This window comes from Hippichthys cyanospilos, chromosome 11 (assembly GCF_059441005.1).
Source record: "Hippichthys cyanospilos isolate Australia breed blue-spotted pipefish chromosome 11, RoL_Hcya_1.0, whole genome shotgun sequence".
Lineage (NCBI taxonomy): Eukaryota > Metazoa > Chordata > Actinopteri > Syngnathiformes > Syngnathidae > Hippichthys > Hippichthys cyanospilos.
In genome coordinates, this window is record NC_142379.1 from 23,506,251 (window position 1) to 23,650,429 (window position 144,179).

At 38.5% G+C, this 144,179-nt stretch overlaps 4 protein-coding genes and 1 pseudogene across 28 annotated transcripts; 4 read left to right on the forward strand and 1 right to left on the reverse strand.

The window, feature by feature from the left end:
- Positions 1 to 23,853: 23,853 nt before the first annotated feature.
- LOC148416386 (uncharacterized) lies at positions 23,854 to 91,431 on the forward strand. 18 transcript variants are annotated; one of them, XM_088428265.1, is made up of 13 exons: positions 74,947 to 75,200; positions 76,088 to 76,477; positions 83,454 to 84,549; positions 84,676 to 84,854; positions 84,913 to 84,983; positions 85,083 to 85,474; positions 85,694 to 85,795; positions 86,090 to 87,014; positions 87,581 to 88,214; positions 88,318 to 88,382; positions 89,219 to 89,310; positions 89,827 to 90,724; positions 90,805 to 90,857. In XM_088428265.1, exons 3-6 carry the CDS (start codon positions 84,253 to 84,255, stop codon positions 85,094 to 85,096), a joined length of 561 nt encoding a protein of 186 aa, XP_088284391.1. In that variant the 5' UTR covers positions 74,947 to 75,200; positions 76,088 to 76,477; positions 83,454 to 84,252; the 3' UTR covers positions 85,097 to 85,474; positions 85,694 to 85,795; positions 86,090 to 87,014; positions 87,581 to 88,214; positions 88,318 to 88,382; positions 89,219 to 89,310; positions 89,827 to 90,724; positions 90,805 to 90,857. The 18 variants fall into 18 exon arrangements, 16 of the variants coding, with proteins under 16 accessions (XP_088284390.1, XP_088284391.1, XP_088284393.1 ...); XM_088428273.1 differs by lacking the exons at positions 74,947 to 75,200; positions 76,088 to 76,477 and adding an exon at positions 80,970 to 81,041 and having other exon boundaries at positions 89,827 to 90,402; positions 90,576 to 90,724; XM_088428271.1 differs by lacking the exons at positions 74,947 to 75,200; positions 76,088 to 76,477 and adding an exon at positions 80,970 to 81,041 and having other exon boundaries at positions 86,090 to 86,458; positions 86,573 to 87,014.
- LOC148416387 (uncharacterized) lies at positions 37,338 to 54,441 on the forward strand. The gene is made up of 5 exons (XM_088427863.1): positions 37,338 to 37,479; positions 39,698 to 39,734; positions 51,326 to 51,782; positions 51,888 to 52,028; positions 52,421 to 54,441. Exons 1-5 carry the CDS (start codon positions 37,338 to 37,340, stop codon positions 52,580 to 52,582), a joined length of 939 nt encoding a protein of 312 aa, XP_088283989.1. The 3' UTR covers positions 52,583 to 54,441.
- LOC148416388 (ATP-dependent DNA helicase PIF1-like) lies at positions 57,964 to 59,815 on the forward strand. 3 transcript variants are annotated; one of them, XR_015867255.1, is made up of 2 exons: positions 57,964 to 59,435; positions 59,584 to 59,815. XR_015867255.1 is itself a non-coding variant. In XM_088427979.1 (2 exons), the coding sequence occupies exons 1-2, from the start codon at positions 58,239 to 58,241 to the stop codon at positions 58,833 to 58,835; spliced, it is 522 nt and encodes a 173-aa protein (XP_088284105.1). In that variant the 5' UTR covers positions 57,964 to 58,238; the 3' UTR covers positions 58,836 to 59,815. The 3 variants fall into 3 exon arrangements, 1 of the variants encoding a protein (XP_088284105.1); XR_015867256.1 differs by having other exon boundaries at positions 57,964 to 59,223; positions 59,348 to 59,815; XM_088427979.1 differs by having other exon boundaries at positions 57,964 to 58,325; positions 58,401 to 59,815.
- On the forward strand, positions 59,879 to 66,471 carry LOC148416389 (uncharacterized). Of its 5 annotated transcripts, none has more exons than XM_088428410.1 (13): positions 59,879 to 60,236; positions 60,391 to 60,499; positions 60,581 to 60,762; positions 60,833 to 60,970; positions 61,067 to 61,155; positions 61,749 to 61,928; positions 62,016 to 62,071; positions 62,171 to 62,252; positions 62,334 to 62,361; positions 62,443 to 62,607; positions 62,689 to 62,732; positions 62,867 to 62,962; positions 63,032 to 66,471. In XM_088428410.1, the coding sequence occupies exons 6-10, from the start codon at positions 61,838 to 61,840 to the stop codon at positions 62,537 to 62,539; spliced, it is 354 nt and encodes a 117-aa protein (XP_088284536.1). In that variant the 5' UTR covers positions 59,879 to 60,236; positions 60,391 to 60,499; positions 60,581 to 60,762; positions 60,833 to 60,970; positions 61,067 to 61,155; positions 61,749 to 61,837; the 3' UTR covers positions 62,540 to 62,607; positions 62,689 to 62,732; positions 62,867 to 62,962; positions 63,032 to 66,471. The 5 variants fall into 5 exon arrangements, with proteins under 5 accessions (XP_088284536.1, XP_088284540.1, XP_088284539.1 ...); XM_088428414.1 differs by having other exon boundaries at positions 61,067 to 61,121; XM_088428413.1 differs by having other exon boundaries at positions 60,846 to 60,970.
- On the reverse strand, positions 77,216 to 79,361 carry LOC148416390 (uncharacterized; annotated as a pseudogene). The gene is made up of 5 exons (XR_015867237.1): positions 79,335 to 79,361; positions 79,257 to 79,273; positions 78,805 to 78,945; positions 78,447 to 78,699; positions 77,216 to 78,345 (listed from the first exon to the last, which is right to left on the reverse strand). The product of XR_015867237.1 is annotated as an uncharacterized LOC148416390 (transcript).
- Positions 91,432 to 144,179: the final 52,748 nt, after the last annotated feature.

Consider the following 144,179-nt stretch of genomic DNA (forward strand, 5'->3'; position numbering starts at 1 on the left):
TCATTCTCAATGGGACAATTAACATTTCACATTTTGATGTTTCCCATTTCATATTCATAACATTGAACTTATTCATTCCACCCTATGGCTCATTCCCAACAATTCAATAAATCAAAATTATGAATAATTTCCCATAATTCCATATTTTTCACCTATAACAATTTGTTATTCATTCCCAAAGGCAGATTTTACTTTTCCAATTTGAAGCTTCCTCATTTTGCATTCAATTCATTCAGCCAATTCATTTCACGTTGTCATCATTACACATATTCACACAAACCAGTAATTCATAACAATATTAATAAATTTACCCATAATTCCTCATTCCCATTTTCCTCACCAAAACTTTGTAACCTTCTATCTTGGCCATTCCTACTCCGATTCCCACCGTTCCAACTTTGATGGATTCCCCCAAATCCCGGCATTCCAAAGGGGTAGCTTCCCAGAACTCAAAATTTTACCCACAATTCCTCATTCTGTAGTCACAAAGAATCCATTCATTTTCTATGGGGTCATTCATTCTGTGAGCATGTGACCTTCTTGGACTACTGTTCAGGTACACGTTGTACTCTATTTACCATGGTACCCCCATCCAGCGGCCGTCTTGGATGAACTCTGACCCACATCAAATACTACAGCTCCCATACACCCCTGTAAGGCGGCCATCTTGGACATTTGACAAGCTCTCGCCGCAGCCCATTCACTTTGAATGGGGAAAAGTGGAAAAAAGTGGGAAAAAAAAGTTTTTTTGGAAACCCTCACGTGGAAATGAGCGGAACCACCTAACTCATGGACCATCGTTGTGGATTTTTAATGATAACGCCGCGACGCTCCGACATTCCGATAAGCGAATAGAGCCGATTTTCCGAAGTTCGATAATGGCCGCCCGCTTAACCTGTATAATATAAGCTATTTTAGATTACCTCTTGCGTTTTCTCCATTTTCGTTAGACCTATACTGGTCGTTCCAACTTTAGGTGTTTCCCGTAATTGTTCTTCGACACTTGCCCACATACACTGAGACTCCATTTCCCATCAGCCCTCAGGGGCGGCCATCTTGGATATCTGATCAGACATCTCATGAGCGCTCAGCCCATCTTCCACCCAGGATGGTGGCCATCTTGGTTAACTCAGAACAATAAAAACAACACTCTCCTAATGTTGAACATCCAAACTATGAAATATAATCCTCCAAAATTCAGAATTTGAACTTTAAGTGTACTTTTTTCTCACTTTTTTAAATTTTGTGATCTTTTACAAAATTCAAAAAATTTTTGTTTTTTTCACTTTAATGTCTACAGGTATTTGTCCGATTCAGGCCGATTTAGCGTTTAACCGTTCATCTTGACCCTGCCTATGACCTCAGAGTGTCATTTACCCATAATGCATCTAATTTGCATAAGTAATAGCCCCCTAAAACTCGCGAAAAATCAGATTTTTTATGTTTCCTCTTGTGATATCTCCATTTGCGTCCGACCTAAACTTATCGTTCCAACTTTAGGTGTTTCCCATTATGGGTTAGATTGCCAAGAACACCCTCGCACCAAACATTTCAAGTTTTCCCCATTTTTTACCCATAATTCCTCAGTTAATTGTTCTTGCCAAAACATTGTAACCTTCTGTCTTCGCCACTCTTCATCCGATTCCCACCGTTCAAACTTTAATCGATTCCATTTATCCTCGCCAATTCATTGGTGTATTCATTTACCTCTTAGCAGAATACAAAATTTTCCCACCATTCCACATACTGTACCTTTAATGAACCAATTAATTTTCAATGAGGTCATTTAATGTGTGGGCGTTTGGCCTTCATGGACTACTGTTTAGGTAGACAGAGTACTCCATTTCCCATGGGGTCGTCAGGTGGCCATCTTGGACATATGACTACATACACTGAGACTCCATTTCCCATCAAACCTCAGGGGCGGCCATCTTGGATATCTGATCAGACATCTCATTCAGTTTTTCCCTTGTATCTTTGCTAGTCTTCATCCGATTCCGACCGTTCCAATTTTAATCGATTCCCCCTATGCCCGCTATTCCATTTTTACCCACTAATCAAAAATTACCCACAATTCCACTTTTTCAGTTTTTCCCTTATATCTTTGTCATTCTTCATCCGATTCCGACCGTTCCAACTTTAATTGATTTCCCCAATGCCCGCCATTCCATGGTGGTATCCATTTTCTTCTTCCCAGAAAAAAAAAATTACCCATAATTCCATTTTTTCAGTTTTTCCCTTTTATCTTTGCCATTCCTACTCCGATTACCACCGGTCCAACTTTAATCGATTCCCCCAATGCCCGTCCATACATTTTTAACCACAATTCAAAAATTACCCACAATTCCACTTTTTCAGTTTTTCCCTTCTATCTTTGCCATTTTTCATCCGATTCCGTCAGTTCCAATTTGATTTGATTCCCCCAATTCCCGCCATTCCACATAATTCAAAACCTCTCCCTTCAGGTGTTTCACCTTCACACGCAATTTCTTCAGGAATTGCACATATTCTAGTTGTGTGAAGGTGAAACCTTCACACTTATGTTTTTCTCCACCTTTATTATTATTATTATTATTATTATTTTTTTTATTCCGACCGTTTTTTAGGTACGTTTCAACTCATTCCCAGTTCATCCAATTCATGCCGTTCCAACTTCATATCATTCCACATATTCATGTTTAGTGCGGGTCTATTTTTCAAGTTTCAACTTTTCATCGTTTTCCTACAATTTAAGTTTTTGTACCGTAAAAATGGCCTAATGTTAAGTGGATGGGCTGGTCTTCGTGCTTTATTTTTAAACTTTAACGTTTTCGATATTTCCCATGTCTCCGTGGCTCATGGGATATGTGTATCGCATTCGCACTTCATGTTCGTGGGTTCAATCCCAGGCTGCGTCATTTTTTAGTTGTGTGAGTCTTTTTTAGTTAGTGCGGGTCTATTTTTCAAGTTTCAACTTTTCATCGTTTTCCTACAATTTAAGTTTTTGTACCGTAAAAACGGCCTAATGTTAAGTGATTGGAGCGTTCTTCCTACTTCCTTTTAAAGCGTTCACGGTTTCGTCATTTCCCGTGGCTCAGACGTTCTGATGACGTATATCTACTACATGTTCGTGCGTTCGATCCACGCTGTGTCTTTTCACACATTCAGTAATTTTTTTCAGTTAATTCAGTATTTTTTTTTTTGGTTTCAATTCCTTCCCAGTTCATCCAATTCATGCCGTTCGAACTTCATATCATTCCACATATTCACGTGAAGTGCTTTTTTATTTTTCAAGGTTCAACTATTCATCGCTTTCCTACAATTTACGTTTTTTATACTATTCATATTTAAAGAATTTAGCCTTTTCAAACTGTTCTTACTTTCATTTCATCTTTTCATTCCACAGTTGAACTTTTTTCAGTTTTTTAACTTTGTATTATTCGTAGTTCTTCATAGATTCACGTTCAAAAATACTTCATTCCCTATATTTCAAGCTTTCCCAGTGTGGTCTTACACTGCCCCCCAGTGGCCCAGTGGTAGAGTTGTCATCTTCAACATGTCCGTGTCCCGGTTCGGGCAAATCGCGTTTCACGTTTACAGTTCAACTTTCAGCTACAATTCAAGTTTTTGTACCGTAAAAATTGTCTAATGTTAAGTGAATGGTGTTGTTAAGAAGTTTCTGATTATACTTAACGATTTCGTGTTTGAATCGTTCTGTTATTACTATTTACGTCTGGACATGTTTCTCCTGTGGTCATGTGATCTTCCTAGCAACCGCCTAGCAACTAATCACAAGTTGTGTTTCTTTCCTCCACTACCAATCAGGACTCTGTTTACACTATCATAGGTTGTTTTGCTCTTTCACCGGTAGTCGGCAGGTATCGTTGTAACGGACAGTCATTTTTTCTGCTTTCAATCATTCTGTGGATTATCTCATTCCTTTCATTATTATTCCGTGCGTCCATGAGAATGTAAGTACAGTTTGAATATGTTGTCCGTTCGTGGTTTTGGATACATGTTTACGTTTGCACTGCTTCACTTTGTCCATTAATGTCTAAGTTGTTATTGCACCTAAGTTTGGTATAATTGCTAAAGGCAGATATACCGTACTTTTCATACTTCACTTTTAGTATTCACGTTAAAGTTTCATCCACAAAATGTGCATATTTGTCGCTTGTTTGCCTTGTGTGCCAATGTGATCTTTCCGCCGTAAGGGAGTGACGTCACCGCCCACTCAAATCTATTCGGCTCCATTAACTCTTTCCTACCTAACGCACATTTTGGAACGATTGGGTTGAATTCATTCTTCCTATCATTGTACGGTATGTTTGCCTGTGTTGTTTATGTTATTCTAAGCTAATATAGAGTCATGTGAGCATATGATGTAACATATTGTACAATGTTAGTTATGTTAGTTATCAATGTTTAGTGAATGTTCTCTGCTCTCCTTTGCAGAGACCACACACCCACAATCAAACATAGAACACACACAGAACACACAAACACAGAAACACACACACACCAACCCAGATAAATAAATAGAACATTATATACAAATAAAGAGTGGCATGAGAGTGTGCATCGTCTTTATGTTCTGGCCGGACAACCTGATAAGATTGAGGATCCTCTGAATCAGTCAAGTACAGTCCTTTCAAGGAGGTCACAAGTTTGGACGCTACTCCGACACCTCCATTACAGGTGTGATTCAAAAACATGCAGGATACAAGCCCTCGAAGACTGGAGTTTGACACCTATAGTTTAGTTACACAAAGTAATCCATTTCCCATGTTGCCATCGGGCGGCCATCTTAGACCACTGAAGACTCCAACTCCAATCTGCCCTCATGGGCGGCCATCTTGGACATTTTATTAGACGTCTCATTACCTTTCACTACTGCTTCCACCTAGTACAGCATCTGGCTTGGTTAACTCAGCTTGATTCATACGTTTTAGTTTTTTTCAGTTTTTCAACTCTGTATTATTCACATTTCTTCACTGTTTCACATCAATCCACAATCCACCTCATTCAATCCACCTCATTCAAATGATAAGCTCATTAACAGGAGTTTAAAACTCCAGTCCTCGAGGGCTGATATCCTGCATGTTTTTGAATCACATCATTCACTTAACATTAGGCCTAATGTCACAGATTCACACTATTCCAGTTCAACTTTTCTCAGTTTTTCAACTTTGTAGGATTCATAATTTTTCACAGATTCACATCATTCTCCAGTTCAACTTTTTCAGTTTTTCATTCATCTTCAAATTCCACAGTTCAACTTTTTTACAGTTTTTCAACTTTGTATTCATATTTCTTCACAGATTCACACCATTCAATCGTTCCACATCATTCCACTTTTCAACTCCCAAACCTTCAACGGTTTCACCTTCACACGCAATTTCTTCAGAAATTGAACTTTTTCTAGTTGTGTGAAGGTGAAACCTTCACACTTATGTTTTTCTCCACCTTTATTATTATTATTATTATTATTTTTTTTTTTTTTTTTATTCCGACCGTTTTTTAGGTACGTTTCAACTCATTCCCAGTTCATCCAATTCATGCCGTTCAAACTTCATATCATTCTACATATTCATGTTTAGTGCGGGTCTATTTTTCAAGTTTCAACTTTTCATCGTTTTCCTACAATTTAAGTTTTTGTACCGTAAAAATGGCCTAATGTTAAGTGAATGGGCTGGTCTTCGTACTTTATTTTTAAACTTTAACGGTTTCGGCATTTCCTATGTCCCCGTTGGCTCATGGGATTGGTGTACCGCATTCGCACTTCATGTTCGTGGGTTCAATCCCAGGCTGCGTCATTTTTTTAGTTGTGAGTCTTTTTTAGTTAGTGCGGGTCTATTTTTCAAGTTTCAACTTTTCATCGTTTTCCTACAATTTAAGTTTTTGTACCGTAAAAACGGCCTAATGTTAAGTGATTGGAGCGTTCTTCCTACTTCCTTTTAAAGCGTTCACGGTTTCGTCATTTCCCGTGGCTCAGACGTTCTGTTGACGTATATCTACTACATGTTCGTGCGTTCGATCCCCGCTGTGTCTTTTCACACATTCAGTGTTTTTTTTCAGTTAATTCAGTATTTTCTTTTGGTTTCAACTCCTTCCCAGTTCATCCAATTCATGCCGTTCGAACTTCATATCATTCCACATATTCACGTGAAGTGCTTTTTTATTTTTCAAGGTTCAACTATTCATCGTTTTCCTACAATTTACGTTTTTTATACTATTCATATTTAAAGAATTTAGCCTTTTCAAACTGTTCTTACTTTCATTTCATCTTTTCATTCCACAGTTGAACTTTTTTCAGTTTTTTAACTTTGTATTATTCGTAGTTCTTCATAGATTCACGTTCAAAAATACTTCATTCCCTATATTTCAAGCGTTCACGGTGTGGTCTTACACTGCCCCCCAGTGGCCCAGTGGTAGAGTTGTCATCTTCAACATGTCCGTGTCCCGGTTCGGGCAAATCGCGTTTCACGTTTACAGTTCAACTTTCAGCTACAATTCAAGTTTTTGTACCGTAAAAATTGTCTAATGTTAAGTGAATGGTGTTGTTAAGAAGTTTCTGATTATACATAACGATTTCGTGTTTGAATCGTTCTGTTATTACTATTTACGTCTGGACATGTTTCTCCTGTGGTCATGTGATCTTCCTAGCAACCGCCTAGCAACTAATCACAAGTTGTGTTTCTTTCCTCCACTACCAATCAGGACTCTGTTTACACTATCATAGGTTGTTTTGCTCTTTCACCGGTAGTCGGCAGGTATCGTTGTAACGGACAGTCATTTTTTTCTGCTTTCAATCATTCTGTGGATTATCTCATTCCTTTCATTATTATTCCGTGCGTCCATGAGAATGTAAGTACAGTTTGAATATGTTGTCCGTTCGTGGTTTTGGATACATGTTTACGTTTGCACTGCTTCACTTTGTCCATTAATGTCTAAGTTGTTATTGCACCTAAGTTTGGTATAATTGCTAAAGGCAGATATACCGTACTTTTCATACTTCACTTTTAGTATTCACGTTAAAGTTTCATCCACAAAATGTGCATATTTGTCGCTTGTTTGCCGTGTGTGCCAATGTGATCCTGCCGTAAGGGAGTGACGTCACCGCCCACTCAAATCTATTCGGCTCCATTAACTCTTTCCTACCTAACGCACATTTTGGAACGATTGGGTTGAATTCATTCTTCCTATCATTGTACGGTATGTTTGCCTGTGTTGTTTATGTTATTCTAAGCTAATATAGAGTCATGTGAGCATATGATGTAACATATTGTACAATGTTAGTTATGTTAGTTATCAATGTTTAGTGAATGTTGAAGGAATCTAGAAAAAGCTACTTGCCTTAAACTAGTTCCTAGCGTGTTCGTTTTTGTTGAAAGATCGCCCATACCACAACATAGTGAAACAATTGATTTAATCCAGACAGAGTGGGAAAGTACACGAGGCCTCGGGCCAGTCCTGCCGCGGGTCGGAGCAGAAAATGGCAACGTTTCACATTCAACATTCAGTTCTTATACCCTTCCGGGTCATCTAGTCCCACTGTGGATTGCAAGTGTGTGTGTATGTGCGTGCCCGTGCGTGCGTGCCTGTCGGTGTGTGTGTGTGTGCGTGCACGTGCGTGCCTGTCGGTGTGTGTGTGTGCGTGCACGTGCGTGCGTGTCTATCGGTGTGTGCGTGCGTGCGTGCGTGGGGGTCTGTTTGCGTGGGGATGGTGTCTTCAAAAGTCTTTGTTCTGCCGGCCATTCTTTGAAGCGGGAGGAAGTCTGAGCACCATAAAACCCTGACTGATATCTTCTCTTGAAGGCCACACCTAGCCTTTTGTTCCTGGTGTGGTCGGGGGATGCCATCTGTTCCTTTTGGAGGTGCCGACTTGTCCCCACTTCCCCTGGGACCATATCTGCTTTATACTGACATTACATCGTCTCAATCTTTATTAGAATAATACAGTTCCATGTACATACTATTTTATTGATAAATTGAATTTGAAAAATATGAATTTCCTTCAATCCCCCAATTGACCTCTAATTATTATTAGAGGTCACACACCAAAAGGATATATACACATGGCAACAGTGCCATAGCCAGGAGGACAGCCAGCTGCCTCCACCTGAATTGGGTCAGGATCCAGCGACACAAGATGTAGTTGCCCAATTGGGTCCTTGTCCCCGAAAGCCACGTGCATGATCCTGGGGACAAACGACTGAAGCAAGAGACAATACAAAAACCACCCTGCAATAGCTCACCCAAAACTATCAAAACTGTGGTCCCCAAAGTGACAACAAAGCCCTTCCATGCGCCCCAAAACAATGACATGACAGAATGGAAGAGGTCGTTGTCCACTCTGGACATAGTCTACAAATTAACAGACATTGGTTACACAAGAGGCTAAATTTGGTTATGCTGAAGATTGATCAATTGCATTCCATTGGGTGTGGTCCCAAACCAATATACTTTCAACCCCTGCTGTTATCTAGCCGCAAGCACTGTTGGGACTTGCGGGGGATGCCGATTGCATCTAAATTGGTGGGGTCGTCCGCTGCACCCCAGGCGTTACCTCCTACATCAAAGGCAGCAATCGCACGTCAGCTCCGGGGGAGCCAGGACCACCAGTGTCTTTAGGAAGGCTGTGAAACACTCATGTTGAAGCACCAAGCACAAAATGGATAGAAGCACTAAAAACATTACATAAACTTAATTCAATTGCAGAAATACTATTCCATAATATCCCTGGACAGCGTACCCCCTTTTGTTAAATTGTTAGACAAACAATTGAACACCCTCAAAAAATACATAAACAACCCCAGAAAGCAGTTATCAAGAATAAAGAGTGAAAGGAAAATGAGAGAAGAACATCTAAAAAACAAAACAGCAAAAAACAAAAATAACCCACAAAAATAATTCTCAAAGGGGCAGGACATGTCTTTGACACGTGGTACCACCTGTCCCCCAATGAGCCCAGCTGAACCCCGTAAGACAGTGGTGTCAAACAAATTTTTATGTTGGGCCGCATTGTAGTGATAGTTTTTGTCAGAGGGCCGGAATGACTGAATTCAAATACATTTTAAGTGTGTTGATCACACCTTCACCAAGATTTGATATTAGAAGCCGGCAAAAACTGTTCCAAAGAAATTTGGAGAACAAGAAAATGTTTGTTCATCCACCCCCCCCCCAATTTTCAAAAGTTAAAGACAGCTCGCAATTTTGGTATTTTAGTTAGAAACCTGAAGTCAAATCAGCATTTCAATGGCCACAAAAAGTGAGGTGGCGGGCCGGATCTGGCCCCCGGGCCTTGACTTTGACACCTGGGTCGTAAGAGGTTCATGCACTAATTTTGAATGGACCCAACCAATGGAAGGTCCGGCGAATGTGCCCCCCTCTCACACCGGCAGATGCACAATGCAAAGAGAAGAGACCAGTGACGGCAGTTGCTCCCAGTAGGGTCTATACCCTTTATGGATCCAGGTCTGGGCGGAGCAAACCCAAGGATGGACCCGGCACCAGACGGCCAGTCAGGAGTCCAAAAGGTGTGAACCCTTTCTGGCAATTTACAGATTGTCCGATGGAAAACAACGCCAACGACAGGGCTTGGAGCCAATTCAGCCCTGTCTGAGCGCACCTATATGTGAGGCGTTGTTTGAGTTGTATTCATGCGCTCCACATGGGCCTGTGATTGTGAATGCCACCTTGGCCCAAATTTAAGTTTGGGGCCCATCATTTCGTCAACCGTAGCCAATGGGGTTGGAGTGAAATGTGAGCCGCTGTTAGATCTAACGATCCGCGGGAACCTGTGAGCCGATAGATAAGAGCTTTGATCAAAGACAGCGCCTCCTATTCAGCACCGGGTTAGGTCTTTGGGGATCCGGAAAAAGTCTTGACAATAATCGATTGATTGATCCTGAGAAAGTCTCGACAATAACTGAAAAATAATTAAAAGGTACCTTTTGCCCTGGACATAGACCAACATGTCAGTATAGTCCACTACATTATTGGGCACCAGCCGGTTTCTGTTTGATGTAATTTTGTTTTAATCGTGGGGCCCACACTCTAAGTCTAACATTCCATACACCCCATTTAATTCATACGACAATTCTTTTCACTCTGTCTAACATTCCATACACTCCAATCACATATACAACAATTCTTCTCCTTCATGACAAATTATATCTAATTCTTAAACTAAAACTTTCAGCGAGCAGATCAGGGTGCCACCAGTGACTGAGTCTAGACAATATGGACACATTACTTTTGTGGGTCACTCCATGGGTGTCGTCCAATACACAACCATGCAGTCGCCAAGTGGCAGCACCACACGTCTTGGCCCTCTCGGCGGGCTGAACCAAAGCCTCATTCGTTCTCCATACGTGACCACTTCACACTCAACTCACTTTTACCTCTTTAAACGCCAAGTCCCGACACCTCAGAGTGGTGACTCACAGCTGCTTTAGTCTCTGCGTTGGTAGATTAGGTTTTTCCCCGTGCCGCTGGCTGCCATCTCTGCTGGTCTGTCCTTCATATTGTCCAACCAAGTCCATGTGAGCCACTAAATCCCTGGTAGCTGTAACAAACACTTGACTCTGCCAGGCGGAAAAGTCCATTTACAGGCAACCAACTACACAAGTCAAATCAGAAAAAATTGTCACCTTTTACCGTTCTGCCAATTCAAGGGCTACCCACACGGCCTTTAATTCCACCGCCGGAAGTCGCCGATCGTCGAAACGGTCTGGAGGTCTGAGGTCGGTTCCTCCGGGTCAGGGGCCTCCACACCTGCGGCGTTGACAAGCAGGTCCTAAAGTTTTCCTCCAGCAACAGCCGTTGGTGAAGGAGACCCTATCCCCTCGGAGAGGACACCACGAAAGTCTTGTCCGGCTTTTAAGTCTCGGGTCGTTATCTCAACGCAGTCATGTCAAAAATAGCACTTGTCGTCAGCATCACTGTAACCTGTTCTGTGACACTTTGAACCCCAATTCACCAAGTCGAGTAAGATAAAAAGAAGTAGTTGTTAGACGGATTTAAGTCAACTCACCAATTAATAAGTTGTCAAACTTTTGGATCAAATAGCGCCCTACGGTACCTTTTCCGTTTGTCGCACTTCGCGCAAAAACTGACTTCGAAAATCCCAGGGCTTGGCCTCCCGCCTTGGGAAACGTGCGTGTATTGTAATGTACAGCCGTTAAATCGAATAGCAAAATATTGTCTTTACTCTTCTGCCAGTAGCAGCCAGAAAATGCATTAGCCAATTTAATCACAATGAACCATTGCATTGTTGGGCTCAACCCGCTCAAACAGCGATGTTGGATAGCGGCACAAGAATGCAAGGGGTCTTCAGTCATTTTGTTAATTTTCCGAAGGTCATATGCCATATGGTAATTTACACAATCCACTTTCAAAATTGGGAGAATGGGAGTGTTATAGGAGAAGTCTGATAACTCAAAGACTTCGACCTCCCACAGTAATTAAAGTGTTAATAATGCGACCTGCCGACTTAGGTTTGCATGTGCATTGGAGCACGCCAAATTGATGATGTGTCACTTTGAATGGTACCGGAAGAACGGGGTGGCAAAAACTTATGACAGCGGGGCCCCCGGACCACAACGAGTCCGGCTACTTGTCCAAAAGCGGAGCGGCGTCCTCGTGGTCCGAGAGCTCCCTGCCGCGAAATCGAGAGCGTGTGACATGCTCCAGCAACCCGGGATCCACAGCGTCAACCTGGATACAAAAACATTCATTGCTCTGGGAATACATTACCAAGGAAATTTCACTTTGTGTTCAATCACTGGCCAATTGGCATTACCACACCATGGGTCCCAGTTCACGTGCCTCCCAGCCTGCTCCTACAGCCAGTTATGTGTGGTGTGAATGACTCACCTATCATGAACCATGGAGATCGCTTATCTGTCAGTGATGTGTACGTCGCAATGTCTCGTCTCTCCACAAAAATTTGGTAACTAGTCAATTTCCACTCATCGCCTTTGATTGTTTGAAATGCTTCGTTATAATTAAATCATTGTTGCAGGCATACAACAATGTGAGATGGAGAGGGTCGGCTGAGGCAGGAGGAGAACAAGTCGATTCAGGGTTTTCACCGCAGGAACGTCAAGTGGACACTCCCTCCCTCCTTTAGTTCATGTTGACGGCTGCTTGTGTCTTTGTTCCACAGAGTTTGTCCAGCAAAAGAAGTCATTTTGTGATGTGGAGACAGGTAGAGTTGTGGGAAGACCAACAAAACCCATCTTTGGCCCAGTTGTCGTCATCCGCAGAGAGGTGGCTGATGACCGCCTGCTAGTGTGGCTTGCTTAGTTGTTGTTGTCGCCAGGGTGCAGGGCCACGCTGCCCCAGTCCTTGCTTCGTGGAGGTTGTCTTCCTCTGTCTCCCCTCGGGGGAGGAGGGCCCTGGTGCTGGCTTTGTTCTGGCCAAGGAAACGTGCATTGTCTCCACCAATGGTCCATACTTTCACACCTGAAGCAGCCTTGATTTGGAGCTTGGCGAGAGCCGCCTTGACCTCCGTTGGTGTTCCCCCTTCCACGACACGCCCCTCTGCCTCTCGCCGGCCGTCCCTCAACCATCCACATCCGTTGATCTGCCACCCCCTTTTTGGACTTTGTGTCCTTTGCTTTTTTCCGCGCTTGTGCTAATTGAAGTCTCAGAAGCCGTTCCTGCATTCCTTTCACTCCCTCATCTGATTTGTTTTGCCTGTGAAAATATAATTTTATGTGGTGAGTCACATGTTGATTAAAATAACCGTCATTACCGTCCAGCAGATCAGGGTCTTCAGAAAGCTTCTCCCTGACCTCCATGGAAAGTGTGTCTAGATGTACGTGTCTACAAATCACGCAAGGCGGCATGTCGCAAGATGGATGTGAACTGGTCTTATCTGTCAACGCGGCCTGGCAGGCATTGAGGTGTGCAGCGGGATCCACGGTGGGTTTCAAGTCTGGAAGTTTTGCTGCGGCTGACGCGGAAGGAGGAAAGAGATCCTGGAGCACAGCAAACAGTCGCATGGTGAAAGGAGCAAACAACCAATCGGGTTCAACCATATCAAGGCCAGAACGCCTCAGGACTTCGTCAGATTGGTGAATTGAGGAACAACATGCCTGGATTAATCTTACCATGTCGCCGCAAGCCAAATTCATACCATCAGTGTGCCTCTTGAAAGCTTGGATCCAGGGCTTGGCACCGCCCATTAATGCGGGGAGCCTCTTCTGCAAAAAATCTAAATTTTCCAACGTTATTTCTTGACAAACTAACCCACGAGGGGCTGGTATCATGGGGTAATTTCTCATTCATCGGGTATATCTATCAGATGGTCTAGTTTGAAATCCAGATTGTGGTCTGATCTGACTCTTTTTATAATTAGGGGTCAAACAGTTGTTGTCATTTGTTTCTTGTCTTCTCCAGTCATCCTCTGTTGAGTGCGCGCGTCGCATGTATGTGGCAGGGTGTGAGAAGTCAGTTGGAGGGGGGAGTGTGAAATCAAACAATGGGTTCCCCCCCTCCCCTGTCTCAATGTCTGTGTCTACACCCTCCTGCTGCTGCGTGTGATCTTTTGCCGTGCTGGCTCTTAATTTGTCCTCTAAGGACAACCACTCTGGACCTTGGGATGCACATTGTCCACAGTTCGCCTGTCTAACTGCTCTGTCCAGTTGTATGTCTTTGGGTTGGGGGGTCGTCTGGTCAGTCACCACAATTTCCTGTCGATTTCCCCCCCGATGTCCTCTACAACAAGTTTTAGTCCGTCAGTCCTTTCAGTATTGGCAGTCCCTACAAAAATTCCTTCCTTACCCAGTTCGTAAACTGAGGCTAGCAAAGCTACTCTTTGACCATTAGATGCAGTTTGGAATGGCTCAGTGTGCTCGGGGGGTGCAGCGGTCCTGCCCTGTTTTGCAACCCCCAATAGTGGGTCAAAGTGACCCTCTTTTTCCTCCTGACCAGCAGCCACAACAGTCATCATCAAACACATTTCATGCAAATTGTGCTGCAACTTTTCATACTCCTTTATTTCTCTGGTTAAATTTCTCCTCTCTATCCATCCACTTTCCTTTATCTTCTCCCTCAACTCTTTTTCCACTGCAATGACTTCTCTTTCTGCCATTTGAAAATCTTTAGCCAAATGTGCAAAAGTACATTTATCTCTATTAACCTTTTTATCCTCCTTCCATTTCACCCACACTTTTGTCCACTCTGCTTGTTTTACTTTTTGCTTCTCCTTTTCCACACATGCTAACAACTGACTTTCTAGTTCTCTCCATAACTCATCCATTGTTTTATGCCATCTTCCACCATACCTTTCACAACCAAATTTACAACATTCTACAGCCCATTCCTCCTCCGAACTCACAGGCGGCATACTCATCTCCCGAAAATGTCGTCAATGGAGCTTTTATCACTAAACTCAACACTAATCCGTGTCCTCTAACCCGGTTGCCACGTTTAAACTAAACACAAACACAAAATCACTATATTCACAGAAAAGTCCCTAGACGTTATTTGCACAATCTTATTTACTCAATTAACTCCCGATCCGTGCCCTCTACCACGGTTGAATCATCGGTTAAAATAAACACAAAACTAAAATTCGTTAGCTCAACAAAACACCGATCCGTGCCCTCAACCACGGTTGAATTAATCGGTTAAAATAAACAAAAAACAAAAGACCGATCCGTGCCCTCAACCACGGTTGAATTAATCGGTTAAAATAAACAAAAAACAAAAGACCGATCCGTGCCCTCAACCACGGTTGAATTATCGGTTAATCTAAAAGTCCCTAGCCGTTTTTGACACAATTTTTATTTTATTTATTTTATCCAATTAAACACCGATCCGTGCCCTCTACCACGGTTGAATTATCGGTTAATCTAAAAGTCCCTGGCCGTTTTTGGGGGTCCCAAAATCCCCAACGTATACGGAAACGTTGCAATGCCCCCCCGCGTCCGGGGCAGCGTCAGCTACGACGAGACACGAGCCTCTTTGCTCAACTCAACACCGATCCGTGCCCTCTACCACGGTTGAATTAATCGGTTACTCTAAACTCAAAAATAAAATTATTGTACTCACAGTAAAGTCCCTAGTTGTCATCAAATAAAACACAGTACTTACAGAGATATCACCATATTCAGTCTCCCAAAATTTAGAATACTCAATCCAGCAGAATTCGGATATACAACAGGTTTCTGCTTACCTTTCTTTTCGGTGCACCAGGGAGACCAAAGTCCGGCAAAATCTCTGCCCACTCCTCTGTCCTTTCAACCTGATCTTCCAAGAATCACGTCGGGGTCACCAACTGAAGGAATCTAGAAAAAGCTACTTGCCTTAAACTAGTTCCTAGCGTGTTCGTTTTTGTTGAAAGATCGCCCATACCACAACATAGTGAAACAATTGATTTAATCCAGACAGAGTGGGAAAGTACACGAGGCCTCGGGCCAGTCCTGCCGCGGGTCGGAGCAGAAAATGGCAACGTTTCACATTCAACATTCAGTTCTTATACCCTTCCGGGTCATCTAGTCCCACTGTGGATTGCAAGTGTGTGTGTATGTGCGTGCCCGTGCGTGCGTGCCTGTCGGTGTGTGTGTGTGTGCGTGCACGTGCGTGCCTGTCGGTGTGTGTGTGTGCGTGCACGTGCGTGCGTGTCTATCGGTGTGTGCGTGCGTGCGTGCGTGGGGGTCTGTTTGCGTGGGGATGGTGTCTTCAAAAGTCTTTGTTCTGCCGGCCATTCTTTGAAGCGGGAGGAAGTCTGAGCACCATAAAACCCTGACTGATATCTTCTCTTGAAGGCCACACCTAGCCTTTTGTTCCTGGTGTGGTCGGGGGATGCCATCTGTTCCTTTTGGAGGTGCCGACTTGTCCCCACTTCCCCTGGGACCATATCTGCTTTATACTGACATTACATCGTCTCAATCTTTATTAGAATAATACAGTTCCATGTACATACTATTTTATTGATAAATTGAATTTGAAAAATATGAATTTCCTTCAATGTTCTCTGCTCTCCTTTGCAGAGACCACACACCCACAATCAAACATAGAACACACACAGAACACACAAACACAGAAACACACACACACCAACCCAGATAAATAAATAGAACATTATATACAAATAAAGAGTGGCATGAGAGTGTGCATCGTCTTTATGTTCTGGCCGGACAACCTGATAAGATTGAGGATCCTCTGAATCAGTCAAGTACAGTCCTTTCAAGGAGGTCACAAGTTTGGACGCTACTCCGACACCTCCATTACAGGTGTGATTCAAAAACATGCAGGATACAAGCCCTCGAGGACTGGAGTTTGACACCTATAGTTTAGTTACACAAAGTAATCCATTTCCCATGTTGCCATCGGGCGGCCATCTTAGACCACTGAAGACTCCAACTCCAATCTGCCCTCATGGGCGGCCATCTTGGACATTTTATTAGACGTCTCATTACCTCTCACTAGTGCTTCCACCTAGTACAGCATCTGGCTTGGTTAACTCAGCTTGATTCATACGTTTTAGTTTTTTTCAGTTTTTCAACTCTGTATTATTCACATTTCTTCACTGTTTCACATCAATCCACAATCCACCTCATTCAATCCACCTCATTCAAATGATAAGATCATTAACAGGAGTTTAAAACTCCAGTCCTCGAGGGCTGATATCCTGCATGTTTTTGAATCACATCATTCACTTAACATTAGGCCTAATGTCACAGATTCACATTATTCCAGTTCAACTTTTCTCAGTTTGTTAACTATGTAGGATTCATAATTTTTCACAGATTCAAATCATTCTACAGTTCAACTTTTTTTCAGTTTTTCATTCATCTTCAAATTCCACAGTTCAACTTTTTTTCAGTTTTTCAACTTGTATTCATATTTCTTCACAGATTCACACCATTCAATCGTTCCACATCATTCCACTTTTCAACTCCCAAACCTTCAACGGTTTCACCTTCACACGCAATTTCTTCAGAAATTGCACTTTTTCTAGTTATTATTTTTATTTTTTTTATTCCGACCGTTTTTTAGGTACGTTTCAACTCATTCCCAGTTCATCCAATTCATGCCGTTCAAACTTCATATCATTCTACATATTCATGTTTAGTGCGGGTCTATTTTTCAAGTTTCAACTTTTCATCGTTTTCCTACAATTTAAGTTTTTGTACCGTAAAAATGGCCTAATGTTAAGTGAATGGGCTGGTCTTCGTGCTTTATTTTTAAACTTTAACGTTTTCGTTATTTCCTATGTTTCCGTGGCTCATGTGATTTGTGTACCGCATTCGCACTTCATGTTCGTGGGTTCAATCCCAGGCTGCGTCACTTTTTAGTTGTGTGAGTCTTTTTTAGTTAGTGCGGGTCTATTTTTCAAGTTTCAACTTTTCATCGTTTTCCTACAATTTAAGTTTTTGTACCGTAAAAACGGCCTAATGTTAAGTGATTGGAGCGTTCTTCCTACTTCCTTTTAAAGCGTTCACGGTTTCGTCATTTCCCGTGGCTCAGACGTTCTGTTGACGTATATCTACTACATGTTCGTGCGTTCGATCCCCGCTGTGTCTTTTCACACATTCAGTGTTTTTTTTTCAGTTAATTCAGTATTTTCTTTTGGTTTCAACTCCTTCCCAGTTCATCCAATTCATGCCGTTCGAACTTCATATCATTCCACATATTCACGTGAAGTGCTTTTTTATTTATCAAGGTTCAACTATTCATCGTTTTCCTACAATTTACGTTTTTTATACTATTCATATTTAAAGAATTTAGCCTTTTCAAACTGTTCTTACTTTCATTTCATCTTACTTTTCATTCCACAGTTGAACTTTTTTCAGTTTTTTAACTTTGTATTATTCATAGTTCTTCATAGATTCACGTTCAAAAATACTTCATTCCCTATAGTTAAAGCTTTCACAGTGTGGGTTAACATCGCCCCCCCCATGGCCCAGTGGTAGAGTTGTCATCTTCAACATGTCCGTGTCCCGGTTCGGGCAAATCGCGTTTCACGTTTACAGTTCAACTTTCAGCTACAATTCAAGTTTTTGTACCGTAAAAATTGTCTAATGTTAAGTGAATGGTGTTGTTAAGAAGTTTCTGATTATACTTAACGATTTCGTGTTTGAATCGTTCTGTTATTACTATTTACGTCTGGACATGTTTCTCCTGTGGTCATGTGATCTTCCTAGCAACCGCCTAGCAACTAATCACAAGTTGTGTTTCATTCCTGCACTACCAATCAGGACTCTGTTTACACTATCATAGGTTGTTTTGCTCTTTCACCGGTAGTCGGCAGGTATCGTTGTAACGGACAGTCATTTTTTCTGCTTTCAATCATTCTGTGGATTATCTCATTCCTTTCATTATTATTCCGTGCGTCCATGAGAATGTAAGTACAGTTTGAATATGTTGTCCGTTCGTGGTTTTGGATACATGTTTACGTTTGCACTGCTTCACTTTGTCCATTAATGTCTAAGTTGTTATTGCACCTAAGTTTGGTATAATTGCTAAAGGCAGATATACCGTACTTTTCATACTTCACTTTTAGTATTCACGTTAAAGTTTCATCCACAAAATGTGCATATTTGTCGCTTGTTTGCCTTGTGTGCCAATGTGATCTTTCCGCCGTAAGGGAGTGACGTCACCGCCCACTCAAATCTATTCGGCTCCATTAACTCTTTCCTACCTAACGCACATTTTGGAACGATTGGGTTGAATTCATTCTTCCTATCATTGTACGGTATGTTTGCCTGTGTTGTTTATGTTATTCTAAGCTAATATAGAGTCATGTGAGCATATGATGTAACATATTGTACAATGTTAGTTATGTTAGTTATCAATGTTTAGTGAATGTTCTCTGCTCTCCTTTGCAGAGACCACACACCCACAATCAAACATAGAACACACACAGAACACACAAACACAGAAACACACACACACCAACCCAGATAAATAAATAGAACATTATATACAAATAAAGAGTGGCATGAGAGTGTGCATCGTCTTTATGTTCTGGCCGGACAACCTGATAAGATTGAGGATCCTCTGAATCAGTCAAGTACAGTCCTTTCAAGGAGGTCACAAGTTTGGACGCTACTCCGACACCTCCATTACAGGTGTGATTCAAAAACATGCAGGATACAAGCCCTCGAAGACTGGAGTTTGACACCTATAGTTTAGTTACACAAAGTAATCCATTTCCCATGTTGCCATCGGGCGGCCATCTTAGACCACTGAAGACTCCAACTCCAATCTGCCCTCATGGGCGGCCATCTTGGACATTTTATTAGACGTCTCATTACCTTTCACTACTGCTTCCACCTAGTACAGCATCTGGCTTGGTTAACTCAGCTTGATTCATACGTTTTAGTTTTTTTTCAGTTTTTCAACTCTGTATTATTCACATTTCTTCACTGTTTCACATCAATCCACAATCCACCTCATTCAATCCACCTCATTCAAATGATAAGCTCATTAACAGGAGTTTAAAACTCCAGTCCTCGAGGGCTGATATCCTGCATGTTTTTGAATCACATCATTCACTTAACATTAGGCCTAATGTCACAGATTCACACTATTCCAGTTCAACTTTTCTCAGTTTTTCAACTTTGTAGGATTCATAATTTTTCACAGATTCACATCATTCTCCAGTTCAACTTTTTCAGTTTTTCATTCATCTTCAAATTCCACAGTTCAACTTTTTTACAGTTTTTCAACTTTGTATTCATATTTCTTCACAGATTCACACCATTCAATCGTTCCACATCATTCCACTTTTCAACTCCCAAACCTTCAACGGTTTCACCTTCACACGCAATTTCTTCAGAAATTGCACTTTTTCTAGTTATTGTGTGAAGGTGAAACCTTCACACTTATGTTTTTCTCCACCTTTATTATTATTATTATTTTTTTTATTCCGACCGTTTTTTAGGTACGTTTCAACTCATTCCCAGTTCATCCAATTCATGCCGTTCAAACTTCATATCATTCCACATATTCATGTTTAGTGCGGGTCTATTTTTCAAGTTTCAACTTTTCATCGTTTTCCTACAATTTAAGTTTTTGTACCGTAAAAATGGCCTAATGTTAAGTGAATGGGCTGGTCTTCGTGCTTTATTTTTAAACTTTAACGTTTTCGATATTTCCCATGTCTCCGTAGCTCATGGGATTTGTGTATCGCATTCGCACTTCATGTTCGTGGGTTCAATCCCAGGCTGCGTCATTTTTTAGTTGTGTGAGTCTTTTTTAGTTAGTGCGGGTCTATTTTTCAAGTTTCAACTTTTCATCGTTTTCCTACAATTTAAGTTTTTGTACCGTAAAAACGGCCTAATGTTAAGTGATTGGAGCGTTCTTCCTACTTCCTTTTAAAGCGTTCACGGTTTCGTCATTTCCCGTGGCTCAGACATTCTGATGACGTATATCTACTACATGTTCGTGCGTTCGATCCCCGCTGTGTCTTTTCACACATGCAGTGTTTTTTTTCAGTTAATTCAGTATTTTTTTTTTTGGTTTCAATTCCTTCCCAGTTCATCCAATTCATGCCGTTCGAACTTCATATCATTCCACATATTCACGTGAAGTGCTTTTTTATTTTTCAAGGTTCAACTATTTATCGTTTTCCTACAATTTACGTTTTTTATACTATTCATATTTAAAGAATTTAGCCTTTTCAAACTGTTCTTACTTTCATTTCATCTTTTCATTCCACAGTTGAACTTTTTTCAGTTTTTTAACTTTGTATTATTCGTAGTTCTTCATAGATTCACGTTCAAAAATACTTCATTCCCTAGTGTGGTCTTACACTGCCCCCCAGTGGCCCAATGGTAGAGTTGTCATCTTCAACATGTCCGTGTCCCGGTTCGGGCAAATCGCGTTTCACGTTTACAGTTCAACTTTCAGCTACAATTCAAGTTTTTGTACCGTAAAAATTGTCTAATGTTAAGTGAATGGTGTTGTTAAGAAGTTTCTGATTATACTTAACGATTTCGTGTTTGAATCGTTCTGTTATTACTATTTACGTCTGGACATGTTTCTCCTGTGGTCATGTGATCTTCCTAGCAACCGCCTAGCAACTAATCACAAGTTGTGTTTCATTCCTCCACTACCAATCAGGACTCTGTTTACACTATCATAGGTTGTTTTGCTCTTTCACCGGTAGTCGGCAGGTATCGTTGTAACGGACAGTCATTTTTTCTGCTTTCAATCATTCTGTGGATTATCTCATTCCTTTCATTATTATTCCGTGCGTCCATGAGAATGTAAGTACAGTTTGAATATGTTGTCCGTTCGTGGTTTTGGATACATGTTTACGTTTGCACTGCTTCACTTTGTCCATTAATGTCTTAAGTTGTTATTGCACCTAAGTTTGGTATAATTGCTAAAGGCAAATATACCGTACTTTTCATACTTCACTTTTAGTATTCACGTTAAAGTTTCATCCACAAAATGTGCGTATTTTTTCGCATGTTTGCCGTGTGTGCCAATGTGATCCTTACGCCGTAAGGGAGTGACGTCACCGCCCACTCAAATCTATTCGGCTCCATTAACCCTTTCCTACCTAACGCACATTTTGGAACGATTGGGTTGAATTCATTCTTCCTATCATTGTACGGTATGTTTGCCTGTGTTGTTTATGTTATTCTAAGCTAATATAGAGTCATATGAGCATATGATGTAACATATTGTACAATGTTAGTTATGTTAGTTATCAATGTTTAGTGAATGTTCTCTGCTCTCCTTTGCAGAGACCACACACCCACAATCAAACATAGAACACACACAGAACACACAAACACAGAAACACACACACACCAACCCAGATAAATAAATAGAACATTATATACAAATAAAGAGTGGCATGAGAGTGTGCATCGTCTTTATGTTCTGCCGGACAACCTGATAAGATTGAGGATCCTCTGAATCAGTCAAGTACAGTCCTTTCAAGGAGGTCACAAGTTTGGACGCTACTCCGACACCTCCATTACAGGTGTGATTCAAAAACATGCAGGATACAAGCCCTCGAGGACTGGAGTTTGACACCTATAGTTTAGTTACACAAAGTAATCCATTTCCCATGTTGCCATCGGGCGGCCATCTTAGACCACTGAAGACTCCAACTCCAATCTGCCCTCATGGGCGGCCATCTTGGATATTTTATTAGACGTCTCATTACCTCTCACTACTGCTTCCACCTAGTACGGCATCTGGCTTGGTTAACTCAGCTTGATTCATACGTTTTAGTTTTTTTCAGTTTTTCAACTCTGTATTATTCACATTTCTTCACTGTTTCACATCAATCCACAATCCACCTCATTCAATCCACCTCATTCAAATGATAAGCTCATTAACAGGAGTTTAAAACTCCAGTCCTCGAGGGCTGATATCCTGCATGTTTTTGAATCACGTCATTCACTTAACATTAGGCCTAATGTCACAGATTCACATTATTCCAGTTCAACTGTTCTCAGTTTGTTAACTATGTAGGATTCATAATTTTTCACAGATTCAAATCATTCTACAGTTCAACTTTTTTTCAGTTTTTCATTCATCTTCAAATTCCACAGTTCAACTTTTTTCAGTTTTTCAACTTTGTATTCATATTTCTTCACAGATACACACCATTCAATTGTTCCACATCATTCCACTTTTCAACTCCCAAACCTTCGACAGTTTCACCTTCACACGCAATTTCTTCAGAAATTGCACATTTTCTAGTTATTATTATTTTTTTTATTCCGACCGTTTTTTAGGTACGTTTCAACTCATTCCCAGTTCATCCAATTCATGCCGTTCAAACTTCATATCATTCTACATATTCATGTTTAGTGCGGGTCTATTTTTCAAGTTTCAACTTTTCATCGTTTTCCTACAATTTAAGTTTTTGTACCGTAAAAATGGCCTAATGTTAAGTGAATGGGCTGGTCTTCGTGCTTTATTTTTAAACTTTAACGTTTTCGATATTTCCTATGTCTCGGTGGCGCATGGGATTTGTGTACGGCATTCGCACTTCATGTTCGTGGGTTCAATTCCAGGCTGCGTCATTTTTTAGTTGTGTGAGTCTTTTTTAGTTAGTGCGGGTCTATTTTTCAAGTTTCAACTTTTAATCGTTTTCCTACAATTTAAGTTTTTGTACCGTAAAAACGGCCTAATGTTAAGTGATTGGAGCGTTCTTCCTACTTCCTTTTAAAGCGTTCACGGTTTCGTCATTTCCCGTGGCTCAGACGTTCTGTTGACGTATATCTACTACATGTTCGTGCGTTCGATCCCCGCTGTGTCTTTTCACACATTCAGTGTTTTTTTCAGTTAATTCAGTATTTTTTTTTTGGTTTCAATTCCTTCCCAGTTCATCCAATTCATGCCGTTCGAACTTCATATCATTCCACATATTCACGTGAAGTGCTTTTTTATTTTTCAAGGTTCAACTATTCATCGTTTTCCTACAATTTACGTTTTTTATACTATTCATATTTAAAGAATTTAGCCTTTTCAAACTGTTCTTACTTTCATTTCATCTTTTCATTCCACAGTTGAACTTTTTTCAGTTTTTTAACTTTGTATTATTCGTAGTTCTTCATAGATTCACGTTCAAAAATACTTCATTCCCTAGTGTGGTCTTACACTGCCCCCCAGTGGCCCAGTGGTAGAGTTGTCATCTTCAACATGTCCGTGTCCCGGTTCGGGCAAATCGCGTTTCACGTTTACAGTTCAACTTTCAGCTACAATTCAAGTTTTTGTACCGTAAACATTGTCTAATGTTAAGTGAATGGTGTTGTTAAGAAGTTTCTGATTATACTTAACGATTTCGTGTTTGAATCGTTCTGTTATTACTATTTACGTCTGGACATGTTTCTCCTGTGGTCATGTGATCTTCCTAGCAACCGCCTAGCAACTAATCACAAGTTGCGTTTCATTCCTCCACTACCAATCAGGACTCTGTTTACACTATCATAGGTTGTTTTGCAGGTATGCGGTCAGTCGGCAGGTATCGTTGTAACGGACAGTCATTTTTTCTGCTTTCAATCATTCTGTGGATTATCTCATTCCTTTCATTATTATTCCGTGCGTCCATGAGAATGTAAGTACAGTTTGAATATGTTGTCCGTTCGTGGTTTTGGATACATGTTTACGTTTGCACGGCTTCACTTTGTCCATTAATGTCTAAGTTGTTATTGCACCTAAGTTTGGTATAATTGCTAAAGGCAAATATACCGTACTTTTCATACTTCACTTTTAGTATTCACGTTAAAGTTTCATCCACAAAAAGTGCGTGTTTGTCGCATGTTTGCCGTGTGTGCCAATATGATCCTTCCGCCGTAAGGGAGTGACGTCACCGCCCACTCAAATCTATTCGGCTCCATTAACCCTTTCCTACCTAACGCACATTTTGGAACGATTGGGTTGAATTCATTCTTCCTATCATTGTACGGTATGTTTGCCTGTGTTGTTTATGTTATTCTAAGCTAATATAGAGTCATGTGAGCATATGATGTAACATATTGTACAATGTTAGTTATGTTAGTTATCAATGTTTAGTGAATGTTCTCTGCTCTCCTTTGCAGAGACCACACACCCACAATCAAACATAGAACACACACAGAACACACAAACACAGAAACACACACACACCAACCCAGATAAATAAATAGAACATTATATACAAATAAAGAGTGGCATGAGAGTGTGCATCGTCTTTATGTTCTGGCCGGACAACCAGATAAGATTGAGGATCCTCTGAATCAGTCAAGTACAGTCCTTTCAAGGAGGTCACAAGTTTGGACGCTACTCCGACACCTCCATTACAGGTGTGATTCAAAAACATGCAGGATACAAGCCCTCGAAGACTGGAGTTTGACACCTATAGTTTAGTTACACAAAGTAATCCATTTCCCATGTTGCCATCGGGCGGCCATCTTAGACCACTGAAGACACCAACTCCAATCTGCCCTCATGGGCGGCCATCTTGGACATTTTATTAGACGTCTCATTACCTTTCACTACTGCTTCCACCTAGTACAGCATCTGGCTTGGTTAACTCAGCTTGATTCATACGTTTTAGTTTTTTTCAGTTTTTCAACTCTGTATTATTCACATTTCTTCACTGTTTCACATCAATCCACAATCCACCTCATTCAATCCACCTCATTCAAATGATAAGCTCTTTCATTAACAGGAGTTTAAAACTCCAGTCCTCGAGGGCTGATATCCTGCATGTTTTTGAATCACATCATTCACTTAACATTAGGCCTAATGTCACAGATTCACACTATTCCAGTTCAACTTTTCTCAGTTTTTCAACTTTGTAGGATTCATAATTTTTCACAGATTCACATCATTCTCCAGTTCAACTTTTTCAGTTTTTCATTCATCTTCAAATTCCACAGTTCAACTTTTTTACAGTTTTTCAACTTTGTATTCATATTTCTTCACAGATTCATACCATTCAATCGTTCCACATCATTCCACTTTTCAACTCCCAAACCTTCAACGGTTTCACCTTCACACGCAATTTCTTCAGAAATTGCACTTTTTCTAGTTATTTTTATTTTTTTTATTTCGACCGTTTTTTAGGTACGTTTCAACTCATTCCCAGTTCATCCAATTCATGCCGTTCAAACTTCATATCATTCTACATATTCATGTTTAGTGCGGGTCTATTTTTCAAGTTTCAACTTTTCATCGTTTTCCTACAATTTAAGTTTTTGTACCGTAAAAATGGCCTAATGTTAAGTGAATGGGCTGGTCTTCGTGCTTCATTTTTAAACTTTAACGTTTTCGATATTTCCTATGTCTCGGTGGCTCATGGGATTTGTGTACCGCATTCGCACTTCATGTTCGTGGGTTCAATCCCAGGCTGCGTCATTTTTTAGTTGTGTGAGTCTTTTTTAGTTAGTGCGGGTCTATTTTTCAAGTTTCAACTTTTAATCGTTTTCCTACAATTTAAGTTTTTGTACCGTAAAAACGGCTTAATGTTAAGTGATTGGAGCGTTCTTCCTACTTCCTTTTAAAGCGTTCACGGTTTCGTCATTTCCCGTGGCTCAGACGTTCTGTTGACGTATATCTACTACATGTTCGTGCGTTCGATCCCCGCTGTGTCTTTTCACACATTCAGTGTTTTTTTTCAGTTAATTCAGTATTTTTTTTTGGTTTCAATTCCTTCCCAGTTCATCCAATTCATGCCGTTCGAACTTCATATCATTCCACATATTCACGTGAAGTGCTTTTTTATTTTTCAAGGTTCAACTATTCATCGTTTTCCTACAATTTACGTTTTTTATACTGTTCATATTTAAAGAATTTAGCCTTTTCAAACTGTTCTTACTTTCATTTCATCTTACTTTTCATTCGACAGTTGAACTTTTCTCAGTTTTTTTAACTTTGTATTATTCGTAATACTTCACAGATTCACGTTCAAACATACTTCATTCCCTTTATTTAAAGCTTTCACAGTGTGGTCTGACACCGCCCCCCAGTGGCCGAGTGTTAGAGTTGTCATCTTCAACATGTCCGTGTCCCGGTTCGGGCAAATCGCGTTTCACGTTTACAGTTGTTTTTTCTCTTCTGCTTTTAGTTCGGATCATCCACACTTTTTTTTATAATTCAAACATTCGTTTTTTTTTAGTTTCGAACTTTGTGTTATTCATATTTGTTCACACATTCACATCATTCCACAGTTCAACTTTTTTCAATTTTTCAACTTTGTATTATTCAGATTTCTTCACATTAACATTATTCATCTTTCAGCTACAATTCAAGTTTTTCTATCGTAAAAAATGGCCTAATGTTAAGTGAATGGTGTGATTCAAAAACATGCAGGATACAAGCCCTCGAGGACTGGAGCTTGACACCTACAGTTTAGTTACACAAAGTACACCATTTCCCATGATGCCATCGGGCGGCCATCTTAGACCACTGAAGACTCCAACTCCCATCTGCCCTCATGGGCGGCCATCTTGGATATTTTCTTAGACGTCTCATGACCTCTCACTTCTGCTTCCACCTCGTACAGCATCTGGCTTGGTGAACTCAGCTTGATTCATACATTCAGTTTTTTTCAGTTTTTCAACTTTGTATTATTCATATTTCAAGCAGTAAAAAAACTGAAAAAGTTTGATTAGGGATCATTTTTAAACTCCTGATAATGGGTTTTCACACATTCAGTGTTTTTTTTCAGTTAATTCCGTATTTTCTTTTGGTTTCAACTCCTTCCCAGTTCATCCAATTCATGCCGTTCAAACTTCATATCATTCCACATATTCACGTGTAGTGCTTTTGTATTTTTCAAGGTTCAACTATTCATCGTTTTCCTACAATTCACGTTTTTTATACTGTTCATATTTAAAGAATTTAGCCTTTTCAAACTGTTCTTACTTTCATTTCATCTTACTTTTCATTCCACAGTTGAACTTTTCTCAGTTTTTTAAACTTTGTATTATTCGTAAATCTTCACAGATTCACGTTCAAACATAAGTCATTCTCTTTATTTAAAGCTTTCACAGTGTGGTCTGACACCGCCCCCCCCGTGGCCCAGTGGTAGAGTTGTCATCTTCAACATGTCCGTGCCCCGGTTCAGGCAAATCGCGTTTCACGTTTACAGTTGTTTTTTCTCTTCTGCTTTTAATTCGGATCATCCACACATTTTATAATTCAAACATTCGGTTTTTTTTTTCAGTTTTCAACTTTGTGTTATTCATATTTTTTCACACATTCACATCATTCCACAGTTCAACTTTGTATTATTCATATTTCTTCACATTAACATTATTCCACAGTTCAACTTTCAGCTACAATTCAAGTTTTTCCACCGTAAAAATGGCCTGATGTTAAGTGAATGGTATGATTCAAAAACATGCAGGATACAAGCCCTCGAGGACTGGAGTTTGACACCTATAGTTTAGTTACACAAAGTACTCCATTTCCCATGATGCCATCGGGCGGCCATCTTAGACCACCGAAGACTCCAACTCCCATCTGCCCTCATGGGCGGCCATCTTGGATATTTTCTTAGCTGTCTCATTACCTCTCACTACTGCTTCCACCTAGTACAGCATCTGGCTTGGTGAACTCAGCTTGATTCATACATTCAGTTTTTTTCAGTTTTTCAACTTTGTAGTATTCATATTTCAAGCAGTAAAAAAACTGAAAAAGTTTGATTAGGGATCATTTTTAAACTTCTGTTAATGAGCTAATCATTTGAATGAGGTGGATTGTGGATTGATGTGAAACAGTGAAGAAATGTGAATAATACAAAGTTGAAAAACTTTGTATTTTCTCTTCTGCTTTTACTTCGGATCATCCACACTTTTTTATGATTCAAACATTCGTTTTTTTTTCAGTTTCTCACAGATTCACAGTCTTCACAGATTCACATCATTCTACAGTTCAACTTTTTTCAGTTTTTCATTCATCTTCAAATTCCACAGTTCAACTTTTTTTCAGTTTTTCAAGTTTGTATTCATATTTCTTCACAGATTCACACATTCAATCGTTCCACATCATTTCACTTTTCAACTCCCAAACCTTCAACAGTTTCACCTTCACACGCAATTTCTTCAGGAATTGCACATTTTCTAGTTAAACGAGCGGTCCATCGGACCTTAAACGTGCGGTCCATCGGACCTTAAACGAGCGGTCCATCGGACCTTAAACGAACGGTCCATCGGACCTTAAACGGCTGGTCCATTGGACCTTAAACGTACAGTCAATTGGACTTTGAACAAACGGCCTGACTTAAAAAAGAGAAAGTTTAACATCCGGTGCACAGTTACTGATCATTTCTGTGATGTATGAGTGTGGAATGAATGTGGAGTGGTTGTCCTGAGTGACGGGAAATCTAAAACTGGTGAAACGGTCGTGAGTACAAACACCTGGGGATATCCGCTTTTCGAGGTAGAAGCTCGGTATCCGACATGACACCAGGCACGTAGCATTTCTCCCGTGACGAAGGAAACATAGTTAATCATGAGAAGAAAAAAAAAAAAAGTCCTCCGAGGCCGCAACTCGGCCCAAGGAGGCAATATGGGAAAAGGAATGTTGTTGTTTTGTGGATGAATTGAAGGAAAATGTACGTCGGGCAGAGATAGATAGCAAAGGAAGTACTAAGTATGTGGAAAAACGGAAATTCCAATACGGTTTTTCAGGAGACGTGGATGATTGTGGTGGATTGGAGAAAGTGTTGCGGAAGTTGTCATTGAAGGACAGGGAAAGGATTGAAAACAGTGATGATTAACAGTGGTTTAAATGCAAGGCTTTAGTTGATAGAGCCAAACCGAAACGAGTATAGAAGGTGGCTGAGAAAAAAAGGAAAGCAGATGATGATTTGACCGCAGCCACTAACCTGTCGGCAACTAACACAGCCAGACAGTAAACCCAAATTAACGGTGGAAAACAGACACCAACAATTCGTACCTGAGTTTACCACCATGTTCTTAAACCCAGACACCTGAGGTTTTCAGAGGCGGAGTTGACAACCAGGCAAGACCGTGGCCACGGCAGTAAGACCCTTTTCGGGACTGGGTCTCAGCTCCACATCTGAGTACTGAGGGTTGACATGAAGCCAAAGGAGTGATGCCATTTGAGAAGTTGTGTGCAAAACATGTGTCTTGTACGTGCTTAACAAAGTCCGCATATACGTTGTAAACTGCATGTTGTGTGATGTGGATCTGCGTGTGTATCTGTCAGTTTGCTGGTGTGTAACTATTGGTGTGTTACATGTTTGTATATTAGATTGTTAGAAATAAACAATGATATTTGATGAAATTTGGCTAAAATACATTGTTAGATCGGGCTTGATCTAGTCTGCATGGTTAAAAGTCAAAATGACAAATTTGAGATGGTTTCAAACCTGAGGTTTGTGGGCAGAAACTGGTCCATTCACAGGGTTAATTCTCAGCACACAGGTGAAATGAGAAATATGGAAAAATATATTATGGGATCAGTTGAGACTAAATTAAGAATTAGGATGTTTTCAAATGCTAGATTAACTGGCAATGAATAATTAATGGTCAAATAAAATACACAAAGTTGTTGTGTTATATGTGAGGCTATGCCAGGGGTGGATAGCCAGATGACGTTGAATTATAAATGTTGTGTTTTCATAGCTTAATAACATGTAGGCATGTTGTCGTATGATAGCAAGTTTTGGAGACTGTGGTATGAAAATGAGAAGTGATTGTGAGTGTAAGCCTGTGAAGCTTGCTCTGTTGAAATTTTCACACAGTTTGCTGCATGTGTTGCTGTTATTGTTGTTGTCACAGTTGTGAGAATTGTCGTTTTTGCTAAAGTTGATTTTGTTGTTGTTGCTTTTGTTGTTCTTCAAAGTGGAAAATATTTTAAATTGGCAAATTGATAGAGACCACTGAATTTGTTAGAACAAAGCTGAAGAAAAATTTCAAATAGCAAAATCGATAAAAGAGAAAAAGTTGAATCTGGAATTGTTTGGAGAGATTAGCATGATAGGATCAGATCTTACAGTAAAATAGATTCAACTGTGCAAAATGAGGATGAACCAGTTGATATGTTAATTGTTTGATATAGTATAGTTTGCAAGAGTTTTCTAAAAACAAATCACGTTCAAAAATCAAATCATTATGGTAGATAATGGATAAACAGGCTGAAAATATTGACAGCAGCTGAAAAAATGCAAGGCTAAATGGAACTATACTACAAACAAAAATGTAGATGTGAGTGACCTCCAACACTCAGAGATTAGATAAATCGAGTACTCAGCTGAGAGTGGAGTAGAAGAAGAAAAGTAGAAGAATGTAGGGGAGAAAACAGACATTCTGGTGTGATGGAGAAGAGGAAGTGCATTGTGTTGGAAACAGGAATTGTGGTAGCGGAAAAGAAGGATGTAAGAGAGAGTTGAAAGACAAAATTGAATGCATTAGAATGTTGGCGTTGTGGCAAGAAAGATTTTCGGCAAGTGGAAACAAATGGAAGAAGGTTGGCAGAACTAATGAGATAAGGATGGCAGAATTGTTACTGACAGACAAAAGGAGGCCATTGCAAAAGCCCAAAAACACAGACTAAAAGACAAATGATGTCATTTTTGAGGCTGAATAATTATTGTAACATATGGATTCAAAAAATTGTTTTGAATTGACTAGGCCACTGTTTGATCTCAGTTATGAAAAAAGCTGACGAGGCATTTGACAGCGTGAAATTGGTATTGGTTTAATTCATCCGTATTGACACTACCGGATTACAGCAAACCATTTGAGCAAAGAGTGACCGCTAAACAGGGATTCATGACTTCAGTTTTGTTGCAGAAGCATGACGGGAAACTGAGGCCAGTCAAATTTTACTCTGAGGAATTGGATGCAGTTGCTGGGCCCTGAAGGCGTTCAGGTGGTGCTGGCCGCAGCATTGGCAGTGGAGGCTTCAGTGGAGGTTGTGTTGTTTCACCCCCTCACGTTGAGGGTTCCCTATGTATTTGTTTTGTTGCTGGACCCCCCCCCCCCCCCCCCCCCCAAAAATGACACTCTTATCGCCTGCATGACATTTATATTGCACCGCGTTACTTGTATCACAGGGACACATTATAATTGTTAGATGTGGAGCATCAAACCCAGCGACACTTTTGCCCACACCTGTAGACGGCACCCCACACGACTGTGGAAGCCACGCCCAAATTTCCACCAAACCAAGACCTGACCTGAATGACACCCCTCTCCCGACTGGAGAAGTTGTGTTTTTTCTTGACGGTTCAGCTAGCAAAGGGGAAGACGGCCGCAAAAGGGTGGGATATGTATTAAATTTTGTTTTGAGGAACATTAAAATCGACATGTTAATTGCAAGCAGATGAATTGGCCGTGCTAATCAAAGCGTGTGAAATTTTTGAAAGCAAAGATGTTACAATATGGACAGACAGCGAGTATGGCATGTGTTTTATCATCTTTGGGCTAACTGCGGCTTCCAAATCATAACAAGAAAAGAAATGACCAAATTACAGCAGGAAACCGATTAGGCAAACAAAGCAGCCAAAGAAACAGTCATAGGTGTGCCCACAGTTGCCAAAGCACAAGACAGCCGCGTTGAAACACTACATGATGAACAAGACACACAGACCATCTTGATATCAAGGAAAACATCAGCTCCTAAACTGTAGCAGCAAAAATGGCTAAATAAAGGAGCATAACAAGATGTTGAGGAAAAAAGTAGATTGGCGGTTAGAAAACCATGGTTACTAAAATTTTCATTTGAATGAGCAGCAAAGTTGACACATGAGCTTGGCCATGTGTCAACAGGGGGGAATATGTATGATCAGTTGTATATGGATTCACCTTTTATACTCAAAATGTTTGTGTTTTTTGTAAATGTTGTGATACCTGTTTTTGCAATAATGCGCAAGTTTATTTGTGACCACATAGAGGCAAATTTCTAGAACCACCCGAAGCATTTCATATGATATATATGGATGAGAGTAATTAGAAGTGACAATTGATTACATTTTGTGAAAAAAGCTGTTACAAAAGTTAGAGAACTGTTGAATATCAGGAGGGCTTGTTGAAAGAACGAATGGGACAGTCAAGGCCATACGCATAAAAACAATGCAAGTGATAAAGAGACAGCGACCAGATTGCATTCTTATTGTGGCCACAGAAATGAGATTTGTTCCGCTGAAGAAAAAACTTTATCACCATTTGAAATAGTATATGGAGGACCATATGGACTAGCAGACTTAACCCATGACCAGCCACCTAGTGGATGTTCTTTTCCAGTTCACATGAAAAGACTGTTTGGCACAAGGGAGATGCATAAGCACAATGACTGGCCAGTGTGTTCTATCCCACAGAAAACCCGGGTCCAGATCGGAGACCATGTGTTCCTCAAGGTGCTGACGACCTCGTTGGGACAGTGAATGCTGGGATGGCCCGTTCCAGATGATCGCAGCGACACCAACTGCGGTGAAAGTTGAAGGACGCGACGGGTGGATCCGCCAGTCGCAGTGCAAGATCCTTCGACCCCCTGCTGACGGGCCTAGAGACGCCAGTCCCTCGAAGTGAGGATCAGCACCCCCGAGTGCACGGACGGTGCACCAACGAAAGACCACAGTGGGAGAAAGGGTTTTTGTGGTAAACACACCCCTCTCAGGAGAATGGCCTGTCCGCCAGCACTCCTCCGAGCAGCATGCTGCTTGATGCTGGGCGGCGCACTTGTGTCCGGACGACCAACAACGCCTACCTCAGACAGACAGCGTTTGCCCACCAGCGTCATGGGCAACCTCCAGCTCCAGACGGACATCACGGGAACAGCGATAAACGCTACGTTTGTTTCAGTGTTGAGAACTCCACCCATTGGTCCAAATGCAACACTGACAAACCACCAGTCCCAATCACCAGACAAACTTCCGTCTTTTTTTGATGTGATTGGCAAGCCTTGGAGCATTCCTGACAAAGACAAATTGATTGACAAAGCAAATGCAGCGGGTTCGCATTTGCCATATTTGGTGCTCTATTTCCAGTGACTGTGTACAAACACACCGATTTTTTTTCAATGATGTCAATCATAAAGTATACTCGTCGACTGATATAACGGACGCACCTTATAATTATACCTTATAACGCACACAGCTTCACAACTACATGCTACTTCACTTATGACTATTCAAAACAGACAGGCACTCGACATGACTGGCAGAAAAGGGTGGCGTGTGCAAGCTTTTGCCATCAGGTGAATGTTGCGCATTTATTCCTTCACACACTTTGTCTAATGGCTCGTTGTCTGAGACACTGACACTGCTCAGGGAGTGCAGACTGAGGACTCTTAAGTATGGAGGGAGTTGAAGCTCAACCCCTTCCTGCAGTGGTTGCAGGACTTCTTAGGCAAATAGAAGGGTGTGGCTGTAGCCATTGCTTCTGTCATCATCTGCATTCTCTTGCTGTCATGTCTGCATAACCTGCCGTGTGCCCTTGTGTAAGACCTGTGCCACCAAAATCATGGATGCTGTTGGGGTTAGCAACGCAAGTGACCGTGACCATGACTGACTATCAACCTATTGACTCTGACGACGATTCAACAACTGTCTGAACCATTCAAGATGCACCTACGGAAAAGATTTTAGACATAGGATGTTGATATGGTTTGTGATGTGTATATACATGTATTGGACCAAAAGGAGCTTTAGCTTTTGCTTTTTCTATTTTTCCTTGTAACAAGCTCTTGCTTGGGAAGGGTTTCTACCTTTTTCCTACTGGGTTTTTGGGTAGTTTTCTTCCCACTCAAGCAATAGCTTTCGACATCGTTTGATGTGTTTTAATAATGATAATCAGGGGGGATATGTGAAGGGAATCATATATTAGGTTGTTATCATTATGTGCTTATGTCATTGTTACCCATTTATGCAATCCTAGTTCATCTTGACCCTGTCCTTAGATAGAGCTGTTGACGCACGAAAGTGTGAGCCGGGACCTTGGCCCAGCTGCCGGTGGCGCCCGGCTGGCTCTTTTGTTGTGTCTTGTAATCTGCTATGCTTTTGCTAAATAAAAGCCAGGGGGGGGACGGCTGGGCAGTGAAATTAGCGTTGGAAGACCCACGAGTTCATTTGCCCAAGCTTTTTTCCCTATGCCCGGCATAAAAAAGTCAATCTTGGCTGGTCTGAGTTACTCTTTTTGCTGTTTAAGCAGCTAGGCTTGTCCTAGTCTTCTTTTCTGAGATTTCTCTGACAGATACCTCCTTTTGTGTTCAACCTATACTAGTCGTTCCAACTTAAGGTGCTTCCCATAATTGGTAAGTCTGCTTAGAACACCCATTCATGAAAAATGTTCAATTTTTTTCCCCATTGTTTTACCCATAATTCCTTCATTGTTCTCACCAACATTTTGTAATCATCTATCTTCGCCATTCTTCATCTGATTCTGACCATTCAAACTTTAATCGATCCCGACAATTCATTGGGTGTCTCAATTTTCCTCTTCCCATGATTCCAAATTTTCCCACAATTCCACATTTTGGAATCGTTGGAATCATAACGAACCAATTCATTTTCAATTAGGTCATTCTTTGTGTGTGCGTTCAGCCTTTGTGGAAGACTATTTAGCTACACAAAGTACTCCATTTCCCATGAGGTTGTCAGGCGTCCATCTCGGACACTTGACTACATACACTGAGACTCCATTTACCAACAACCATCAGAGGCAGCCATCTTGGACATCTGATTAGACGTCTCAAGAGCGCTCAGCCCCACTTCTACCCAGGATGGCAGCCATCTTGGTTAACTCAGAACAATAAAAACGACTCTCTCCAAATGTTGAACATCCAAACTATTAAATATAATCCCCCAAAATTCAGAATTTGAACATTTATAGTACTTTTTTCTTTTAACTTCTATACTATACTTCATATTTGAAACTTGTTTCTTCATTATATTTTCTAATAATTACCATACCTTTATATTAAGGGATTAATTTAATTTGATTTTGGACTGCATTTTTTTTGTCCCCCCCCCCCCTCTCTCTTTCTCTCTCTCTCTCTCTCTCTCCTCTCTCTCTCACTCTTTCCAATTTTCTATTTTTTAGAGCGAAATTGCATCATCAAGACCTTGAATGACTGGCAACTAGTGATGTGAGAGGAAGCCCTCTGAACCTTGGAAACTATCAACTAATTGAAACCACACGTACCAACACTTCATTATGTTTTATTTACTATATGGTGCCATCAAAACTTCAATTAAGGCAATTAAGCCAGCAAAGCTATACTGTAGTGTCATTTTATTTTCTAATGCTATTTTTGACTAATTAATAGGCAGCAACCTGTTTGGGGTGAATTGACACGGTTTGTTATAAAGACGTGTGCAATTGCTCGAGAACCAGTGCCAATAAATGAGAAAAATTATGTTTTTGCCGTTGCTAACGCCACAAGCTCTGTGGGGAAATCCATCGCGTTTTGCAGCGCTCTTTATGCTTTATACCAAGTTTTGTGCTCTCATTGTAGTATTTTTTTGTTGTTGAGAAGTTACATGTTTACTGTGTGCCAAGGTGTCAGTTTGGACGATGTTTGTCTTCCCGCTCGTGATGGACTACAGACAGTCGAAGTTCCGCCTCATGAGCTGTAACTCAGAAAGCAGTTCTCAAGTCACTGCACCGAGGCGTGGTTTGGTCGCATGACATCTAGATACATAATATTTTGTACTACATGATATTTTACACTATCATCACCAGTAATTTAAGTAAAAGTAAACAGAATAGGAATTTCATCGTGAAGTATTAATTTGCATATGACTATAAAACTCACTCACTCGTATGCTCGAAAGTCCACGTCGATCGGTTAAATGTTTTTCATTGAACGTAAGGAGTTGTGTCGTTTTTCAGATCGTTGTTTCATTTTGTTTCCTAATCGATTGATTGCATTGCATAATAAGACAGAAACAGAGATAATTTTATAGATATTTAAAGATAAATAAATCAGAAAGACATATAACTATATGGATATTTATATATAGTGAAAGAAATATATCGACAGACAGACAAATGTATAGACTTATATGTACAGTATATATTATGAATTTGTTACAAGTCCCAAAGGCCTGGGATATCGTCTAATAATTAGCACCTGAAATTACAGGTAATAGGGAGGAAGATGAAGACACGACGCGGAGTGGTTGTCATATCCTAATTTCCTCTCGACTCGAGTATTGTTGTTATTAATATGATCATCTTTTTCCCCCAAATACATTGTCTTGCAACAGTAATGCTCTTTTGCGTCACCCACGTTGTTAAAAGTAGCGGTTAATCAAGTAATGACATCAGCAACCGCATAACGTCCATTTTCCCCGACGCTTTACATTAACATATGGCGCACAAATGTCACGGATGTCGAAACTGCTCACGTGACAGTTGAAATGACAGCTTTTTTTTTTTCTTTTTCAGTTCTTTGTTGCTGATACAAAGCAACCGACGTTATGCGGTTTCCTGCATTGTCAGAAGTATTAAATTACTGTAATTTTCATTTACGTGCATGCATTTTTAAACCACCACGCGACCAGAAGAGAGCGTGAAGACGACAGGAAACTATTAAGAGCATAAAGCAGTTGCAGCGATGTCGGGCGGGTGTTGAGGCAAAAGAAATAATCATAAAATGAGACATTATCCCACTTCGTGGTTATCCATTTGACAAGAGAATTGTCACTGCAAAGGCAGAGAAGATTGGGTTTTGACAAGTGGAGCTGCATTTGTGGCGATGTCGTTTAGCAAATGACATCCAAATCTTCGTGCGAACTACAGTACTGTACTTGAGTTAGTACAGTTCAGGAAGCGTGGAACATCACATATTTTATTACCGACCCACGCTTTTAATAACACTTGCCGCTCTACTGTTTTACACTTTCATGTCTTTGTTCATTTTGCCCATCATTTTTGGCAACAAATCTAAATAATATATTGTTACAAATGTTTTCGCGTAGCTACAGTGCAAAGACGCTTCGAAAAAAAAGTTTTCAAGACTTTCCAAGAGTCAGCGAAGGCAACATCAAAAGGTCACTATGTGCACGTTCTTCCTGTTCCGGTTCATTGTCCCCGGGCAATGTGAGAGGTAAGTGAAGTACTTATAAGCTGTTGCGATATTAATATTGGGATATGCTCTATCTACACTGCCCTAACTTACTGTAAACAGTAACGTTTATGTTCTATAAGCACTTTGTTGTTATTGTAATGAGTCAATATTAATTGAACTTTGCTATGTTTTTAATGCGATATGCTACGATGCTGAAGCCACGTGTGCTACAGGTGCTAATTTGATGACGCATTTTACTCGTTATGCTCCATTTTTCATCGGTTTGCACTCAGCAAGTAACTTCGCAGTGTGTTGCCTTGTGTGCCAAGTTTCTGCCATGCCTTGGGGAAATTTCTACAAAATGTCATTAACTTTATTTTAGTTTATTTTTATTATCATTTTAACTTATCAAGCCATGACGCCTCGTTTATCTACTGCTGGTTTTAAAAAAAGTGCAATAAATACACGATTGACAAAACATGATGAATAATTGGGATTTAAATAGTGACCAAAATAATTGTGATAATTATTTTGGACATTATCGTGCAGCCTTTTGATGATGAGTGTCTTATTGTGTAAATGTTTTAATTTATCTGGCAACGTTACAAAAACAAAAAGTGCATCAAGATTAAGACCTTCAATGTATTTTTGTGTAGATTGTGTCACGTGTTCATCATTCTAGTGAGCACAGGTGTGTACAATTGGATTGGAATTTCATCCACACAATCTTAAAAAAAATACTTGCCATTGGTATTGATGAACTGAACAGTTAAATGTTGTCTCTGTTACCATCAGACCAAAAAAAAAAACTTTATTTTGACTGAAAAAAATATCTTGTGTAATTTCACAAAGTGGCCCAAAAATGTAGATATGATGATGATATTGATGTGTGTCTTATTGTAAAAATGTATAATTTATATCACTTAGGTTTAAAAAAGGTGTTTGAAGGTGAAGCGCTCCCAATGTATCAATAATGTAGTTCTGCTCTGTATGGTTTGTGTCACATGCTCATAAAGGAATGTACGGAGTGACTGAAGAGGCCATCTGTGTGTCTTGAATTGATTGGCTCTTTTTAAAGTACCTAAACATGTCTGTCGGTACTGATCATCCTTCACATTGTCTGTGATGTAAGTTAAAGATTGCATCAACTGGTCCAAGACAGATACTAAATGCTTTCAATTCCATATGAAACTTAATGCATGTAGTAGTGCTACACGTATTGCACGTGACCGTATCAAGGTGAGGTTTTTTACAATACATTGTGCATTTCTAGTAAAAACACACATCTGTATTTTGAGTAAAATATTATGCAAGTTATATCTTAGTCCTTTGCGTCTGCAGAATTAGCTGTAGGACTTCTGACCTGCTTTATGAAAACAAGATATTGCTCCTACATTAATGTGTGTTAAATATACAGTAGAGATGGGTTGATGACGACTTGTTGATTTGAAAACAGTCAAAGGTAAAACCTCTTAGAAATTTTAGGATTTTGAAGTTTTTACTATCAAATTTTAAAGTTTTTAAGCCTTGCCACCGTCTGATAAAGAAGAAAACAGCAATGTAGTCAACAGTCAATTCTGCCAACCCTCATAAAATAGCCACATTAAGGACATCTTGTGATCAAATTGTCATAGCACTTAGTTTACATTCTATAACATTCACTCTTCCATTTATGTCTGCCTAATTTATCTGACCAAGGGTACTGACAAGTAGGCAGATTGTCAGTGGGTTTTCACCTTTATTTTCAGTGATTGTCTAATTGCATACCAGACTTCATATTTTGGGGAAATTATTTTAGAAAAACATTTAAAAAAGGTGAAAATTAACATTTTTAATTCATTACTGACATGGTTACGAGATGTGTATTGTATCAACGTTAAGGTCTGCTTACAAGCTAAAGTATTTCTGTACTCTCACTGGCGATGTGATTTATGCAATTGCAAATGCACTTGCTAAAGTACCTGGAGGTCTGTAGTTCTTGATAACACATAATTTTTGAGCCCATAGATACAGTTGCCTTTGCATTGGATGGTGATGCCCATTCAAGATTGCATCAGTTGGTGAACGTCAAAGAAAAGCATACAATTACAGAACAATGAAACTAGATGCATGTTTATGTGATACATATATTGTATGTGACCTTATCATAATGAGTATTTTGTGCAAATATATTGCGCAGCCCTAGTAAACAATCTAAATATGTGTTTTGAGTGAAATGTTCCAGAGTTCATGTCTGTGTTGCTTTATGTGTCTACAGAGCCTGCTGTTGAATCCAGTTTTTCTCCCAACTTGAGGTGTGTGCAAATTACTTAACCATGTTCTGAACAGACTGTTGTGGCAACTATGGTGATGTGCCATACAAAGGTCATGCGGTATTCAAAAAAGACATTGTTCATGTTGAATGAGTGTTATGTTTGAATGTACACACTAAGCATTTTTTCAAATGACCACACATACGGTGCAGAAAGCGCGATTATGTTAGTCCACTCTGTTTACCTGTTATTCAACCTCTTGTGTATAAGTGATGTACAATAAGGTTAGTGTTCACACACTTGAAACATCCATTCAATTCTGTAGCTGATTTTGTGTCAGGCATCGACTGATAATAGATTCTGATGGTATGATAACCTTGCGCAAAAATATCACAGTAGCAAATTTACACCTCTATTTATTTCCTTTGAATACCAATCATATTTTATTTTTTACAAAAATTAATTGCATATTCAGTAAATTGAGAAATATGTACCATGTTTAATACAAAAATTAAATGCATAAATATTTTAATATGGCAGTGTTTGCTTTTAGTTCCCCATCAGTGGTAAGCTATTAAGAGGCTCCACCGCACTGTCATTAATGTTCACTGTGAGGCAAGTTAAAAAAAAATTATCCTGTATAATGAAATTTGTTTTCTAGAAAGCTATCAGCTCTAAACCTTAAAATCATACAATAAGCAATTTTGTTTTATTGACTTCATCATAAATTCACTGTTTGGATCACAAATGATCATTTGTCGTTGCCTTATTGAAGTCGTGGAAGGCGTGGTGTCAATGTTTTATATTGTTAGCAATCTTAAATTTCCCAAAAGTGGGCTATATAATCAAAATTCAGCATATATATTAGTTTACACACGTAAACGTGCCATTTTTCCAACATGTTGTTTGTTTTATCATTCTTTTTTTTACCTTGCCAACAAGGTAAAAAAAAACAAAAAAAAAACAACTGCAATTGCCTTTGAATTGTTTTCAAAGGCAGCTAGTTGGGACAACTATGCAAGAAGCCTATCATAAACTGCCCTGTTCCAAGAAAGAAAAGAAAAAAAAGACACTAATTACTGGTTATAAACAGCATTAGTCATTATTGAAACCTTAAGTTTCTTCCACTCCATCTACTCCATAATATGCTCAGAATGTACAGTAAGTCTATTCATTTATTAGTGATTCATTAGTAGTGCCCCTATTGCTCTGTTACTGCATTTTTTTATTTTGTTTTATTGTCTACTTAATTCTTTGCTTGATTATGGAATGTAGTCTGGTCGGGGAAGTGTACAGAATAAGAATTTCAGTGTGGTATTACTTAACCTTTTCACACTGCAGTTAACTGTCAACATGGTTTTTGGCCCATGCCTAGTACGAGCACTACTATTGAAGGAAATTCATATTTTTCAAATTCAATTTATCAATAAAATAGTATGTACATGGAACTGTATTATTCTAATAAAGATTGAGACGATGCAATGTCAGTATATGGTCCTGGCCCAGGGGAAGTGGGGACAAGTCGGCACCTCCAAAAGGAACAGATGGCATCCCCCGACCACACCAGGAACAAAAGGCTAGGTGTGGCCTTCAAGAGAAGATATCAGTCAGGGTTTTATGGTGCTCAGACTTCCTCCCGCTTCAAAGAATGGCCGGCAGAACAAAGACTTTTGAAGACACCATCCCCACGCAAACAGACCCCCACGCACGCACGCACGCACACACGCACACACACACCGACAGACACGCACGCACGTGCACGCACACACACACACCGACAGGCACGCACGTGCACGCACACACACACACACCGACAGGCACGCACGCACGTGCACGCACACACACACACACACCGACGGGCACGCACGCACGGGCACGCACATACACACACACTTGCAATCCACAGTGGGACTAGATGACCCGGAAGGGTATAAGAACTGAATGTTGAATGTGAAACGTTGCCATTTTTCTGCTCGGACCCGCGGCAGGACTGGCCCGAGGCCTCGTGTACTTTCCCACTCTGTCTGGATTAAATCGATTGTTTCACTATGTTGTGGTATGGGCGATCTTTCAACAAAAACGAACACGCTAGGAACTAGTTTAAGGCAGGAAGCTTTTTCTAGATTCCTTCAGTTGGTGACCCCGACGTGATTCTTGGAAGATCAGGTTGAAAGGACAGAGGAGTGGGCGGAGATTTTGCCGGACTTTGGTCTCCCTGGTGCACCAAAAAGAAAGGTAAGCAGAAACCTGTTGTATATCCGAATTCTGCTGGATTGAGTATTCTAAATTTTGGGAGACTGAAGATATGGCGATGTCTCTGTAAGTACGATTTTTGCTTTTGTGTTTATTTTAAGCGTTAATTCGACCGTGGTAGTCAGAGTCCACGGAGCGGTATTGAGTTGAGCAAAGAGGCTCGTGTCCCGTCGTAGCTGACGCAGCCCCGGACGCGGGGGGGCATTGTAACGTTTCCGTATACGTTGGGGATTTGGGACCCTCAAAAACGGCTAGGGACTTTACTGTGTGTACAGTAATTTTGTTTTTGTGTTAATTTTAAGCATCAATCCGACCGTGGCAGTCAGAGCCCACGGATCGGCGGGAAATTGATCGCGAGTTTTGTTTTTGTGTTAATTTTAAGCATCAATCCGACCGTGGCAGTCAGAGCCCACGGATCGGCGGGAAATTGATCGCGAGTTTTGTTTTTGTGTTAATTTTAAGCATCAATCCGACCGTGGCAGTCAGAGCCCACGGATCGGGGGGAAATTGATCGCGAGTTTTGTTTTTGTGTTAATTTTAAGCATCAATCCGACCGTGGCAGTCAGAGCCCACGGATCGGCGGGAAATTGATCGCGAGTTTTGTTTTTGTGTTAATTTTAAGCATCAATCCGACCGTGGCAGTCAGAGCCCACGGATCGGCGGGAAATTGATCGCGAGTTTTGTTTTTGTGTTAATTTTAAGCATCAATCCGACCGTGGCAGTCAGAGCCCACGGATCGGCGGGAAATTGATCGCGAGTTTTGTTTTTGTGTTAATTTTAAGCATCAATCCGACCGTGGCAGTCAGAGCCCACGGATCGGCGGGAAATTGATCGCGAGTTTTGTTTTTGTGTTAATTTTAAGCATCAATCCGACCGTGGCAGTCAGAGCCCACGGATCGGGGGGAAATTGATCGCGAGTTTTGTTTTTGTGTTAATTTTAAGCATCAATCCGACCGTGGCAGTCAGAGCCCACGGATCGGCGGGAAATTGATCGCGAGTTTTGTTTTTGTGTTAATTTTAAGCATCAATCCGACCGTGGCAGTCAGAGCCCACGGATCGGCGGGAAATTGATCGCGAGTTTTGTTTTTGTGTTAATTTTAAGCATCAATCCGACCGTGGCAGTCAGAGCCCACGGATCGGCGGGAAATTGATCGCGAGTTTTGTTTTTGTGTTAATTTTAAGCATCAATCCGACCGTGGCAGTCAGAGCCCACGGATCGGCGGGAAATTGATCGCGAGTTTTGTTTTTGTGTTAATTTTAAGCATCAATCCGACCGTGGCAGTCAGAGCCCACGGATCGGGGGGAAATTGAGCACGAGTTTTGTTTTTGTGTTAATTTTAAGCATCAATCCGACCGTGGTAGTCAGAGCCCACGGATCGGTGGGGAAATTGAGCAAGTGAATTTTTGCTTTTGTGTTCATTTTAAGCGATAATTTAACCGGGTTAGAGGACGCGGATTAGTGTTGAGTTTAGTGGCAAAAGCGCCATTGACGACAATTTCGGGAGATGAGTACGCCGCCAGTGAGTTCGGAGGAGGAATGGGCTGTAGAATGCCGTGAATTTGGTTGTAATAGGCATGGTATACGGTGGCATAAAACCCTGGATGAATTGTGGAAGGAACTAGAAAGTCAGTTGTTGGCGGGCGTGGAAAAGAAGAGGCATAAAATAAAACAAGTTGAGTGGACAAAAGTGTGGGGGAAATGGAAGGAAGACAATAAAATTAATAGAGATAAATGTACATTTGCTCATGTGGCTAAAGATTTTCAGATGAAAGAAAGGGAAGTAATTGCATTGGGTAAAGATTTGAGGGAGAAGATAGAGGGAAGTGGATGGTTGCAGAAGAGAAGTCTGACTAAGGAAGTATAGGAGTATGATAGGCTGCGGCGACATTTGCATGAAATGTGTTTGATGATGACTGCTGTGGCTGCTGGTCAGGAGGAAAAGAGGGTCACTTTGACCCACTATTGGGGGTTGCAAAACAGGGCAGGACCGCTGCACCCCCCGAGCACACTGAGCCATTCCAAACTGCATCTAATGGTCAAAGAGTAGCTTTGCTAGCCTCAGTTTACGAACTGGGTAAGGAAGGAATTTTTGTAGGGACTGCCAATACTGAAAGGACTGACGGACTAAAACTTGTTGTAGAGGACATCGGGGGGGGAAATCGACAGGAAATTGTGGTGACTGACCAGACGACCCCCCAACCCAAAGACATACAACTGGACAGAGCAGTTAGACAGGCGAACTGTGGACAATGTGCATCCCAAGGTCCAGAGTGGTTGTCCTTAGAGGACAAATTAAGAGCCAGCACGGCAAAAGATCACACGCAGCAGCAGGAGGGTGTAGACACAGACATTGAGACAGGGGAGGGGGGGAACCCATTGTTTGATTTCACACTACCCCCTCCAACTGACTTCTCACACCCTGCCACATACATGCGACGCGCGCACTCAACAGAGGATGACTGGAGAAGACAAGAAACAAATGACAACAACTGTTTGACCCCTAATTATAAAAAGAGTCAGATCAGACCACAATCTGGATTTCAAACTAGACCATCTGATAGATATACCCGACGAATGAGAAATTACCCCATGATACCAGCCCCTCGTGGGTTAGTTTGTCAAGAAATAACGTTGGGAAATTTAGATTTTTTGCAGAAGAGGCTCCCCGCATTAATGGGCGGTGCCAAGCCCTGGATCCAAGCTTTCAAGAGGCACACTGATGGTATGAATTTGGCTTGCGGCGACATGGTAAGATTAATCCAGGCATGTTGTTCCTCAATTCACCAATCTGACGAAGTCCTGAGGCGTTCTGGCCTTGATATGGTTGAACCCGATTGGTTGTTTGCTCCTTTCACCATGCGACTGTTTGCTGTGCTCCAGGATCTCTTTCCTCCTTCCGCGTCAGCCGCAGCAAAACTTCCAGACTTGAAACCCACCGTGGATCCCGCTGCACACCTCAATGCCTGCCAGGCCGCGTTGACAGATAAGACCAGTTCACATCCATCTTGCGACATGCCGCCTTGCGTGATTTGTAGACACGTACATCTAGACACACTTTCCATGGAGGTCAGGGAGAAGCTTTCTGAAGACCCTGATCTGCTGGACGGTAATGACGGTTATTTTAATCAACATGTGACTCACCACATAAAATTATATTTTCACAGGCAAAACAAATCAGATGAGGGAGTGAAAGGAATGCAGGAACGGCTTCTGAGACTTCAATTAGCACAAGCGCGGAAAAAAGCAAAGGACACAAAGTCCAAAAAGGGGGTGGCAGATCAACGGATGTGGATGGTTGAGGGACGGCCGGCGAGAGGCAGAGGGGCGTGTCGTGGAAGGGGGAACACCAACGGAGGTCAAGGCGGCTCTCGCCAAGCTCCAAATCAAGGCTGCTTCAGGTGTGACGGTATGGACCATTGGTGGAGACAATGCACGTTTCCTTGGCCAGAACAAAGCCAGCACCAGGGCCCTCCTCCCCCGAGGGGAGACAGAGGACGACAACCTCCATGAAGCAAGGACTTGGGCAGCGTGGCCCTGCACCCTGGCGACAACAACAACTAAGCAAGCCACACTAGCAGGCGGTCATCAGCCACCTCTCTGCGGATGACGACAACTGGGCCAAAGATGGGTTTTGTTGGTCTTCCCACAACTCTACCTGTCTCCACATCACAAAATGACTTCTTTTGCTGGACAAACTCTGTGGAACAAAGACACAAGCAGCCGTCAACATGAACTAAAGGAGGGAGGGAGTGTCCACTTGACGTTCCTGCGGTGAAAACCCTGAATCGACTTGTTCTCCTCCTGCCTCAGCCGACCCTCTCCATCTCACATTGTTGTATGCCTGCAACAATGATTTAATTATAACGAAGCATTTCAAACAATCAAAGGCGATGAGTGGAAATTGACTAGTTACCAAATTTTTGTGGAGAGACGAGGCATTGCGACGTACACATCACTGACAGATAAGCGATCTCCATGGTTCATGATAGGTGAGTCATTCACACCACACATAACTGGCTGTAGGAGCAGGCTGGGAGGCACGTGAACTGGGACCCATGGTGTGGTAATGCCAATTGGCCAGTGATTGAACACAAAGTGAAATTTCCTTGGTAATGTATTCCCAGAGCAATGAATGTTTTTGTATCCAGGTTGACGCTGTGGGGTTCAAAGTGTCACAGAACAGGTTACAGTGATGCTGACGACAAGTGCTATTTTTGACATGACTGCGTTGAGATAACGACCCGAGACTTAAAAGCCGGACAAGACTTTCGTGGTGTCCTCTCCGAGGGGATAGGGTCTCCTTCACCAACGGCTGTTGCTGGAGGAAAACTTTAGGACCTGCTTGTCAACGCCGCAGGTGTGGAGGCCCCTGACCCGGAGGAACCGACCTCAGACCTCCAGACCGTTTCGACGATCGGCGACTTCTGGCGGTGGAATTAAAGGCCGTGTGGGTAGCCCTTGAATTGGCAGAACGGTAAAAGGTGACAATTTTTTCTGATTTGACTGGTGTTGTTGGTTGCCTGTAAATGGACCTTTCCGCCTGGCAGAGTCAAGTGTTTGTTACAGCTACCAGGGATTTAGTGGCTCACATGGACTTGGTTGGACAATATGAAGGACAGACCAGCAGAGATGGCAGCCAGCGGCACGGGGAAAAACCTAATCTACCAACGCAGAGACTAAAGCAGCTGTGAGTCACCACTCTGAGGTGTCGGGACTTGGCGTTTAAAGAGGTAAAAGTGAGTTGAGCGTGAAGTGGTTACGTATGGAGAACAAATAAGACTTTGGTTCAGCCCGCCGAGAGGGCCAAGACGTGTGGTGCTGCCACTTGGCGACTGCATGGTTGTGTCTTGGACGACACCCATGGAGAGACCCACGAGAATAATGTGTCCATATTGTCTAGACTCCGTCACTGGTGGCACCCTGATCTGCTCGCTAAAAGCTTTAGTTTAAGAATTAGATATAATTTGTCATGAAGGAAAAGAATTGTTGTATAAATGAATGGAGTGTATGAAATGTTAGAGTGAAAGAATTGTTGTATGAATGAATGGAGTGTATGGAATGTTAGTGTGGAAAGAATTGTAGTATGAATGAAAAGGGGTGTATGAAATGGTAGAGTATGGGCCCCACGACTAAAACGAAATTACATCACACAGAAACCGGCCGGTGCCCAATATTGTAGTGGACTATACTGACGTGTTGGTCTAAGTCCAGGGCAAAAGGACCCCAAAGACCTAACCCTGTGCTGAATAGGAGGCGCTGTCTTTGATCAAAGCTCTTATCAATCGGCTCACCGGTTCCCGCGGATCGGTAGATCTAACAGCGGTTCACATTTCAATACAACCTCATTGGCTACGGTTGAGGAAATGATGGGCCCCAAACTTAAATTTGGGCCAATGTGGCATTCACAATCACAGGCCCATGTGGAGCGCATGAATACAACTCAAACAACGCCTCACATATAGGTGCGCTCAGACAGGGCTGAATTGGCTCCAAGCCCTGTCGTTGGCGTTGTTTTCCATCAGACAATCTGTAAATCGCCAGAAAGGGTTCACACATTTTGGACTCCTGACTGGCCGTCTGGTGCCGGGTCCATCCTTGGGTTTGCTCCCCCCAGACCTGGATCCCTAAAGGGTATAGGCCCTACTAGGAGCAACTGCCGTCACTGGTCTCTTCTCTTTGCATTGTGCATCTGCCGGTGTGAGAGGGGGGCACATTCGCCGGACCTTCCATTGGTTGGGTCCATTCAAAATTAGTGCATGAACCTCTTACGACCCAGGTGTCAAAGTCAAGGCCCGGGGGCCAGATCCGGCCCGCCACCTCACTTTTTGTGGCCATTGAAATGCTGATTTGACTTCAAGTTTCTAACTAAAATACCAAAATTGCGAGCTGTCTTTAACTTTTGAAAATTGGGGGGGGTGGAAGAACAAACATTTTCTTGTTCTCCAAATTTCTTTGGAACAGTTTTTGCCGGCTTCTGATATCAAATCTTGGTGAAGGTGTGATCAACACACTTAAAATGTATTTGAATTCACAGTCATTCCGGCCCTCTGACAGAAACTATCACTACAATGCGGCCCAACATACAAATTTGTTTGACACCACTGTCTTACGGGGTTCAGCTGGGCTCATTGGGGGACAGGTGGTACCACGTGTCAAAGACATGTCCTGCCCCTTTGAGAATTATTTTTTGTGGGTTATTTTTGTTTTTTGCTGTTTTGTTTTTAGATGTTCTTCTCTCATTTTCCTTTTCCATTCACTCTTTATTCTTGAAAACTGCTTTCTGGGGTTGTTTATGTATTTTTTGAGGGTGTTCAATTGTTTGTCTAACAATTTAACAAAAGGGGGTACGCTGTCCAGGGATATTATGGAGTAGTATTTCTGCAATTGAATTAAGTTTATGTAATGTTTTCGGTGCTTCTATCCATTTTGTGCTTGGTGCTTCAACATGAGTGTTTCACAGCCTTCCTAAAGACACTGGTGGTCCTGGCTCCCCCGGAGCCGACGTGCGATTGCTGCCTTTGATGTAGGAGGTAACGCCTGGGGTGCAGCGGACGACCCCACCAATTTAGATGCAATCGGCATCCCCCGCAAGTCCCAACAGTGCTTGCGGCTAGATAACAGCAGGGGTTGAAAGTATATTGGTTTGGGACCACACCCAATGGAATGCAATTGATCAATCTTCAGCATAACCAAATTTAGCCTCTTGTGTAACCAATGTCTGTTAATTTGTAGACTATGTCCAGAGTGGACAACGACCTCTTCCATTCTGTCATGTCATTGTTTTGGGGCGCATGGAAGGGCTTTGTTGTCACTTTGGGAACCACAGTTTTGATAGTTTTGGGTGAGCTATTGCAGGGTGGTTTTTGTATTGTCTCTTGCTTCAGTCGTTTGTCCCCAGGATCATGCACGTGGCTTTCGGGGACAAGGACCCAATTGGGCAACTACATCTTGTGTCGCTGGATCCTGACCCAATTCAGGTGGAGGCAGCTGGCTGTCCTCCTGGCTATGGCACTGTTGCCATGTGTATATATCCTTTTGGTGTGTGACCTCTAATAATAATTAGAGGTCAATTGGGGGATTGAAGGAAATTCATATTTTTCAAATTCAATTTATCAATAAAATAGTATGTACATGGAACTGTATTATTCTAATAAAGATTGAGACGATGCAATGTCAGTATATGGTCCTGGCCCAGGGGAAGTGGGGACAAGTCGGCACCTCCAAAAGGAACAGATGGCATCCCCCGACCACACCAGGAACAAAAGGCTAGGTGTGGCCTTCAAGAGAAGATATCAGTCAGGGTTTTATGGTGCTCAGACTTCCTCCCGCTTCAAAGAATGGCCGGCAGAACAAAGACTTTTGAAGACACCATCCCCACGCAAACAGACCCCCACGCACGCACGCACGCACACACGCACACACACACCGACAGACACGCACGCACGTGCACGCACACACACACACCGACAGGCACGCACGTGCACGCACACACACACACACCGACAGGCACGCACGCACGTGCACGCACACACACACACACACCGACGGGCACGCACGCACGGGCACGCACATACACACACACTTGCAATCCACAGTGGGACTAGATGACCCGGAAGGGTATAAGAACTGAATGTTGAATGTGAAACGTTGCCATTTTTCTGCTCGGACCCGCGGCAGGACTGGCCCGAGGCCTCGTGTACTTTCCCACTCTGTCTGGATTAAATCGATTGTTTCACTATGTTGTGGTATGGGCGATCTTTCAACAAAAACGAACACGCTAGGAACTAGTTTAAGGCAGGAAGCTTTTTCTAGATTCCTTCACTATTTAGCAGCTACATCACCGTGTGGTATGGTGCCTGCACCGTGTCCTGTCGTCACACTCCTTGTGCAAGCAGCTGACAGGATAATCATATACATAATCATAACCTTTCCTACTCTACTGGACATCTACAACACGCGTCTCACCCGCAAAGCTGTTAGGATCGCGGGGGGTCCCTCCCCTTCCTGCCTGACCCACAGCCTCTTCAGCCTGCTGCCAATTGGGAAGAAAACTGCATGGCCCCTGAGCCCAGACCAGCAGGATCAAAAACAGTTTTCTCCAGAGACTCAACTCCCTGCCTGTGACTGCAACACTTGATTATTCTACGTATTCCTATTGACCTTTCCTTTTCTTCATTGTTCATTATGCTATAATACTTTGTATGGGGCTTGAAAGGAAATATTTTTTTTTCTGCACTGTATTGTGTTCATATGGCAGGTTTCAGAAAGTGAAATATAATAATTGCACAAAAAACATGCTTTTAATTCACGAGTTTATGTAGGGTGTTTACCTGACAAACTTCCTGCTTTTTATTCATCTAAAATGGGGGTGGGCAAACTTTTTGACTTGACGGTCACTGCAGCGACTAATCCAGTGACCAAGTTTAGCCGTTCAGGTGGGTGCGGGAAGGGAGATTTTTTACGTGCAGCAATGAAATGGTGAGTAAATGATGTGCTCGAATCCAGATCTTATCCTTGTGATGTTTCCAGTTATTAGTCATGCATAACATTGAGCGCTTGAATTGTTTGGTGGCGTGGCGTGGCGTTTTCCTTGCGTGTTTTGCGTTGTAGCGGTGTGGTAAAAACCGTATGACCTCCGTGCTGCCAACACACCTGTCCTTAAATAAGTTCCCAATTATCTCCTCAACCCTACCCCGCGCACCTATACCGCAGACACAGTGACCACTTATGCAACAACAATTATATAAAGAAACAATGGCTCCTCCAGTCACAAAGGGTTCTAAAATTTGACAAAACGGCCGCTCTAATTTCGGAACATTAAACACTTCATTATTGATTCTATAAATTGTTTGATTTTGTAAATGTAATAGTTTAACACACTGCTGAATTTGTTATCTAAACATAATAGTAATATAAATAAAAATTTAAATGAAAAGAAATAGACAAATAGTAAAAAAAAATCCTAGGAATAATATAGGAAAAATGAAAGATGAAAATGTGATATTTCATTAGATAATTAAAGAGAAAAATTCCAAGCAGTCAAGTCCCGTGCATTTAACTATTAAAATCACTTAACAACTGAAAATTGAATTAACAAAATTAAGTTGTTGTCCCCCCCTCAATTCTGATAGTTACTATTTTAATGTACTAATAGTTCTGCTATCCTTCAGGATATTATTCTCCTGATAATTTCTTCACGTTCCCTAGGACAGATTAAAAAGTCTAGCATATGGCCTCGCCTGATCTAGAATGATGCTACATTTGAATGTAAAAGGTTTTATGGGTTTCAATATTCTGGCACTTTTGTCTTGTACATGAAATGCATTATGTTTATGAACTTGCCTGTCGGATTATTTAAAGGTGTTTTTTTTTCTTTCAGAAGACCTTCTTTACCTGACCCCAAACACCCCTCTTTGTTGCTGCTCTACCTTTTTGTCTCTTCCTTTTTTCTATCTCACCCCATCAGATTAAAAGCATTGCCGAAGAAGAGCAAAAAATCTCAAGCGGTAAAGTCTTGCTGGCAGCGACGTTGTGGCTCCCAAGCAACTCTTGCACGCTCTGATTTTTGTTCTACCGAAGCACCCATATCAGAGATCAATACATGCCTGAATGAGGCAATATCAGAGATTAATACATGCTTGGGTCAGTCGCCCATATCAGAGATCAATACATGCCTAAGTGAGGCACCTATATCAGAGATTGATGCATGCCTGAATGAGGCATCCTTTTCAGAGATTGATGCATGCCTGAATGAGGCATCCTTTTCAGAGACTGGTAACCGTGCCAGTGAAGCACACGTTGAAAGTGGTGATGGATTGGCACCTGTCCGACCCAAGGTAACATATGTGTTGGCCTCTCACAGCCAAGCCCATCGCAGATATGGCAAATGGAGAAACAACCAGTGTGTGGCTAACTCTGTTATATTTCTGGCATTCCTGCAGGAGTTAGATCACCTGACCAGCTCACATCTTGATCTTGTTCTTAAACGGGGCCATGAACTGTATGTAAATGTTATGACTAAGTTGCAAGCAGAAGGTCGCTTTTGTCATGATTTCTTGACTACCGATGAACTTCCAGAAATTGTAAGTGGGTTTTCAAAACAGCACATGTTAATAAAGAGTCTTTCATTGTGTGGCATGTTGACCTTATTTTGTGGTGATGTGTATTATCTGAATCTTCGTGATAGACTTCAGTGCTTGACTGCAGAGGTAAACTTTGCTCTTTTGATTATGCAATCACTGTGCATAGCTGTCTTTCGAGACCGTAAAGGCAGGTTTGGGATTTTTGATCCGCATAGCAGAGGATGTGATGGCCTCCCTGTTCAAGATGGCAAAGCTGTTATGATGCTTTTTACATGCTTGAATGATCTGATAGACACATTAAGTCTTTCACACATTGATTAAGTCTTTCACAATATCGAACGCCAATTGTGATTCTTGTTACAAGATGATACCCGTTATTTTTGCATCTGTAGATGTCACTGCTGATGATCATGAGATGGTACCTTGTGCAGAGCGTCCTCCACCGATGGCGCAATAGGAATGTGTCAACACGAGCCGAGCGGTTGCTGAGACCATTACAAGTTCTCGTACGAAAGAGCCAGCGCCTAATGCTGCAAAACAATGCACTGATCTGACGAACGACAACAATAAGGTGCTTTGCCCAACATCAGGTAAAGTGCTGCAAGATTTGTCAAAAATGAGTAGAGCAAGAAAAAGAAAATTCCAAAGACGCATAAAGGCACAGGAAAAGATGAATGTTAACTCTGGAAACATACTACAGCGGAAAACTAAGAACATGAAACAAAAAGAAAAGTACAGTCAAAATGCAAAATTAAGACAACGTAAAAAGTGTTATCACAACTCGCTATCGACAAGACCTAAGTTATAGTTTAAAACAAAAGTACTACATCAGACAGCGTTACATGATCAACCAGCTCTATAGGAGGAAATCCCTTTCCCTCATTTCACATCGTTATAGGACAGATAATTGCTTCAGGATACGACAGCGCTCCTACATTACACAACAATATTGTACTGATCTTGCATTTAAAGATAGACTAACGTTGCTACATTAAACAACGATATAGTAATCTTGCATTTAAAGATAGACAACGTTGCTACATTAAACAACGATATCGTACTGATCTTGCATTTAAAGTAGACAACATTGCTACACTAAACAACGATATCGTAATGATCTTGCATTTAAAGATAGACAACGTTGCTACATTAAGCAACGATATCGTACTGATCTTGCATTTAAAGATAGACAACGTTGTTACACTAAACAACGATATCGTAACGATCTTGCATTTAAAGATAGACAACGTTGCTACATTAAACAATGATACAGTAATGATCTTGTTGTGGCGGACACTAGGACCATGTCTCTCACCCAGTAGGCATGATGCTATGATCCTTTGATGCTTTGAACCTGTTGGCTTTGTCTTTGCTGTTTTGGACTTTGTTGTATCAGTTTTGTGATGGCATGCGAAGAGCAAAGATCTCCACTAGCACAGCAACGTGTGGTTTCTTCGCCTCGCCACATTGGTGACCCCGGATAGGTCATCTTGCCATATTATTATCCCAGACGTTAGAAAGTTTCGTCAGGCTGTTGGAGATGTAGTTTCGCCACATGGGTGACCCCGGACGTCAGAATGTTTCAGCGAGGAATCACCGTAGACGTCCCACTTCGTGGCATCCCTCCACCAGCCTACTATACGTCAGGTAATGCAGCAAGCTGGTACCACGTCAGCCAGCCAGCACCCCAACAAGGGTCCTCTCACCCCTTGGCGCACCAGGGATCGAGCCAGCCAGCAACAGGCTGGTACGGGCGCTGGTGAGAACGGCTGTGCAGTCCAATTTCGGAGTCCCTGGCCGTCGACCGGGATCTTCCAGCTGGGCGGCCTCATCTACTTCCGATGTCCGTCCGGCCTCAGCAGTAGGCCTCCAGCCACCATCATTCAGCCGCCCCCTCCGATTCACCATGCCCGCAGGTATGGTCCGAGTATACATCGGAGCGGGTCAGCTGGTGTTGGTGCCGCAGCAGGTTCATGCCCAGGCACAGACTGGGACGCGGCCGGCCGTCACTCGGAAGCCACTGTGCCTGCCAGCATGCAGGTCAGCACTGCCACTCCGGCTCCTGCGGAACTTCAGAACATCCCTTTGCCAACGCTACCTCATGGTTTTCACGCTGAACGTCTCACCCTTACCCCTGTCGCACCTGGGGCCCTGGTGTCACATACACCGCCCAGGACCGGACTGAGACTCAGGGTGCCAGACTGGTGAATACCCTGTGGGGTTTTCCGTTATGCCTTTCTGGGTGTTCGGGGGGGGAGTTGTGTGGCGGACACTAGGACCATGTCTCTCACCCAGTTGGCATGATGCTATGATCCTTTGATGCTTTGAACCCGTTGGCTTTTTTTTGCTGTTTTGGACTTTGTTGTATCAGTTTTGTGATGGCATGCGAAGAGTAAAGATCTCCACTAGCACAGCAACGTGTGGTTTCTTCGCCTCGCCACATTGTGTTTAAAAACAGGCAGTGCTCCTATGTCACAAACCGATACCAAAATGACTGAATTCAGAGCCAAACACAAGGAAATCATGAGACTTGACAACGAAAACTAAGTGTGATTTATTAAGAACTAATGCGTTGCGTTGCACAATTAAGATTTTGAAAAAATACAAAGTCATAAACCAACTATTTAAAGAGAGAATCAGTTGTGAAATCACTAAAGCTATTGAGCTCTTCAAAAGACAAATTAAATTTGGACCCACATTTGTCTGCTCTGTGTGTCACAGAGCATTATTTCCTAACCAAGTGCACCCTTGTAAGCGCAGTACTTATAAGAAAAATAAACATACTGTTGAAAGTTGCCTCACAGGAAAGTATGTTCATCTTTGTAATCATGAATGTGAACCATCATGCAAAGTACCAGAGGAAAGAAAACGAGTGGATTTGTCACACTTGCTTTGAGCATCTTAAAAATGGCAAAATGCCAGCTCTAGCGGTTGCTAATAACCTCCAACTCGCAGATATTCCAAATGAGCTTTGTGGTTTAAACATATTAGAGAGGCATCTCATATGAAAATATGTGGTATTCGCCAAAATTATTCCTCTTCCGAAAGGTCAGCAACGAGCCATTCGTGGAAATGTTGTGTGTGTTCCTTCAGAAGTACAAGAGACAGTCAACGTGTTGCCTGGACCCAGGAGAGAATCACAAGTTTTGCGAGTGAAACTGAAGCGACGGCTTTGCTACAAGGGTCATCAGGTATTTCAAACTGTCACTTGGCCTAACCTAATGCGTGCTCTGATTAAACTGAAGCAGGTGCATCTACAGTACAGCGACATAATAATTTGTGACGACCCTGACCTTTGTGACCCAACGCTCACCGTTGCTCCCGCAGAAAGAACTAACCCGGTAAGCTTTTTGAAGACACCCAAACTTGAGCCCATGGCTTTTCCAGTCCAGTTTCGAACTGGGGAAAACACTCTTGATGAAGAGAGGGAGATTAAACTCACACCAAGCAAGTATTTCAAAACGCGACTGTCTTGTGTGGATGAAAGTTTTGCCAGAGACACTAACTACTTGTTCTTTGCTCAGTTTGCGACTGAAATCCACCAGGCCACATCAAGCATAAGAATACAGTTACGCAAAGGTAAACCTTTTACCAGAGACGGTTGAAGAATAAACAATGCTATGTTGCAGGATAAAAGGGAAGTTGAAAAACTGATACACAGCAAAGACGCTGTCCGTTTCATGGCGCCATTAAGGGGTGCGCCAGCCTATTGGGAGAAATGCCTCAAGGACATTTTTGCCATGATTCGGCAACTGGGCACACCCACGTTCTTCTGCACATTCTCCGCTGCTGAAATGCGTTGGGAAGAAGTCATCACCGCCATCAAAGCGCAACAAGGTGAACAGGTGATTTTCGCTGACCTTGACTGGGCCACAAAGTGTGAAATTCTCCGCAGCAATCCGGTGACAACGATGCGCATGTTTGATAAACGTGTGGAAGCTCTGTTCAGAGACCTGCTCCTGTCTCCGGCACAACCCATTGGAAAAGTGGTCGACTACTTTTACAGATTGGTGTTTCAGCACAGAGGAAGTCAGCACATCCATTGCCTCATTTGGGTTGAAGGCGCCCCCGTCTTTGAGGAGGCCTCAGATCAAGAAATTTGCGATTTTGTGTCGCGCTACATTTCCGCTGAACTGCCCGATCCGGAAACGGAACCCGAACTGCATCAAAAAGTCACAGAGGTTCAGATGCACAGTAAGTCTCATTCAAAGACGTGTGTCAAAGCACCTGGTGCGCAATGCTGTTTTGGTTTCCCCAAGCAGCCGTGCGAGAGAACCATGATCATGAGACGTGAAGAGTGTGATGGAAAAAATCCAGAAAAAGAGAAGCGGTCGGCGCCAAACCCCAAGCTTGTTGATTTGCAAAATTTACTGAACGAACTGGAAACGGCCTCTCTGACTTTGCCGCAGCTACTGGCTAAGTGCGAACTCACCAGTGACGAGTCCATGGATGGTTTATACTCGATTGCCGCAAAGACCTCTGTGGTGCTCAAGCGAGAGCCCAAAGACTGCTGGATGAACAACTACAATCGACATCTGCTTCTTGCTTGGGATGCAAATATGGACATTCAGTACATTCTGAACGCTTATTCCTGCATTACCTACATCTGCAGCTACATCAGCAAAGCTGAGCACGGTCTGAGCCAGTACCTGAAATCGGTGATTGAGAACTCCCACAGCGAAAATGTCAACGAGAGCGACGAAATGAAACAGATCATGCAAGCGTACTCTAAGAAAAGAGAGGTGAGTGCACAAGAGTGCGTCGCACGCGCATGTGGCCTATATATGAAGCAAGCGTCCCGCAGTGTGGTTTTTGTACAAACCAGTGACAATGCGCTGAAAATGAGTTATCCCCTCTCATATCTTGAGGGCAAAACGCAGGAGTCCGTTGAATTGTGGATGACCGGCTTGCCGGAAAAGTATAAATGCAGACCTCAAACGGAGGAGTTTGAAGCAATGTGCTTGGTTGATTTTGCTTCAACCTGCAGAATCGTGTATGGCAAGCAAGCAAAAGGCAAAAATGTTTTCCCCCTGCTGAATGACATGGGTTATGTCCAAAATAGAACAGGTAAACACGCTGTCATCAAATACTGTAAATTCTCACAGGAAAAAAAGCCTGAGGAATTTTACTGCACGTTGCTAAAGCTGTACCTGCCTCATCGTGCCGACTGCCAGTTGAAGTCCAGACACTATCCTACATACAAGTTGTTTTACGATCATGCCTTTGTACAGTTGCCAGCCGCTGAGCATCCAGAGCCCGTTGTGCAAATTGTCGACCGGAACACAGCACAGCAAAGATGTTGACAACGTCATCCGAGAGGTGGAGGAAAGCGGAATGGTCTTCAACGAGTGGTGTCAGCTAGCACCGGAAAGCGAACTGCAAAGACTCGAGTGCATCGAGGAAATCAATGCAAGAGATGATCCTGGCGATGCTGTGGAGGAAAATATACCAGACTACAACATCAGGTCCGAGGTATCGGAAATGTCTATCGCGACGGAAGCCGCTCGCATCGATCCGGCTGTTTTGCGTGATATGTACCGGAACCTTAACCGAAAGCAAGCGTGTGCTTTCTACCTGGTCAGAGATTGGTGCATACGACGCGTGTGTGGCTTAAAACCATGGCAGTTCTTCTATTACATCAATGGTGGCGCCGGAACGGGAAAGTCACATTTAATCGAATGTATTCACACAGAGGCTACAAAAATACTGCGCAGACTGCCTGAGACTGGTTGAGGAAGCGGACACTTCCAAACCGGGTTCACTGGCACAGCGGCCTTCAACATTTCAGGTGTGACTTTGCACTGCCTGGTGAAACTGCCAAGAAGCCTCAAACCCCCGTATCATGGCCTGGGCAACAAACTGGACGAAGTGAGAGCGGAGCTATCGCTTGCTGAAATTCTCATTATCGATGAGATTTCCATGGTGTCGAAAAACCTCTTTGCATATGTTGACGCCAGGTTGAAGCAAATCAAAGGAATCAATTTACCATTTGGTGGCATGTCTGTTATCGCCGTTGGGGATTTCTACCAGCTACCTCCTGTGAGACAGTCCAAACCTTTGTGTGTTTACGATCCCACCAGGCTGGACCACTGGCGCGACAGCTTCCAAATTATCACTTTGACTGAAATCATGAGGCAGAAGGATGACGTTCCATTTGCCGAACTGCTGAACTGACTTCGCGTCAAAGAAAAATCCCATGCGCTGTCGGAAATGGACAGAGCTTTGCTGGCTATGACCTACACCGCTCCAGAGAACTGCCCAAACGAAGCTCTGCATGTTTTCGCCACAAACAAACAGGTAAATGACCATAACTCTCAGATGCTGAATCTGCTTCATGAGGCAATTGTGACTCTTGATGCCGATGACTACAAGAAAGATCAAAGGACTGGCAGAATGGCGAGACAAGCCGCCCCTGTCCAAGGGGCGAAGAATGAGTTGCCGGACTTGATAAAGGTGGCCATTGGTGCTCGTGTTATGGTAACCCGCAATATTGATGTTCAGGCAGGTTTGTGCAACGGCTCATTTGCGAGAGTTGTCAAATTGGTGCATTATGCCAACAATGCACGCGTTCAGAAACTTGGGCTGGAGCTTGACGCTGCGACAAAGGCGAGTGCTGCTGATAACATTGTTTACATTGACAGAGTGGAGGAAAAGTTGAAACGGCCAGTAGTCGTGCGTTTGCAGTTCCCCATTAAGCTTGCTTTTGCTTGCACGATCCACAAAGTACAAGGTATAACCACATCTGAAGCGGTCGTCTCTCTGAAAGGTGTCTTTGCGCACGGCATGGCGTACGTGGCTCTGAGCTGAGTGACGTCTCTCAGTGGGCTCCATGTGCTGCATATGGACGAGAGAAGGATTCACGCCAACCCCAAAATAACCTCTGCTCTTACTACGATGACAGAAGCTTCCTTGGACCACGTGATGCCTCTACTTCATGTCATGCCCACACTAGATCCGACCATCAACCTGGTCGTTGTCCATCACAACACCAAAGGGCTGCTTTGTCCTGCGCAGGATATCAAATGTCACCACGAGCTGCACTTTGCTGACGTTTTGTGCTTGACAGAAACACACCTCCAGGGGTTAGCGGATGCTGGAAATGTCGTCTTGGAAGGCTACACGGTGTATCGCCGGAACCGAAGTGTCTCACATTGAAATTGTCCTGACTTGGCAACGAAATGTGGCGGCGGTTTAGGTATTTGGGTGAAAGGACACATTCTGGCACACGAAACGATCTACATCCAGGGTGTCACTGATATTGAATTTGTTGTGGTCAAACTTGAACCTCCCATTGATTTGTTCATTGCTCCTGTGTACAGGCCTCCGGGGCAGAGTCTGCGCTCTTTTTTGCCAAACTTGGAAAGTTTGTTGTACTCTCTGGAAGTGATGGACCATCATCAGATCCTGGTATGCGGAGATTTCAATGAAGATGCGCTGTCACTCACACAAGCCCATTATGGAACTGTTTTTCTCTAAGGGTTACACACAGCTTATAAATACGAGTACCACTGACAAGAACACACTCCTTGACCTCATATTTGTCTCCCGACCTCAGTGTGCTGTTCATTCAGGTGTCCTGCGAACATACTATAGCTATCACAATCCTGTCCTCTGTGTTTTACACACTGAAAGGTGAGTCATGTACAAATTGCACATTAATTGTTGTCCCTGTCATGTTATGGTGCCCTGAGGTTAACATGTGATGGGATGAAATCCGGGGTGAGGATGGTCTTGCGTGTGTGCGAGAAGGTGAGTAGGAGGTGAAGTGAGAGTCAAATTTCGAGACTAACAAAAAAAAATTGGTCAAGTCGATGGGAGGGAGTGGTGGGATTATATGTTGACATGGGATGGGATGAAATCTGCTGTCAAAATGGGTTTAGCATGTGTGTGAGGTGAGTGGAAGGAGAGGAGGTGAGAGATAAAACACAAACGAGTAAATATAAAGATGTTTAAGGACGGAGGGTCAAGTTGATGGGAGAGTTTAGTGGGATTATCACCTTTTGGTTTGTAAACCTTTTTGACAGTCACAATCATCAGCATAAATTGAGACCAGAAAACAGACAAGGTAAGTAGGTCACTAATATATTTTTTTTGTCTACTGTAAATGTTATAATTTACTCTCTTCTTAAAACAGGTCTATCATTTTGGAGAAATGGTTGTTCATCTCAGAATGGAGAGCATAGATATGTGTCTACGGATGGATTGTACGTGAGTTACATAATCTTATGTCATCCCAATGTAGAAAATGAAATGGTTAGGATATTTAAATATAAATATAATGTAAGACAGAGCCAAAACCCATCTCGCCTCTGCAGCATGCCAATTTCTACTCGACATTATTGTATTCTCCTTTTTCTCACAGGATAGAAGAATGGGTGCCCAAATACTTACATCATGGAGCACTGACTTGAAAACCAAGGTGGCAGCCAAGCAGGTCTTTTCTTCATTCCAGTGTAGTTACCGCGAACTATGTCAGTGAAACCCAATTGTAGTTTTGTCCAACTTTTGGAGCATTCGTTCTCACCACGATCTATTTTGTTTATATTTTGTAGATCTAAGTGGTCCACATGTTGCCTGTGGTTCCACATGTTCCATTTGTCCAAAGGAACGCTGGAAGCTCGCCAATGATTTTGATGACACATTATCATGCTTGTTCAATGACAGCTTCCCTCTGGATTAAACCAAGTCTGTTTTCTGCTCTCTTCAGTCTGCCTTCTTATATTGGTAGGAAAAAGTAAGTAGTTCAACCTATCACCCTTTGTAAAATCAGTAAAAATCGATTTTGTCCCATATATTTTTTACAGGTTATTTGTTCAGGAGAAAGAGCCGTCCATACCAGAAACAGAAGCCACACGTGCATTGTTCATGTCACTGTTCGATTGTATGTGGATATTAAGCGTGACATATGACTTCACTGCCATTCCATTGTAGGAAAATAAATGGTAAGGATATTTACATTTATTGTAAGACCGTGCCAAGTCTATTTATATGGTTTATATATTTTAACTCAACAGTTCTGTATCCCCCTTTTTTCACAGAGTAAAATAATGGATGCCAGAAAACACATCGTGGAGCACTGACTTGAAAACCCAGGTGACAGACAATCAGGACTTCTCTTTATTCAAGTGTAAGTTGCCGTGAACTTTTCACATGTCATTTAACGCTTTCGGTGTCATGGATTATAATTCTCCTCTTAAATCATAACAATCATAAATAACAAACGTCTCAATAAAATACTTTTTTTTTTATAGAGAATACCTAACACCCTTGACTGCTAATGCTTATCTATATTGTAGTGAAAAAATGTGATCACTAAATGGCAGTGTTTCCACACATACAACACAGCTATTGCCTACTGTACATGCAGTTCAAAGAATTGGAAGTTAATCTTTCATGTGATATATTTAAGTTATAATTTTTATCTTTATTTTCATTTTTTAAATATTTTTATACTTGCATAGGCATAGCATTCATGATTTTGTTGGCATTGAAAGATGAGTGAAAATGCTAGACTTTTGAGGTTTCCTTTTCCAAGAACGCTTGGCACTAAAAGACTTAAAATCAACTGTAGGTTTGCCTATCTTTTGCAGTGTTTGTCATCACCCTTCTTAATTTGTTTGTTTCTTTTAGACCGATAATTTATGTCAATTAAAACGAAAAATGTGCAGATCTTTATCAGCTTATGTTTTCACCTTCATGTATTTTGTTTCGTTTTTGTAGACCAATGTTGATCACTTGTTGCCTGTGGCTCCACATGTTGCATTCATCCAAAGAACAACTGGAACATCACCACCGTGTGCAAGTATTTGATGACACGTCATCAGACTTGTCCAGTGGCAGTTTGCTTCTGGATTAAACCAAGTCTGTTTTCTGCTCTCTTCAGGCCACTTTTTTTTATTGGTAGGAAAGGTTAAGTAGCTCATCAGTAAACCTATCTTCTTTTGTAGAGGCAGTAAAAGTAATTTTAGTGCCATCTATTTCTAACAGGTTCTTTGTTCAGGAGAAAGGGCCAGCAACCAAGCATGACTTGTCCTCATTCAGGTGTAAGTTGCTCTAATATATGTCAATTAAAACTAAAAATGTGCAGATCTTTATCCGCTTTTGTTGTCACCCCCTTAATGTATTTTGTTTCATTTTTGTAGACCAATGTTGTCCACTTGTTGCCTCTGGCTCCACATGTTGCATTCATCCAAAGAACAACTGGAAAATCACCACCATGTGCAGGTATTTGATGACACATCATCAGGCTTGTCCAGTGGCAGTTGGCTTCTGGATTAAACCAAGTCTGTTTTCTGCTCTCTTCAGGCTACTTTCTTTTTATTGGTTGGAAAGGGTAAGTAGCTCATCAGCAAACCCATCGTCTTTTGTAAAGGCAGTAAAAGTAATTTTTGTCCCATCTACTTTTTTTTTTTAGACCGATGTTGTCCACCTGTTGCCTGCGGCTCCACATGTCACATTCATCCAAAGAACAGCTGCAAGCTTGCCACCAAATAGAAGATTTTGATGAGTAATTGTACTGCTTGGTCAAGGACCTGTCTTCATCTGGAATGAACCAAGTCTGCTTTATCCTCTCTTCAAGGTAAGCAGCTCATCATTGAACTAATCTGTCTTCCTGAAGCCATTAAATGTTGTAAATATATTTCCTTTCTATTTTTAAAAGGCTCTTTGTTTAGGAGCAAGAGTGATTCAGAGCAGAGTGTAAATGTGAGTGTATTCATGTCACTCTACTTGATTGGGCATAAATGTGATTTACTAATTTACCGTATTGTAGAAAATGAAAAGATAATGATCTCAGCATCATGTAAGTCTGGTCCTGTGTTCTCCTTTTCCCCCAAAAGACCAAAAAATTAAAAGTAAAAATGAAGAAAAAAAAAAATCAGGTGCCACAAGACGAAGACCACAGACAACCAAGCACCACTTCTGCTGATTACTTTGTAAGTAGCCAATTAGAGTAGCCAAGTGTCCATTAACCGGTGTTTTCAAAGCAGCATTATCTTTTACAGCTTTCGTCCTCACCACCCTCTTCATGTTTTCATCATGCAACTTCCTGACGAGTTTACAAGGTCCATGACACTATCCTATCCTTAGGATGCAATTTCTTTTTCTATTCTTACACTGTTGTCCGTGCATTGAAAAGAACAGTCCTAGTCACCTAATCCAATCTACATGATCTGTATCCATAGATACATTTTTGCCATCATCCGTGTGCTCTACAAAGGTTGCCATATGAAATACCTATTCACTCATGTATTTCTTTGTTTACATACATTTGTATGTACCATTCTCATGAATTTCTGTTAAATCTTTGAGATCAAACAAGCAATTTGTTATTGCTTGTGTCAACGTTTACCCTAGCAAATTCTATCCATCCATTATCTGTCGGCACTTAGCTGTCTTCAGGCAGTGGGTGGGTGTCAGAGAAATCTCCGAAAAGAAGACTAGGACAAGCCTAGCTGCTTAAACAGCAAAAAGAGTAACTCAGACCAGCCAAGATTGACTTTTCTTTGCCGGGCATAGGGAAAAAAGCTTGGGCAAATGTAACTCGTGGGTCTTCCAACGCTAGTTTTTCCTGCCCAGCCATCCCCCCCCTGGCTTTTATTGAGCAGAAGCATAGCAGATTACAAGACACAAAAAAAGAGCCAGCCGGGCGCCACCGGCAGTTGGGCCAAGGTCCCGGCTCACACTTTCGTGCGTCAACAGCTCTATCTAAGGACAGGGTCAAGATGAACTAGGATTGCATAAATGGGTAACAATGAACTAAGCACATAATGATAATAACCTAATATATGATTCCCTTCACAGTGGGGGACACGCTCAACTGTTTGCCAGCAAATCGCAGCCCTTGCAAATTATGGAATGATAACAAATCTGCTCTAAAATCTCACCACAGTCGTTGATACAATGTTTCATGTAACATGTGTTACACCCAACCTAGGGGAACTGGGATATAACGTGTGTGCTCCCCTATCCGTACCCTCACCACCAGAAAAAGCCCGTGAAACTAAAGTTGTTGAGAACAAAAACAGCAGCTTTTATTGTCTTCGGAGGGAGAGCAAACAAACAAAATAATAAACAAAAGATCATCTGAATTCCTAACTAACTAGCCAAACAAAAAGGAAACGAATGACAATCGGCTCACTAACTACCTAACGCAAAAACAGGAGAAAAAGGGTTAAACCAAAACGGCGTCTCCCTCCTACTACTGCTCAATCCACAGATTCTTACAAACACAGCGAGCAACACAGATGCACACTAACAATTTCTGAGGTGGCGTTTTCTGGCGGTGGGATGACCGGAGAGAGAGACGGAGTTTGGTCCGTGGGCTGCTTAAATAGGGTGGCAAATCAGGAGAGCCAGCCAATGGGACGCCACCACCTGCACACAATTGACACACTCCAACCAAAAGGCATTCACACACACGCACACACAAACAAAGGAGAACACAGCAGAACACATACAAAAACTACATATGACCCATGGGTCATAACACATGTTAATATTGTATAACATACTGTAAATCTCTCACTCTGACACATGTGGCTACAAGTACTGCATCATATCACTAAACAATTTATATTTATATGATGTCTCCTTTTTCAATGGTTTGCACTTTCAATTTTTGACAGGCTTGTTTGATCTTAGAGATTTGTTTCTGTTCATTTAATGTAATTGTTTTTCCTTAAGTCTTTGTGCACCTGTTCACCGACCATTTTATGATTACTTCTTTATTAAGAAATCTTAAAGCAGTCATTGTGAAATGAAATTCTGTCTTTCCACTGCATGATACTCCCTCTACTAAAACACTGTAATGGACTATAATGCAGCACTTATATTTTAGGTGTAAAGTGTATAAAATTTAAATGTATAGTCATTGAACAGGAAACTCGTTGAAACTACAGAAAACAAGACATTGCACACCATCTTCCACTGTTTTTAAGCCTGTTCTACCAACCAGTTTCCATCAAACCTTCTTAGCGATTATTTTTCAGCCTTTATATCAAACATCCAGTTCAGCGTCATTAAGCCCTACTTTGATTAAGGGTTTAAGCTGCCAGCATACTTGAATGCCTCATAGTTAAAAATAAATAAATAAAAAGTGTCATCCAGTGGAAACACATTTGCTGCTATAGGACCAACATTCTTCTTGTTCATACACTTATTTATTTAAATTTCTTATCTATTCAACTATTTCATCTTTATTTTTATTTGTTTATTATTTTATTTTTATTTTATTATTATTTTTTATTATTTTATTTTAGCCCAGTTTGTGTGATGGAATTCTATCTTTTCACTGTATGACACCTCCTAAAACACTAATAGACTCTATGATGCAGCACTTCTGTTTTATTTTCAAGATGGCATTTCTTTGCGTCGTCACAAAACGGGTAATACAACACTAAAAATAAAAAAATTGTACACCTTCTTCCACTTTGTTCAAACATTCTACCAATCAATATTGCTTTAACCATCTTAGTAATTACTTTTCAAATTGTATATTCAGCATCCATCTCCACACCATTCAGTGTTACATCGATTATGCTGCCAGCATAATTGAGTGTTATACAGTAAAAAAGTGTCATACAGTGGAAACACCTTTGATGCGATACAGCCAGGTTTTTATATGTCACAAAGACATTGCATTCTCTGGGTATTCTAAAGGTATGAACTTTCAGAGCTGTTTTTTTTTTCCTTTCTGCTTTTACCTGATGCATTTCAGGCAAAGTGCTTGTATCGCTCTGTAACTTTATTCCAACAAAAAGTTGGATGAAAATGAATCACTCTTTGTCCCCTTTCCCTTCTTCAAACCTGGTAAGACAACATGGTACAACACCTGGACTGCTCACACTAAAAGAACCTTGGCTGAAGCAGTCAGTCTGACTGGGATCTCGCTGCTCTTCATCTTGAGTACTGAGCACTGGCTTTGTGTGTAACTCAAAGCTCTACCGTCTATTCGCATTACACCTCACAACTCCAGCAACACCTTTGTGAATTTAAACACATACAATGTGTCTAATTGATGTCATACCTCTGACAATATACAGCACTCCTATACACAAACATGTGAACCTGTGTAAACATTTTGTCCCCCAGCCGGCTTGACTACCTTTTGCTGAAAAAGTCTTACTTTTTTTCTGAAATGTGGGTGATGCAGATTGTTTCCTTGCATAGAAAACTGTTCAGCCCCCCCTCCCCTCCCCCAATCGAGTTTGAGGTTTGAATAATGCATGATCCTGCTGCTTGTTGACTGTTGGCTTGATCACAGTACTAAATACTGTTCAGGAATCTAGATGTTGATCCTAGTACAGTACATGTTATGTTGTGTATGCCTTTCTGTTTGTCTCTTTTTCTATACAGCTTCCTCATGTCATAAATGTTTTTGCCATTGAACACTGTCTTTTAATTCATAAATATTTTGAAATAAAATTCTCCATATTTTCTCTGACATTAGATCCGTTTTTATTTCCCAGTACTTTCAGTGCTATGTATTTGAACGTGTGTATCTATCTATCTATCTATTGTGTGTCTCTCTCTCTCTCTCTCTCTCTATATATATATATATATATATATATATATATATATATATATATATATATATATATATATATATATATATATATATATATATATATATTTATTTCCATCCTATCATCCTTAAGATAGCTTGTGTTTCCAGGTTGCAAGAGGTCTCCCTTCAGAACAAAAGAGAAAGCCCTGTCCGTTGTCAGTGAACCTACACAGCTCTTTTCTGTACACGGACTTGCACGCACACACACACACACACTTGCATTCCACAGTAGGACTAGATGCCCCAAAAGGGTATAAGAACTGAATGTTGAAGGTGAAACGTTGCCATTTTCTGCTCCGACCTGTGGCAGGACTGGCCCGAGGCCTCGTGTACTTTCCCACTCTGTCTGGATTAAATCAATTGTTTCACTATGTTGTGGTATGGGCGATCTTTCAACAAAAACGAACACGCTAGGAACTAGGTTAAGGCAAGAAGCTTTTTCTAGATTCCTTCACCAGGAACAAATATGTGTACAAAACGTAAAGCAAGGAGTCTGTAATCAACACGACTAAAAAAAATAATAAAAAAAAGCATGTCCAAGATAAAATAGAGCAAACAAAATAAAATACAATTAATGCAAACTCTAAATGAATTCACACACATTTTTAACAATACAGTAAATGAATTAAAGTGTTTTCTATACTAAATAATGTTACAAGTGCGGCTGATTATTCTCCACATATGCTCAGAGATGAACAAACTGGCACATACCATTTACCTGCTCATTTGCTCACTTTTTTGTCATAAATGTACTGAAAATACTCATTTTTCATTTGGGCAACATTTTTTATACATATTATATATTTTGGTACTGCATTTTCCTTTGAAATGATAATGTATCTTGCTTTACCTTTTTTTTTGCTTCATCTTATTTTATACTATAAAAGCTATACAAATTATAGCAAGCTTGAAAGCGTAGCAGTTATCCACGTTATATTTTGTAAAAAATAAAGGCATGTTCCCTAAAAATCCAAACTTAGTAAATGTAAAAAGGGAAAAAAAGACAAAGGCGGAAGTGGATTCTAACTCAATTCCCTGAACTGAGGAGGATGTGCTAACCACTGCAACGCTAAACACCCCAGAGAAAACTGAAATCCGCAAAGTAGGACTCCTCTCCCACCCCCCAAGAATTTTCATGCCTGTGTATGCGGGTAACAGAGTTTTTTAAAAGTGAAAAGTATTATACTTTAGATTTTTGATACAAAGATTATTGCAATACACATATTTACTTAAATCTTAAATTATTAAACCTACAGTAGTTAAGCATCCTTCCCGATTCTGTTCTTTGTCTGTTGTCACGGCCAAAGTCGCTCTCGGATTAACGGCCATCACACTTCAAGCTTGAGTGGAGCCTCTACCTGAACAAACATGATAACAAGCAGAATTTGCACATGATATTTCAATTCATTACAAAAGCTAACAGGATTCCAAAGCTTTCTTTCATCCTCACTGCTTTCCTTCAGCCGCGCTTGCATCCAAGTACTGTCCTCAACTGACTGGGCAGGCAATCTATCAATAAGCTCACAGGCACTCCTGCAACACATGTGATTGGCTTCCTTCTCGACAGGGGTTGTAATCCACTCCTGCCCTCAATGGTCGATGGTTGCAAGCTAACGATTCTCGTTATCATGTTTGGTCAGCTACAGGCCCCACCCCGAGGGCAACTCCCACTACCTTGGTGTTCCCTAACTATAGCCAAGGAATGGATAAAGAAGGGGCACAGGTAATGAATGAGGTTTATCAATTTAACATTTATGCAAACTTGTATACGGAATAATGCAATGTGAATCCAGCCTAAGTAAGGCTTGACAGTTGAGAACTTTTTATTGATTTTTTATTTTTATTTTACAGGTGCTGCTACAGTTGAAATGATGGAAGAATTTGTAAAAAAAAAAAAAAAAAAAAAAGATCCTCTTCACACCACCAAAATAGAGGTCCAGAGAGATGGCCTCACATACCATCAGTGAATTGAACATGTAATGCACATTTACAAATGAAGTATATCAAAATAAGTTCTGCCCTTTTCCATTCATGTACAGTACAATCTTTATAGTTTATCCTTGTACAGTCACGGGAAGCTTGCTCCCATTATGTGGTCTCACCATTGTTTTTTGTAAAAGTGTGTATTATGAGCATGTTGACTTTTACACCCAGTGGAGTTACACCTTGACCCTAACCTGCATTTCTTTAAAAAAAAAAAAAAAAAAAAAAAAACACTTCTTTGAAGAATCCTATTTAGTTTTTTGGGGGGATTGATTGATCAACAACTTGCTCATCGAGCTGTGCACACTGACCCCTTGCTACTTTGCACCCTTTGAGTGGCTGTAGTCTCACAGAGAGCTGCGCCCGGAAGTCTAATTAGCCATGGCTGTGGCAAACATGATAACAATCACAATTTAAATTTGAAACATTTGAAACTTCAATTTATAACAAAATAAATACAAGTATGAGATTTCCAAAGGTCTGGTGAAGCCTCTTCCCCCTCCCAAAATTTGCGCGTGTGTGCGGTGGGGGGGATTCTTCGCGGTTTTTCACTTATCACGGGAAGGCTCTGGTCCCCATCAAATGTGAAAAATGAGGGATCACTGTGTATTGGTTCTGTAGGACAATTGTACAAAGAGAAGAAGCTTTTTAGCTGAAAACGAGCCACCAAACCAAAACCTAACCCTTCCCCTACAGACATTTTCTTGTTCTTTCCATTTTATCTAACATGGTTTACAATTTAAAGAACAATAAATACATGTCTTTATCCAAGGGTCGATGGGTCGATAGAAGATACATCCCATGTTTTTATTGTTTTTCAAAAACCAAAGAAATCCCATGGATTGCACGGTCAAGAGGACTGTTGCCAATTAGGGAATTTTTTTGTGATACTGGTAGTGTCTCCTGGTGGTCTGAATGAGATGCTATGGAGCCACATACAATTCTCCAAATAGGCATTTGTGACACCTTAAAAACTCAATAATTCAAAAACAAAATTTTAAAATCTCAAAATTTTGTAAAGGTTTACCTGAGATGTTTCGGTGTTATCTCTCGCCTTCTTCTTCAGTGTCCTTAAGAAGGCGAACGATAATGCCGAAACATGTCACATGTCGGCTAAAATACAGTAAATTCATAGATTAAGTGTTTATATGTTAGTTGACTGACTTTAAGATTGTTGTTGATTTATTATTCAACAGATACTACATGATACACCATACATGAGCCAAAATAAATGTGAACTTCAAAGTGATGACTTGCGTCCTCTTTCACCGGAGTCTTGGTGCAGATAACCAGTCCTGAGAACACATTCTCAACAAACTAAGTAATATTAGTTATTTAATGAATATACAATAATGTTAATAATGTTAATAAGGATAATGTAATGTTAAATAATAGGAGAGAGGAAATAAAATAGGCAAAAAAATAATTTAAAAAAAGGATTGTTTATGGTTACTGCGGCTATATTGGGGCGTACATAGAAATCCAGGAACTGATACCCTACTTTGCGGGTTTCAGACTTCGCGGGGGGTTGACAGCCCCCATTAACCGCGAAATAGGGGGAATCACTGTATAATCGAAGGATTGCAGCCAAACCCAGTTGATTCGCCTAATACCTAAATAACAATCAAAGACAGCCATACGCTAGGATGTAGAGAAAAAGAGTTACAGATTTTTTAATTTGCAATTTTGATGCATTTAGGGCCTTTCGGTGAATTAGCATATTATACATGAAGGGTTCGGTGACCGCTTAGAGAGGGCTGTATATGTGTCTGAGTGAGACTCCCTACGGGTCCGCTTTGAGAGCGCTGCATAAGCAGCATAGTGAGCGGTCACTGAGAGATTGTGATAGCAATAGAGTTGGGAAATAACCCCCACATTTGTGTTGCTGCTGAAAAAGTTATTTAAAATAACTTGCGTTCTGATTTTATTTATTTATTTTTTTTTGAACAAAAAGAGAAGAACCTACCTCTGACTTGTAGGAAGAAAAGCTTAGTCCTTACAAACAGCTCTATTATTATTTCAGTTCTTGTAGTTGTAAGTAACATGTTGAAGATTGTTGAGAAAAAATGCAATTTCAAATTGGTCTAATTCTTCAACATGACACATTTCCAAATTACCAATAGCGACACCTAGTGGCAGACAAAAAAGTTCATTTTTACACATTCATGTTCTGTGCTATGCCAGTTTCAGCAAAATTCACTCAAAATTAGTCAGGAGAATATTGCGACAGGGAACATGAATCTCAAGTTTTATGACTCCAAATTTGGTCGTGGTCTCAAAACCCAATGTCTGGCCAGACCGGTAAAACTTAATGTAATTGGACGAAGATGATCTTTTCGAAATTTCATTTCATGGGAGTACTAAACACAGTTTTTTCCTCGTCGTGTGGGCGTCATCTGGTGGCAGCAAAAAAATACATTTTCATTTATATGTACCTTGTTGAGCCTGTCAAAGTAATATAACTTAATTTTTTTCAGACAGGCCTTCAACACGCCTAATTTCCTCCACCAAATGTTAAGATGTTATGATCATGGCCATGGCCTATACAGCAGTGCTCATTACGGCAATTTATTGTTACAGTAAATGCTGATGTAGTTTGACCCAGATGATCTCATCTTGTCACGACTTCACACGTTGAATGAAAGTAATTTCCTAGAGACATCAACAAAAGACATTTAAATAAATATGGAGGGTTAAAACATTGATGTTTTCTTGTATTTCACAACATATATTGAAGCTGTGTGGGGAATTCTATCGTGTTTTGTAGCGTTTTTATGCTTCAAAGAGATATTATTGTCATGCCAAGATGTGTGCGCTCATTGTAGTTTATTTTATTTATAAAAAATATGTTTAGTGTGTGCCAAAGTGTCAGGTTGTACATTTTATGTGTAGTATTAAGGTTTTTTTTTTTAATGTCCCGGATTCTGCAGTTAGAAGTACAGTCGGCCCCCGGTTTACGAACACCCTCTTTTACGAACATTTCGACTTACGAGCGTGAACTGCGGAGTTTTTTGTCCCCCACTTACGCACAAACCTTCCGTCTTACGAACAATATGGCATGCCGGCCACTATATTCGTACATTTATTTTCGCTTTGCTCCGTCATTTAAATCAGAAGCTGACGGTCATTGTGGCAACGTTGAACGCTATTGCTCTTACAATGTCACAGTCACTCTCAGTCACGGTGTCAGTCACGGAGTCAGTCACGGAGATGCTATTGGCCGGCGTCATGTCAATCACAGAAATGCCGATATGCTATTGGCCGAACGCCTTTATCTAGCTTGATGGCACAGCTGGTCGGGAATGAAGGAAGGAGAGAAAATGAGTGAAAAATGGAAGGAAGGAATGTTGTGAAGACTTTGAAAACTTTATCTGTTAGACATGGCTTCTAAAATTGCAAGTGGCGGTAAAAGAAGAAGTAAGAGGATGATGACAATAGAAACCAAGCAGGAGATATTAAAAATACGAAGGAGGCGCATGCATAGTTAACCTTGCTCGTGAGTATGGACGGAACCGCTCGGCAATCTTCTAAGGGCAAGACTTTCCTTGCCGGGGGACGGACCTCGCTCGACAACAAAATGGAGAGGCTTCTTCTATTATGGATTAAAGAAAAGGAAATCGCCGGTGATATGTTTTAGTTTGAGAAAAGTTTTTGTTTAAGAAAATAAATAAATAAATTCTGCGGGTTGGTTTCTGCTCACCTCCCTCTCCACTCGGCTCAAGTCATGTCGCCCCAGAGGAAAATGTCATTTATCCGTTGTATATGAATGTTATTTAAATTAACTGTACAGTAGATTATCGTACTAATTTTAAATATGTGTGTAAATTTGTGATGGTTTTAACTATAATTTCATCACGCGTTGCCAGTCAATGTGTACGTACAATTGACCTCGCTTTGCTACATCAATGAAGTCTTCTGCTCACGAATGACACGGTAACGCTGATATGCTATTGCTCTTACAATGTCACAGTCACTGTTTCAGTCACGGTGTCAGTCACGGAGATGCCGATATGCTATTAGTCGAACGCCTTCATCTAGCTTGATGGCACAGCTGGTCGGGACGGAAGGAAAGAGAGAAAATCAGTCAAAAACGGAAGGAAGGATTGACAGGTTTGACTTGCCAGGGGATCCTGGGTAACAATTAGCATCCCTGAAAACAAAGGTGATGGGGGTATAAGGACACAACTCGGGCCTTGCCTACACATAGGTGTTCTTGCAAACGGGCATTAAATGTTTCCGTTTTGTCCTATTTGCTATATGTGGCCGGGTTTTTTGGTTTTTGTTGTTGTTGTTTTTTTTTAATCATAATCTAATGTTTCAAAACCTCCAGCCTAAATGGAGATTTGCCCTAGCTTCCGGTTTCGTGGACACGCGTGCTCAGCTTCAACGGGGATTTGCGTCATCGCGCTATTCTTTTTCCCACGGAAGACCGGATACTGGTGACCTCAGAGGGAAAGTTCTTTCGAACTGGACAGAATTTGTGACATTTCTGCCGCCTAATGACTTGGCATTGCTTGTACATGTATTTGAAACCGCACTATGTGGTTTCATATAGGTGAGACTTTTTTTTTTTAAATAAACAAACGACGACGATACATGTAGACGACAGGGCGTGGTTGTTATTCCCTTATTTCCTCTCATTATCACGTAAGAAATCATCTCTTTTCCCAAATACATTGTCTTTACATCATTATCAGAAATAACTTTCGTCAGTTGCCATAATGTATGCTTTCAATCAACATTAATTAAATAGACATTCACAATTTATTTGTGTCATACCACATATATTGTATCAATATTTGCTGACCAAAATTACTCCGTTTGGAGCTTTTGTTCTTTTGCCTCTTTTGCCTTGTCAATAAAGTAATGACTATCAGCTGTCACTCAAGCTCATTAACATGTCACACACACATATGTCATGGATGTCGAAACTGTCAAGCGACACTGGACATGACGTCTCCATTTTTATTTTTCAATTATTTATTGCTGAAACAAAGCAGTGAATCATCCTGCTTCCTCATATGACTCGTTTTTATTTGCGTGCATTTTTGTGTTACTTTTATGATGGCACGACCAAAAGAGAGCATGAAGACGACATGGAAACTGTTAGGAGCATAATGCAGTTGCATGTCAGGCGGGTGTGGTGACAAAAGAAATAACGATAAAACGATACTACGGAGGACCAAAAGTGCCAAAATTCAATAAATAAATGTACCATTCAAACATTAAATATAAGTGTCATTAAATAATTTAATGTGTCATTAATTAATTAAAAGTGACAATTAAATAAATGTTTAAATAATTAATTTAAACGTTTCATTGAATTAATAAAACATTTATTTCATTATGACGCATTTCATTCTTTAATGACACATTTATTTAATTATTGACACAATTATTTAATTAAGATAGATAGATAGATAGATAGATAGATAGATAGATACTTTATTCATCCCCGTAGGGAAATTCACATTTCCAGCAGTATCCTCAAGTCGAGATATAAAATATGAGAAATAAAATACACAAGATACACATAAGTCCAGTACAGAAGTATACTTAAGGTGCTTGTTAACAGTGTAAACAGAATAGTGTGAATCGTTGGAGTCTAGTGCAAGTATAATTAAGGTGCTTGTATAAAGTGAATAGTGCAGTGCAGAGTATGAGGTTTAGAGTTTAATGTGAGCTTTTACTGCCCCGGGTGGAGTTGAAGAGCCTCATGGCATGGGGGAGGAATGATCTCAGCCTGTCCGTGGAGCAGGACAGTGACAGCAATCTGTCACTGAAGCAGCTCCTCTGTCTGTGGATGATGCTGTGTAGTGGATGTGTTGGATTGTCCATGATTGATAGCAGCTTGTTTAGCGCTCGTCGCTCAGCCACAGTTGTCAGACTTAATTAATGACATTTATTTAATCAATGACACATTTAATTATTTAATGACACATTTATTTAATTAATGACACATTTAATTATTTAATGACACTTATATTTAATGATACGCTGTTGCTAGGTTTCATCCTTTGCTTATCTGTCAAGCTCGCTCGTCAAAGTTTAATGGGCGGGTCCTAACACCTGATTGGTTACCCGCTCTTCAAGCCAAAACAAATTAATTTCAGAGAAGATTGACTTAGAGGATGAATGTACTCCAATACGTTGGATGGCACGATAACATTTACATTTATTTGAATGGTCAGACCAAACGACTAAACCCATGGTTGTCTGTCTCAAGGAATATCAAGAAAAATCCTATTGATGATAATAATAACAACAACAACAACATTTGTTCAGCTGAGCGCTTGTTATACCGATTCTTTGCCGGGTTTATTTTCTACATCAATATCATCGTCATCTTACGCCCGGCAGGAGGCGGAAAATGCTCCTAGATTGGTAGTCATCCCTAATTATAATTAGTCGACGGCGAACAAGAAAAAGTTCAAGACCGAATACATCATGTGCACGTGCTTGTCCCATTGTTTTGAGAAGTGAAAAATGGCAAAACGTTGCACAGAGTTACATAGAGAGGCATCAAATTTAATCGAAGAAGCACTTCACAAAACTCAGCCTCCCATGGCGGCTCAGTTGCAGCAGCAGAGACCTGCTACTCCCTCAAGAACACCCGGTCCAAGGTAAGCCAAATATCCATTATTATTTCACGTTTGAATTCGTTTTAAAAATATATATGTATTTGGTTGTTTCATTACGACTATCAATTAGGCGAGCATAACGCTCGGTAATTTTGCCGAATGCTGTTCGTTTGCTGGCAGAACCACACCAGTTTGAAAATAAAGGTGCGACATATTTCTCTGTTGCAGCCGAGGTAGCAAGACTTTTTGCGCCATATACTGTAATTCCGCTGGAGCGAATAGAGTTAAAAGGCCGAGAAGACCAGCATTTCAAATCGGCTAAACAAGTCTGACCACCAGGCAAATAAAGTTCCAGATATGACCTTGAAAGCTCACCTTCTTGCTGCCGGACTTGGGGAGCAAAAATTAACATTTTCAGGTCAGTAGTTACCATAGCGATACCAAATCCCCCCCACCCAAGAAAAAAAAATAAACAACAAACAACAATATTGCAAATGTATTCAAAATTTCATTCAAAGTCAATCACATGATAAATTAATATCTGACTCCAGCTTAATGTCCATAACATGAATAATGTTTTTTATGTGCTCAGTTGTGAGTGGGCATGAGTAAAGTATGGTTGTCACATCTGAACTGTTTGAAGTATTTCCAAAGCTCCAAAACTGAGGAGGTTTTGAACTTTTAAAGATAGCGGGATTTACTCGCAGCAGAAACCTTGGATTGATTCCGTGTCCAAGCTCTGGATACACACTTGCCTACCCGAAAGAGCCATCAACGATGATCGGACAGGCTACAATTTACATATGTCCACTTCAGCAGGATCTACCATTCCAGCCTTACATATATTTACAGAGACTCATGTTCAATAGTCAAAGCAATGTTTACTGTTCATTTATAATCATTCTTTAAAACTATTTTGTTGTCGTTAGGAGCACTCACAACAGGCCTCTGGACCAGAAGTCCCCTGCCTCAGTTGTGAAAAGGCAGTTCCCTTTTCAGGAATGAAGGTATACAGACTGAGCTGCAATGGTTGGGTGCTTTTTACCATTCTGCAAGATTAGTATATATTATTTTTGTTCCGAAACAAATGTCTCAAGAGTGTCGAGCACACAATCAAGATAATAGGAAGATATTTTGTACATTTCAAGGACATCAACAGAGGAATCAAAAACACATCAAGAGGCAGGCCAAAGTGAAAATGACAGAGAGACAGCCTCAGTCAATGACTGTTCCAGAGAGGCCTGAAACATCAGCGGAGAGTGCAGTCATACCAGGAGTGACTAACACTGAGGCACTGAACCATACGGACACAGAAGAAGGTTTATATCATCACAATAGAATTCCTCTCCAGTTGTGTGTAAAAGAGTCTCATTGAAAAATAACATATGTAGACAAATCTATACTAGCACTATAACACAACTATAGTGTATGTTAAAAATATTGTTTTTCAGAATGTTACATTCAACAAATGGTTGGGTTAAATAAAAAAGCCAACTATAAGTCAAAAAAGGACTGACCCAGTATTTAGGCCAATTTGATATAATTTTCTGAGTTGTTTTGCACAAAAGTAATTTCGAGAACTTAGTCATTCAATGATACACAAGACAGCCTCAAATGGACTTTGGTAAATGGACTTTCACTTATATAGCGCTTTTCTACCTTAGGTACTCAAAGCGCTTTACACTAACTAGTCATTTACCTACTGATGACGCAGCATCAGGAACAACCGGGGGTTCAGTGTCTTGCTCAAGGACACTTAGACATGGTCTTGATGGTCGGGGGATCGAACCCACGGCCTTTCGGCTGGGAGACGACCACTCTACCACTAAGCCATGCCGCCCCTAATCTGGGTTGTTTTAACCAAACCTGAAAATGTGATCAAATAAATATTGGAATTAGTCTTTTTTTTTCCCTTGCTCATAAGTTATTTTGAACCTATTGGTTTGAAAGCTAATTCCTTCCTTTTTTAACTTGGCATTTCATTAATTAATATGAATCATATATTTATGGATAACGAGTAGATATCTGTTTCATGTAACTTGCAAACTCACAACACGTCTCTCTGACATCTATTACTTTATTTTCATTTTTATTTATTTCTAGAATGGGAGCTTATTAAGGAACCAGCTCAAGCTACCAAGGTTTACATAGAGAGTTTGTGAAGGAAACATGCATTTGGGAAACCACTGAGAATGAAGATAGATGCAAGGGACTCTGAGGAGGACAGGAAACGAGAAATGTTTAAATGATAAAAGTTATTGAATGCACTGATCAGGAGGTTTAAGTGACACAAATTCTGTATCAGTGAAACTACACAAATACCATGCAGTTTTTGGCATCTGTTTTATTATCCATCTTTTAAACATTTTTGTATCACTCATCTGAGTGTGAAGAACACAGCATTGATGTTATCCATTCTGTGTACCAGTGACGAGAGTTCATGTATCTTCATTAAAGATACTTAAAGTTCAATTTCTGGAAGTACTGCAGCTGTCAAAAGGTAGCTTCAACCTGAAAGCACGAGGAATATGATCAATTTTGAATTTATAACCGGTGACATGAGGTATTTAGCAGTGATGGGAAAAGAAGGCTTTAAGATGCTTCATGACCCAGTTGTATTTTTTTTTTACTCCTTCTAATGGTACTCTGTTCAACATAGGCTTTGAAACTTCCTGTTTTGAACAGACAATGGAAGCTCCAGCCTTAGTTTTTGAACTACTTATTTTATTTTACTTCCACTAGGTACATCATGCTGACATTTTTAAACCTCTTTCTTTAAGCCAACAGTGGCCATTTAGACTTCTTAAAATGACATAACCTGGGGTGCTGCTTTCTGTGTGTGATAGGCCATTCTCAAAGGTTTTGTCCCCTCTCATAATGAATTCCATATCAAAAAGGTACAACTCTTTCTTTAACCTCAGTAGGATCTGCCATCGGGCCTTGCTCTCTGTAACGTCTCCAGAGTTGTTGTGGTGATTGGTTCCTTTCAGTTCTAAGGCCATGACAGTTCCAAGCATCTTGGAAAGAGTTCAGGCTTTGCTGAATTTGTGGAAGGAAGATCCGGTGCAGTCCAAAAAGATGAACTTCGTTGTCTGGATTCAGTGTTCCCTTTGCTTCAAGTGAAGTGAAGATCTGATAGAAGAGGTCCAGGGAATGCTGATAAACGTCTCTCCATATCCTTTCAATTCTGTGCTTAGGATAAAATTGGCAATGTATCAAATTATTTCTTAGTGACATTATAAAGAAATACACTCATCTGGTGATATTGTGATCCAAATGTGTATTTACCGCTGGTTATGGACACTTCTGCCTGTGATGTGTGAATTCCTGTCAGTATCCCTGCTCCTGATCATGAACTCTGCCACATCTGCATTCTCTCCCCCTTTATCAGATCTGACTCTTGAAGGCAGCCCATACTGATTAACAGCAGCTATGAAACTTTCTTTGTAAGACTGTACAAGCTCTGTTATTGCCAGCCACAGTCAAATAGACCACTAAACGACTGAATCCATCCACCCCGCCAAGGACAACAAATCTCCACCTGTCAGGCAGTTGTGAACAGACAAAAAAAAAGTTTATGGTAAAGCATATCGTATTCAATATTAACTAGAGAATGATGTACAGATTACTGAATACGATCACTGACCTGATTAGTATATGGTTCCCATCTATATGCCATAAAGAATTTGGGCCTGGAACAGAATACTGTCGTCGTCTTGAAACATGCAACCTGAGCCGTCTCATTTGAATTCCCTCTGCATCGACTCTGCGTAAAGACTCTTGCAGCCTTGAGATTGACAGAAGGAAAATAAAATTGACCTCTGGGATTTCTTAAGGTAAACTTTTTTGAAGCAATGGTCAGGTTATAAGTAACAAATATACAGTCATGTGTGTAAAACAGTTTCAGTGCAGCAAAGCCAAAGCCTTCAAAATAAAAGTTATTCAACACACGACAGAAACAAATCAAGTTGCTAACTTAAATTTCAGCAGATTGCAGATAAAATCCCAGATGCATGAAATCAGCTAGGCTCCCTAATTGATTTCAAAGAAGCAATACTTTAAAACGAATTAAAACATTGCTCATATCGTTTTACTCACTTGGAACACGCACACCTCTTGCATTCAGATGGCCACGCATGAACTTGTAGCCGGAATTTGGATGTGGACTTCACTTACAATGCGGTCCAGTTCCTTGTCGTTCATCGTTGAAGAGAGATCTCTCTATCTACACAAAATACATTACCGATAATAAAGAAATATGGCACTAAACGTGGATGAGATCGCTGAATAAGTTGACAACTTGTGAATGTAGTACACTTACCTCAAACTGGCTTGCTTCATGAGTCTCCTGACTGTCCTCTTTGAGACTCCGAACGTCGCTGCAATTTGACTTGTTGATAATCCACAAAGTACGTAATTTTCCAGAACTGCAATTGGTATATCAAACGCCAAACGTCCCGATCCATTTGTGTGTCGTGCTCGGGGACCTGTGAACCTCTACTGTACTTCCTCTAAAATTGCAGTCACTCTTGGGTCAATGTCGGAAACGGAAAGTGCAGAAATAAGTCCAGCAACTTCAATAAATTCCTTCACTTTTCGTTGAATAAAATCGTTTTCTACAGGCCCTGCCTCCACATTTTCAGCAAGGTCTGAAATATCTCGACCTAACTGTCGTGAAAGATCACGAAGGTCCTCTGTCATCGCATCCGCCATGTTTCCAACCTCTTCAGGCCGAAGTAATGGATTGGACATGATTTGAGTTAACGGGCTTTGGGCCCGCCCACTAAATTGACGAGGGAGGTTGACAGATTGCCGAATGACAGATAGAGAAATAGCTGAAAACTGGCCGTGTTTCATACTTTGCTAAACTGTCAACCTCTCCCGTCAAATTTGATGGGTGGGCGGGTCCTAACATCTGATTGGTTACCCTTGCAAGACAAAGCAGGGTAACCAATCAGGTGTAGGACCCGCCCATTAAACTATGACGCGAGAGCTTGACAGATAAGTAAAGGATGAAACGTAGCAACAGCGTGTCATTAAATATAAGTGTCAATAAATAATTAAATGTGTCATTAATTAAATAAATGTGTCATTACATAATTAAATGTGTCATTAATTAAATAAATGTGTCATAAAATAATTAAATGTCATTAATGAAATAAATGTTTAATTATTTCAATGAAACGTTTAAATTATTTAAACATTTATTTAATTAATGACACTTTTAATTAATTAATGACACTTTTAATTATTTAATGACACTTATATTTAATGATTGAATGGTACATTTATTTATTGAATTTTGGCACTTTTGGTCCTCCATACGATACATCGTCCCACTTGGTGATTTTTTTTGACAAGAGAATTGTAGTTGCCGTACTCGGCCCAGTCATGGATGTCGACGCTGCTCACGCGATAGTTGAAATGACAGCTTATTTTTTCTTTCTTTTTTTTCTAAATTCTTTATTACTGATACAATGCAGTACATGGCAATAAATATTTCACGATCCTGTGGGCTACAAACCATCAGATTCAGTACAACACAACATTAAACAAATACTGTAGATTAAAAAAGCGAACTCCCTGTGTCAGTTTGTGGTAGAGGACTGTTTAGGAAGAGTGGGACATCACAGCTCTAATTTCGGACCCGCGCTCATAACATTTACGGCCCTATTGATTCACAAGTTCAAATCTTAGTTCAATTTGCCCCTCACTACCGGCAACAAATCTAAATAATATATTGTTAAAAATTTTTTTTGCATAGCAACACTCCAAAGACGTTTCCAATATAAACTTCGTTTCCAAGTGTCAGCGAAAGTAACCCAAGGGCTGACCTCCGTGCACTTGCTCTTCCGGTTTAGCTCTTCCCGTGGGTACCGTGAAGTAAGTAAGTCGTCTAAACTGTTGCGATATTAATATTTGTAATTGTTGTCATATTTAGTCATTATTACTTCAACTTTGTTCGCTAAGTTTTTTCGTCCTATAGTATGCCGACACGTGTGCTACGTGTGCTAATTTGATGACGCATTTGACTAGTTATGTTGCGGTAATATAATGTAGTAACCTGATTGCTTACTTAATGCAATACATCGACCGCCACCATCTTCTACTTTTATGAATAAAACGTTGTTTTCATTATCATTTATTTTAATCATTATTTCATTATTTTTCGTTACGCAATAATGAACAACAACACTAAGTTAGTGGTGTACTTAGTTGTCGTAAAAATAAATGTTGTAATTAACTTTACTTTCTCCAATTAGTGGTGTACTTAGTTGGTGTTAAAAAAAAGTAGCCTCTATGTTCTTCCATCACTTTGTTTTCACTATTTTGAGTATTATTAATTACATTATAATTTGTTCATTACGTGTTTGTTCGCTAGTATACTAATGCTACGTGTGCTGTGAAATATATTCAAATTCAGCTATCACTAAATTCCCCTAGAATTTCCCCCACTATTGTTATTATTGTTATTATCGTTATTATTATTTTCACATGCTTGCTTATCTAACGTAATTTTGCTGCCATTATCGTTATCTACAATCTTCTATTTACAGATGTAATTGTATGGCTTTAATAAATATCAGCAAGACAAAATGTAGACGTTCTTTCTCATTCATTATTAATTACTTACACATCCTTAAGTAATTTGCTGTAAAAACGATTAAACCTAATTATAAAATATTTCGTTCGGTGGAATGTACAGCACATAACTAAATGAAAAAACAGTGCAAAATTAAATGACACAACCATAATTTTATAGAAGAAGTGACGGTTGAACAAAAATCGTCAATACCCTAACTTGTCATCGTTGTCATTGTGCCAATTCAATTGTCGTCTTAAACACATGTGATATTAGATATGCATGTTTAATTTTGTGAAAGATATTTTTTAAAAAGTCTTGCTGCCTTGAACTCAATGTCTGAAGTATTTCTGACAACTGTGAGTAGAAACGGAGAACAGCACATATCTGTCAGGCTCATCTTAACTGTCTTGTTTGTCACCGGACTTCAAATGTAATAGCCATATATGAAGAAGACAAAAGAACGTTGGTCAAATCATTCTAATAAGGCTTTTTGGGATAATGGGGTTGAGTAGCTATTAGATTATAATTTTTTTAAATGTAATTCCGGTGTATTTCTCAAAAATATATGCATATTTTAAAAATACTCTTCATAGCACTTTTTTGCATACATGCCACTTTCAAAATCGTTTTTTTTTTTTAAATTTTTTTTTAAATGCGTCATGTAATCCCGGAGTACATATAACAGTTAGGCATCTCCTTTTTAGCAGTTGAACGCTTGACTTTGCGACAAATATTAGATATATTAGATATAAGTAGGTTCCAGTCAGTGTCTCGTTTTTTGCTCTTGAAGTCTTGTACATCATCCCCCCACACACACACACACACACACACACATAAGCACACACACATATTCACACATCCATCAGCATGCTGTTTTTGGCATTAGTAGGGGTATGCGAAACATGTTACAGTGTATACATTAACAGCTAAATAAAAGACAGTAAATAAAAAGTACATTTAATTATTTCTCTGTTGGCTAATTGTTAGATTTTTGGTAAGTGGACTTTTTGGCATTGGTATGGATAACCTGAATTTCATTATTGTTAATTTTATAAATTAGTAAAATATATTTTTTGAAACTATTGGAGAAAACCTTAAATAAACTAATGTGAAAATGAACATGTTTTATTCATACCAAAAAGGTTAAAAGATGTGTATTGCATAAACGTTAAGGTCTGCTTAGAAGCTAAAATTTGTCTTTAATGTTGACGGCGATGTGATTTGTGCAATTGCAAATGCTCTCGCTAAAGTACCTGGATGTCTGTAGTTCCTGATGGCACACCATTTTTGAACTGATAGGTACAGCTCACCTTTGCATTAGATGGTGATGTCCGTTCAAGAATGCATCACTTGCTTAACATCAAATAAAACCATACAGTTACAGTACATATGAAACTGTATATAGCTAACACCAACAGATGATTTTGTGCAAAAAATCTTCATATGTGTTTTGAGGATGCATCACTTGGTTAACATCAAATAAAAGCATACAATTACAGTACATATGAAACTGTATATAACTAACACCAACAGATGATTTAGTGCGACTGTCTTGTGTGGATGAACGTTTTGCCAGAGACACTAACTACTTGTTCTTTGCTCAGTTTGTGACTGAAATCCACCAGGCCACATCAAGCATAAGAATACAGCTACGTAAAGGTAAACCTTTTACCAGAGACAGTCGGCAAATAAACAATGCTATGTTGCAGGACAAACGGGAAGTTGAAAAACTGATACACAGCAAAGACGCCGTCCGCTTCATGGTCCCGTTAAGGGGCACCCCGGCCTTTTGGGAGAAATGTCTCAAGGACCTTTTTGCCATGATTCGGCAGCTAGGCACACCCACGTTCTTCTGCACATTCTCCACTGTTGAAATGCGTTGGGAAGAAGTCATCACCGCCATCAAAGCGCAAAAAGGTGAACGGGTGATTTTCGCTCACCACGACTGGGCCACAAAGTGTGAAATTCTCCGCAGCAATACGATGACAACGATGCGCATGTTTGACAAACGTGTGGAAGCTCTGTTCTCCGGCGCAACCCATTGGAAAAGTGGTCGACTACTTTTACAGATTGGAGTCTCAGCACAGAGGAAGTCTGCACATCCATTGCATCATTTGGGTTGAAGGCGCCCCCATCTTTGAGGAGGCCTCAGATCAAGAAATCTGCGATTTTGTGTCGCGCTACATTTCCGCTGAGCTGCCCAACCTGGAAAAGGAACCCAAACTGCATCAAAAAGTCACAGAGGTTCAGATGCAAAATAAGTCTCATTCAAAGACGTGCATCAAAGCACCCGGCGCGCAGTGCCGTTTTGGTTTCCTCAAGCAGCCGTGCGAGAGAACCATGATCATGAGACGTGAAGAGTGTGATGGAGAAAATCCAGAGAAGTAGAAGTGGTCGGCGCCAAACCCCAAGCTTGTTGATTTGCAAAAGTTGCTGAACAAACCGGAAACGGCCTCTCTGACTTTGCCGCAGCTACTGGCTAAGTGCGAGCTCACCAGTGATGAGTACATGGAAGGTTTGTACTCAATTGCCGCAAAGACCTCTGTCGTGCTCAAGCGAGAGCCCAAAGACTGCTGGGTGAACAACTACAATCGACACCTGCTTCTTGCTTGGGATGCAAATATGGACATTCGGTACATTCTGAACGCTTATTCCTGCATTACCTACATCTGCAGCTACATCAGCAAAGCTGAACACGGCCTGAGCCAGTACCTGAAATCGGTGATTGTGAACTCCCGCAGCGAAAATGTCAACGAGAGCGATGAAATGAAACAAATCATGCAAGTGTACTCAAAGAAAAAAGAGGTGAGTGCACAAGAGTGCGTCGCATGCGAATGTGGCCTCCATATGAAGCAAGCGTCCTGCAGTGTGGTTTTTGTACAAACCAGTGACAATGCGCTGAAAATGAGTTATCCCCTCTCTTACCTTGAGGGCCAAACGCAGGAGTCCGTTGAAGTGTGGATGACCGGCTTGCCGGAAAAGTATAAGGGCAGACCTCAAACAGAGGAATTTGAAGCGAAGTGCTTGGCTGATTTTGCCTCAACCTGCGGAATCGTGTACGGCAAGCAAGCTAAAGGCGGAAATGTTTTCCCCCTGCTGAACGACATGGGGTATGTCCAAAAAAGAACAGGTAAACACGCCGTCATCAAATACTGTAAATTTTCACAGGAAAAAAATCCATTCTCAAGCTCTATCTGCCTCATCGTGCCGACTGCCAGTTGAAGTCCAGAACCAAAGAGGTAAGAGGTTTTTGAGTTTTGCACATGAGCGCTGCAGAGGTGTTGAAAGGTTCATGCAGTCCTACATACAAGTTGTTTCAAGACCATGCCTTTGTACAGTTGCCGGCTGCTGAGCATCCAGAGGCCGTTGTGCAAATTGTCGACCGGAAGAGAAAGAACGATGAGAAGCACAGCAAAGATGTTGACAACGCCATCCGAGAGGTGGAGGAAAGCGGAATAGTCTTCAACGAGTGGTGTCAGCTAGCGCCCGAAAGAGAACTGCAAAGACTCGAGTGCATCGAGGAAATCAATGCGAGGGATGATCCCGGTGACGCAGAGATGTTGACAACGCCATCCGAGAGGTGGATGAAAGCGGAATAGTCTTCAACGAGTGGTGTCAGCTAGCGCCTGAAAGCGAACTGCAAAGACTCGAGTGCATCGAGGAAATTAATGCGAGGGATGATCCTGGTGACGCGGAGGAAAACGTACCAGACTACAATGTCAGGTCCGAGGTAACGGAAATGTCCATCGCGACAGAAGCCGCCGCATCGATCCGGCTGTTTTGCGCGACATATATCGGACCCTTAACCGAACGCAAGCGTGTGCCTTCTACCTGGTCAGAGATTGGTGCATACGACGTGTGTGTGGCTTAAAACCACGGCAGTTCTTCTATTACATCAATGGTGGCGCCGGAATGGGGAAGTCACATTTAATCAAATGTATTCACGCAGAGGCTACAAAAATACTGCGCAGACTGGCTGAGGAAGCGGACATTTCCAAACAAACGGTCATTCTTGCAGCCTTCACTGGCACCGCGGCCTTCAACATTTCAGGTATGACTTTTTACACTGCCTACTGAAACTGCCAAGAAGCCTCAAACCCCCGTATCATGGCCTGGGCAACAAACTGGACGAAGTGAGAGCGGAGCTATCGCTCGCTGAAATTCTCATCATCGACGAGACTTCCATGGTGTCGAAAGACCTCTTTGCATATGTCGACGCCCGGTTAAAGCAAATCAAAGGAATCAATTTACCATTTGGTGGCATGTCCGTTATCGCTGTCGGGGATTTCTATCAGCTACCTCCTGTGAGACAGTCCAAACCTTTAGGTGTTTACGATCCCACCAGACTGGACCACTGGCGCGACAACTTTGAAATGATCACGCTGACCGAAATCATGAGGCAGAAGGATGACGTTCCGTTCGCCAAACTACTGAACCGACTTCGCGTCAAAAAGAAGTCCCATGAGCTGTCGGAAGTGGACAGAGCTTTGCTGGCTATGACTTACACCGCTGCCCGAAGGAAGTTCTTCATGTTTTTGCCACAAACAGGTAAATGAGCATAACTCTCATATGCTGAATCTGCTTCATGAGGAAATTGTGACCATCGATGCCGACAACTACAAGAAAGACCAAAGGACTGGCACAATGGCGAGACAAGCCGCCCCTGTCCAAGGGGCAAAGAACAAGTTGGCAACGAAATGTGGCAGCGGTGTAGGTATTTGGGTGAAAGGACACATTCCGGCACACAAAACAATCTACATCCAGGGTGTCACTGATATTGAATTTGTTGTGGTCAAACTTGAAGCTCCCATCAATATGTTCATTGCAGCTGTGTACCGGCCTCCGGGACAGAGTCTGCGCTCTTTTTTGCCAAAGTTGGAAAGGTTGTTGTACGCTCTGGAAGTGATGGATCATCATCGGATCTTGGTATGTGGAGATTTCAATGAAGATGCACTCTCAGACTCATACAAGCCCAATATGGAACTGTTAGTCTCTAAGGGTTACACACAGCTCATAAATACAGGTACCACTGACAAGAACACACTGCTTGACCTCATTTTTGTCTCCCGACCTCAGTGTGCTGTTCATTCAGGTGTACTGCGAACATAATATAGCTATCACAACCCTGTCTTCTGTGTTTTACACACTGAAAGGTGAGTCATGTCCAATTAGCACATTAAGAGTTGTCCCTGTCGTGTTATGGAGCCCTAATGTTAACCTGTGATGGAATGAAATCCGGGGTGATGATGGTCACGCGTGTGTGTGAGAAGGTGAGTAGGAGGTGAGTCAAATTTTGAGACAACGAAAAAAATAATAATAATAATAAATGGAGGATGGAGTGTCATGTCGATGGGAGGGAGTGGTGGGATTATATGTTGACATTTGATAGGATGAAATCTGCTGCGAAGACGATTTAACGTGTGTGTAAGGTGAGTGGAAGGTGAGGAGGAGAGACAATGTACAGAGAAAGTATAAAAATCTTTGGGGAGGGAGGGTCTAGTGGAATTATTTTTGTTCACAATTTTGACAATGTAATAATCGTCAGCGTGAAATGACAGCAGAAAACAGACCAAGTAAGTCTCTATAAAATATTTTTTTGTCAACTGTAAGTGTTGTCATTTTACTCTCCTCTACTTTAAACAGGTTAGTTGTTCTGAAGAGATGGTAGATTCATCTCATAATAGAGAGCATAGATATGTGTGTACATAATCTTAATGTGCTACCATTGTAGAAAATGAAATGGTTATACTTAAATGTTGGAAAGAGCCAAGCCCATCTCGCCTTTGCAGCATGCGAATTTCTACTCGACACTATTGTATTCCCCTTTTTCTCACAGGGTAGAAGAATGGGTGCCCAAATACATACATCAAGGAGCACTGACTTGTAAACCAAGGTGGCAGCCAAGCAGGACTTCTCTTCATTCCTGTCACGAATAACCCGCGGATCCCAAATGGGAATGGACCCCAACTAGGCACGAGAGGTGAAGTTACTGAGTTTATTAACAAAAGGAGCACGCAAGGCGTGAGAAAAACACAAAAACAGTCCGAAGGCAAAGTAGCAAACCAAAGTCACAAAGTACCAACACAAAGCGAGACGAGAACGTCTGGATCTAAAGTCCACGGGGAAGAAGGGCAGCAAGGAGGACGTGAGTCCACGGGGGATGACTGCAAACAAAGTAGCAACAGAAATCGTTCACAAGCCGTAAAACATAACACGCACAAAGTACAAACCAAGAAGACTCGAGAAGGTGGGACGTGAGGTCAAGAGCGCTGGGATTCACGGGACGGCAAGCGAGCTTGACGAGGGGATAACCCGGCAAAGGCTTGTTTGTAAGTGCCGGCCAGCTTATAAAGCCCTCTGACGAGATGCGCAACAGGTGTGAGTGTCCGATGGCCCCGCCCAATGCGGAGGAAGGAGACAGTCTGCAAATCAACACAAACTAAAAAGACAAGAAACGTGACAATTCCAGTGTAAGTTACTGTGAACTACTGTATGTCAGTTAAAACCAATTGTAGGTCTGCCTATCTTTTGGAGCAGTCGTTCACTACCATCTATTTTGATTATATTTTGTAGATCTGGATTAAACCAAGTCTGTTTTCTGCTCTCTTCAGACTGTCTTCTTTTATTCGTAGGAAAAGGTAAGTCGCTCATCATTCAACCTGTCTTCCTTTGTAAAGCCAGTAAAATAATTTTTGGCCCGTGTATTTTATCAGGATATTTGTTCAGAGGAAATAGACGTCAATACTAGAACAGAAGCCACTTGTGTGCGTTTTTCATGTCACTTTCTGATTGCACGTGCATATGACTGGACATTACGCATGACATATGAATTTAAACGGCATGCCATTGTAGAGATATAAATGGAAAGGATATTTACATATTGTTGGGTTTGAAGTGGGCTTGATACCCCACAAATGACCCGAGGAGAGGTGTAAATAACAACACAGGAGTCAGAGATTAAGTTTTACCACTGCAGTGGGGAGAGCTCGAAAAAGAGCGTGACCATGTCAGCCTCGTTGCAAAGTCTCTCTTCCCTCTCTCTCTCCGAGCTTTCGGACTGCAGTCTTTTTATTAAAAAACTGTTACTGAGGTGTGGGGGTCTCACAATTCAACCGTCACACAACATGAGCATTGTGCACCGTGGCAGAACTTGCAGATAACTTGCGATTCAGGCCTTGACCTTGACATTGTTTTTAACACACACACACATATGAGACAAAGAGGCGCTGTGGTGTCTGAAAAAGTAAGTTAGAATACATGAAGCAAAGCTGTTGTACTAATGAATCAGCCAGAAAAATAGCAATTAGAATACATAAAGCAAAGCTGTTGCACTATTAAATCAGTCAGTTTATCTTACACATATATTGTAAGACAAAGCCAAGTCTGTTTTACTTTTGTATATATATTTATTTATTATTTATATATGTTATATATTTGTACTCAATGGTTCTGAATTCCTTTTTTTTCCCCCCAGATTAAAATGATCGGTGCCCATAAATATACATCGTGGAGCACTGACTTGAAAACCAGGGTGGCAGACAAGCAAGGACTTCTCTTCATTCCAGTGTAAGTTGCCGTGAACTGTGTCAGTTAATGCTTTCAGTGCCATGGACAAGAATTCTACCCTTTAATAATAGTAATCACAATAATAACTAAATAATAAAGTTATAAGTATGTTCTTATGGAGAATACACTCATAATGAGAATACACTCTTGACTACTAATGCTTATCTAAAATAAGTTCTGTAAGCTCTGTTGTGATAAAATGTGACCACTAGATAACAGTGTTTTTACATATAAAACATAACTATTGTCAACTGAACATGCATTCAAAGGAATGGTAGTCAATCTTTCATGTGATATATTCATATTTTCATTTTTTTTTTACATTTACATATTTACATAGACATAGTATCCAATATTCTGTTGGCCGTGAAAGATGATTGAAAATGCAAAATACACTGGCTCTCTCGAGGTTTCCTTTTCCGATAACGCTTGGCACTAAAAGAGTTAAAACAAACTATAGGTTCGCCTCTCTTTTGCAGTTTGTCCTCACCCCCTGAATGTGTTTCTTGTTTGCAGGCCTATGTGTTCCCCATGTTGCCTGTGGCTCCACACATTGCATTCATCCAAAGAAAAGATCACCACCGTGTGCAAGAGTTTGATGACACATCATCAGGCTTGTCCATTGGCAGTTTCCCTCTGGATTAAAACAAGTCTGTTTTTTCCTTCTTTAATTGGTTGGAAAAGCTGAGTAGCTCATCATCTTCTTTTGTAACGACAGTAACTTTTGTCCCATCTACTTCTAACGGGTTCTTTGTTCAGGAGAAAGAGCTAGCAATCAAGCAGGAGTTGTCCTCATTCTGGTGTAAATTGCTGTGATTTATTTCAGTTAAAACTAAAAATGTGCATATCTCTATCAGCTTTTGTTGTCACCTCCTCAGTGTATTTGGTTTCTTTTTTGGAGACCGATGTTTTCCACTTGTTGCCTGTGGCTCCACATGTTGCATTCATCCAAAGAACTAGTGGAAGATCACCACCGCGTCAAAGGCTTTGATGACACATCATCAGGCTTGTCCAGTGGCAGTTCCCCTCTGGATTAAAACACGTCTGTTTTGTGCTTTCTACAGACCATTTTCTTTCTATTGGTAGGAAAAGGTAAGTAGCTCATCATAAGTAATTTTTGTCCCATCTACAGTATTTCTAACAGGTCCTTTGTTCAGGAGAAAGGAGAGAGTTGCCGTAATTTATGTCAATTACAGCTAAAAAAATGTGGATATCTTTCTCAGCTTTTGTTTTCACCCCCTTAACGGATTTGTTTGTTATTGTAGACTGATGCTGTCCACTTGTTTCCTGTGGCTCCACATTTCATTCATCCAAACAACAGCTGGACGTTTGCCACCAAGTAGAAGATTTTGATGAGCCATTGTACTGCTTGCTCAAGGACCTGTTGTCATCTGGAACATCTCCTCTCTTCAAGGTAAACTGCTAATCATTAAGCCTATCTTTTTTCCTAAAGCCATTAAATGTTGTAAAAATATTTCCTTTCTTTTTTAACAGGCTCTTTGTTCGGGTGCACAAGCAGTTTATAGCAGAATCACAGTAACAAATATGTGAGTGTATTCATGTCACTGGATACTTGATTGGGCATGAGTGTGATATACTAATTTACTGTATTGTAGAAAATGAAAGATGATGTCAGCATCATGGAAGTTTTGTCGTGTGTTCTCCTTTTTCCCCAAGAGACAAAAAAAAAAGTAAAAATGAAGAAGAAAAAGAAAACAAGTGCCAACAACATGAAGACCACGGACAACCAAGCACCACTTCTGCCGATTCATTTGTAAATCGCCAATAGGAGTAGCCAAATTGCTATTAAGTGGTGTTTTAAATGCAGCGTTATCTTTTTACAGCTTTAGTCTTCACCACCTCCTTCATCTTTTCATCATGCGACCTTGCTGAGGAGTTTACAAGGACCATGACGCCATCCTATCCTTAGAATGCAATCTCTTTTCCTGTTCTTACGCTGTTGTCCCTGCATTGAAAAGAACAGTCCTAGTCCCCCAATCCAACCTACATGATCTGTATCCATAGATACATTTTTGCCATCATCTGTGTGCTCTGCAAAGGTTGCTCTATGAAATACCTTTTCACTCATGCATTTGTTTAAATACATTTGTATGTACCATACTCATGATTCCGTTAAATCTCTGAGATCAAACAAGCATTCTGGGAGGCACATCTACCTCAATTTGTTATTGCCTGTGTTAACTTTTACCCTCGCAAATTATATCCATCCATCTATTTGTCGGCGCATAGCCTCACGCGGACCGCTCACTTGCTGGTGTCTATGCCAGCTGTCTTCGGCAGTGGGTGAGGGACACTCTCAACTGGTTGCCAGCCAATCGCAGCCCTAGCAAATTATGGAATGAGAACAAATCAGCTCCAAAATCTAACCACTGCCGTTGATACAGACAATGTTTCATGTAACATCTTAATATTCCATAACATAAATACAATCTCTCACTCTTGACACATGAAGCTATAATGTACTGCTTCACATATATACATATATACATATATACATATATATATACATATATATATATATATATATATATATATATATATATATATATATATATATATATATATATATATATATATATATATATAATGTGTGTGTGTGTGTGTGTACATACACACACACGCACACACCCTCTGCTGTTTTTAAGCCTATTGTATCAACCAATTTCCTCCGAATTGTCTTAGTAACTACTTTTCAGCTGTTGTAACCAACATTCAGTTCAGCATCATTCAGTGTTTCATCAGTTACCGGTTAATGCTGCCAGCATACTTGAGTCCGTTACAGTAATAAAATGAATGAGTCAGACAGTGGAAACACCTTTGATGCTATTTTTTTTGTGCATCAATTCATCTGTTTTATCATTAATTAATTCTTCATTAAGAAATTTTACAGCAGTTAGAATGAGGACTTTCCACTGTTTGATACTGCCTTTACTAAAACACTGTACTTCTTCATATTTAAATGTATAGTGTTACCCTTTACAGTAAAAAAAATGGAAGTGCCTTAAAGTGGAAACACCTTTGATGCGATTGGACCAGATTTGTTCCCATTATTTTTTTTTTTTTGTACTACTATGTGCATCTATTCATCTCCTATTTTATCATTAATTCTCCATTAAGAAATACTATTGTAGTTACAATGAGGACTTTCCACTGTATGATACCCCCTCGACTAAAACAACATTTGTTCATATTTAAATGTTTATTCACCCAATGGGAAACATGTTCAAACTACAGGAAAACAAGACATTGCTCAACCTCTTCCACCGTCTTTTAGCCTATTCTACCATGCAACTTCCTTTGAACTTTGAATTCCGTGTCATTGAATAATACATTGCTTGAGAGTTTATGCTACCAGCATAATTGAATTACCTAAAGCAGGGGTCATCCACGTAGTGGCCGCAGGCACTGGGTCTCCCCCAAAAATCACATGAATAACCAGCAGACCTGGTCTGCTATAATAGTTATAATAGTTCAAGTGATAGACCATTGTAATTTTCCAGGAATTTTACTAACGATTATGCAAATCACATATACATGACATATTACACTTGATTTACTACAGCTGATCCTTAATTCTTGTGAGAAATCAATCACATGATCAAGGTCTTCACATAAACTGGTTATGCCGGCTTTGTCCAAAAAAAGGGAGAGACACCAAGGTTCTTCGTACTAATGCTTTACTGACTGCACTTGTTTGCAACAGTTCACACCGTAGAACTGACACATACAAAAGAGATGTCAGCTACGGACAACATAATATGCATTTAAACATAAACCAAACTCATACATACCACTTTGGGCCGCTAAACATAGACAAAGCTGGAACACTTTACGTCTTCGGATATACGCGTGCCGTCGCGTCTGACTTGATGACAGCAGCGTGAATGATTTTCCCGGAAGCCCCTTTCGCGACCCTTAATAAACTCTGCTAGCTGACGGATTGAAAATCATCCATAAATTAACACTATTGCTCCAGTGGACTTAGAAATAATATGGAGCCATTTCAACCGAAATACAAAATATAAAAATCGAACAGAACAAAATTAGGTTACGTTTCAATACAACATTGCCCTCTTCCGGCGAATGCACGGTATTTCTTTGCCAACCGCCACCACTGGTAGTCCTTCGTATTACTCAGTACCAAAGAATTGCTCTCGGTTTCAAAAAGTTTGGTGATCCCTGCCCTAAAGTTTGAATAAGAAAAAAAAGTCAATTGGAAATTCTTTGCTGCTGGAACAGATTTGTTTCTATTCCCTTTTTTTTTTTTTTACATTTCTTATTGTGCAGCTATTCAACTATCTTATCTTGATTTATTTAATAAGACATTAAAAAAAACACTCTCCACTGTTCAGGCATACTCTACCAACTAATTTTGTTCTTAACTTCTTAGGAATTACTTTTCGCGTTTGTTTCTCGCATTCAGTTTAACACCATTCAGTGTTGCATCGATTATGCTGCCAGCATACTTGAGTGCTTAACAGTAAAATTGTGTCATACAGTGGAAACCCCTTTGATGCAAATTGGCCAGATTGTTAAATGCCACAAAATACATTTAATTCTCTGCATATTATAATCATTATAATATCCAGAGAATTAAATGTTTATAATTAAACATTATAATATAATGATATTCAATTTCAGAGAGGTTTTTCTTTTGTGCTTTTACTTGATGCATTTTAGACAAGCTGCTTGTATTTCTCAGTAACTTTATTCCAACAAAATGCTGTATCAAAAGGAATCACACTTTGTCCACATTACCCTCTTCAAACCTCATGAGACAACCTGGACAACACCCAGACTGCTCACACTTGTCTACCACAAGAATTTTGGCCGAAGCAGTCAGTCCAGCACAGAAAAACATTTTGCTCGCTCCAAATCCTTCGCTCACGCTTGAGTTGTGTCCTTACGTGCTCAGCGAAAACGCAGAGGTCGCAAACACAGAAAAGCAATATATTTTTATGTGCTCAAAAACTGTTCTTGCTCGGTCAAAGTCTTTCGGTCTTAACCATTTCATTTATAAATGGAGGTACTGTGCGGGCCCGTATTGGTGAGTGCAAATACTTTATTTCTTATGTAGTCACGTTTATTAGTTAATAATCAATGGCTGCAAAAATAAAAAGTAAAAGAAAAGAAACTATTGGTTTTGAATGCTCTGGAAATTGAGGGTTGCTTCATTAAATTATTAAGGGTGATGTTATGAATGGTGTGCATTCTCAAGCCCCTGTGTACCTCTAGATGTTATGCTTATTAAGTAGTAATAAATAGGCACATAGTCGGTATGCACAGCCGATTTGAAGCCCGCTACAACTTTAATAAATCACCCCTCTTTTTTTTTCAAGATGACGTACATTACCAAAATCGAATGTTTTTTCCGCTTTCTGCCACTTAGGGGTGGGGCTACTTGGAATAAAAATTCACTTGACATTGACGACGACAGAGAGAGGTAGGCCATTATTTCTCCAACGCGATAGTGGGATGGGTCTATGCTATTTGGAATAAAAAGTCCACCTCACATTGACGACGACAGAGAGAGGTAGGCTATTATTTCCTCTTAAATTCAAACCGAATGTAACACCTTCCCAAAATTATTGTTCTGCGTGTTTCAGTTTTTTCGAGTGAATGTACTTCTGTGACATGTTTTTTTTTATATATATATTTGGAATATATAAATACTGCAAATTACATTTTGCCGACTGACCCGACTCAAAATGTAAGAAAGTGACAAAAAAAACTCGAAAATATTTAATATATAAGGCATGGTTATACACTTCAAAATGTATAGTGTTAGGTTTATTTTCCGTAACGTTGTTTTATGTTCTGTAAATGCCGTTAGAAATCGGTGCAAACCAGTGTGAAAAAAAATTCGGCCTTCTGCCACATATATTAAAAAAAAAACCTCTTGGCTAGCAGGTGGAGGAAAAATTACCTTGCATTTTGTAACACGTTTTGTGTAAAACTACAAACAGTCGATGAACCATTGGAAATGTCTTTATTTTATGCTCTTCTATTATAGACAGTACATTTCATTATTTCATCGTCAACGTTTTCCCCTTTTTTTTTCTCCAACGCAATAGTGGGGTGGGGTGGGGGGTAAAACTCGATTTAATTATATACACTGCTTTGTCGCCGCTCGTCACAATAAATCCCTCCAGAGTGCTGGAATATGTTAGGGATTTTTATTTTGTTAATGTGCAAAGAAAGTGTCAACTGAAATTTCGTAGTTTGTTTTCCATCACAATGTATATGTGGACGCTTCTGCTAGCACACAGACTCGCCACGTGCGGCTTTAAGCTAGCTTGACCTGTTGCTTTTGTTGCTCAACACTGACACCTGATGGATCTTTAAAATCATTGCTCTCAACTTCATCCACTGACTCATGACATTTTATTTCGTTACAAATACAGGAATTGTTGCATTATTTGGTTTTGTTGTACATAATACTATCTTTAAATGCAGTCAATAAATGTAATATAATGCTGGTGTGAAAATTTATTTCTTTTTCATGATATTACGCTGACGTTAGAAAAGGCAGACGTTCCTATTTAATTGACATGAAATTATTTAATTGAAATTAAATTGATGCTTTGTGGTTATCCCCTCAACAATTCACTCTTGTGGAAATTGCGCGTCATTATACCACTAAACTTTAAATGATGTTGTGCATATACTAGGTTCGGTACAACTGTACCGTTTTGGCAACTATTTAGAATTTATTTGATGAAATATCACGGTCCTAATAGTGTGGCAACACAGATGCTCATCGCGAAAGCAGTAAAAGTAGAAACATGCATCACGGCCAAAAACTGGATTTTTTGCCCTAACGACCGCTAGAGTTGGACGGATTTCATGAAAACAAAGTTGTTGCCCTCTGTGACGGGCAAAGCGTGTACAAACTTGTTCTATTTCCAGATTTGGCTGCCAAAGTCACAGAGGGCAACAACTTTGTCTTTTGTAATTGTGTGGATAGCCGGACCCCAAATGTCCTGCTAAGCAGGAGGGGGATGAAGATTTATTCTGGTCCCCAACTCACCATCTCCCCTGACCTGGAGGCCCAAGCCAAGCTCCTTCTGTGCCCCCCATCGCCACCATCACCCCTCAGGCAATCAAAAATCAGGCGCCTGAGGGCATGGTTTCCCTTGAAGGGCAAGTAACTCATGTAAGTTTATTAGGTCACATATGCACCTATAAGCACTGTCACACACATTCTTGTACATACAGTCATCAAAGATAACGTGTGAAAAAAAATCATTTATTCATTAATTATTTTTCTATTATTCTATTTCCATCATGTGTATTACGCCCATTTTTTGTGTTCTAACACGATTACTTGCTTTCTCTTGCGATACTGTATTTGGAATACCTTTCGTTTTTCATTAAGTGTCAACTTGTTTTACGTTCAAAATGTGATTGACTAAAACTCACCATTACTTTGGTTTGTCGAGAGGTTGCCCCAGAAGGACATGAATGCATTTGAAATACAGTTACGTGCAGGTTAACACAATTATTGCAATGAACTGATTATTACAAGGACACCCGAATGACTTTTTTTCTTCCCTTTCAGTTTCATGGTTGTTGATACACATACATTCTAGGCACGAGCACACATAATTATGCCTTTGACTTTTATGTTTACCTTGGTCCACTTTAGATGCAGTCAATGCGGATGGTGAGGCAGAGGGGCACCCGGGATGCGCCCATGTGCATAATCACAATTCAAAAAGTAAGTACACAGTTAGTGATTTTCAGTTGTCGAACTTCAAACAACACATACAGAGCATTTTTAAACTACTACAGGATGAAGCATCTGTAAAGATCACCCTCTGGAGGGAGGCCACCCTCAATAATGTTTCTGTGGGGATCAACTATCGCTTCACCCATTTGAGTGTACGAGGCAATGACTACGGTGTCACCATGCACACAACGCAGTACACCAAGGTAGATGTGAGTAATTAATTGCTTCTATGTCAGTGGTACTCAAAAATTGCCTGTGTTCAAGGTATTTTAATACTTATCAAGCAACATCAAGACAAAAACAATGCAGTACTCAAAGTACTTCTGTCTCAGTCACGCTCTTGCTGCCATTTATAGCATGTGAACTACAATCTCACAACACATTTCAGTCAAGACAGAACCATTGACGTAGCTTGGCTATTCTGATTGAACCATACACGTGACACGTGTGTTTGGATTAATAAAATGAATACAACACACCTGTGAATCCAAATGAAAGTCAACTTAGGTTTGGCCTCTTAATTCCAATTGAGGTGTTAATATGAAGCATTTTCATAACTATGAGTCATTCATATCTATTCTAATTGGAATAAATGGTATTAATTAAACACATGAGTCAACCCAGTCACCATCCCTCTGGCTGTGTGGGAAGCCACATTTGATGAGCGCCCACTTATACCTGCCGGTGGCCTGTGCCTCACACTTTTGTTCATGAGTCATTCATATCTATTCTAATTGGAATAAATGGAATAAATTAGACACTCAGCTATGGTTGAACTTAAAATTGCACAAATCCTGTGAATTCCGACTTTTAATGGTAATTACAATAAGAGTTCTGTAGTCCTCTTTCATTAAACGCAAAATGATAAGGTTTTGTGTTAAAAACTGAAAGTTAAGTATAATGATGACCATCTCGCGCGAGCGTGTGCCTGGAATGTGTGTATGTAAACAACCAGTAATTTTGTTTTGAATTTCATCCATTATGACACTTCATTTTATCATTCCACTCAACAGATCTGCGAGTCAAGCAAAAACATCACCATCGTGTTGATTACTTGGTGGACATAGTGGAGGTGGTGGAGGACTCGGGGAACCCAGTCACTATCCCCCTGGCCATGTGGGAAGCCACATTTGATGAACGCCCACTTATACCTGCCGGTGGCCTGCGCCTCCCACTTTTGTTCAGCACAGAGGGGGAAGTCATGAGACTCCATACAGAATAGTTTTTTACATCGTTTCTTTTTTTCTTTCTAATGTTAATAATCCAGCCTGTTGGCATAAGTTTCATTTTTTATACTCGTTTTTTATTTTGTAATGAGTGAGTGGCAACAACACACTATAGCTTCCTACTTTTACTTTCAGTTTTGCGTTGGAGTTGTGGAGAAGAAATTTAGCACTAAATCGGTCTAGTAAATACTGTATTTTTTATTTATTTCATTTTGCAGATGCAAGAGCGGATTTGATGTGGCAACGTTACCTGTCCAGATGTAAATTAATTATGTTTAAAAAGAATTACGAGACTGACCGTTCATAATACGTCACAGAATAAAGGCGATGTCTGGTGAGAGCCCTGGTGGGGACCCTCGGCCAATGTTAATCTCTTCTAGGGCGATCGAAGTATTTTTCTATTCTGCACTGACTAAAGGAACGACGAAGCTAAGATGCTAATGTAAACTGAAAGCCATGTCGTTTTCCGCCGAATGCCATTGCATTGCTCGCAAAAAAGTATTCTTGTATGTTCTAAAACTATCTCGTTGCATATTGCAATGCTTGTTAGGCACGATAATTTTTGTTCATTTACAATGAGCTCATTCGTTATTTTGAATACGTTATAATAAATTTATAGTACTGTAGTTCTTAATTTAAAATGATTATTTAATAATTTACATAAATTCTTTTTATACTATATAAGTATCTCTTATTTACCTAATTTTAAAATATATGTGATGCCTTAAATGCAGTCCAAATATGAAATATGAAATGTAATGTAATAATAATACAAAACTATTTATTATACTATTTATTTTAGTGCAAAAGTGACATTTGAAATGGAAGCCTTCCTTGCTGCTTAAATGGGTGCTTTGCGGCTGTGCTTCACCTGATGGCTAAATTTCACATTGAGGTTGTGTAGATACGAGCTTCTGTTGTACTTTATGCAGTTTCAGTGACTCTCTTGAAACAATTAGAATATATCAAATCAAAAACCGTGTTTTTGGCTTTCTCTTTCAGAATGGCAACAGCATTGCTCCATTGTTAAGGTGGTTGCAGAACACATAAGTGTCAAGGCAAAACCTGTGTCCTCACCTTGCGTCCAAAGACACAAGAGCATCGATTTTGTGTTTGTCAATGAGCAGAAGGGCCACAAAAATTCATGTTGAGCCCCAACTACAATTACCAGAGGAAAAGGAGGCCCAAACCAGAGAGCTGCTCTGTGCCTCATCTGTGCCATCAACACCAGCCCACGTAAAACAAAAGCTGCCTGAGGGTACGGTGACTGTGGATGGACAATTCATCCATGTAAGTTTGTTGAGTCACAAACGTATACACACACACTCACAACAGGGCTCCATCCAGAATATTTATTTTACTAGGAGCATGGTATCTGCTAATCAGAAATTTAAGAGGTTATTCAAAGTAATATGCAAATATATGAAAATAAATATTCATTATTTTGAGATTTTTCTAAATATTTATGTATTTTTTGCACTGGTTCATCTGCAATATTTATATTTTTCACAAATTACATACATACTGTACAAACACACATACAACTACACATACATGCGCACCACATATTATACATACCTACTGTACTGTACACACTCATGCGTACAGTGTACATACATGCATACACAATGTACATACTGTACAGTACATACTATACATACATACATACATACATACATACATACATACCTAAAATAGGTACCTAAAATATATTTTCATATGCCTGCAACTCCAAAAAATAGGAACCAATGTGACAGAAATTATTTTATTTTTGAAAAAAAAAATATGTAAAACACATAAATACCGATTCCAGTGTTTGAAGCATTTTATATACCTATTCATCCATCCATTTTCTATCTATATATATTATATACCTATCCATCCATTGATCCATCCATTTTCTGTCTTCCAGCAAGCCAGCGATCCTTGTGAGGACAAGGATCGCAGGCTTGCTGGTACCTATCCCACCTTACTTCAGGCAGTAGATGAAGCACGCCCTGAACTGGTTGCCAACCAACTGCAACAAGGTACCATCACAGTATCTTGTTGCACAAGTATTTCTTTTTTTTTGTTTTCTAAGAATGTTACAATAGTTTCTTGTATTTTTATTATACATTGCCCAAATGTCAAATGGAAATGCAATGTGGTTTTATCAAAAATATGTCACCATACTGAATTGTGTCAAATGCTTTGAAACTCTGACCCATTTTGACACAACTGTCCCATTGATGCAGTGTTTCAGGAAGCAGTCGTGATGCTCAACATGGATTCATGTGAGTGCGTCGCGATACTGACCCATTTCAACACAGTTGCTTCAGACGGATTCAGTGGATCAAAAAGCTTTGATTTCTACAACACTAGATTTCATTCGACCCGGCAAAAATTTCAGTCCGTCGAAAAAAGCGAGTCTGTAGTTCATCTCTATCAAAAGTTTTGATTTTTAAAAGAAATCAAAACAAATGCTCCCTTCCGCCGCTAGAGAGCAGTAAATATGAAAAAATCCCTCACGTCCAGTGTATTAAAAATAAAATTAATCTGGTTTCATGCAAAAGACGATTAATATTAATATGATATAACTTAATCTTACTGGCCATGCGCTGCTATAACGTTTTATTTTTTGTTTCAAAGTAGTATGACAATCAAGGCCAAAAAACTAAATAATCATAGCTTCCACTTCGGTTTGTTAGTGTGGTGAGTTGGTTCAGGAGTAAAATTGCATTCAGTCAACTGTTAAAATAAAGCCGTTGTTAACACATTCACCACCAAACACAAAAACATATTTTTTTCTAATGCAATCGTTTGTGAATATATGTGTTTTGCTTAGAACAGATCTCTTGTCATCCGTGATTACGATAGGTATGTAGGATAGGCTACAAATGTAGGCTAATGATAAAACATAGTTCTGGGAAACAAAGCTAGAGTTGACATTTTTTTACTGATCCACCTGAGAACAGAAGGTGTAGATCCGGCCCCAGAGCCAAAATGAGTTTTGACATATATCGAATACAAAAAAAAAACAACGTCAATAGTTTTTGCTTTTCTCTTTCAGAATGGATACAACATTGTTCATCGCTAAGGTGGTTGCAGAACACATGACTCTAAGTAAAAACTGCATCCAAAGTCAAAAAGAGGGCAGCAGTTTTGTGTTTGTCAATAAGTAGAAGGGCCACAAAATTGATGTCGGGCCCCAACTGCAATTACCAGAGGAAAAGGAGGCCCCAGCCAGAGAGAGCTCCTCTATGCCTCATCTGTGCCGTCAATGCTATCCGTCATGAAACAAAAACTGCATGAGGAGACGGTGACCGTGGATGGACAATTCATCCATGTAAGTGACGAACGAATACACACACTCATGCGCACACACAACAGGGCTCCATCCAGAATTTTTATTTTACTAGGAGAATGGTAACTACGAACCAGAAAATTGAGAGTTTACTAAAAATATTATGAAGAAAATAGTGTTAAAGAACTATTCATCATTTTCAGTATTTCCTTGTATCTTCTACATTATTTGACTCATTCAAAATGTTCCAACTTTAATCGATTTCCCCGAAGCCCGCTGTTCCATGAATTCCATTTTCCTCTTCCCACAATTCAAAATGTTCCCACAATTCCTAATGTTTTGTTTTTTTCTTTTATCTTCTACAAAGATAGGCCTATTTAAAACAATGCCAACTTTGTATATTTCACATGATGTCACAGGTTCAAGCACTTCAACATTCAACATAACTCCAGCATGCAACACCTCTCCCTTCAACTGTTTGCCCTTCACACGCAATTTTTTGAGGAATTGTACATAATCTAGTTGTAGAATGATGTTTGCCAAGAAGGGTCAAAATGTGCTTCACTCGGGCTGAAAACGCTGTTTTGGCCATTTCATTAATGTTGTCTGTAAAATAAAAACTAAATATATTTCAACAGAAAAGATTAATGTTATCCTAAATATTCTTGCTTCTAAAGCATAACCAAGCAGAAATTTCATTGTAGAATGATGTCTGCCAAATAGGGTCAAAATGTCCTCCACTCGGGCTGAAAACGCTGTTTTGGTCATTTCATTAACGTTGACTGTAAAACATAAACTAAACGTAGTTCAGCAAAAATGATGAATGTTATCCTGAATATTCTTGCTTCTAAAAAGCATAACCAAGCAGAAATTTCATTTTCGAATAATGTCAAGTGTTTTAACTTTTTTGCTGTGCTTCTCCCACACTTGAAGGGTTAGTACCAAAACTGAGCTTCTAACTGGGTTCCACTCAATGACCAGACTCTTGTTTTTCCTTTTTTATTTCCTTTTTTATTTTGATTTTCTTCAATCCTTGTTATGTTGGTCACAGGTAAAAAACCCTAAACAAAAAACATTAACTCTTTTCACATTCCTTATAAAACCCGATACACAATATTACATAATCAAAATACACAGTACGTGTTTGACATTAAACTAGCAGTGCCTTAAAATTAGACTACCTACTTTTAAATTACGCGAATACAACAAAGAATAAATTTCAGCAAGCCATTAACTACAATACACACGCCGAATGATTTAGGCCAACCCCTAAACCACCTCGGTAATGCTGTCCAGCCCGTAGCAAACAAGCTGGTGGGATCTCAGGGTTCCTCTTGGAGTTGAAACCCGGATCTTTAGCAGGTACCGCTTGGTCTCCACAGTCACTTGCATCCCGCCGACTCCATGGACTACAAGAGTCACATCCTCACTCCTCAAGTTCAGCTTACTCATGAGTTATGTAGTTTGTGTCAGAGGCCAAGTCTATCAGAGTCCCAATCTTCTGGCCAGCATTTGCGGTGACTTCCAGGATCATCATAATGACAGGGAACTCTTCAAGGCCTTTCTCTGCCAGCAGACTCCTCTTCGGCACAGTCTACTTGCCCATATATCTTCTTTTGATTTTTAAGGAACTTAATGAGCATGTCGAACCTGTCCTCAGGGGAGGGATCTTCCTCTTCTGACACATGGACTAGCCACTCTTTCTTTAAATCCTTCGGCAGCTTACTTTCCAGGGACTTTGTGACGAGTGGATTTTTCAGGGCACCGGTGTTCCCTAGTCCACTGAGGTCATACTGAGGTGGAATAGGGCCTATTCCACAATTTGTATTAAGTCCACAATCTTCCTGGGATGGTGACTTTTAACTGGTGGCAGTGCCTGTAGCTCCTCCATGATTTCCAGCACAATTGCCATTTTGTTTCCGAACATGTTTTCGAGGACCCGAAAGATCTCATCCGCCGTCCCGTATGTTGACAGGCGAAGGTCCCTCACGACTTTGTCCTCCAGGCTACCCAGCAGTTGGATCTTTTTGACCTCCCTGGACCCGGTCGGTTCCCCTTGCCTTTGGAGTGCCTCCCACTCTTTCCTCCAGGGGTAGAAGTCTCGTTTGATGCCGTAGAACTGTGGTAGTGCCTTTGGTTTGAGTGTAATGGCAGGTGACTGGTGTGGCACTTCCTCTGAGGAACTACTTTCCAGCTTTACTAGCAGTAGGGTAGCTTTTTCTGAGGTTAACTCCAGTAGCGAGCCCTCCACATTCCTGATGCGCTGCTGGAAGTCAGGCCGTTCCTCTTCTGGAACCCATCGAGTCCACTGGTGCATGGATTCCTTTGCCTTTTTCACCAACCCTTCAAGGTTGCTGAGCATTAGTTCATACACCTCCAGCTTAAGGCCGGATTTCCTTGCCAGGCGCCTACAGTCTTTTTCGGCTGCCTCCACAGCAAATGAGCGTTCGGAGTAGCCAAAACTTCGCCACAGCACCTCCTGGACAATAGTTTCCACTTCCTCAAGCTTCTGTTCGCAGTCTTCTGTCGTCTTCCTCAGATCCACATTGATGTCCTCTTTAGCAGTAGTGATGTCCTCTTAAGCAGTAGATTAAAGCTCCGCTTCCTCAATGAAAGCTTCCACTTCCTCATTTGCCTCCAATATCTTCTCAGCCTCGAATGTCACCTTGCTTAAGGCTCCCAATAGTTCTTCTGTCGACATTTTCTTGCAAGACTTTAGCAGTGCCTTTGCTTGTCGGGTAAACCGCTGTTTGGCGGTCAATCTCTCTCTCTTCAACTGTTGCAGAGACTTCGACTCGGCCATCCTGGGCTTTGGTAACAACGTTAGCTTACTGAGCTTGGCAGGAGCGGGCAAGATGTGGGCTCAGCAGCAGGAGCGGGCTGGCCTGGACGCAATGCTGGTTTGGTATGCTTCTTCAACCAGCAACTGCTCAGTTTTTTACTGTCAAGTGTTTTTTTTTTTTTGCTGTGCTTCTCTCACACTTGAAGGGGTAGTACAAAAGCTGAGCTTCTAACTGGGTTCCACTCAATGACCAGATTCTTGTTTTTCCTTTTTTTTTTTCTCCTTTTTTATTTTGATTTTCTTCAATCCTTGTTATGTTGGTCACAGGTAAAAAACAAACAAAAAACATTAACTCTTTTCACATTCCTTATAAAACCAGATACACAATATTACATAATCAAAATACACAGAACGCGTTTGACATTAAACTAGCAGTGCCTTAAAATTAGACTACCAACTTTTAAATTAATTAACGCGCGAATACAACGAAGAATAAACTTCAGCAAGCCACTAAATACAATGCACACACCGAATGATTTAGCCCCCCCCCCCCCCCCCCCCCCCGTGCCTATTTCCGCCACCGCACAACCATCGCATGCGCAACGCGGAGGAACAAACGGGGCTTACCGGCTGTCTGCTCAATTCTTCCTTCTGATCCACAGCTATAGTAATTTAATGTCTGCGCCTAAAATCACCTTGCAGAAATGATGAATGTAGTCCTCTAAATTCTTGCTTCTAAAGCATACGCAAGCATAAATTTTATTGTACAATGATGGTTTTTAAAAAGGGTAAAAATGTGCTCCACTCAGGCTGAAAACGCTGTTTTGGCCACTTCATTATTGTTGACTAAAAATCTTAAATTAAGCATTTTTCAGTAGAAATGATGAATGTAGTCCTCTTAATTCTTGCTTCTAAAGCAAGCAGAAATTTCATTGTACATTGTTTTTTAAAAAGGGTCAAAATGTGCTCCACTCGGGCTGAAAACGCTGTTTTGGCCATTTCGTTAATGCTGACTAAAAATCTTAAATTAAGCATTTTTCAGCAAAGATGATGAATGTAGTCCTCTTAAATCTTGCTTCTAAAGCATACGCAAGCAGAGATTTCATTGTACAATGATGTTTTTTTAAAAAGGGTCAAAATGTGCTCCACTCGGGCTGAAAACGCTTGTTTGGAACATTTCATTAATGTTGACTATAATTCATAAACTAAGCATTTTTCAGCTGAAACAATGAATGTAGTCCTCTTAATTCTTGCTTCTAAAGCATACGCAAGCAGAAATTTCAATGTACAATGATGTTTTTAAAAAAACAGTCAAAATGTGCTCCACTCGGGCTGAAAACGCTTGTTTGGGACATTACATTAATGTTGACTATAAATCATAAACTAAGCATTTTTCAGCTGAAATAATGAATGTAGTCCTCTTAATTCTTGCTTCTAAAGCATACGCAAGCAGAAATTTCAATGTACAATGATGTTTTTAAAAAAACAGTCAAAATGTGCTCCACTCGGGCTGAAAACGCTTGTTTGGAACATTTCATTAATGTTGACTATAATTCATAAACTAAGCATTTTTCAGCTGAAATAATGAATGTAGTCCTCTTAATTCTTGCTTCTAAAGCATACGCAAGCAGAAATTTCAATGTACAATGATTTTTTTAAAAAAACAGTCAAAATGTGCTCCACTCGGGCTGAAAACGCTGTTGGGGACATTTCATTAATGTTGACTATAAATCATAAACTAAGCATTTTTCAGCTGAAATAATGAATGTAGTCCTCTTAATTCTTGCTTCTAAAGCATATGCAAGCAGAAATTTCAATGTACAATGATTTTTTTAAAAAAAGTCAAAATGTGCTCCACTCGGGCTGAAAACGCTGTTGGGGACATTTCATTAATGTTGACTATAAATCATAAACTAAGCATTTTTCAGCTGAAATAATGAATGTAGTCCTCTTAATTCTTGCTTCTAAAGCATACGCAAGCAGAAATTTCAATGTACAATGATGTTTTAAAAAAAACAGTCAAAATGTGCTCCACTCGGGCTGAAAACGCTTGTTTGGAACATTACATTAATGTTGACTATAAATCATAAACTAAGCATTTTTCAGCTGAAATAATGAATGTAGTCCTCTTAATTCTTGCTTCTAAAGCATACGCAAACAGAAATTTCAATGTACAATGATGTTTTTAAAAAAACGGTCAAAATGTGCTCCACTCGGGCTGAAAACGCTTGTTTGGAACATTGCATTAATGTTGACTATAATTCAAAAACTAAGCATTTTTCAGCTGAAATAATGAATGTAGTCCTCTTAATTCTTGCTTCTAAAGCATACGCAAGCAGAAATTTCAATGTACAATGATGTTTTTAAAAAAAACAGTCAAAATGTGCTCCACTCGGGCTGAAAACGCTGTTGGGGACATTTCATTAATGTTGACTATAAATCATAAACTAAGCATTTTTCAGCTGAAATAATGAATGTAGTCCTCTTAATTCTTGCTTCTAAAGCATACGCAAGCAGAAATTTCAATGTACAATGATGTTTTTAAAAAAACAGTCAAAATGTGCTCTACTCGGGCTGAAAACGCTTGTTTGGGACATTACATTAATGTTGACTATAAATCATAAACTAAGCATTTTTCAGCTGAAATAATGAATGTAGTCCTCTTAATTCTTGCTTCTAAAGCATACGCAAACAGAAATTTCAATGTACAATGATGTTTTTAAAAAAACGGTCAAAATGTGCTCCACTCGGGCTGAAAACGCTTGTTTGGGACATTTCATTAATGTTGACTATAAATCATAAACTAAGCATTTTTCAGCTGAAATAATGAATGTAGTCCTCTTAATTCTTGCTTCTAAAGCATACGCAAGCAGAAATTTCAATGTACAATGATGTTTTTAAAAAAACGGTCAAAATGTGCTCCACTCGGGCTGAAAACGCGTGTTTGGAACATTTCATTAATGTTGACTATAATTCATAAACTAAGCATTTTTCAGCTGAAATAATGAATGTAGTCCTCTTAATTCTTGCTTCTAAAGCATACGCAAGCAGAAATTTCAATGTACAATGATGTTTTTAAAAAAAACAGTCAAAATGTGCTCCACTCGGGCTGAAAACGCTGTTGGGGACATTTCATTAATGTTGACTATAAATCATAAACTAAGCATTTTTCAGCTGAAATAATGAATGTAGTCCTCTTAATTCTTGCTTCTAAAGCATACGCAAGCAGAAATTTCAATGTACAATGATGTTTTTAAAAAAACAGTCAAAATGTGCTCCACTCGGGCTGAAAACGCTTGTTTGGGATATTACATTAATGTTGACTATAAATCAAAAACTAAGCATTTTTCAGCTGAAATAATGAATGTAGTCCTCTTAATTCTTGCTTCTAAAGCATACGCAAACAGAAATTTCAATGTACAATGATGTTTTTAAAAAAACGGTCAAAATGTGCTCCACTCGGGCTGAAAACGCTTGTTTGGGACATTACATTAATGTTGACTATAAATCATAAACTAAGCATTTTTCAGCTGAAATAATGAATGTAGTCCTCTAAATTCTTGCTTCTAAAGCATACACAAACAGAAATTTCAATGTACAATGATGTTTTTAAAAAAACGGTCAAAATGTGCTCCACTCGGGCTGAAAACGCTTGTTTGGAACATTTCATTAATGTTGACTATAAATCATAAACTAAGCATTTTTCAGCTGAAATAATGAATGTAGTCCTCTTAATTCTTGCTTCTAAAGCATACGCAAGCAGAAATTTCAATGTACAATGATTATTTTTAAAAAAAACAGTCAAAATGTGCTCCACTCGGGCTGAAAACGCTGTTGGGGACATTTCATTAATGTTGACTATAAATCATAAACTAAGCATTTTTCAGCTGAAATAATGAATGTAGTCCTCTTAATTCTTGCTTCTAAAGCATACGCAAACAGAAATTTCAATGTACAATGATGTTTTTAAAAAAACGGTCAAAATGTGCTCCACTCGGGCTGAAAACGCTTGTTTGGGACATTTCATTAATGTTGACTATAAATCATAAACTAAGCATTTTTCAGCTGAAATAATGAATGTAGTCCTCTTAATTCTTGCTTCTAAAGCATACGCAAGCAGAAATTTCAATGTACAATGATGTTTTTAAAAAAACGGTCAAAATGTGCTCCACTCGGGCTGAAAACGCGTGTTTGGAACATTTCATTAATGTTGACTATAATTCATAAACTAAGCATTTTTCAGCTGAAATAATGAATGTAGTCCTCTTAATTCTTGCTTCTAAAGCATACGCAAGCAGAAATTTCAATGTACAATGATGTTTTTAAAAAAAACAGTCAAAATGTGCTCCACTCGGGCTGAAAACGCTGTTGGGGACATTTCATTAATGTTGACTATAAATCATAAACTAAGCATTTTTCAGCTGAAATAATGAATGTAGTCCTCTTAATTCTTGCTTCTAAAGCATACGCAAGCAGAAATTTCAATGTACAATGATGTTTTTAAAAAAACAGTCAAAATGTGCTCCACTCGGGCTGAAAACGCTTGTTTGGGATATTACATTAATGTTGACTATAAATCAAAAACTAAGCATTTTTCAGCTGAAATAATGAATGTAGTCCTCTTAATTCTTGCTTCTAAAGCATACGCAAACAGAAATTTCAATGTACAATGATGTTTTTAAAAAAACGGTCAAAATGTGCTCCACTCGGGCTGAAAACGCTTGTTTGGGACATTACATTAATGTTGACTATAAATCATAAACTAAGCATTTTTCAGCTGAAATAATGAATGTAGTCCTCTAAATTCTTGCTTCTAAAGCATACACAAACAGAAATTTCAATGTACAATGATGTTTTTAAAAAAACGGTCAAAATGTGCTCCACTCGGGCTGAAAACGCTTGTTTGGAACATTTCATCAATGTTGACTATAAATCATAAACTAAGCATTTTTCAGCTGAAATAATGAATGTAGTCCTCTTAATTCTTGCTTCTAAAGCATACGCAAGCAGAAATTTCAATGTACAATGATTATTTTTAAAAAAAACAGTCAAAATGTGCTCCACTCGGGCTGAAAACGCTGTTGGGGACATTTCATTAATGTTGAATATAAATCAAAAACTAAGCATTTTTCAGCTGAAATAATGAATGTAGTCCTCTTAATTCTTGCTTCTAAAGCATACGCAAGCAGAAATTTCAATGTACAATGATGTTTTTAAAAAAACGGTCAAAATGTGCTCCACTCGGGCTGAAAACGCTTGTTTGGGACATTTCATTAATGTTGACTATAAATCATAAACTAAGCATTTTTCAGCTGAAATAATGAATGAAGTCCTCTTAATTCTTGCTTCTAAGGCATACGCAAGCAGAAATTTCAATGTACAATGATGTTTTTAAAAAAACATTCAAAATGTGCTCCACTCGGGCTGAAAACGCTGTTGGGGACATTTCATTAATGTTGACTATAAATCATAAACTAAGCATTTTTCAGCTGAAATAATGAATGTAGTCCTCTTAATTCTTGCTTCTAAAGCATACGCAAACAGAAATTTCAATGTACAATGATGTTTTTAAAAAAACGGTCAAAATGTGCTCCACTCGGGCTGAAAACGCTTGTTTGGAACATTTCCTTAATGTTGACTATAAATCATAAACTAAGCATTTTTCAGCTGAAATAATGAATGTAGTCCTCTTAATTCTTGCTTCTAAAGCATACGCAAGCAGAAATTTCAATGTACAATGATGTTTTTAAAAAAACAGTCAAAATGTGCTCCACTCGGGCTGAAAACGCTTGTTTGGAACATTTCATTAATGTTGACTATAATTCATAAACTAAGCATTTTTCAGCTGAAATAATGAATGTAGTCCTCTTAATTCTTGCTTCTAAAGCATACGCAAGCAGAAATTTCAATGTACAATGATGTTTTTAAAAAAACAGTCAAAATGTGCTCCACTCGGGCTGAAAACGCTGTTGGGGACATTTCATTAATGTTGACTATAAATCATAAACTAAGCATTTTTCAGCTGAAATAATGAATGTAGTCCTCTTAATTCTTGCTTCTAAAGCATACGCAAGCAGAAATTTCAATGTACAATGATGTTTTTAAAAAAACGGTCAAAATGTGCTCCACTCGGGCTGAAAACGCTTGTTTGGAACATTTCATTAATGTTGACTATAATTCATAAACTAAGCATTTTTCAGCTGAAATAATGAATGTAGTCCTCTTAATTCTTGCTTCTAAAGCATACGCAAGCAGAAATTTTAATGTACAATGATGTTTTAAAAAAAACAGTCAAAATGTGCTCCACTCGGGCTGAAAACGCTTGTTTGGAACATTACATTAATGTTGACTATAAATCATAAACTAAGCATTTTTCAGCTGAAATAATGAATGTAGTCCTCTTAATTCTTGCTTCTAAAGCATACGCAAACAGAAATTTCAATGTACAATGATGTTTTTAAAAAAACGGTCAAAATGTGCTCCACTCGGGCTGAAAACGCTTGTTTGGAACATTGCATTAATGTTGACTATAATTCAAAAACTAAGCATTTTTCAGCTGAAATAATGAATGTAGTCCTCTTAATTCTTGCTTCTAAAGCATACGCAAGCAGAAATTTCAATGTACAATGATGTTTTTAAAAAAACAGTCAAAATGTGCTCCACTCGGGCTGAAAACGCTGTTGGGGACATTTCATTAATGTTGACTATAAATCATAAACTAAGCATTTTTCAGCTGAAATAATGAATGTAGTCCTCTTATTTCTTGCTTCTAAAGCATACGCAAGCAGAAATTTCAATGTACAATGATGTTTTTAAAAAAACAGTCAAAATGTGCTCCACTCGGGCTGAAAACGCTTGTTTGGGACATTACATTAATGTTGACTATAAATCATAAACTAAGCATTTTTCAGCTGAAATAATGAATGTAGTCCTCTTAATTCTTGCTTCTAAAGCATACGCAAGCAGAAATTTCAATGTACAATGATGTTTTAAAAAAAACAGTCAAAATGTGCTCCACTCGGGCTGAAAACGCTTGTTTGGAACATTACATTAATGTTGACTATAAATCATAAACTAAGCATTTTTCAGCTGAAATAATGAATGTAGTCCTCTTAATTCTTGCTTCTAAAGCATACGCAAACAGAAATTTCAATGTACAATGATGTTTTTAAAAAAACGGTCAAAATGTGCTCCACTCGGGCTGAAAACGCTTGTTTGGAACATTGCATTAATGTTGACTATAATTCAAAAACTAAGCATTTTTCAGCTGAAATAATGAATGTAGTCCTCTTAATTCTTGCTTCTAAAGCATACGCAAGCAGAAATTTCAATGTACAATGATGTTTTTAAAAAAAAACAGTCAAAATGTGCTCCACTCGGGCTGAAAACGCTGTTGGGGACATTTCATTAATGTTGACTATAAATCATAAACTAAGCATTTTTCAGCTGAAATAATGAATGTAGTCCTCTTAATTCTTGCTTCTAAAGCATACGCAAGCAGAAATTTCAATGTACAATGATGTTTTTAAAAAAACAGTCAAAATGTGCTCTACTCGGGCTGAAAACGCTTGTTTGGGACATTACATTAATGTTGACTATAAATCATAAACTAAGCATTTTTCAGCTGAAATAATGAATGTAGTCCTCTTAATTCTTGCTTCTAAAGCATACGCAAACAGAAATTTCAATGTACAATGATGTTTTTAAAAAAACGGTCAAAATGTGCTCCACTCGGGCTGAAAACGCTTGTTTGGGACATTTCATTAATGTTGACTATAAATCATAAACTAAGCATTTTTCAGCTGAAATAATGAATGTAGTCCTCTTAATTCTTGCTTCTAAAGCATACGCAAGCAGAAATTTCAATGTACAATGATGTTTTTAAAAAAACGGTCAAAATGTGCTCCACTCGGGCTGAAAACGCGTGTTTGGAACATTTCATTAATGTTGACTATAATTCATAAACTAAGCATTTTTCAGCTGAAATAATGAATGTAGTCCTCTTAATTCTTGCTTCTAAAGCATACGCAAGCAGAAATTTCAATGTACAATGATGTTTTTAAAAAAAACAGTCAAAATGTGCTCCACTCGGGCTGAAAACGCTGTTGGGGACATTTCATTAATGTTGACTATAAATCATAAACTAAGCATTTTTCAGCTGAAATAATGAATGTAGTCCTCTTAATTCTTGCTTCTAAAGCATACGCAAGCAGAAATTTCAATGTACAATGATGTTTTTAAAAAAACAGTCAAAATGTGCTCCACTCGGGCTGAAAACGCTTGTTTGGGATATTACATTAATGTTGACTATAAATCAAAAACTAAGCATTTTTCAGCTGAAATAATGAATGTAGTCCTCTTAATTCTTGCTTCTAAAGCATACGCAAACAGAAATTTCAATGTACAATGATGTTTTTAAAAAAACTGTCAAAATGTGCTCCACTCGGGCTGAAAACGCTTGTTTGGGACATTACATTAATGTTGACTATAAATCATAAACTAAGCATTTTTCAGCTGAAATAATGAATGTAGTCCTCTAAATTCTTGCTTCTAAAGCATACACAAACAGAAATTTCAATGTACAATGATGTTTTTAAAAAAAGGGTCAAAATGTGCTCCACTCGGGCTGAAAACGCTTGTTTGGAACATTTCATTAATGTTGACTATAAATCATAAACTAAGCATTTTTCAGCTGAAATAATGAATGTAGTCCTCTTAATTCTTGCTTCTAAAGCATACGCAAGCAGAAATTTCAATGTACAATGATTATTTTTAAAAAAAACAGTCAAAATGTGCTCCACTCGGGCTGAAAACGCTGTTGGGGACATTTCATTAATGTTGACTATAAATCATAAACTAAGCATTTTTCAGCTGAAATAATGAATGTAGTCCTCTTAATTCTTGCTTCTAAAGCATACGCAAGCAGAAATTTCAATGTACAATGATGTTTTTAAAAAAAACAGTCAAAATGTGCTCCACTCGGGCTGAAAACGCTTGTTTGGGACATTACATTAATGTTGACTATAAATCATAAACTAAGCATTTTTCAGCTGAAATAATGAATGTAGTCCTCTTAATTCTTGCTTCTAAAGCATACGCAAACAGAAACTTCAATGTACAATGATGTTTTTAAAAAAACGGTCAAAATGTGCTCCACTCGGGCTGAAAACGCTTGTTTGGAACATTTCATTAATGTTGACTATAATTCATAAACTAAGCATTTTTCAGCTGAAATAATGAATGTAGTCTTCTTAATTCTTGCTTCTAAAGCATACGCAAGCAGAAATTTCAATGTACAATGATGTTTTTAAAAAAATGGTCAAAATGTGCTCCACTCGGGCTGAAAACGCTTGTTTGGAACATTTCATTAATGTTGACTATAAATCATAAACTAAGCATTTTTCAGCTGAAATAATGAATGTAGTCCTCTTAATTCTTGCTTCTAAAGCATACGCAAGCAGAAATTTCAATGTACAATGATGTTTTTAAAAAAACAGTCAAAATGTGCTCCACTCGGGCTGAAAACGCTGTTGGGGACATTTCATTAATGTTGACTATAAATCAAAAACTAAGCATTTTTCAGCTGAAATAATGAATGTAGTCCTCTTAATTCTTGCTTCTAAAGCATACGCAAGCAGAAATTTCAATGTACAATGATGTTTTTAAAAAAACGGTCAAAATGTGCTCCACTCGGGCTGAAAACGCTTGTTTGGGACATTTCATTAATGTTGACTATAAATCATAAACTAAGCATTTTTCAGCTGAAATAATGAATGAAGTCCTCTTAATTCTTGCTTCTAAGGCATACGCAAGCAGAAATTTCAATGTACAATGATGTTTTTAAAAAAACGGTCAAAATGTGCTCCACTCGGGCTGAAAACGCTTGTTTGGAACATTTCATTAATGTTGACTATAAATCATAAACTAAGCATTTTTCAGCTGAAATAATGAATGTAGTCCTCTTAATTCTTGCTTCTAAAGCATACGTAAGCAGAAATTTCAATGTACAATGATGTTTTTAAAAAAACAGTCAAAATGTGCTCCACTCGGGCTGAAAACGCTTGTTTGAGACATTACATTTATGTTGACTATAAATCATAAACTAAGCATTTTTCAGCTGAAATAATGAATGTAGTCCTCTTAATTCTTGCTTCTAAAGCATACGCAAACAGAAATTTCAATGTACAATGATGTTTTTAAAAAAACGGTCAAAATGTGCTCCACTCGGGCTGAAAACGCTTGTTTGGGACATTACATTAATGTTGACTATAAATCATAAACTAAGCATTTTTCAGCTGAAATAATGAATGTAGTCCTCTTAATTCTTGCTTCTAAAGCATACGCAAGCAGAAATTTCAATGTTCAATGATGTTTTTAAAAAAACAGTCAAAATGTGCTCCACTCGGGCTGAAAACGCTTGTTTGGGACATTTCATTAATGTTGACTATAAATCAAAAACTAAGCATTTTTTAGCTGAAATAATGAATGTAGTCCTCTTAATTTTTGCTTCTAAAGCATACGCAAGCAGAAATTTCAATGTACAATGATGTTTTTAAAAAAACAGTCAAAATGTGCTCCACTCGGGCTGAAAACGCTGTTGGGGACATTACATTAATGTTCACTATAAATCATAAACTAAGCATTTTTCAGCTGAAATAATGAATGTAGTCCTCTTAATTCTTGCTTCTAAAGCATACGCAAACAGAAATTTCAATGTACAATGATGTTTTTAAAAAAACGGTCAAAATGTGCTCCACTCGGGCTGAAAACGCTTGTTTGGAACATTTCATTAATGTTGACTATAAATCATAAACTAAGCATTTTTCAGCTGAAATAATGAATGTAGTCCTCTTAATTCTTGCTTCTAAAGCATACGCAAGCAGAAATTTCAATGTACAATGATGTTTTTAAAAAAACATTCAAAATGTGCTCCACTCGGGCTGAAAACGCTGTTGGGGACATTTCATTAATGTTGACTATAAATCATAAACTAAGCATTTTTCAGCTGAAATAATGAATGTAGTCCTCTTAATTCTTGCTTCTAAAGCATACGCAAACAGAAATTTCAATGTACAATGATGTTTTTAAAAAAACGGTCAAAATGTGCTCCACTCGGGCTGAAAACGCTTGTTTGGAACATTTCCTTAATGTTGACTATAAATCATAAACTAAGCATTTTTCAGCTGAAATAATGAATGTAGTCCTCTTAATTCTTGCTTCTAAAGCATACGCAAGCAGAAATTTCAATGTACAATGATGTTTTTAAAAAAAACAGTCAAAATGTGCTCCACTCGGGCTGAAAACGCTGTTGGGGACATTTCATTAATGTTGACTATAAATCAAAAACTAAGCATTTTTCAGCTGAAATAATGAATGTAGTCCTCTTAATTCTTGCTTCTAAAGCATACGCAAGCAGAAATTTCAATGTACAATGATGTTTTTAAAAAAACAGTCAAAATGTGCTCCACTCGGGCTGAAAACGCTGTTGGGGACATTTCATTAATGTTGACTATAAATCATAAACTAAGCATTTTTCAGCTGAAATAATGAATGTAGTCCTCTTAATTCTTGCTTCTAAAGCATACGCAAGCAGAAATTTCAATGTACAATGATGTTTTTAAAAAAACAGTCAAAATGTGCTCCACTCTGGCTGAAAACGCTTGTTTGGGACATTACATTAATGTTGACTATAAATCATAAACTAAGCATTTTTTAGCTGAAATAATGAATGTAGTCCTCTTAATTCTTGCTTCTAAAGCATACGTAAGCAGAAATTTCAATGTACAATGATGTTTTTAAAAAAACGGTCAAAATGTGCTCCACTCGGGCTGAAAACGCTTGTTTGGAACATTACATTAATGTTGACTATAAATCATAAACTAAGCATTTTTCAGCTGAAATAATGAATGTAGTCCTCTTAATTCTTGCTTCTAAAGCATACGCAAACAGAAATTTCAATGTACAATGATGTTTTTAAAAAAACGGTCAAAATGTGCTCCACTCGGGCTGAAAACGCTTGTTTGGAACATTTCATTAATGTTGACTATAAATCATAAACTAAGCATTTTTCAGCTGAAATAATGAATGTAGTCCTCTTAATTCTTGCTTCTAAAGCATACTCAAACAGAAATTTCAATGTACAATGATGTTTTTAAAAAAACGGTCAAAATGTGCTCCACTCGGGCTGAAAACGCTTGTTTGGAACATTTCATTAATGTTGACTATAAATCATAAACTAAGCATTTTTCAGCTGAAATAATGAATGTAGTCCTCTTAATTCTTGCTTCTAAAGCATACTCAAACAGAAATTTCAATGTACAATGATGTTTTTAAAAAAACGGTCAAAATGTGCTCCACTCGGGCTGAAAACGCTGTTGGGGACATTTCATTAATGTTGACTACAAATCAAAAACTAAGCATTTTTCAGCTGAAATAATGAATGTAGTCCTCTTAATTCTTGCTTCTAAAGCATACGCAAACAGAAATTTCAATGTACAATGATGTTTTTAAAAAAACGGTCAAAATGTGCTCCACTCGGGCTGAAAACGCTTGTTTGGAACATTTCATTAATGTTGACTATAAATCATAAACTAAGCATTTTTCAGCTGAAATAATGAATGTAGTCCTCTTAATTCTTGCTTCTAAAGCATACGCAAGCAGAAATTTCAATGTACAATGATGTTTTTAAAAAAACATTCAAAATGTGCTCCACTCGGGCTGAAAACGCTGTTGGGGACATTTCATTAATGTTGACTATAAATCATAAACTAAGCATTTTTCAGCTGAAATAATGAATGTAGTCCTCTTAATTCTTGCTTCTAAAGCATACGCAAACAGAAATTTCAATGTACAATGATGTTTTTAAAAAAACGGTCAAAATGTGCTCCACTCGGGCTGAAAACGCTTGTTTGGAACATTTCCTTAATGTTGACTATAAATCATAAACTAAGCATTTTTCAGCTGAAATAATGAATGTAGTCCTCTTAATTCTTGCTTCTAAAGCATACGCAAGCAGAAATTTCAATGTACAATGATGTTTTTAAAAAAAACAGTCAAAATGTGCTCCACTCGGGCTGAAAACGCTGTTGGGGACATTTCATTAATGTTGACTATAAATCAAAAACTAAGCATTTTTCAGCTGAAATAATGAATGTAGTCCTCTTAATTCTTGCTTCTAAAGCATACGCAAGCAGAAATTTCAATGTACAATGATGTTTTTAAAAAAACAGTCAAAATGTGCTCCACTCGGGCTGAAAACGCTGTTGGGGACATTTCATTAATGTTGACTATAAATCATAAACTAAGCATTTTTCAGCTGAAATAATGAATGTAGTCCTCTTAATTCTTGCTTCTAAAGCATACGCAAGCAGAAATTTCAATGTACAATGATGTTTTTAAAAAAACAGTCAAAATGTGCTCCACTCTGGCTGAAAACGCTTGTTTGGGACATTACATTAATGTTGACTATAAATCATAAACTAAGCATTTTTTAGCTGAAATAATGAATGTAGTCCTCTTAATTCTTGCTTCTAAAGCATACGTAAGCAGAAATTTCAATGTACAATGATGTTTTTAAAAAAACGGTCAAAATGTGCTCCACTCGGGCTGAAAACGCTTGTTTGGAACATTACATTAATGTTGACTATAAATCATAAACTAAGCATTTTTCAGCTGAAATAATGAATGTAGTCCTCTTAATTCTTGCTTCTAAAGCATACGCAAACAGAAATTTCAATGTACAATGATGTTTTTAAAAAAACGGTCAAAATGTGCTCCACTCGGGCTGAAAACGCTTGTTTGGAACATTTCATTAATGTTGACTATAAATCATAAACTAAGCATTTTTCAGCTGAAATAATGAATGTAGTCCTCTTAATTCTTGCTTCTAAAGCATACTCAAACAGAAATTTCAATGTACAATGATGTTTTTAAAAAAACGGTCAAAATGTGCTCCACTCGGGCTGAAAACGCTTGTTTGGAACATTTCATTAATGTTGACTATAAATCATAAACTAAGCATTTTTCAGCTGAAATAATGAATGTAGTCCTCTTAATTCTTGCTTCTAAAGCATACGCAAACAGAAATTTCAATGTACAATGATGTTTTTAAAAAAACGGTCAAAATGTGCTCCACTCGGGCTGAAAACGCTTGTTTGGAACATTTCCTTAATGTTGACTATAAATCATAAACTAAGCATTTTTCAGCTGAAATAATGAATGTAGTCCTCTTAATTATTGCTTCTAAAGCATACGCAAGCAGAAATTTCAATGTACAATGATGTTTTTAAAAAAAACAGTCAAAATGCGCTCCACTCGGGCTGAAAACGCTGTTGGGGACATTTCATTAATGTTGACTATAAATCATAAACTAAGCATTTTTCAGCTGAAATAATGAATGTAGTCCTCTTAATTCTTGCTTCTAAAGCATACGCAAGCAGAAATTTCAATGTACAATGATGTTTTTAAAAAAACAGTCAAAATGTGCTCCACTCGGGCTGAAAACGCTGTTGGGGACATTTCATTAATGTTGACTATAAATCATAAACTAAGCATTTTTCAGCTGAAATAATGAATGTAGTCCTCTTAATTCTTGCTTCTAAAGCATACGCAAGCAGAAATTTCAATGTACAATGATGTTTTTAAAAAAACAGTCAAAATGTGCTCCACTCGGGCTGAAAACGCTGTTGGGGACATTTCAATATGGTTGACTATAAATCATAAACTAAGCATTTTTCAGCTGAAATAATGAATGTAGTCCTCTTAATTCTTGCTTCTAAAGCATACGCAAGCAGAAATTTCAATGTACAATGATGTTTTTAAAAAAACAGTCAAAATGTGCTCCACTCGGGCTGAAAACGCTGTTGGGGACATTTCATTAATGTTGACTATAAATCATAAACTAAGCATTTTTCAGCTGAAATAATGAATGTAGTCCTCTTAATTCTTGCTTCTAAAGCATACGCAAGCAGAAATTTCAATGTACAATGATGTTTTTAAAAAAACAGTCAAAATGTGCTCCACTCGGGCTGAAAACGCTTGTTTGGAACATTTCATTAATGTTGACTATAATTCATAAACTAAGCATTTTTCAGCTGAAATAATGAATGTAGTCCTCTTAATTCTTGCTTCTAAAGCATACGCAAGCAGAAATTTCAATGTACAATGATGTTTTTAAAAAAACGGTCAAAATGTGCTCCACTCGGGCTGAAAACGCGTGTTTGGAACATTTCATTAATGTTGACTATAATTCATAAACTAAGCATTTTTCAGCTGAAATAATGAATGTAGTCCTCTTAATTCTTGCTTCTAAAGCATACGCAAGCAGAAATTTCAATGTACAATGATGTTTTTAAAAAAACAGTCAAAATGTGCTCCACTCGGGCTGAAAACGCTTGTTTGGGACATTACATTAATGTTGACTATAAATCATAAACTAAGCATTTTTCAGCTGAAATAATGAATGTAGTCCTCTTAATTCTTGCTTCTAAAGCATACGCAAACAGAAATTTCAATGTAGAATGATGTTTTTAAAAAAACGGTCAAAATGTGCTCCACTCGGGCTGAAAACGCTTGTTTGGGACATTACATTAATGTTGACTATAAATCATAAACTAAGCATTTTTCAGCTGAAATAATGAATGTAGTCCTCTTAATTCTTGCTTCTAAAGCATACGCAAACAGAAATTTCAATGTACAATGATGTTTTTAAAAAAAACGGTCAAAATGTGCTCCACTCGGGCTGAAAACGCTTGTTTGGAACATTTCATTAATGTTGACTATAAATCATAAACTAAGCATTTTTCAGCTGAAATAATGAATGTAGTCCTCTTAATTCTTGCTTCTAAAGCATACGCAAGCAGAAATTTCAATGTACAATGATGTTTTAAAAAAAAACAGTCAAAATGTGCTCCACTCGGGCTGAAAACGCTGTTGGGGACATTTCATTAATGTTGACTATAAATCATAAACTAAGCATTTTTCAGCTGAAATAATGAATGTAGTCCTCTTAATTCTTGCTTCTAAAGCATACGCAAACAGAAATTTCAATGTACAATGATGTTTTTAAAAAAACGGTCAAAATGTGCTCCACTCGGGCTGAAAACGCTTGTTTGGAACATTTCATTAATGTTGACTATAAATCATAAACTAAGCATTTTTCAGCTGAAATAATGAATGTAGTCCTCTTAATTCTTGCTTCTAAAGCATACTCAAACAGAAATTTCAATGTACAATGATGTTTTTAAAAAAACGGTCAAAATGTGCTCCACTCGGGCTGAAAACGCTTGTTTGGAACATTTCATTAATGTTGACTATAAATCATAAACTAAGCATTTTTCAGCTGAAATAATGAATGTAGTCCTCTTAATTCTTGCTTCTAAAGCATACGCAAGCAGAAATTTCAATGTACAATGATGTTTTTAAAAAAAACAGTCAAAATGTGCTCCACTCGGGCTGAAAACGCTGTTGGGGACATTTCATTAATGTTGACTATAAATCAAAAACTAAGCATTTTTCAGCTGAAATAATGAATGTAGTCCTCTTAATTCTTGCTTCTAAAGCATACGCAAGCAGAAATTTCAATGTACAATGATGTTTTTAAAAAAACAGTCAAAATGTGCTCCACTCGGGCTGAAAACGCTGTTCGGGACATCTCATTAATGTTGACTATAAATCATAAACTAAGCATTTTTCAGCTGAAATAATGAATGTAGTCCTCTTAATTCTTGCTTCTAAAGCATACGCAAGCAGAAATTTCAATGTACAATGATGTTTTTAAAAAAACAGTCAAAATGTGCTCCACTCGGGCTGAAAACGCTTGTTTGGGACATTACATTAATGTTGACTATAAATCATAAACTAAGCATTTTTCAGCTGAAATAATGAATGTAGTCCTCTTAATTCTTGCTTCTAAAGCATACGTAAGCAGAAATTTCAATGTACAATGATGTTTTTAAAAAAACAGTCAAAATGTGCTCCACTCGGGCTGAAAACGCTGTTGGGGACATTTCATTAATGTTGACTATAAATAATAAACTAAGCATTTTTCAGCTGAAATAATGAATGTAGTCCTCTTAATTCTTGCTTCTAAAGCATACGCAAGCAGAAATTTCAATGTACAATGATGTTTTTAAAAAAACAGTCAAAATGTGCTCCACTCGGGCTGAAAACGCTTGTTTGGGACATTACATTAATGTTGACTATAAATCATAAACTAAGCATTTTTCAGCTGAAATAATGAATGTAGTCCTCTTAATTCTTGCTTCTAAAGCATACGCAAGCAGAAATTTCAATGTACAATGATGTTTTTAAAAAAACAGTCAAAATGTGCTCCACTCGGGCTGAAAACGCTTGTTTGGGACATTACATTAATGTTGACTATAAATCATAAACTAAGCATTTTTCAGCTGAAATAATGAATGTAGTCCTCTTAATTCTTGCTTCTAAAGCATACGCAAACAGAAATTTCAATGTACAATGATGTTTTTAAAAAAACGGTCAAAATGTGCTCCACTCGGGCTGAAAACGCTTATTTGGAACATTTCCTTAATGTTGACTATAAATCATAAACTAAGCATTTTTCAGCTGAAATAATGAATGTAGTCCTCTTAATTCTTGCTTCTAAAGCATACGCAAGCAGAAATTTCAATGTACAATGATGTTTTTAAAAAAACAGTCAAAATGTGCTCCACTCGGGCTGAAAACGCTGTTGGGGACATTTCATTAATGTTGACTATAAATCAAAAACTAAGCATTTTTCAGCTGAAATAATGAATGTAGTCCTCTTAATTCTTGCTTCTAAAGCATACGCAAGCAGAAATTTCAATGTACAATGATGTTTTTAAAAAAACAGTCAAAATGTGCTCCACTCGGGCTGAAAACGCTGTTGGGGACATTTCATTAATGTTGACTATAAATCATAAACTAAGCATTTTTCAGCTGAAATAATGAATGTAGTCCTCTTAATTCTTGCTTCTAAAGCATAAGCTAGCAGAAATTTTAATGTACAATGATGTTTTTAAAAAAACAGTCAAAATGTGCTCCACTCGGGCTGAAAACGCTTGTTTGGGACATTACATTAATGTTGACTATAAATCATAAACTAAGCATTTTTCAGCTGAAATAATGAATGTAGTCCTCTTAATTCTTGCTTCTAAAGCATACGCAAGCAGAAATTTCAATGTACAAGGATGTTTTTAAAAAAATGGTCAAAATGTGCTCCACTCGGGCTGAAAACGCTTGTTTGGAACATTTCATTAATGTTGACTATAAATCATAAACTAAGCATTTTTCAGCTGAAATAATGAATGTAGTCCTCTTAATTCTTGCTTCTAAAGCATACGCAAGCAGAAATTTCAATGTACAATGATGTTTTTAAAAAAATGGTCAAAATGTGCTCCACTCGGGCTGAAAACGCTTGTTTGGGACATTACATTAATGTTGACTATAAATCATAAACTAAGCATTTTTCAGCTGAAATAATGAATGTAGTCCTCTTAATTCTTGCTTCTAAAGCATACGCAAACAGAAATTTCAATGTACAATGATGTTTTTAAAAAAACGGTCAAAATGTGCTCCACTCGGGCTGAAAACGCTTGTTTGGGACATTACATTAATGTTGACTATAAATCATAAACTAAGCATTTTTCAGCTGAAATAATGAATGTAGTCCTCTTAATTCTTGCTTCTAAAGCATACGCAAGCAGAAATTTCAATGTACAATGATGTTTTTAAAAAAACAGTCAAAATGTGCTCCACTCGGGCTGAAAACGCTTGTTTGGGACATTACATTAATGTTGACTATAAATCATAAACTAAGCATTTTTCAGCTGAAATAATGAATGTAGTCCTCTTAATTCTTGCTTCTAAAGCATACGCAAGCAGAAATTTCAATGTACAATGATGTTTTTAAAAAAACAGTCAAAATGTGCTCCACTCGGGCTGAAAACGCTTGTTTGGGACATTACATTAATGTTGACTATAAATCATAAACTAAGCATTTTTCAGCTGAAATAATGAATGTAGTCCTCTTAATTCTTGCTTCTAAAGCATACGCAAACAGAAATTTCAATGTACAATGATGTTTTTAAAAAAACGGTCAAAATGTGCTCCACTCGGGCTGAAAACGCTTGTTTGGAACATTTCATTAATGTTGACTATAAATCATAAACTAAGCATTTTTCAGCTGAAATAATGAATGTAGTCCTCTTAATTCTTGCTTCTAAAGCATACGCAAGCAGAAATTTCAATGTACAATGATGTTTTTAAAAAAAACAGTCAAAATGTGCTCCACTCGGGCTGAAAACGCTGTTGGGGACATTTCATTAATGTTGACTATAAATCATAAACTAAGCATTTTTCAGCTGAAATAATGAATGTAGTCCTCTTAATTCTTGCTTCTAAAGCATACGCAAACAGAAATTTCAATGTACAATGATGTTTTTAAAAAAAACGGTCAAAATGTGCTCCACTCGGGCTGAAAACGCTTGTTTGGAACATTTCATTAATGTTGACTATAAATCATAAACTAAGCATTTTTCAGCTGAAATAATGAATGTAGTCCTCTTAATTCTTGCTTCTAAAGCATACTCAAACAGAAATTTTAATGTACAATGATGTTTTTAAAAAAACGGTCAAAATGTGCTCCACTCGGGCTGAAAACGCTTGTTTGGAACATTTCATTAATGTTGACTATAAATCATAAACTAAGCATTTTTCAGCTGAAATAATGAATGTTGTCCTCTTAATTCTTGCTTCTAAAGCATACGCAAACAGAAATTTCAATGTACAATGATGTTTTTAAAAAAACGGTCAAAATGTGCTCCACTCGGGCTGAAAACGCTTGTTTGGAACATTTCCTTAATGTTGACTATAAATCATAAACTAAGCATTTTTCAGCTGAAATAATGAATGTAGTCCTCTTAATTCTTGCTTCTAAAGCATACGCAAGCAGAAATTTCAATGTACAATGATGTTTTTAAAAAAAACAGTCAAAATGTGCTCCACTCGGGCTGAAAACGCTGTTGGGGACATTTCATTAATGTTGACTATAAATCATAAACTAAGCATTTTTCAGCTGAAATAATGAATGTAGTCCTCTTAATTCTTGCTTCTAAAGCATACGCAAGCAGAAATTTCAATGTACAATGATGTTTTTAAAAAAACAGTCAAAATGTGCTCCACTCGGGCTGAAAACGCTGTTGGGGACATTTCATTAATGTTGACTATAAATCAAAAACTAAGCATTTTTCAGCTGAAATAATGAATGTAGTCCTCTTAATTCTTGCTTCTAAAGCATACGCAAGCAGAAATTTCAATGTACAATGATGTTTTTAAAAAAAACAGTCAAAATGTGCTCCACTCGGGCTGAAAACGCTGTTGGGGACATTTCATTAATGTTGACTATAAATCAAAAACTAAGCATTTTTCAGCTGAAATAATGAATGTAGTCCTCTTAATTCTTGCTTCTAAAGCATACGCAAGCAGAAATTTCAATGTACAATGATGTTTTTAAAAAAACAGTCAAAATGTGCTCCACTCGGGCTGAAAACGCTGTTGGGGACATTTCATTAATGTTGATTATAAATCATAAACTAAGCATTTTTCAGCTGAAATAATGAATGTAGTCCTCTTAATTCTTGCTTCTAAAGCATAAGCTAGCAGAAATTTTAATGTACAATGATGTTTTTAAAAAAACAGTCAAAATGTGCTCCACTCGGGCTGAAAACGCTTGTTTGGGACATTACATTAATGTTGACTATAAATCATAAACTAAGCATTTTTCAGCTGAAATAATGAATGTAGTCCTCTTAATTCTTGCTTCTAAAGCATACGCAAGCAGAAATTTCAATGTACAATGATGTTTTTAAAAAAACAGTCAAAATGTGCTCCACTCGGGCTGAAAACGCTTGTTTGGGACATTACATTAATGTTGACTATAAATCATAAACTAAGCATTTTTCAGCTGAAATAATGAATGTAGTCCTCTTAATTCTTGCTTCTAAAGCATACGTAAGCAGAAATTTCAATGTACAATGATGTTTTTAAAAAAACAGTCAAAATGTGCTCCACTCGGGCTGAAAACGCTGTTGGGGACATTTCATTAATGTTGACTATAAATAATAAACTAAGCATTTTTCAGCTGAAATAATGAATGTAGTCCTCTTAATTCTTGCTTCTAAAGCATACGCAAGCAGAAATTTCAATGTACAATGATGTTTTTAAAAAAACAGTCAAAATGTGCTCCACTCGGGCTGAAAACGCTTGTTTGGGACATTACATTAATGTTGACTATAAATCATAAACTAAGCATTTTTCAGCTGAAATAATGAATGTAGTCCTCTTAATTCTTGCTTCTAAAGCATACGCAAGCAGAAATTTCAATGTACAATGATGTTTTTAAAAAAACAGTCAAAATGTGCTCCACTCGGGCTGAAAACGCTTGTTTGGGACATTACATTAATGTTGACTATAAATCATAAACTAAGCATTTTTCAGCTGAAATAATGAATGTAGTCCTCTTAATTCTTGCTTCTAAAGCATACGCAAACAGAAATTTCAATGTACAATGATGTTTTTAAAAAAACGGTCAAAATGTGCTCCACTCGGGCTGAAAACGCTTATTTGGAACATTTCCTTAATGTTGACTATAAATCATAAACTAAGCATTTTTCAGCTGAAATAATGAATGTAGTCCTCTTAATTCTTGCTTCTAAAGCATACGCAAGCAGAAATTTCAATGTACAATGATGTTTTTAAAAAAACAGTCAAAATGTGCTCCACTCGGGCTGAAAACGCTGTTGGGGACATTTCATTAATGTTGACTATAAATCAAAAACTAAGCATTTTTCAGCTGAAATAATGAATGTAGTCCTCTTAATTCTTGCTTCTAAAGCATACGCAAGCAGAAATTTCAATGTACAATGATGTTTTTAAAAAAACAGTCAAAATGTGCTCCACTCGGGCTGAAAACGCTGTTGGGGACATTTCATTAATGTTGACTATAAATCATAAACTAAGCATTTTTCAGCTGAAATAATGAATGTAGTCCTCTTAATTCTTGCTTCTAAAGCATAAGCTAGCAGAAATTTTAATGTACAATGATGTTTTTAAAAAAACAGTCAAAATGTGCTCCACTCGGGCTGAAAACGCTTGTTTGGGACATTACATTAATGTTGACTATAAATCATAAACTAAGCATTTTTCAGCTGAAATAATGAATGTAGTCCTCTTAATTCTTGCTTCTAAAGCATACGCAAGCAGAAATTTCAATGTACAAGGATGTTTTTAAAAAAATGGTCAAAATGTGCTCCACTCGGGCTGAAAACGCTTGTTTGGAACATTTCATTAATGTTGACTATAAATCATAAACTAAGCATTTTTCAGCTGAAATAATGAATGTAGTCCTCTTAATTCTTGCTTCTAAAGCATACGCAAGCAGAAATTTCAATGTACAATGATGTTTTTAAAAAAATGGTCAAAATGTGCTCCACTCGGGCTGAAAACGCTTGTTTGGGACATTACATTAATGTTGACTATAAATCATAAACTAAGCATTTTTCAGCTGAAATAATGAATGTAGTCCTCTTAATTCTTGCTTCTAAAGCATACGCAAACAGAAATTTCAATGTACAATGATGTTTTTAAAAAAACGGTCAAAATGTGCTCCACTCGGGCTGAAAACGCTTGTTTGGGACATTACATTAATGTTGACTATAAATCATAAACTAAGCATTTTTCAGCTGAAATAATGAATGTAGTCCTCTTAATTCTTGCTTCTAAAGCATACGCAAGCAGAAATTTCAATGTACAATGATGTTTTTAAAAAAACAGTCAAAATGTGCTCCACTCGGGCTGAAAACGCTTGTTTGGGACATTACATTAATGTTGACTATAAATCATAAACTAAGCATTTTTCAGCTGAAATAATGAATGTAGTCCTCTTAATTCTTGCTTCTAAAGCATACGCAAGCAGAAATTTCAATGTACAATGATGTTTTTAAAAAAACAGTCAAAATGTGCTCCACTCGGGCTGAAAACGCTTGTTTGGGACATTACATTAATGTTGACTATAAATCATAAACTAAGCATTTTTCAGCTGAAATAATGAATGTAGTCCTCTTAATTCTTGCTTCTAAAGCATACGCAAACAGAAATTTCAATGTACAATGATGTTTTTAAAAAAACGGTCAAAATGTGCTCCACTCGGGCTGAAAACGCTTGTTTGGAACATTTCATTAATGTTGACTATAAATCATAAACTAAGCATTTTTCAGCTGAAATAATGAATGTAGTCCTCTTAATTCTTGCTTCTAAAGCATACGCAAGCAGAAATTTCAATGTACAATGATGTTTTTAAAAAAAACAGTCAAAATGTGCTCCACTCGGGCTGAAAACGCTGTTGGGGACATTTCATTAATGTTGACTATAAATCATAAACTAAGCATTTTTCAGCTGAAATAATGAATGTAGTCCTCTTAATTCTTGCTTCTAAAGCATACGCAAACAGAAATTTCAATGTACAATGATGTTTTTAAAAAAAACGGTCAAAATGTGCTCCACTCGGGCTGAAAACGCTTGTTTGGAACATTTCATTAATGTTGACTATAAATCATAAACTAAGCATTTTTCAGCTGAAATAATGAATGTAGTCCTCTTAATTCTTGCTTCTAAAGCATACTCAAACAGAAATTTCAATGTACAATGATGTTTTTAAAAAAAACAGTCAAAATGTGCTCCACTCGGGCTGAAAACGCTGTTGGGGACATTTCATTAATGTTGACTATAAATCATAAACTAAGCATTTTTCAGCTGAAATAATGAATGTAGTCCTCTTAATTCTTGCTTCTAAAGCATACGCAAGCAGAAATTTCAATGTACAATGATGTTTTTAAAAAAACAGTCAAAATGTGCTCCACTCGGGCTGAAAACGCTGTTGGGGACATTTCATTAATGTTGACTATAAATCAAAAACTAAGCATTTTTCAGCTGAAATAATGAATGTAGTCCTCTTAATTCTTGCTTCTAAAGCATACGCAAGCAGAAATTTCAATGTACAATGATGTTTTTAAAAAAAACAGTCAAAATGTGCTCCACTCGGGCTGAAAACGCTGTTGGGGACATTTCATTAATGTTGACTATAAATCAAAAACTAAGCATTTTTCAGCTGAAATAATGAATGTAGTCCTCTTAATTCTTGCTTCTAAAGCATACGCAAGCAGAAATTTCAATGTACAATGATGTTTTTAAAAAAACAGTCAAAATGTGCTCCACTCGGGCTGAAAACGCTGTTGGGGACATTTCATTAATGTTGATTATAAATCATAAACTAAGCATTTTTCAGCTGAAATAATGAATGTAGTCCTCTTAATTCTTGCTTCTAAAGCATAAGCTAGCAGAAATTTTAATGTACAATGATGTTTTTAAAAAAACAGTCAAAATGTGCTCCACTCGGGCTGAAAACGCTTGTTTGGGACATTACATTAATGTTGACTATAAATCATAAACTAAGCATTTTTCAGCTGAAATAATGAATGTAGTCCTCTTAATTCTTGCTTCTAAAGCATACGCAAGCAGAAATTTCAATGTACAAGGATGTTTTTAAAAAAATGGTCAAAATGTGCTCCACTCGGGCTGAAAACGCTTGTTTGGAACATTTCATTAATGTTGACTATAAATCATAAACTAAGCATTTTTCAGCTGAAATAATGAATGTAGTCCTCTTAATTCTTGCTTCTAAAGCATACGCAAGCAGAAATTTCAATGTACAATGATGTTTTTAAAAAAACAGTCAAAATGTGCTCCACTCGGGCTGAAAACGCTTGTTTGGGACATTACATTAATGTTGACTATAAATCATAAACTAAGCATTTTTCAGCTGAAATAATGAATGTAGTCCTCTTAATTCTTGCTTCTAAAGCATACGCAAGCAGAAATTTCAATGTACAATGATGTTTTTAAAAAAACAGTCAAAATGTGCTCCACTCGGGCTGAAAACGCTGTTGGGGACATTTCATTAATGTTGACTATAAATCATAAACTAAGCATTTTTCAGCTGAAATAATGAATGTAGTCCTCTTAATTCTTGCTTCTAAAGCATACGCAAGCAGAAATTTCAATGTACAATGATGTTTTTAAAAAAACAGTCAAAATGTGCTCCACTCGGGCTGAAAACGCTTGTTTGGGACATTACATTAATGTTGACTATAAATCATAAACTAAGCATTTTTCAGCTGAAATAATGAATGTAGTCCTCTTAATTCTTGCTTCTAAAGCATACGCAAGCAGAAATTTCAATGTACAATGATGTTTTTAAAAAAATGGTCAAAATGTGCTCCACTCGGGCTGAAAACGCTTGTTTGGGACATTACATTAATGTTGACTATAAATCATAAACTAAGCATTTTTCAGCTGAAATAATGAATGTAGTCCTCTTAATTCTTGCTTCTAAAGCATACGCAAACAGAAATTTCAATGTACAATGATGTTTTTAAAAAAACGGTCAAAATGTGCTCCACTCGGGCTGAAAACGCTTGTTTGGGACATTACATTAATGTTGACTATAAATCATAAACTAAGCATTTTTCAGCTGAAATAATGAATGTAGTCCTCTTAATTCTTGCTTCTAAAGCATACGCAAGCAGAAATTTCAATGTACAATGATGTTTTTAAAAAAACAGTCAAAATGTGCTCCACTCGGGCTGAAAACGCTTGTTTGGGACATTACATTAATGTTGACTATAAATCATAAACTAAGCATTTTTCAGCTGAAATAATGAATGTAGTCCTCTTAATTCTTGCTTCTAAAGCATACGCAAACAGAAATTTCAATGTAGAATGATGTTTTTAAAAAAACGGTCAAAATGTGCTCCACTCGGGCTGAAAACGCTTGTTTGGGACATTACATTAATGTTGACTATAAATCATAAACTAAGCATTTTTCAGCTGAAATAATGAATGTAGTCCTCTTAATTCTTGCTTCTAAAGCATACGCAAGCAGAAATTTCAATGTACAATGATGTTTTTAAAAAAACAGTCAAAATGTGCTCCACTCGGGCTGAAAACGCTTGTTTGGGACATTACATTAATGTTGACTATAAATCATAAACTAAGCATTTTTCAGCTGAAATAATGAATGTAGTCCTCTTAATTCTTGCTTCTAAAGCATACGCAAGCAGAAATTTCAATGTACAATGATGTTTTTAAAAAAACAGTCAAAATGTGCTCCACTCGGGCTGAAAACGCTGTTGGGGACATTTCATTAATGTTGACTATAAATCAAAAACTAAGCATTTTTCAGCTGAAATAATGAATGTAGTCCTCTTAATTCTTGCTTCTAAAGCATACGCAAGCAGAAATTTCAATGTACAATGATGTTTTTAAAAAAACAGTCAAAATGTGCTCCACTCGGGCTGAAAACGCTTGTTTGGGACATTACATTAATGTTGACTATAAATCATAAACTAAGCATTTTTCAGCTGAAATAATGAATGTAGTCCTCTTAATTCTTGCTTCTAAAGCATACGCAAACAGAAATTTCAATGTACAATGATGTTTTTAAAAAAACGGTCAAAATGTGCTCCACTCGGGCTGAAAACGCTTGTTTGGAACATTTCCTTAATGTTGACTATAAATCATAAACTAAGCATTTTTCAGCTGAAATAATGAATGTAGTCCTCTTAATTCTTGCTTCTAAAGCATACGCAAGCAGAAATTTCAATGTACAATGATGTTTTTAAAAAAACAGTCAAAATGTGCTCCACCCGGGCTGAAAACGCTGTTGGGGACATTTCAATAATGTTGACTATAAATCATAAACTAAGCATTTTTCAGCTGAAATAATGAATGTAGTCCTCTTAATTCTTGCTTCTAAAGCATACGCAAGCAGAAATTTCAATGTACAATGATGTTTTTAAAAAAACAGTCAATGTGCTCCACTCGGGCTGAAAACGCTTGTTTGGGACATTACATTAATGTTGACTATAAATCATAAACTAAGCATTTTTCAGCTGAAATAATGAATGTAGTCCTCTTAATTCTTGCTTCTAAAGCATACGCAAGCAGAAATTTCAATGTACAATGATGTTTTTAAAAAAACAGTCAAAATGTGCTCCACTCGGGCTGAAAACGCTTGTTTGGGACATTACATTAATGTTGACTATAAATCATAAACTAAGCATTTTTCAGCTGAAATAATGAATGTAGTCCTCTTAATTCTTGCTTCTAAAGCATACGCAAACAGAAATTTCAATGTACAATGATGTTTTTAAAAAAACGGTCAAAATGTGCTCCACTCGGGCTGAAAACGCTTGTTTGGAACATTTCATTAATGTTGACTATAAATCATAAACTAAGCATTTTTCAGCTGAAATAATGAATGTAGTCCTCTTAATTCTTGCTTCTAAAGCATACGTAAGCAGAAATTTCAATGTACAATGATGTTTTTAAAAAAACAGTCAAAACGTGCTCCACTCGGGCTGAAAACGCTTGTTTGGGACATTACATTAATGTTGACTATAAATCATAAACTAAGCATTTTTCAGCTGAAATAATGAATGTAGTCCTCTTAATTCTTGCTTCTAAAGCATACGCAAACAGAAATTTCAATGTAGAATGATGTTTTTAAAAAAACGGTCAAAATGTGCTCCACTCGGGCTGAAAACGCTTGTTTGGGACATTACATTAATGTTGACTATAAATCATAAACTAAGCATTTTTCAGCTGAAATAATGAATGTAGTCCTCTTAATTCTTGCTTCTAAAGCATACGCAAACAGAAATTTCAATGTACAATGATGTTTTTAAAAAAAACAGTCAAAATGTGCTCCACTCGGGCTGAAAACGCTGTTGGGGACATTTCATTAATGTTGACTATAAATCAAAAACTAAGCATTTTTCAGCTGAAATAATGAATGTAGTCCTCTTAATTCTTGCTTCTAAAGCATACGCAAGCAGAAATTTCAATGTACAATGATGTTTTTAAAAAAAACAGTCAAAATGTGCTCCACTCGGGCTGAAAACGCTGTTGGGGACATTTCATTAATGTTGATTATAAATCATAAACTAAGCATTTTTCAGCTGAAATAATGAATGTAGTCCTCTTAATTCTTGCTTCTAAAGCATAAGCTAGCAGAAATTTTAATGTACAATGATGTTTTTAAAAAAACAGTCAAAATGTGCTCCACTCGGGCTGAAAACGCTTGTTTGGGACATTACATTAATGTTGACTATAAATCATAAACTAAGCATTTTTCAGCTGAAATAATGAATGTAGTCCTCTTAATTCTTGCTTCTAAAGCATACGCAAGCAGAAATTTCAATGTACAAGGATGTTTTTAAAAAAATGGTCAAAATGTGCTCCACTCGGGCTGAAAACGCTTGTTTGGAACATTTCATTAATGTTGACTATAAATCATAAACTAAGCATTTTTCAGCTGAAATAATGAATGTAGTCCTCTTAATTCTTGCTTCTAAAGCATACGCAAGCAGAAATTTCAATGTACAATGATGTTTTTAAAAAAACAGTCAAAATGTGCTCCACTCGGGCTGAAAACGCTTGTTTGGGACATTACATTAATGTTGACTATAAATCATAAACTAAGCATTTTTCAGCTGAAATAATGAATGTAGTCCTCTTAATTCTTGCTTCTAAAGCATACGCAAGCAGAAATTTCAATGTACAATGATGTTTTTAAAAAAACAGTCAAAATGTGCTCCACTCGGGCTGAAAACGCTGTTGGGGACATTTCATTAATGTTGACTATAAATCATAAACTAAGCATTTTTCAGCTGAAATAATGAATGTAGTCCTCTTAATTCTTGCTTCTAAAGCATACGCAAGCAGAAATTTCAATGTACAATGATGTTTTTAAAAAAACAGTCAAAATGTGCTCCACTCGGGCTGAAAACGCTTGTTTGGGACATTACATTAATGTTGACTATAAATCATAAACTAAGCATTTTTCAGCTGAAATAATGAATGTAGTCCTCTTAATTCTTGCTTCTAAAGCATACGCAAGCAGAAATTTCAATGTACAATGATGTTTTTAAAAAAATGGTCAAAATGTGCTCCACTCGGGCTGAAAACGCTTGTTTGGGACATTACATTAATGTTGACTATAAATCATAAACTAAGCATTTTTCAGCTGAAATAATGAATGTAGTCCTCTTAATTCTTGCTTCTAAAGCATACGCAAACAGAAATTTCAATGTACAATGATGTTTTTAAAAAAACGGTCAAAATGTGCTCCACTCGGGCTGAAAACGCTTGTTTGGGACATTACATTAATGTTGACTATAAATCATAAACTAAGCATTTTTCAGCTGAAATAATGAATGTAGTCCTCTTAATTCTTGCTTCTAAAGCATACGCAAGCAGAAATTTCAATGTACAATGATGTTTTTAAAAAAACAGTCAAAATGTGCTCCACTCGGGCTGAAAACGCTTGTTTGGGACATTACATTAATGTTGACTATAAATCATAAACTAAGCATTTTTCAGCTGAAATAATGAATGTAGTCCTCTTAATTCTTGCTTCTAAAGCATACGCAAACAGAAATTTCAATGTAGAATGATGTTTTTAAAAAAACGGTCAAAATGTGCTCCACTCGGGCTGAAAACGCTTGTTTGGGACATTACATTAATGTTGACTATAAATCATAAACTAAGCATTTTTCAGCTGAAATAATGAATGTAGTCCTCTTAATTCTTGCTTCTAAAGCATACGCAAGCAGAAATTTCAATGTACAATGATGTTTTTAAAAAAACAGTCAAAATGTGCTCCACTCGGGCTGAAAACGCTTGTTTGGGACATTACATTAATGTTGACTATAAATCATAAACTAAGCATTTTTCAGCTGAAATAATGAATGTAGTCCTCTTAATTCTTGCTTCTAAAGCATACGCAAGCAGAAATTTCAATGTACAACGATGTTTTTAAAAAAACAGTCAAAATGTGCTCCACTCGGGCTGAAAACGCTGTTGGGGACATTTCATTAATGTTGACTATAAATCAAAAACTAAGCATTTTTCAGCTGAAATAATGAATGTAGTCCTCTTAATTCTTGCTTCTAAAGCATACGCAAGCAGAAATTTCAATGTACAATGATGTTTTTAAAAAAACAGTCAAAATGTGCTCCACTCGGGCTGAAAACGCTTGTTTGGGACATTACATTAATGTTGACTATAAATCATAAACTAAGCATTTTTCAGCTGAAATAATGAATGTAGTCCTCTTAATTCTTGCTTCTAAAGCATACGCAAACAGAAATTTCAATGTACAATGATGTTTTTAAAAAAACGGTCAAAATGTGCTCCACTCGGGCTGAAAACGCTTGTTTGGAACATTTCCTTAATGTTGACTATAAATCATAAACTAAGCATTTTTCAGCTGAAATAATGAATGTAGTCCTCTTAATTCTTGCTTCTAAAGCATACGCAAGCAGAAATTTCAATGTACAATGATGTTTTTAAAAAAACAGTCAAAATGTGCTCCACCCGGGCTGAAAACGCTGTTGGGGACATTTCAATAATGTTGACTATAAATCAAAAACTAAGCATTTTTCAGCTGAAATAATGAATGTAGTCCTCTTAAGTCTTGCTTCTAAAGCATACGCAAGCAGAAATTTCAATGTACAATGATGTTTTTAAAAAAAACAGTCAAAATGTGCTCCACTCGGGCTGAAAACACTGTTGGGGACATTTCATTAATGTTGACTATAAATCATAAACTAAGCATTTTTCAGCTGAAATAATGAATGTAGTCCTCTTAATTCTTGCTTCTAAAGCATACGCAAGCAGAAATTTCAATGTACAATGATGTTTTTAAAAAAACAGTCAAAATGTGCTCCACTCGGGCTGAAAACGCTTGTTTGGGACATTACATTAATGTTGACTATAAATCATAAACTAAGCATTTTTCAGCTGAAATAATGAATGTAGTCCTCTTAATTCTTGCTTCTAAAGCATACGCAAACAGAAATTTCAATGTACAATGATGTTTTTAAAAAAACGGTCAAAATGTGCTCCACTCGGGCTGAAAACGCTTGTTTGGAACATTTCATTAATGTTGACTATAAATCATAAACTAAGCATTTTTCAGCTGAAATAATGAATGTAGTCCTCTTAATTCTTGCTTCTAAAGCATACGTAAGCAGAAATTTCAATGTACAATGATGTTTTTAAAAAAACAGTCAAAACGTGCTCCACTCGGGCTGAAAACGCTTGTTTGGGACATTACATTAATGTTGACTATAAATCATAAACTAAGCATTTTTCAGCTGAAATAATGAATGTAGTCCTCTTAATTCTTGCTTCTAAAGCATACGCAAACAGAAATTTCAATGTAGAATGATGTTTTTAAAAAAACGGTCAAAATGTGCTCCACTCGGGCTGAAAACGCTTGTTTGGGACATTACATTAATGTTGACTATAAATCATAAACTAAGCATTTTTCAGCTGAAATAATGAATGTAGTCCTCTTAATTCTTGCTTCTAAAGCATACGCAAACAGAAATTTCAATGTACAATGATGTTTTTAAAAAAAACGGTCAAAATGTGCTCCACTCGGGCTGAAAACGCTTGTTTGGAACATTTCATTAATGTTGACTATAAATCATAAACTAAGCATTTTTCAGCTGAAATAATGAATGTAGTCCTCTTAATTCTTGCTTCTAAAGCATACGCAAGCAGAAATTTCAATGTACAATGATGTTTTTAAAAAAATGGTCAAAATGTGCTCCACTCGGGCTGAAAACGCTTGTTTGGAACATTTCATTAATGTTGACTATAAATCATAAACTAAGCATTTTTCAGCTGAAATAATGAATGTAGTCCTCTTAATTCTTGCTTCTAAAGCATACGCAAGCAGAAATTTCAATGTACAATGATGTTTTTAAAAAAACAGTCAAAATGTGCTCCACTCGGGCTGAAAACGCTGTTGGGGACATTTCATTAATGTTGACTATAAATCAAAAACTAAGCATTTTTCAGCTGAAATAATGAATGTAGTCCTCTTAATTCTTGCTTCTAAAGCATACGCAAGCAGAAATTTCAATGTACAATGATGTTTTTAAAAAAAACAGTCAAAATGTGCTCCACTCGGGCTGAAAACGCTGTTGGGGACATTTCATTAATGTTGACTATAAATCAAAAACTAAGCATTTTTCAGCTGAAATAATGAATGTAGTCCTCTTAATTCTTGCTTCTAAAGCATACGCAAGCAGAAATTTCAATGTACAATGATGTTTTTAAAAAAACAGTCAAAATGTGCTCCACTCGGGCTGAAAACGCTGTTGGGGACATTTCATTAATGTTGACTATAAATCATAAACTAAGCATTTTCCAGCTGAAATAATGAATGTAGTCCTCTTAATTCTTGTTTCTAAAGCATAAGCAAGCAGAAATTTTAATGTACAATGATGTTTTTAAAAAAACAGTCAAAATGTGCTCCACTCGGGCTGAAAACGCTTGTTTGGGACATTACATTAATGTTGACTATAAATCATAAACTAAGCATTTTTCAGCTGAAATAATGAATGTAGTCCTCTTAATTCTTGCTTCTAAAGCATACGCAAGCAGAAATTTCAATGTACAATGATGTTTTTAAAAAAACGGTCAAAATGTGCTCCACTCGGGCTGAAAACGCTTGTTTGGGACATTACATTAATGTTGACTATAAATCATAAACTAAGCATTTTTCAGCTGAAATAATGAATGTAGTCCTCTTAATTCTTGCTTCTAAAGCATACGCAAGCAGAAATTTCAATGTACAATGATGTTTTTAAAAAAATGGTCAAAATGTGCTCCACTCGGGCTGAAAACGCTTGTTTGGAACATTTCATTAATGTTGACTATAAATCATAAACTAAGCATTTTTCAGCTGAAATAATGAATGTAGTCCTCTTAATTCTTGCTTCTAAAGCATACGCAAGCAGAAATTTCAATGTACAATGATGTTTTTAAAAAAACAGTCAAAATGTGCTCCACTCGGGCTGAAAACGCTGTTGGGGACATTTCATTAATGTTGACTATAAATCAAAAACTAAGCATTTTTCAGCTGAAATAATGAATGTAGTCCTCTTAATTCTTGCTTCTAAAGCATACGCAAGCAGAAATTTCAATGTACAATGATGTTTTTAAAAAAAACAGTCAAAATGTGCTCCACTCGGGCTGAAAACGCTGCTGGGGACATTTCATTAATGTTGACTATAAATCAAAAACTAAGCATTTTTCAGCTGAAATAATGAATGTAGTCCTCTTAATTCTTGCTTCTAAAGCATACGCAAGCAGAAATTTCAATGTACAATGATGTTTTTAAAAAAACAGTCAAAATGTGCTCCACTCGGGCTGAAAACGCTGTTGGGGACATTTCATTAATGTTGACTATAAATCATAAACTAAGCATTTTTCAGCTGAAATAATGAATGTAGTCCTCTTAATTCTTGCTTCTAAAGCATAAGCAAGCAGAAATTTTAATGTACAATGATGTTTTTAAAAAAACAGTCAAAATGTGCTCCACTCGGGCTGAAAACGCTTGTTTGGGACATTACATTAATGTTGACTATAAATCATAAACTAAGCATTTTTCAGCTGAAATAATGAATGTAGTCCTCTTAATTCTTGCTTCTAAAGCATACGCAAGCAGAAATTTCAATGTACAATGATGTTTTTAAAAAAATGGTCAAAATGTGCTCCACTCGGGCTGAAAACGCTTGTTTGGAACATTTCATTAATGTTGACTATAAATCATAAACTAAGCATTTTTCAGCTGAAATAATGAATGTAGTCCTCTTAATTCTTGCTTCTAAAGCATACGCAAGCAGAAATTTCAATGTACAATGATGTTTTTAAAAAAACAGTCAAAATGTGCTCCACTCGGGCTGAAAACGCTTGTTTGGGACATTACATTAATGTTGACTATAAATCATAAACTAAGCATTTTTCAGCTGAAATAATGAATGTAGTCCTCTTATTTCTTGCTTCTAAAGCATACGCAAACAGAAATTTCAATGTACAATGATGTTTTTAAAAAAACGGTCAAATTGTGCTCCACTCGGGCTGAAAACGCTTGTTTGGAACATTTCATTAATGTTGACTATAAATCATAAACTAAGCATTTTTCAGCTGAAATAATGAATGTAGTCCTCTTAATTCTTGCTTCTAAAGCATACGCAAGCAGAAATTTCAATGTACAATGATGTTTTTAAAAAAAACAGTCAAAATGTGCTCCACTCGGGCTGAAAACGCTGTTGGGGACATTTCATTAATGTTGACTATAAATCATAAACTAAGCATTTTTCAGCTGAAATAATGAATGTAGTCCTCTTAATTCTTGCTTCTAAAGCATACGCAAGCAGAAATTTCAATGTACAATGATGTTTTTAAAAAAACAGTCAAAATGTGCTCCACTCGGGCTGAAAACGCTGTTGGGGACATTTCATTAATGTTGACTATAAATCAAAAACTAAGCATTTTTCAGCTGAAATAATGAATGTAGTCCTCTTAATTCTTGCTTCTAAAGCATACGCAAGCAGAAATTTCAATGTACAATGATGTTTTTAAAAAAAACAGTCAAAATGTGCTCCACTCGGGCTGAAAACGCTGTTGGGGACATTTCATTAATGTTGACTATAAATCAAAAACTAAGCATTTTTCAGCTGAAATAATGAATGTAGTCCTCTTAATTCTTGCTTCTAAAGCATACGCAAGCAGAAATTTCAATGTACAATGATGTTTTTAAAAAAACAGTCAAAATGTGCTCCACTCGGGCTGAAAACGCTGTTGGGGACATTTCATTAATGTTGACTATAAATCATAAACTAAGCATTTTTCAGCTGAAATAATGAATGTAGTCCTCTTAATTCTTGCTTCTAAAGCATACGCAAGCAGAAATTTCAATGTACAATGATGTTTTTAAAAAAACAGTCAAAATGTGCTCCACTCGGGCTGAAAACGCTTGTTTGGGACATTACATTAATGTTGACTATAAATCATAAACTAAGCATTTTTCAGCTGAAATAATGAATGTAGTCCTCTTAATTCTTGCTTCTAAAGCATACGCAAACAGAAATTTCAATGTAGAATGATGTTTTTAAAAAAACGGTCAAAATGTGCTCCACTCGGGCTGAAAACGCTTGTTTGGGACATTACATTAATGTTGACTATAAATCATAAACTAAGCATTTTTCAGCTGAAATAATGAATGTAGTCCTCTTATTTCTTGCTTCTAAAGCATACGCAAACAGAAATTTCAATGTACAATGATGTTTTTAAAAAAACGGTCAAATTGTGCTCCACTCGGGCTGAAAACGCTTGTTTGGAACATTTCATTAATGTTGACTATAAATCATAAACTAAGCATTTTTCAGCTGAAATAATGAATGTAGTCCTCTTAATTCTTGCTTCTAAAGCATACGCAAGCAGAAATTTCAATGTACAATGATGTTTTTAAAAAAAACAGTCAAAATGTGCTCCACTCGGGCTGAAAACGCTGTTGGGGACATTTCATTAATGTTGACTATAAATCATAAACTAAGCATTTTTCAGCTGAAATAATGAATGTAGTCCTCTTAATTCTTGCTTCTAAAGCATACGCAAGCAGAAATTTCAATGTACAATGATGTTTTTAAAAAAACAGTCAAAATGTGCTCCACTCGGGCTGAAAACGCTGTTGGGGACATTTCATTAATGTTGACTATAAATCAAAAACTAAGCATTTTTCAGCTGAAATAATGAATGTAGTCCTCTTAATTCTTGCTTCTAAAGCATACGCAAGCAGAAATTTCAATGTACAATGATGTTTTTAAAAAAAACAGTCAAAATGTGCTCCACTCGGGCTGAAAACGCTGTTGGGGACATTTCATTAATGTTGACTATAAATCAAAAACTAAGCATTTTTCAGCTGAAATAATGAATGTAGTCCTCTTAATTCTTGCTTCTAAAGCATACGCAAGCAGAAATTTCAATGTACAATGATGTTTTTAAAAAAACAGTCAAAATGTGCTCCACTCGGGCTGAAAACGCTGTTGGGGACATTTCATTAATATTGACTATAAATCATAAACTAAGCATTTTTCAGCTGAAATAATGAATGTAGTCCTCTTAATTCTTGCTTCTAAAGCATAAGCAAGCAGAAATTTTAATGTACAATGATGTTTTTAAAAAAACAGTCAAAATGTGCTCCACTCGGGCTGAAAACGCTTGTTTGGGACATTACATTAATGTTGACTATAAATCATAAACTAAGCATTTTTCAGCTGAAATAATGAATGTAGTCCTCTTAATTCTTGCTTCTAAAGCATACGCAAGCAGAAATTTCAATGTACAATGATGTTTTTAAAAAAATGGTCAAAATGTGCTCCACTCGGGCTGAAAACGCTTGTTTGGAACATTTCATTAATGTTGACTATAAATCATAAACTAAGCATTTTTCAGCTGAAATAATGAATGTAGTCCTCTTAATTCTTGCTTCTAAAGCATACGCAAGCAGAAATTTCAATGTACAATGATGTTTTTAAAAAAACAGTCAAAATGTGCTCCACTCGGGCTGAAAACGCTTGTTTGGGACATTACATTAATGTTGACTATAAATCATAAACTAAGCATTTTTCAGCTGAAATAATGAATGTAGTCCTCTTAATTCTTGCTTCTAAAGCATACGCAAGCAGAAATTTCAATGTACAATGATGTTTTTAAAAAAACAGTCAAAATGTGCTCCACTCGGGCTGAAAACGCTTGTTTGGGACATTACATTAATGTTGACTATAAATCATAAACTAAGCATTTTTCAGCTGAAATAATGAATGTAGTCCTCTTAATTCTTGCTTCTAAAGCATACGCAAACAGAAATTTCAATGTACAATGATGTTTTTAAAAAAACGGTCAAAATGTGCTCCACTCGGGCTGAAAACGCTTATTTGGAACATTTCCTTAATGTTGACTATAAATCATAAACTAAGCATTTTTCAGCTGAAATAATGAATGTAGTCCTCTTAATTCTTGCTTCTAAAGCATACGCAAGCAGAAATTTCAATGTACAATGATGTTTTTAAAAAAACAGTCAAAATGTGCTCCACTCGGGCTGAAAACGCTGTTGGGGACATTTCATTAATGTTGACTATAAATCAAAAACTAAGCATTTTTCAGCTGAAATAATGAATGTAGTCCTCTTAATTCTTGCTTCTAAAGCATACGCAAGCAGAAATTTCAATGTACAATGATGTTTTTAAAAAAAACAGTCAAAATGTGCTCCACTCGGGCTGAAAACGCTGTTGGGGACATTTCATTAATGTTGACTATAAATCAAAAACTAAGCATTTTTCAGCTGAAATAATGAATGTAGTCCTCTTAATTCTTGCTTCTAAAGCATACGCAAGCAGAAATTTCAATGTACAATGATGTTTTTAAAAAAACAGTCAAAATGTGCTCCACTCGGGCTGAAAACGCTGTTGGGGACATTTCATTAATGTTGACTATAAATCATAAACTAAGCATTTTTCAGCTGAAATAATGAATGTAGTCCTCTTAATTCTTGCTTCTAAAGCATACGCAAGCAGAAATTTCAATGTACAATGATGTTTTTAAAAAAACAGTCAAAATGTGCTCCACTCGGGCTGAAAACGCTTGTTTGGGACATTACATTAATGTTGACTATAAATCATAAACTAAGCATTTTTCAGCTGAAATAATGAATGTAGTCCTCTTAATTCTTGCTTCTAAAGCATACGCAAACAGAAATTTCAATGTAGAATGATGTTTTTAAAAAAACGGTCAAAATGTGCTCCACTCGGGCTGAAAACGCTTGTTTGGGACATTACATTAATGTTGACTATAAATCATAAACTAAGCATTTTTCAGCTGAAATAATGAATGTAGTCCTCTTATTTCTTGCTTCTAAAGCATACGCAAACAGAAATTTCAATGTACAATGATGTTTTTAAAAAAACGGTCAAATTGTGCTCCACTCGGGCTGAAAACGCTTGTTTGGAACATTTCATTAATGTTGACTATAAATCATAAACTAAGCATTTTTCAGCTGAAATAGTGAATGTAGTCCTCTTAATTCTTGCTTCTAAAGCATACGCAAGCAGAAATTTCAATGTACAATGATGTTTTTAAAAAAAACAGTCAAAATGTGCTCCACTCGGGCTGAAAACGCTGTTGGGGACATTTCATTAATGTTGACTATAAATCATAAACTAAGCATTTTTCAGCTGAAATAATGAATGTAGTCCTCTTAATTCTTGCTTCTAAAGCATACGCAAGCAGAAATTTCAATGTACAATGATGTTTTTAAAAAAACAGTCAAAATGTGCTCCACTCGGGCTGAAAACGCTGTTGGGGACATTTCATTAATGTTGACTATAAATCAAAAACTAAGCATTTTTCAGCTGAAATAATGAATGTAGTCCTCTTAATTCTTGCTTCTAAAGCATACGCAAGCAGAAATTTCAATGTACAATGATGTTTTTAAAAAAAACAGTCAAAATGTGCTCCACTCGGGCTGAAAACGCTGTTGGGGACATTTCATTAATGTTGACTATAAATCAAAAACTAAGCATTTTTCAGCTGAAATAATGAATGTAGTCCTCTTAATTCTTGCTTCTAAAGCATACGCAAGCAGAAATTTCAATGTACAATGATGTTTTTAAAAAAACAGTCAAAATGTGCTCCACTCGGGCTGAAAACGCTGTTGGGGACATTTCATTAATGTTGACTATAAATCATAAACTAAGCATTTTTCAGCTGAAATAATGAATGTAGTCCTCTTAATTCTTGCTTCTAAAGCATAAGCAAGCAGAAATTTTAATGTACAATGATGTTTTTAAAAAAACAGTCAAAATGTGCTCCACTCGGGCTGAAAACGCTTGTTTGGGACATTACATTAATGTTGACTATAAATCATAAACTAAGCATTTTTCAGCTGAAATAATGAATGTAGTCCTCTTAATTCTTGCTTCTAAAGCATACGCAAGCAGAAATTTCAATGTACAATGATGTTTTTAAAAAAATGGTCAAAATGTGCTCCACTCGGGCTGAAAACGCTTGTTTGGAACATTTCATTAATGTTGACTATAAATCATAAACTAAGCATTTTTCAGCTGAAATAATGAATGTAGTCCTCTTAATTCTTGCTTCTAAAGCATACGCAAGCAGAAATTTCAATGTACAATGATGTTTTTAAAAAAACAGTCAAAATGTGCTCCACTCGGGCTGAAAACGCTTGTTTGGGACATTACATTAATGTTGACTATAAATCATAAACTAAGCATTTTTCAGCTGAAATAATGAATGTAGTCCTCTTAATTCTTGCTTCTAAAGCATACGCAAGCAGAAATTTCAATGTACAATGATGTTTTTAAAAAAACAGTCAAAATGTGCTCCACTCGGGCTGAAAACGCTTGTTTGGGACATTACATTAATGTTGACTATAAATCATAAACTAAGCATTTTTCAGCTGAAATAATGAATGTAGTCCTCTTAATTCTTGCTTCTAAAGCATACGCAAACAGAAATTTCAATGTACAATGATGTTTTTAAAAAAACGGTCAAAATGTGCTCCACTCGGGCTGAAAACGCTTATTTGGAACATTTCCTTAATGTTGACTATAAATCATAAACTAAGCATTTTTCAGCTGAAATAATGAATGTAGTCCTCTTAATTCTTGCTTCTAAAGCATACGCAAGCAGAAATTTCAATGTACAATGATGTTTTTAAAAAAACAGTCAAAATGTGCTCCACTCGGGCTGAAAACGCTGTTGGGGACATTTCATTAATGTTGACTATAAATCAAAAACTAAGCATTTTTCAGCTGAAATAATGAATGTAGT

Bases quoted from the DNA above. Each gene is read 5' to 3' on its own strand.
- LOC148416387 (XM_088427863.1), top strand. From the start codon at position 37,338: ATGTTTTCGCGTAGCTACAGTGCAAAGACGCTTCGAAAAAAAAGTTTT. The intron at 37,480-39,697 runs GTAAGTGAAGTA...ATGTGTCTACAG, and splicing joins GTCCCCGGGCAATGTGAGAG to AGCCTGCTGTTGAATCCAGT. The intron at 39,735-51,325 runs GTGTGTGCAAAT...TTTTTCTTTCAG, and splicing joins AGTTTTTCTCCCAACTTGAG to AAGACCTTCTTTACCTGACC.
- LOC148416386 (XM_088428264.1), top strand. From the start codon at position 84,253: ATGGAAGGTTTGTACTCAATTGCCGCAAAGACCTCTGTCGTGCTCAAG. The intron at 84,550-84,675 runs GTGAGTGCACAA...TCTTACCTTGAG, and splicing joins TGTACTCAAAGAAAAAAGAG to GGCCAAACGCAGGAGTCCGT. The intron at 84,855-84,912 runs GTATGTCCAAAA...AAATTTTCACAG, and splicing joins CCCCTGCTGAACGACATGGG to GAAAAAAATCCATTCTCAAG.
- LOC148416388 (XM_088427979.1), top strand. From the start codon at position 58,239: ATGGACAGAGCTTTGCTGGCTATGACCTACACCGCTCCAGAGAACTGC. The intron at 58,326-58,400 runs GTAAATGACCAT...GATGACTACAAG, and splicing joins TTTTCGCCACAAACAAACAG to AAAGATCAAAGGACTGGCAG.
- LOC148416389 (XM_088428410.1), top strand. From the start codon at position 61,838: ATGACACGTCATCAGACTTGTCCAGTGGCAGTTTGCTTCTGGATTAAA. The intron at 62,072-62,170 runs GTAAGTTGCTCT...TCATTTTTGTAG, and splicing joins TGACTTGTCCTCATTCAGGT to ACCAATGTTGTCCACTTGTT. The intron at 62,362-62,442 runs GTAAGTAGCTCA...TTTTTTTTTTAG, and splicing joins CTTTTTATTGGTTGGAAAGG to ACCGATGTTGTCCACCTGTT.